Here is a 144,179-nt window from a genome sequence, read left to right as displayed (position 1 = left end):
TGCCGGGTGGATCCTGGTCGGGCGCATGCGGGAGTCTGTCTGACTGTCTCTCCCCGTTTCCAGCTTCAGAAAAATACAAAAAAAAAAAAAATAATTATAATATATATTTGAAGTGTGATCTATGTTTTATTAAAAAAAAAAAATATATATATATATATATAAGAAAAATCCTGAAAGGCTATACACCAAATATTGACTGCATTTTATTTTCTTCATTATCATCTTTTGAATTACCTGAACTTAAAAAAAAAATTTAGTTTTTATGATCAAAAACCTTTTTTTAATAAACAGATCAGGGGAATACACCTAAAACTAATATAATACTGTATATCAACTTTTAATTGAAAAAAATCAGTTAATTAAAATAAAAAATAGGGGTTTAAAAACCAGGCTGTCATTTACTTAATCTTGTGACCTAGACACCTCAGTTAACCTCACTGGGTCTCATTGTTGCATCTATAAAATAACAACATCCACCTTATGGAGTCTTTGTGTTACAGAAGCCAGAGCCAACATTTGCTAAAGCCCTTTGCGACGCTGAAGCACAGCACCGTGCACGTTACAGTGGCCTCTTCATCATGGCGAGGAAGCTGGGCTTTTTCATCTTCTGGATTCCTCCCAACTACTTGTTTTTAAGGTCCCGTGATTCCTTCACTGAAGAGCAAAGAGGAAGACAATGAAATTGAAAAGGAATCTGAAGCATATTGTGCCTGTGGGTAGAATTCGGCATAAACTGCTCTTCAGGTAGTTCTGGAAGCTGTTGCGTGTAATTGGGATGTAATTAATTTGGGTTTTTAGGAAAAATTTCAATTTCAAATGTTCTGTCCTGTTGCTCTTTGGGTGTAAGAGCACTTACCACACCGTGTAATTTCATTTCTGATTAGGAAAATGTGGATATTGGGTTCTAAGATTCATCTGCAAGGGGAAAAAAATTTTCAAACGTTTGTCATACACCTAACTCCCTTTGGGGCCTTTAATTGTTGCCCAGTCAGATGACCGTAATCAAAGACGATGGCTATCAGCTGGTTATATGACCCGAGTTTCCCAACAGCAGGAAGGGAGAGGGACCTGCAGGGTGTGTCAGGGAGGGACAGAGAAGTCTGGTGGTGACTGGCTTCCCTGCAGTAAGTATTACTTAATTTTAAGTCCTTTTCCTCATCTTTCCATGACTGCCATTTGTTGCCGAGCAGGCTCCCAGGGCAACGGCTGCAGTGACTCTCACTCTGTCACAGGTAACTCCGGTCCTGCCTGAGGGTCTCCTGCCCTTCCTTGGCTAACAGCCTGTCTACTGGTTTTAAGGAGGGCCCTTTCTTTTCACGTGTATGATGTTCTCTGAATCCAGGCTCTCCTCTGAGGACAGTGACTTCTTGACCAAGAGAGGCGTGGCTCAGGCTTTTCTAAGAATGTTCCACAGTATCCCAGGATCTACTCAGTCAATGACCCCTCAGCTACTTGCAAGACTTCATGTGATGCCATCTGTCCAAGTTCCCCATTCCTTCGACATGTAGTACGTATTGATCAACATGCCTGCTCTCCCTGGGCCAACTAGTGCCCCTCCTCCGTGATCCTGGTGGTTGATTCATACTTGCGCATTGCGCCTGTTTTATTTTGTGCCCTTCACCACCCACGACTATGAGTTCCTGGGGTAAAGGACTTTCCCATTTGTTTCTGTTTGTTTATTTTTATTGTGGTAAAATACACAGAACAGAATATTTGCTATTTTGACCATTTTAAGTGTACAATTCAGTGGCATGATATTTACAATGTTGTACAACCATCACTATTACCCGTTTTCAGGCTTTTTCTTCAGCCCAAAGAAAATCCTCTATCCATTAAACAATAATGCCATTTATTTGTATATCTTCTCTTTCCTGCATGAGGACCACTGCCTTGCATGTGTCCAGAGAGGGCAATTTACATAGGACACAATGTTACAGTGACCCTGGAGTTGTGCAAGGCAGTGCTCCTAGCCCACATCCTGACACATGTGGGAACTTAAATGTTCTTAAAAGGTGAACCAACTGGAGAACTGGGTGTTACAGATATCAATTTAAATTCTTGACACTTGAGCTAAGCTAGTCTTAGGAAAGACCTTGATTTTTACCCCGCTAGAGATAGGATCTTTCTTCCATGGACCTCCAAATGCTGTGCCTGGTGGCATCAATTCTGTTCAAGTCAGATGCATTTATTTGATATTTAGAGGTCATCCAACAAGACTCTGGGCTGTGCTATATGAATGAAACAAAAACTAAAGTGATGGGACCCCTTCCCTCAAGTTGTCCCTCATCTGGTGTTGGGGGAATAAGCATGTCCTTCCATTTATGATGTAAATGCAGCTCTTGTCTTTGAAATCGTGGTTGGGATGATGGTGCTGAACCCAGAGAAACGTTCTCTGCCATGTGAGGACACAGTGAGAAAATTGCCATCTACAAGCCAGGAAGCGGGCTCTTACCAGAAGCCAAACTTGGCAGATCTTAATCTTGGACTCCAGCCCCCAGAGCTGTGAGAAGCAAACCTCTGTTGTTTAGGCCACGCAGTCTGTGGCGTTCTGTTATGGAGGCCTGACCTAAGACAGTCCCCAGTGCCTTGTCTCCGTGATGTTGACACTCCACATGCCCCACTCCCTGCATCCACCATCGCCTCACTCCCCTGGGGCCTGGGGCTCTGGCTTTGCCCAGGCTGCTGCTCCTCCTAGAAGATGCCCTCTTCCCGCTCAGCGGACTTCAAGGCCCACGTCAGTCCTGCCCCTCCACCACGTCTTCCTTGGTTCTTCAGGTTCACGCCGGGCTCTCCCTTCTCTGAGCGGATGCATTTATAGTTAGCATTGTACATTTTATTAGTTATGTGTCCTCTGACTGTTTCTAGGTAATAGTTTTGTGTCTATAGACCCTGGAAAATAAGTTTTTTTGAGGACAAGGACTTTGTTTTGCTCTTTATAGCTCATAAAGAGCATTCTAGTAGAACTTGTTAACTGAGTAATAAACATACAGTACATGTTTCTGTGAAAACTCAGACAAAAGCAGATGGAATCAGAAAAAAAGCAAATTTCTAAGAGGGTTTCCCAAACCACTGACATGTGCTTCTCTTGGCTTTTCCACTGTGTCTGAGATCCAGAATGTACCACGAAACTCGTCCCTCTAGAGTAGTGCCAGAGAAAGCAAAGGCAAAGGCCCCAGACAAGCTCCTACTGTTTCTGGTCTTGAAGGGAAAGGCAACCCAAGAGCTGCCATGCCACAGGAAGGAAAATCCTGCAATAAGGTTACGTCCCAAGATCAAATCTCTGAACAACTAATGAATAAACCAGAAAATAGTATGGTGGAGTAAATTTGGAAAGAAGTTGGGTTGAATTTGGAAAGAAGTTGAAGGACCAGGGAAAGCTGGGGGGAGAGAGTCAGTGACAGACATGAAGACCCAGGGACAGCAGTGGTAGAGAGAAAGGTTAGAGTAACAGGTAAGGAAGGACAGAAAGACAGGGGCAGAGATGGTGAAGCAAAGATGACAGTGAAAGGCAAAGAGAGAGATGAGAGAAGGAAGAGAAAGTGTTGCATCCACTGGGTACGAGAACAAACATCGGAGACTTTCAGGAGTTTAGATGTTACTTTATTGGCCAGTTTAACCTGTGCAGGGGTGAACTCCCAAGATGTCCGGAGACACCGTGCTCACGAGGAGCTGCAAACGGGAGTCGTGCCTGGCGCTTACAGCTAGGTCCTTATATATCCTAAGTGAGCAAGCATTACACAGAAGCAGATGTGGCAGTTAGCTATTCGCTAGGGAGGTCGCACGCAGCATAGCAACAGGGGCCGGCATAGCAACAGGGACCGGTTTTAGCTTAGTGGTGAATTTCAAACATAAACTTCTGATAAGGGTCTCTGACCTTCTTTGTTCTCAGCCTCACAGGGGCCCTGTCAGCACTCTCTGTTCCTGCTCCTTCAATAGTTACACTCTGGCAGCCACAGCACACCTCCCTGAATCTAACAAAAGGAGAGGAGAAAAGAGCAATACAGGTCTGAAAAAGTAAAGACTGGAAAGAAAACAGTGAGCAGATTTACAAAGAGAACAGAAGTGAGAATGAGAAATAGAGAGTGGACAGCATGGGAAGGTCTGGCAGAGGAAGTCCGCACCTAAGGCCAATGGGGGAGGGCCACGGGGAGGGAAAGGGTTGAGCGTCCCGACATCTTTTGTTGGCCTGGTTTGAACCTGTGTTTGTGACCTGAACATAGACCTGGGGTAACCTCCAGGGCTGAGACTCTCAGCAATTGAGATGTCGTCTCCTTGTGCTCCTCAGGTAAAGACAGAATCAAGGACATTCAAAGGCTTGAAATTTCACCATGATAGGTATTTAATGTAATGAAAATACCCTCAAGTTTCTGCTTTGGGATCCTGTCTTGTGGGATCTCTTCCAAAGTCCGGTGAAGGCCCTACAAAGTGTTCACGTGGTCATATGTTCTGGTATAATTTGCAGAGATCATCTATTTAAGTGCAGTCAAGGCTGTGGTCCCTTTGTCTCTAAACTAAACAATTTGCTGTCACTTTGTGTACAGTGAAATTATCCACAGAAGTCTGAGTAGAGAAATGGCTTCAAGAAGACTTCTACCACCACTGGCATAGTTACAGGCATGTACACAGCCTGCAGTTTTACTACCACATGAATACACCCTGTGGTGCTGGGCCTGCGAAGGACAAGAATGGGGCAGTGGAAGAGAAAACAGACTGGGAGTGTAGAGAGCCAGAAGCTGGGCTGGGGAGAATTCTTGCAATTATCGGATGCAAAATCGTAAGTGGAGGACTTCATTTCTATCAAGGCCTAATGCAAACCGAGGTTCTCATCTATTGGGCATGCACACATGCTGTGCTGGTGAGGTCACAGTGAATCATTCCTCTTGTTTGTTCTCATTCGGATCACACCACCAGTTCTGGAGACATTTGAGGCACCTGTTTGTGCTGTTTACTTAACATTAGCTACCCGAAGACAGGAGTTTCTCACCTCTTTTACACAGCATAGTGCCTGGCACATAGCAGACGGTCAACAAGTAATGATAAGATTTGTAAATGAATGAATGAATAAAATGTTCAGTCTCTAGATGCCATCCATAGAGCCTTGTCTTCACGATAGCAAAATAAGCTATCACAGTGTAGGGCAAACAAAAAAGTAGGGCTTGCTCGCTTGTACTTTGCAGGATCAGTGTGAGAGCACGTGGCAGAGACACGTGTGTGTAGCCTGTGTAAGGTTACGGGTGCTTGCCCTCAGGGTGGATTGCAGATCGCTTGCCCACCACTGCGAGGGGCCATTTTTCTGTCTGTTCACCTGCTGCCATGAGAAGCGGTTTTCCCTGCCTGTTTGCTCTACCACCATTGTGAAAATCTAACAAATGGGAATGGCCCAATGCTTTCTGGCTTCGCAGTTCCTCTACCATCTGCCTGAATCCAATGTTAATGTCCTGGCCTCAGCCATCAGCCTCACATGCAGTAAAGATAGTCCCATGTGCAGGAACTGTTGTCTCTTTCTCCTACTCCCGTTCACCCTTCAGTCAGGTTGATGAAAGTGAGAGATGGGAATGTAGCTGGGACAAGAGTCTGACATCCAGTTTCCTTTGCCTTCTTGAAGTCCTTATATTCTGAGTTAAAGAATCTGTTTTTAGCCATTCTTGGGAATTTCCTGATATCCATGTAGCTCTTTTAACAAAGGGCAATCTTGTTGCAGAACCTCTTTGCCTGTTTTTGTTCCCTTTGAGTGGAAACCTCTATCTGGCAACAGAATTGAAGTTTCCTCACAGGTTTTGGGTTACAGAGTCTTGCTCCATCCTTGGAGAATCGCCTTTGGGAACATGGCATTATTTTTTTGAAGTTGTGACTGTGCAGAATCTGGGACTTGTATAAGGCCATAAAGACTCTGGATTCAAGAATTGAAAATTTACTTTTAAAAGTAGGTAGAGAACTTTGAATTGAGGTTTTGATTTGGAGCATCATGCTCTTGGAAATGCAGCTGGCATCTCTGGGGATATTCTAAAAGCCATTTTTTGCATAATTTCAGGCATTTCCTAGGAACACCCGTGCAAAGCCCTGTGACACTGTGATGGGGCGCAAAGACTTTTTTCCCACATAGGCAGTGTTCCCATGCAGATTAATTGTTCTCAGCGTGGTGCCCTCTGTAAGCATCTCAAAATCTGTGCTATTGTGAAACTTTTCTTCATTTCCAATCAAAATCTCTGTGGATGTCTAAGAACATTCTTGTGGTTTAGTCCTTACTGGAAAAGAAGGCCGTCTGCCCAACCTCCCTTTCTGAATTGAAAGACCTAAATGCAGTCACTGCAGAGTGTTTTCCTTCCCTCCTTAGCTGGGGCGATGGAGATGGAGGAGAGGGGCGCGGGGAGAATTTACAATATCAGGCCAAGCTGATCACACAGTCTGGGTTGTTAGCTCCTCTTTCCAACTAGATCTGTCATCTTGGCTGGGATTGGAAAGGTTCTGAAGCCTGGTGTGGACAGGTGACTGAGGATGAGACATGAGCTGGCTGCCTGGCTGGCCTGCCCTGTGGTGCTCTGGGGAAGTGAAGTGCCATTTGATGTCTGGGTTCTCTCCAGTCCACAGGGGACTGCTATCACTAGAGAAGTCATCTCCCCTATACAGGGTGTGATCTGCTAATACCAGTGGTGCTTTCTGGACAGAGAAGATACTGAAAGAACTTGTCAAAGTCATGTCAACAGGCTGGGTGGAAACAACAGCCCCACAACGGTGGTCTTGCTTTGCCCTTCAGAGTGGGAGGATAGAGAGGTCTGAGTGGGATCAGAGACTGTCTGAGAACAGCAGCCACTCAGTGGATCTAGGCCTCAACTGGAAGGACCCTGTGCCTAAGGGACAAACACTCAGCCATCCTCGCTCATCATGACCCAGAGCACAGAGCGTGTGGACCACCAGATTCTCTCTGAAACCCTCTCCTCCTCTGCTTTCCACCATCCCTCTTCCTCCCAGTTATCCCCTTCCCTGATTATAATTCTGTCTCCATTGTGGGCACCTGTTTCCCCACTCACCTGCTGAACTGCCCCCGGGGGGTAGATCCTGCCCTTGGGAGCCAGGATATTATGGCAAGCAGCAGCTACATGACTTACAGACCCCAGTGCAAAATTAAAATGAGGATCACTTATTCATAATTCAAAAATTATCAAGGTGGTGACAGTGAGCACTAAACCGAGTTGGGGCTCTTGTAAGGAAGGGCGCCGTGTGATGCATGTAAGTTAGGGTTCCATCGGTGGTCCATTTCTCTCCATGCTCTGCACTCTTCGTGTTTTATTCATCAATTTCTATGGTTTCGTGTTTGTAGATACACCAATGTTGTCCCAGATCTTCAACCCAGCCCTTTCTCAATCTCATACTCTGGTTATTTGGAAGTTCCATCATCTAAAAACCAGCAAGACTGAAATGAGCAATTTTACTGTCTTGTCCCCTCCTCCTTCCATGTTCTCCAGCCATCAGAATAACATAAAAATCCTTTTCTTTCTCAAGTCTTGCTTTCAGACAAGAATGATAAACTCTGTTGCCCAAGTCCTCCTTGCCTCTTCCTTCCCTGAATTCCCACCAGGTCCTATCTCTTTGCCTCTTTAATCCATTTTCCTCTTTCTGTTGTTGTTTACTCCCTATCGCCGCAACCTTGCTCCTGCCCTGTGGTCTCTCACTCGGGCTATGCCCAGATTCCCTGACTTGCTTCTCCGTCTTACTAGGATTCTAATGTTCACCATCGAATGGCTGCCAGTATAGTTTTTCGGTTTTTTTTTTTTTTTTTTTTTTTTTACCTTTTCCTAATCAATCTCTTGTGCTGATTGCCTCTCCAGTGCTTACAGCATCCGGCCCAGCCAGCTGAGAGTGGCAGAGGGAGCATCTCACCATGCCTACCTTTCCACAGTCAGCTCTAACCTTTCTAATGGCAACATGTGTGATTGCTCCAGTCACGTGCTCAATACACCTGTTTTGAACGACTCTGTGCCAGATTCTGTGCTGGGTGTTCAGATATGAAGTTGATTAATGTGAGGAGCTGATAGTTCAGTGGGGAGACAGGAGATAAACCGATCACGGTAATGTCGTAAGGTAAGTGCAGAGGTCACAGATATGTAGCACGTGTTAGGAGGACAGAGAGAAGGCAGGTATCTAAACTAATATGAGGGTAGGTAATTAGAAAGTCAGCCTTCCTAGAGGATTGGACATCAGAATTGAGTTTATCAGAGTGGACAGGGAGTGGTCACAAAAAGCAGAGACAGAAGGACATTGTGCTCCTTGTGCCTCTGTACCTTCTCCCGTGCTATTCCCTCAGCCTAGGAACAGCAGATCCAGGCCTGCCCCCCTAAGCCCCACCTACCTCATCTGCTTGGCAGCCTTCAGGACCCAGCTGGCAGGTCACCACTCCGTGAAGTCTGTCCCCACACCTGCTCTGGGCAGTGGCGGGTCCTTCCTCTTCTGTGTTTCCAGGCATCTTCCCATCCATCCCTCGTGCACGGTCTCATACCCACTCGTGTACTGATCTTCCCTCCATTTATTGTGAGTCCTTGGGTCTTGTGTTCCCTAAAGTCTAGCACGCATGCATGCAAACGCATGCTCAATAATACTTGTTAAATGGGTGACACATCATTTGAGTGTAAGTCTGATTTGACCATGAGCTTTATTTTTAGAAGTGCTATGTTCAGAACAGGAAGATGTGGTCCCACTGTCTCTGGTATTGGTCAGACCTCTCTGGGGTTCTGCAGTGCATCACCAGAAAGGACTTAGAAGAGCTAAAACGTGTCAAGAGGGGAGAGGGCCTGAACATGTGTCACATAAGAAACTCTTGAGGGATTAGTGCCACTTAGCAGGAAGAGGAGAGAACGTAGGTACTCTAGAACTGGTTTTAAAAAGAGTCTTTGTGCCCCATCACAGTGTCACAGGGCTTTGCACGGTGTTCCTAAGGAAATGCCTGAAATTATGCATAAAATGGCTTTTAGAATATCCCCAGAGATGCCAGCTGCATTTCCAAGAGCATGATGCTCCAAATCAAAACCTCAATCCAAAGTTCTCTACCTAATTTTAAAAGTAAATTTTCTTGAATCCAGAGTCTTTATGGCCTGCAGACCAGTGCCAGTCCGCCAGAAATTTCATGTCCTTTTGTGAGAGTTAGCCACCTTGATGTTGTATGAGATTATTGAGTCCATAATCATTTTGTCTATAATCTTCATACGACAGCAGAGTGGTTAATTCTTTTGTGGACCAGTATGAAATTTCTACCACTGCTGTAGAATATATCTGGAGTGTAGACAGAGGAAGGAAGGGACCAATGGGTGAAGTTGCAAGGAGACCCATTTCAGACCCATCTAAGGAAATTCTAAGGATAAGAAGTGTGCAACCATTGGACAGTTGTCCTGGAACTCCCTAAAGTGGACACATTCAGGAAGATGCAAAGTAGCCATCTCTCCAGGACATTGTTACTTTTAGACTTTTCATCCTGGATGAGAAACCACATAACCTCTAAGATGGTGTACAGATCTAAGAGTCTACCAATCTAAATTTTTATCTTAACCTCAGGCCCTATGGTAAGAACACCACATTGTATTCATGTGTGGGGGTGGAGAGAAGGGCCCCCAAATGTCAAAGCACTGTGTACCTGCATGCCAGCTCCAATGACTGTTTTTATTCCCTGGAAGCACTGAGGAGACATGAGCCAGGCTGCCAATACCAACATCAGGTCTCAAATCTGCAAAGTGACATCAGCATGTGTCAGAGAGGTTTTCCATGTAGCAAGGATTGCTTCTCCCTTCTTCCTTCATACTTGGATCCTCTTCAGAATCTAATGCATATGACTCGCTGCCTCACTTGTATGAAATCAGACTTGGATTAGGAGAAAGCCAGTTCTAGACAAGTCCCCAGCAACTATGCTGGGGCTCAGAGTAAGAAAAGAATCTGTGAATACCTCGAAACCATCCTTACAGGGGATCTATTTTCTAGGGCTGCTATAACAAGGTACCCCAACTTGGGGGCTCAATGAACATGTTCTCTCTCACGGTTCTGGAGGCTGGAAGTTGGAGGTCTAAGTGTTGGTGGACTTGGCTCCTCCTGAGGTCTTTCTCCTTGGCTGTCTCTTCCCTGTATCTCTTCACATCATTTTCCCCCGGTGCATGTTTCTGTGTCTAAATTTTCCCTTTTTATTAGGATGCTAGGGCCCACCCTAATGGTTTCATTTTTACTTGATTGCCCCTGTGAAGACTGCATCTCCAAATAAGGTTTTATTCTGAGGTTCCAGGGGGTCAGGACTTCAACATGTGAATTTGGGAAGGATACAGTTCAACCCATAAAAGGGGACATGTATCTTTTCTTATTGCCTATCATCTGGACACCACAGTGTGAGGTTGGGTGGGAGGCAGAAGTCTTCCATGATAGAAGCTGAGAGGCCCAGATACTTCCCAGTTCCTCTGTACCAATGACACAGGCTTGTGTCCAGCTTTGACCAGAGAGGTGCCTTCCCAGACTGTGAATTGTTTGTATCTACTGTCACAAAGCTGTGGGCCAGTGCAGAATTTTCTCCTGGTGATGGTAGCTGCCTGCAGTGCCTCAGGTCAGCTGTGCCCCCAAACTGGCCATACCCTCTAGTGTCAGGGCAAGGGGGTCATGAAATGAGGCACCCTGTGCAGGGCCCAGAGTTGTGGGGTGGCTTAGCAACACTCACCCTGCAACCACCGCCACCAATGCTGACACAGCGGTTCTCGCAGCTCCTGATCCCCCAGCACCATAATGCCTTGTCTTCCTCCAGGTCCTCTCCGCTCAGCAGCTGTTTCCACTTCCAGGCCTTGCTCGTGGTGTCTCTCGGCTGTGGCGCCTTTGGCAGCTCTGCTGTGGCTCTCACAGCTTCTGTTCAACCAGCTACTCTCAACCTCAGGCTGTTGGCTCTGAAAGGTTTCTTTGTGGTGGGGGGAAGGACACCGGCTTTGGATTCGAATTCAGACTGTAACTTACAGGTGTGTGACCATGGGGAGTTATTTAACCTCTGTAAGATCTCGATCTTCTCTTCTCTAATGTGAGCTAACAGCAGTGGCTGCCACCCCCACCCCCACCCCATATTGAGGATTCAGTGTAAGTGTGCCCTCAATGAGAGCTGTACTTCTTGGGAGCATTAAAACCAGAGTCCTCAGGGCACACAATGAGCTATAGGTGAAACCTGGTGATGAGGGAGATCAGCTTTCCCCCGGTTGGCAAGGTTGTATAGGGTCAGTTTCCACGGGGTTCACTCCATGGCTGTCCAGTCATCCCAGACCTGCAGGGCAGCACCAGGCAATTGGCCAAGACAGCCTGGGCCCATACAATATTCAGGCTCCAGAGGCTTCCTCTTCTCTGGACTCGGTGCCTGGCTTCTTTCTCCCATAATTCTGAGGCACACTAGGAAGAAACAAGACACAGAAGGGTGGCTAGGGTAAGATTCCTTCTTTGATTGTCCCCATTGGTACTCACTCCTCTGAGGACAAAAACACTGCCCTCTTCTCCAGGTCTATTCAAGTTTGTCTCCTGTGACCATCTCCTGACTTTCCCCACACTTGCAGGAAGGTGCCCATTCTCCCGAGCACCCAGCATCCAGCACCTGGTAGGAGGGCAGTGTAGGCCTTTTACTAACCAGTTGCTCCAGGCCCAGGTCCCTTTCTCTCCGAGGATGGGTCCTGGCTCCTAACTGAGAGTCTGGTTGCTATAGAAACAACCACCTGTGTTGCACCCAGGCCTTTCTTAGAGATGGTTTTTTGTTTGTTTGTTTTGCTTCCATTCATCATGGGGCAGTCTCTACCCTGCATATGAGTTTTAATTTTAAATTTCTCCAGTAGGAACAATGGAGTCATTTTTAGCAGGGCTAGTTTGGGAGCCTTTGAGCAGCTCCTGGAATCTGTGAGGATCAACAGGAGCCGGCAGGGCTGGGCTGTGTTTGATTTAAAATTGGAACCCAGGAAGCAGAGTGGTGGCTTTATATAGTCTGGGAGGTCCGGAGCCTTAGCTCTGATTTATGAGAAGCTTGGTGTGAGCACATGGAAGCCGAGGTAATATTTATAAATTCCTTCTCCAAGGATGGCTGGAATGTTCTGAGTGGCAGAAAGATAACACCTTTGGGGGAGATAAAGGGAGTTAGCTGTTTAAGTCCAATTATTCAGGGAGTGAAAGAAATGTGGGTGAGAACTGCCTGGAAGCCTGTTCCAGCAGAACGGAGGGTAGGAGTGCGGACCTGCAGCCTGTCCCTTCGGTCCCAGGGGCACTCGGAGGCTCCTTTCCGGTGCTCTGGCCCCAGGCCTACCCTGCCTTACTCAACTAGACCACGGAACTACACCTGGCAATTATAGTGACCACATTTTACCGACAAGACGTCTACCTAGGTGTCTGGAGATAGGACAGGTCCCATCAGCATAGGGAAGAAGAAGAAAAAGGAGATGATTACAAGTGACATTTTAACAACCGGTTCACTAAACTCAACAAAAAAATTAAGTATTAGTTCTGCCGAACCAGTGCGAAACGCTGAATCCCACCACTGCCTGAGTCCCACGCTGATGTGTGACAGGACTCATGGTGCCCGGCGTGGGGGTTGGCATGGCTGTCAAAGCAGGAGAGTCCTCTAGAATCCGGGCATGCCCACCCAACTGCATCGCCCTTGGGCCTGGCAGCCCTGTCCCTAACCCAGCAGGTTGGGAGAAGGGCTGAACCATGTGGCCCAGCAGGCTGATGACCTTGCTCAAATGAGAAAGGACGACAGAAATGGACTTAAAAAGAATTGTAAACCCAAGAGGAGGTAAGGAAGCATATTCAATTCTGTGGGGGAACCCTGACCATATCACCTTATGTAGGGGAAGAGGCTGCAGTTAGGCTTGCGCTCTTGTTTTCCAGCTGCAATCACTTTGCATGATTAGCGATGTAAGCACCTGGCAGAAAGCCGCTTTTGTGAGCCTACCCAATATAAAGCTACAGGTACTTTCCCCAGGGGTGATTTCCCCCCATTCTCTTGCCACTGCCACCGCCTGCTGCTACTGTGAGAATCCAATAAACGGGAATGACCCAACACCTTTTGGCTCCATGGTTCTTCTGTGGTCTGCCTGAATCCGGTGTGAACCTGCCTGGCCTCAACCTCTTGCATTACACTTTAGATTTCCCATGTGGAGAGAACTCCATTTGTTACTAACCTGAATTTGAGGACTCCCAAAAGGAGTGTGATTTCGACCTGAGTCATGAGAACAGTGGTGGCAACAACAAGGTGCATGGTCTGAGGCCTCTGCTGCCTCTGGGGATGGAGGAGAAATGGTTACTTCCGTCAAGCCTGGCCAAACCCCCATCTGCAGCCCAGCTTCTGTGGCCGTTACTGGAACAGCAAAGGGCAGGTCAGCACCTGTTAGGAGGTCTTTCCACAACGCCAGCCTAGTGTCTGCCTTGGCCCCACAGATTTTCCGTGAAAGGCTCTCAAACCTGTTAAAACATAATTATAGAAGAATTGCTTTTGCTAAATCACTAGGAGCCCAGGTGGAAGCCCAAAAAGATGCCTCATCCCGTTCTAGCTGAAGGTGAGCAGACATAGTGGTCTCCATATTGGCCAGGGCTTAGTCATGCTGATATAGGGAAAGAAGGGGCAAAATACTGACTGCCAGCCAGGTGAGGCTGGACACTACAGACTGGTTGACACTGGTCACGAAGGGAGACCCTGACCATATCCCTTTCCTTGCCTCTTTCTTCCCTTCCTGCAACATTTAGGAGCCGTCACATGAAAGACACTGAGATCAGAATTATTGCTCCTAGGGGTGATGTCAATGTCTCCTTTGGCAAGTGAGGCCACAATGCATGTCTGAACCTCTGAGGTGATGACTGGCTTGGCTCTTCTGCTCACGGGTGCCCCAAGGGAGCTGCGTCCAGTGACATCTGGACGCTGTCCCGCACTCACAGGACAGCATCAGAGTGAACATAGGAGAAATGCCAACAGTGATCAGAGTGTCTTCCCAACTCGAATCATCGCTTCAGATCTTGAGGAGGTTGTATGAATTTTTAACTACTCTTTGCTGCTGACTAATTTATTTAATTTGAAATAAAAATTCAAGATTTACCTTACTCAGACTTCTTCCTTTTTGCTACGCTGCCCACCAATACAAGATTTTACTGCATTTTCAAAAGGCACAAAAATGGAGATTCTAACTTCATTTAAACCCGTCTTAACAAAGATCATTTCAGATAAAAAGACAAATCATAGGCACATCAAAGCGTTTTATTTATTCCCCTGGAGGCTTCCCTCGCCCTTTCATTCAAATTTTGCTCCAAGAAGATGAATACAGACATGTTACAACTGACCCTGGTTTTACTCCCACCTTCAAAAGACGAATCGCGGTGATTTGGTGGAGACAGAGAGGAACAAGCGGGAGCCCTGCGGAGGGGAAGTGGTTTCTCAGGCCTGCTCTCCGTTGGCAGAGTCTCTGTCGCCACCCTCACACCAGGACAAGATTCCTTCCACCTGCCTGAACCCAGCAGCAGATGAAGTCTGAGGGTTACAGCTGCCCCGGTCCCAGTGCCAGGTGCTGGCTGGGCCTCTGGGCTCGGCCCCTGTCACCTTGCACCGTCCCACGGATGGTGCCGTCAGTGAAACTTTTTACTGATCCTTCTGCTCATTGTCCGTGTAGAGAGATGGCATTTTTCCTTCTGCTTCTGAAGGGCAGAAGCAGCTCAGGGTCTGCTGGGCTTGTGAGCCGCCTGAGTCATTTTGGGTGAGAAGAGGGAGGGGGTGGGCGGTTGGCAGGAAATAGGAGACGAAGTGAGACGCAGAGGGGGGTCTGACCTCCCCTGGCCCGAGGAGAAGCGGCGAGAGGCCTGGGCTCCAGCGGCGGCAGGATGCGGAGAGCGCCCGGGCGAAGCGCAGCGGGGGCCGGCAGGGGCGCAGCGCGTCAGCCGCTCACTTGGCGACCAGTATGCGGACGAACTCCTCGTAGTTGACCTGGCCGTCGCCATCCGCATCCGCGGCCTGGATCATCTCGTCCACCTCCCGGTCGCTCAGCTTCTCCCCCAGCCGGGTCATCACGTGCCGCAGCTCCGCCGCGCTGACCAGGCCGTTGCCGTCCTTGTCGAACACGCGGAAGGCCTCGCGGATCTGCTCCTCGCTGTCGCCGCCCTTCGCCCTCCTGGCCATCGCGCCCAGGAACTCGGGGAAGTCCACGGTGCCGTCGCCGTCCCGGTCGATCTCGCTCACCATGCACTGGAGCTCGGCCTGCGTGGGGTTCAGGCCCACGGCCCGCATGACGGTGCCCAGCTCCTGGGTGCTGATGGCGCCGTCCCCGTCCTTGTCGAACAGGGAGAAGGCCTCCCTGAACTCGGCCACCTGCTCCTCTGTCAGCTGGTCGGCCATGGGAGGTGTGGGTGCAGCGGCGGCTCCCGGCTCCGCTCCCGGCTCCTCTCCGGGGTCTGCAGGGCGGCTGGCCGCAGGCTGGCGTCCCAGCCCTGGCCTGACGCCGCCGCTTAAGAAGGAGCCCGGCTCGCCCTCACCTTCCAGACTCCCCCCCTTGCGTTGCCGGAAGGCCCGGTCCTGTTGGAACAGGAGCCCAGGACCAGGAATGAGTCTGGTCGGCTAATTGAGCTGACGCCAGCGCCCCTGTGTAAAAGGCAGCGGCTCCTCTGCCTCCATCACCCCGCTGTCAGGAACACAGGGAGGACCCCCTCAGTGAGGCGTGTGGACAGCCACTAGAGAGATTCATTTGGGGTTTCCTCTTTGAATTGTCATTTCCACCTCTCTCCTCTCCAATCTGCACACCCTTCACTCAGTGTAATAACCAGCCCTGTGCCCTTTCTTCCCTCCGGCTGAGGTTTTTGGCAGGATGAAAGCAGTACTTGTCTTTGCCTGAATAGAACTTTCTTTCCTTGTTTTTGGTTTCCAAAGCCTAAAAGAAAGCCTTAGGGTTCCCAAGAGGGTATTCAAAGAATGTAAACATTTTTCCCCCCTCAGGTAAAAAGGAGACCACATTCTTAACTTCAGAAAAAAATGTGAATGCAGAATTTACTCCAACTCATTCATTCCCTTACTCATTTGTACATATTTATTGAGGCTTACTGTGTGCTGAAACTGCCCAGAAGCTGGGAGTGGAGCTGTGAACAAGATAGGCAACTCCCAGTCCTTGAGAACTTACATTTCATCCATGAGACAGATAGTGAGTAAACTAAAAGCAAGATAGTTGTATATTTTTGATAAATGCTGTGAGGGAAATAAAAGAGTGATGATGAAGAGAGCGTGGGGAGGTTACTCCCGTAGTGCTAAGAGTGAAGGAAGGTTTCTCTGCAGCGGAGGCCCTGGAGGTTGACCTGGAGGGACTTTCCAGGCAGGGAGACTGAGCAGACCCGAAGTCCAGGGTGGGAGAGGGCTTGGCATGGTCAAGGGACATTATGGTGGCCAGTGTAGATGCGGCCTAATGCGTGAAGGGGAGAGAAGGAGATGAAGCAAGACACACCAGCAAGATGATGTAAGACACAGTGAGGAACTCACATTGTATTCTCTTATCAATGGGAACCCCTGGATGTTTTAAGCAAAGGCATGTCTGAAAGTCTGGGCCCCTGGTTTAGGGGGAGCCAGTGCTGAAGTAAGGAGTAATTTTAAAAGGATTTTTTTTTTTTTTGGAGAGAGAGAGGGATAGACACATAAGAAGGGAGAGAAATGAGAAGCATCAATTCGGTACATTAGTTGTGCATTGATTGCTTTCTCATATGTGTCTTGTCCCAGGGGGGCTCCAGCTGAGCCAGTGACCCCTTGTTCAAGCCAGCGACATTGGGCTCAAGCAAATGACTGTGGACATAAAGCCAACGACCATGGGGTTACGTCTATGACCCCAAGCTCAAGCTGGAGCTCCACACTCAAGCTGGTGAGCCCACACTCAAGTTGGCAACTTCAGAGTTTCAAACCTGGGTCCTCAGCATCCTAGACCAACACTCTATCCACTGTGCCACCACCTGGTCAGGCAAGAGGAGATATTCTTAAGTAGGTGAAGTAGAAAGTTCACCCAGCACACTGACTCCTCTCCAACTCTCAGGAAACCTGGGGAAATGACCACCCACAGAGTGAGAAGAGGATGCTTTACCTGTGGGAATCCATGGAACTATGAACTGGGTGTGGCCCACAAAAACCAGCATGACTCTGAAGGAGAACAGAGAGGGAGGACTGATGCTTCTTGCCTCGAGACTTACCCTAAAGCTACAGTAGTCAACACAGTGTGATATTGGCCAAAGAATATACAAATAGATCAATAGAACAGAATAGAGAGCCCAGAAGTAGAACCTTACAGACATAGTCAGCTGATCTTTGACAAAGAAACAAAGGCAATAAAGTGAAACAAAGATAGTCTTTTCAACCAGTGGTGCTAGAACAACTAGACATCCACATTCAGAAAAAAAGGAGTCTAGACACAGACTTTATAGTCTTTATAAAAAGTAATTCAAAATGGGTCATAGATGTAAATATAAAATGCTAAACTATAAAACTCCTGGAAGATAACAGAGGAGAAAATCTGGTCAACCTTTGGTTTGGCAATGCTACCCAAACCCAAGTTCTCCAGTTTGGATTTAGGTTGGGTTTAGATATGACATCAGGGGCAAAATTCATTAAAGAAATAATTGATAAACTGTATTATATGGTCTGAATATGTTCCCCTCAAAGTTCATATGCTCACCAGCAAAGGGACATTCATGAAATAATACAATGGCAGAAGCAAGAAGTAGAAGGAAAATTGTTGGATGTGGGCTTGTAACTGACATGGTGTCCTGGAGAACAAAGGGAGAAGCTAGCATCATGGGCATCATGGGACTGAGACAATCCTGTGGATGGACAAAGACTTCAAGGCCAGACAGGAATATGTTCTTGCTGTCTCCTTGCTTCACCTACAAAAGGATATAGACAAGTGGCCAGTGGGTATACGCAAGTTTCTGGATCATAGTGTTATGACTCAAACACCCAGCCTTTTCCTAAGTGTGTTCTTCAAAAGGGCACATTGAAAGAGATCTCAGTAAGGATTTCAAACAGCATTACTCATGACTCACAAAGGATAGTCCTGGGATGGGCTGAAATGTTGCAACTCACTAGTTAGGAAACTGTGACAGAGAGAATGTTTATTTCATGGGCTTCTGCAATTCTCTCCCTGAAGTGACTCCCTTCCCTACAGAATATATTTGTGGTCTTAGGACCATTTAAACATTCAAAAATCACTAAGGACTCCAAGAGCTTTTGTTTAAGTGGGGTATATCAGTATTTACCAGCTTTGAAATGAAAACTGAGAAGAATTTTAAATATTTAAATATATTTTACATATTTATTTGTACCTTAAAATATAGAAATAAAAAACCTATTACATGTAACATGAGTAACATAGTTTTCTAAAAAATAAAACTCCGGCACTCCATCTGTGCAAAGATGTTTTGATTTGAAATATGTGATAACCCAACTTCACAGATTTGCAGATGGAAAAGGAGAGAACATTTAAATGACTCTTTTAGATAATTGTGGATGTTCTTCTTTGATCCCATATCAAAATTTAACAGGTGGCAATTTCTCAAAGGTTAGTTGTAATGTGGAATCTGAAACCAAGTCAATAGACTTCTCATAATGTTACCTTAAAGTCCATTGATCACTCTTGCACTTTGAATAGATTCACACACGCATGCTTTTGTAATGTCATGCATTGATTATTTGGAAAATAACAATTCACTGAGTTCTGTACATCTCCCGAATATTGAACCATTGCATATATGACAAAAAAATCATGTTCATTAACATCATCACCAATCCCATTAGAAAAGTGTTTAAGAATTAGAGTCTCAAACTCATAGTGACAAATGTAAAATTTTGAGAATCCTAATTTTCAATTGGAAGCTCTGCTTTATTAGTGGCAACAAATACTGTCAGTTGTTTTCCTTGAAGTGACAGGCTCACTTCATCCATTTTCCAGAAAATGTCTGCTCACTATCAAGTCTGAGGAATCATAGCTTGTCTGTGTTCTTTCAAATAAAAATGGTGTTCCTTGAGAAAGCTTACCCTGCTACTCATATAATCACACAAGTGCTTTTCTTATGAGAACTATTGTTCTTCAATAAGTAGAAGAACATTAAGGATAGGCATTTAAGGGTTGAATTTAATAAAGTAATAATTTTACTACTCCTACAAGAACATTTGTGGTGAAACTGGCTTTCTAAAAAATTGAAACTATGTGGTGGTGAAGAATATAGTGACTACTAACTAGTATAGGAGACTGGGTTCATGCTGCAGGATTAGTAATTTTACCCACCATTGCTTTTTCCTCAGTGGAAATGCCAACACAGTGAAAAAGACAAATAATGTCTTGGTACTATTAGAATAGTTTTGACCTCCCAGGTCCACTGAAAGGGTACTAGGGACACACTCCACGCAACTGCACCCATAGAATTCACTTGTAAGACCACCTCTGTGGAGTGCTGGGAACCAGCAGTCTGGACCAGGTGTAGAATTCCCAGGGCTAGAGGTGAGAGGAGGCACTAAAGTGCTGGAATCTTGGCAGGGATGGCGTTGGCCTTACAAAGATAGTATTATGAAGACCTCAACAGACACATATTAGGGGAACCCCCCTGCTGCAATTAGTTACTCCTTTGAAGACTGTATGACCAAAGTACTGCCTTCTCCGAATTGGTGCTATAATAGCATTTGTTAAAAGAATTTGTTCACACCCTTGTCAGTGTACCTCTTCTGCTGGTGCTATAGAGAAAGTTATAGGTTAGAATTCCCTGAGCTTTTCAACCTGTTCCATTCCTGCCCCTGCTCGAATGGGTGTGGCTGAGAGTGGCCAGGGGACTCTCTCTCTCTTTTAAAATATTTATTGCATTGATTTCAGAGAAAGAAGGGAGAGAGAGGCAGAGAGAGAAAAACATTGATCTTCTCTGGTATGTGCCCTAACCAGGGATTGAACAGGCAACCTCTGTGTTTTGGGACAAAGCTCTAACCATTTAGCTATCCGGTCAGGGAAGGACTCTCTCTCTCTCTCTCTCTCTCTCTCTCTCGATTAAGTCATTCTTCAGTACTAATATTTGCTCATCTACTTCCCTTCCCCCCAATATATATGTAAACACCTTGTCTTAGTACCTTCAAGCTGCTATATATATAACAAAATACCAGAGACTGGGTGGCTTAACAGCAGAAATTTATTTCTCACAGTTCTGGAGACTGGAAGTCTGAGATCAGGGCCAGCATGGTTGAGTGAGGGTTCTCTTTTGAGTTGTAGACTTCTGATTGTGAGCTAGCTCACCTGACAGAAAGGCCTAGGAATCTTTCTGGAGCTTCTTTTATAGGGGCACTAATGTCATTCATGGTTCCACTCTCATTAATACTACCATCTCTGGGGATTAGGATCCACATATGAATTTTAGGGAGACACACACATTCAGGCCACAGTACACTTTTGCAATGTAACACATGTGGATTAACTTCAGATTCACTGGGTAATTACTCTGTGGTGAGCACATGTTCGCAAATCATCTAGAGAGCCAGATCTCCAGAGTGTAGTCAGACTCCCACAAGGTGACCCCTGCAGTGCCAGAGCCTTCTGGGTAGGCTGGCTTTCATTTCTGGTCAAGTGTGGCCACTGAGAAATGCCAAATATCTCCATGCTTAGCAGCCACAAGGCAACCAGGTGTTCTCAGGACAGGGTGAAACTTCAGGGCTGGGAGATGCATCTGTTCTTTCTCCCCGCCACGCAGGGAAGCTCTCCCCAAACCTCCCAACCTCTAGCCCTCCGCCGCTGGCCTGGGAACATGGACAGAGCCACAACTCTCTTTGTGGGGTTGGGCACTGCTGGAGGTCTGTCTTCTTGGGGGTATTATTTCAGCTACTGATGCTCCACTTCTGGACATCTACCCATGGCTTGTCTTCTGTTTCGCATCTCTGCACTGATGCTGGAAAGCGCCCCTGCTCTACGCACACTGTCTCTGCTACCTGAGCCTCATGAACATGCGCAGATGCTCTGTAAAGCCAGTAGTTGTGGCCACCGTCACAGCCGCCTGGCCCATGCAGGTTCAGGTTTGATTCGGACTGACGGTATTGAGACAACGGAGCCAAGAACTGGTGGACCATTACATTTAATCCTAGTTCGCACCTGGCAGGCAAGAAATACACACAGTGGGAAAACACTTCCCTTTCCATTCAGGGCTCCCAAAGCCACTGACTTATCCGAATTTCCTAAAATCAAAGGTTTGTACCTCACCAGCCTTATTCACCTCTGTTCCCCATCTCCTTCTCTCTGCACAAACTCTGCACAAACTGGTTTCTCTTTCACCATTCTGCCATCGTGGCTACTTCTCCTCTCCTCCACATGGCCTTACTCTGCTCTCCTCCCTAATGCTAATCTCAGGAACCGAGAGCCAGCAAGCTCCCAGTCTGCCCCCATTTTATAGTGTAGAAATCAAAACCTTTAATCCAATATACAAATAAGGAAGTCTCTGATACAAAGTCACTTATCTGAGGCATAATGGGATTCCTCACCAGAGTGCACCACCCCCTATCATGCAATCCGTCAAGGGTGTGGGGAAAAGCTTAGTTTTAAAAAGATCTTAGTATTAAAATGGTGGGAAAAGCTTAGTCTTAAAACTAAGCCTTAGGCCAGGGGTCCCCAAACTTTTTACACAGGGGGCCAGTTCACTGTCCCTCAGACCGTTGGAGGGCCGGACTATAAAAAAAACTATGAACAAATCCCTATGCACATTGCACATATCTTATTTTAAAGGAAAAAAACAAAATGAGAACAAATACAATATTTAAAATCAAAAACAAGAAAATTTAAATCAACAAACTGACCAGTATTTCAATGGGAACTATGCTCCTCTCACTGACCACCAATGAAAGAGGTGCCCCTTCCAGAAGTGCAGTGAGGACCGGATAAATGGCCTCAGGGGGCTGCATGTGGCCCGCGGGCCATAGTTTGGGGACCCCTGCCTTAGGCTATAACAACCCTGCCTGCTTACAGCCTATCCCTCATACCTAATGCAAACTATAAGCAAGCAAACATATATATCATATTTAAAAACTTATTTGACCAACATTCCACCCCTTTTGCTCACTTCACAATCTAAAGCACAGGTATTCCTGCACAAAGAAATTAGGCACATTACACAAATTGCAACAACAGAATAAATCATACAGTTTCAACAATTACAAAGGTACATTTCACCAGTCTCTGAGCACTTTGCCAAAAGTGCAAAATGTTCTCAGACTTCTTTCTAGCCATGGGAAAAGCTTCCCGGGGCAGGGGATGGCCTCCAGCAATGCCGGCCCCCATCCCCATCAGGGTATTTCACATTGTTCATGTTGGTCAAATAAGTTTTTAGATATGATATATATGTTTGCGGGCCCTGGCTGGTTGCCTCAGTGGTAGAGCGTCGGCCTGGCGTGCAGGAGTCCCGGGTTTGATTCCCGGCCAGGGCACACAGGAGAAGCGCCCATCTGATTCTCCACCCCTCCCCCTCTCCTTCTTCTTTGTATCTCTCTTCCCCTCCCGCAGCCGAGGCTCCATTGGAGCAAAGTTGGCCTGGACGCTGAGGATGGCTCTGTGGCCTCTGCCTCAGGCACTAGAATGGCTCTGGTTGCAACAGAGCAACATCCTAGATGGGCAGAGCTTTGCCCCCGGTGGGCGTGCCGGGTGGATCCCGATCGGGCGCATGCGGGAGTCTGTCTGACTGCCTTCTGTTTCCAACTTTAGAAAAATACAAAAAAAATATATGTATATGACATATATGTTTGCTCGCTTATAGTTTGTATTGGGTGTGGGGACAGGCTGTAAGCAGGCTAGGTCATTATAGCCTAAAGCTTACTTTTAAGACTAAGCTTTTCCTCACACCCTTGACTGATTGCATGATGTGGGGTGGTACACTCTCATGAGGAATCCCATTATGCCTGAGATAAGTGACTTTGTATCAGAGACTTCCTTGTTTGTATATTGGATTAAAGGTTTTGATTTCTACATTATAAAATGGGGGCAGACTGCGGTGGCGCAGTGAATAGAACATCGGACTGGGATGCAGAGGACCCAGGTTCGTCTGGCTTGAGCAAAAAAAAAAAAAAAAAGTTAACCAGCTTGGACCCAAGGTCGCTGGCTTGAGCAAGGGGTTACTCAGTCTACTGAAGCCCCCAGGTCAAGGCACATATGAGAAAGCAATCAATGAACAACTAAGGTGTCACAACGAAAAACTGATGATTGATGCTTCTCATCTCTCTTCGTTCCTGTCTGTCTGTCCCTATCTATCCCTCTCTCTGTCCCTGTAAAAAAAATAAATAAATAAAAAAAAAGGGGGCAGACTGGGAGCTTGCTTGCTCTCAGTTCCTGAGATTAGCATTAGGGAGGAGAGCAGAGTAAGGCCATGTGGAGGAGAGGAGAAGTAGCCAAGATGGCAGAATGCTGATAGAGAAGCCAGTTTGTGCAGAGTTTGTGCAGAGAGAAGGAGATGGGGAACAGAGATGAATAAGGCTGGTGTGAAGCCAGCAGCCATTGCCACGACTACAGCCGCCTTGCCCATTAAGTTTCGCATTGGATTTGGACAGTCAGTAAAGAAACAACGGAGCCAAAAACTGATGGGCCATCATCTTTAATCCTAGCTTGCACCCAGCGGGCAAGTAAAAACACACACTGGGCTCCAAAACCCACTCACATTCAGTGCTCACAATGCTACTGACTTATTCGAGTTTCCTAGAATCAAAGGTTTCTAGCTCACCAGACTTTATTCACCTCTGTTCCCCATCTCCTTTCTTCTCCCTGCACAAACTCTGCACAAACTGGCTTCTCACTCAACACTCCGCCATCTTGGCTGCTTCTCCCTGCCTCCTCCATGGGGCCTTTCTCTACTCTCCTCTCTGCTCTCTCTTCTAATGATAATCTCAGGAACTAAGAGAGCAAGCTTCTGTTTTGCCTCCATTTTATAGTGTAGAAATCAAAACCTTTAATCCAATATACAAAATAGGGAAGTCTCTGATACAAAGTCACTTATCTGGGGCATGATGGGATTGCACCACCCCACATCAAAAAGGGCGGGAAAGGGCCCTGGCCAGTTAGCTCAGTGGCAGAGCATTGGCCTGGTGTGTAGGAGTCCCGGGTTCGATTCCCAGTCAGGGCACACAGGAGAAGTGCCCATCTGCTTCTCCACCCCTCCCCCTCTCCTTCCTCTCTGTCTCTCTCTTCCCCTCCTGCAGCCAAGGCTCCATTGGAGCAAAAGTTTGCCCGGGCGCTGAGGATGGCTCTGTGGCCTCTACCTCAGGCGCTAGAATGGCTCTGATTGCAGCAGAGCGACACCCCAGATGGGCGGAGCATCGCCCCCTCGTGGGCATGTGGGTGGATCCTGGTCAGGCGCATGCGGGAGTCTGTCTGACTGCCTCCCTGTTTCCAACTTCGGAGAAATGCAAAAGAAAAAAAAAAGGGTGGGAAAGGCTTAGTCCTAAAACCAAGCCCCAGGCTACAAGGATCCTGCCTGCCCACAGCCCGCCCCCAACACACATTAATATCACCTGGGCGACAGGCTTCCACGTGGGCAGCGCCATCTTTAACAAAGTGAGCATAATATATTTTATCTGCCCAACAGCTGGTGAGGTAGAAACCTTTGATTCTAGGAAACTTGGATAAGTCAGTAGCTTTGTGAGCACTAAATAAGTGGGTTTTGGAGCCCAGTGTGTGTTTTTACTTGCCCGCGGGGTACAAGCTAGGATTAAAGCGAATGGCCCACCAGTTCTTGGCTCTGTTGTTTCATTACCGACTGTCTGAATCAGATGCAAACCTGCACGGACCAGGCATCTGTGATAGTCGCTGTGGCTACTGGCTTCACAGTTCAAAATTCGTAAGTCCATTCAACAAAGGAGCCAGTGCTCACTCCGGTCATAGTCCAGGAATCAGTCCAAGCATATAGGGCCTCAGCCACCCCCCTCATCTCTGCCGTTCTGGCAGGTCTTACACTGTCTCAAAGAAGAGCATGTGGCAATGGCAGTCAGCATTTTCATCTCTACTCTGGAGAACATGATGGTATTCACCCCTATGTCCCAAAATAGCAGACCTACCAGGGGCATAGTAGGTACTCCATGCTGCTGGGCTCTCACCTTCTGGAGACTGTGGATCACAACTCCAGCCCAATTCTCCTCATCCTTCAAAGAGGAACTGAAAACACCAGCTCCTGCTGCCAGGTTTGAGCCTCGGCTGCTGCCTTCTGCTCCGCGGGCCTTGCAGCCCCAGCCTCAGTCCCAGCCTCTCCCACCCCTGCTGGCTCTCCACAACATTCAGGGCTATCTGAGACTCACAAACCTGTGATTCTTCCTCCAGCATCTGCTCCATTTCCAATAGAATCTCACGAACCTGGTCGGCCTCCTCCGCTGCTTGCTCCAGCCCCAGGGTCGGCATCTCTTTCTCCCACGTTTGATCCAGCTTCTTCCACTGCTCAGTTTGCAGGTCCCAGGCAGCCTCTTCCACAGAGCTCTCAGTTTCTTCACACATGGCTGTAAAAGTCAGCCAGCCTACAGCCCCCAAAATGACAGCCATGAGGAACCATAACAGTGGCCAATCCTCTACTCCACTGCTCAAAGGTAGTGGCGGCTCCATACCAATCTGTATCGAATCCTGCCACAGACTACGCCAAATGTAAAGCCAGTAGCCGCAGCCACCATCACAGCTGCCTTGACCATGCAGGTTTGCATATGATTAGGACAGATGGTAATGAAACTACAGAGCTGAGAACTGGTGGGCCATTACCTTTAATCTTAGTTCGTACCCAGAGGGTGCGAAATACACATAGTGGGAAAACACTTCCCTTTCCATTCAGGGCTCCCAAAGCCACTAATTTACCCGAGTTTTCTAGAATCAAAGGTGTGTACCTTAACAACCTTATTCACCTCTGTTCCCCATCTACTTCTCTCTGCACAAACTCTGCACAAACTGACTTCTTCAACATTCTGCCATCTTGGCTACTTCTCCTCTCCTCCACATGGCCTTTCTCTGCTCTCCTCCAGCATGGGCTCCTCTGCCCCATTTTATAGTATAGAAATCAAAACCTTTAATCCAATATACAAACAAGGAAGTCTCTGATACAAAGTCACTTATCTGAAGCATAATGGGATTCCTCATGAGAGTGTACCACCCCACATCATGCACAGTCAAGGTTATGGGGAAAATCTTAGTTTTGAGAAGATCTTAGTAGTAAAAGGGTGGGAAAGGCTTGGTCTTAAAACTAAGCCTTAGGCTATAACGACCCTGCCTGCTTACAGCCTGTCCCCCACACCCAATGCCAACTATAAGCAAGCAAACGTATACATCATATTTGCAAACTTGTTTGATCAACATGCTCCCAGATCCCTGCAAACCACCTGGTCATGCAGTATTTTTATCTAACTCACTCTTTATTATGGTCACCACCCCACAAGTCTAGCCCAGGCTCCTTAGATAAAGGAAAGTGCACACAGTGATGGGAGCCAGCAGATGGAGGTTTGGAGTGGGACTTCTCTCTGCAAAGCCAAATGTGAAAGTTAGGCAGACAGTCCAATCAGTGTCTATCTAAAGCAGCGGTTCTCAACCTGTGGTATAATAAATATGTATTTTCCGATGGCTTTAGGCGACCCCTGTGTTTTGGTCATTCGACCCCCGCCGGGGTCGCGACCCACAGGTTGAGAACCACTGATCTAAAGGGACCAGGTAGGGCTTTGGCTGGTTGGCTCAGCAGGAGAGCGTTGGCCTGGCGTGTGGAAGTCCTGGGTTTGATTCTGGCCAGGGCACACAGGACAAGCGCCCATCTGCTTCTCCACACCTCCCCTTCTCCTTCCTCTCTGTCTCTCTCTTCCCCTCCCGCAGCCAAGGCTCCATTGGAGCAAAGTTGGCCCGGGCGCTGGGGATGGCTCTATGGCCTCTGCCTCGGGCGCTAGAATGGCTCTGGTTGCAACAGAGCAATGCCCCGGATGGGCAGAGCATTGCCCCCTAGTGGGCATGGCAGGTGGATCCTGGTTGGGCGCTTGTGGGAGTCTGTCTCTCTGCCTCCCTGCTTCTTACTTCAAAAAAATACACACACACACAAAAAAAGTAAATGGACCAAGTAGAGGAACAAGGGGCAGATTCAGAACAGAGGCAGAGAGGGTCCTGGGAGGACTGCAGCATGGCCAAAGGATCTGTGGTGGGCCCTCCAACTTTACCCTCAGGGGAGGGCACTTGTCATGTGGCTTTAGGGCAGAGGCAGATTCAACAGCAGGCACACTGGGCGTGCCAGGCACGTGCCCTGGGCCCCGACTTCTGAAGGGCTCTGCAAAACCCCAACTTTACACTCTTCTAATATAAGGGGTCCAATATTTTCTTCTGCACCCAAGGCCTCAACCGACCTTAATCCACCTCTGCTTTAGGGTCATTTAGGAGACATGCAAAAAGAGAGTTAACATTACTCCCTGGAGGCCCAGCTCCAGTCATATGTTTCAGGGTGAGCTCCTGGCTGTTTCTCCTCTCGGAGACATCTTCTTTGGTCTCACAGCTAAAGTTCCTACCAATGACTTTCCATCGGGACCTTCCTAAAGTCTCCCAGAAATGGTCAGATGCCTGGACTTGCTGGGGTACATGGTTGTTGTTATGGGATCTCCACAGCCCATAGTCTAAGCAGCAACAATAATAAAGACAAACAGGGGACATAATGACAAGATGCTAATGATTTGGTAGCACTCACCTGGACGGCAGTGGTGCTTGTGCTCTGCGCATGGTAATGACCAGCTTACCTCTGGGGCTTCTTGCTTTCCCAAGCCAGCACTGGCTGAAAATAAACACCCTGGCTCAATATTTCAATCCTATTTCAACCATGGAGCAAAACGACATTTAGCTACCCACATTACTAGGAAAAAGTCCTCTCAATTAATGGTGGAACTTTCTGTGGGAACTATGGATCCTGGGCCTTCCTCAGACACCTTTCCCCAAAAGGCTCTTCCAGATTCGGTGCATGACCCAGCTCTTGAACTTACTTGGTCAGTTTTGTGAATCATTAAGACTTCTCAAGGGCTCTCCTGGGCTGGGCTGGAGTTCATGTTCAGGGAGGAGATCATTGCTCTGAATCAGGGTTCTAAGTTTTTTAATTGAAATCTGATAAATAAGCGGATCAATCATCACATAGGCTGGGATTGAGAGCGCCTCTCCCAGAGCTCACAGGGCCCTGCGCATCGCCTCTTGCTCAGCCATAAAGTGCAGGCGTGGCTCACTTTTATGATTTGAGACTTCACCTGCGGAATGAAGTCCACAGTCCACCAAGTGAGCAGGGAGCTGAACAACCAGGTTGTTTGTTGGTTTTTCTTGTATTTTTCTGAAGTTGGAAATGGGGAGGCAGTCAGACAAACTCCCACATGCACCCGACCGGGATCCACCCAACTTTGCTCCAATGGAGCCTTGGCTGCGGGAGGGGAAGAGAGAGACAGAGAGGAAGGAGAGAGGGAGGGGTGGAGAAGCAGATGGGCGCTTCTCCTGTGTGCCCTGGCTGGTAATCGAACCTGGGACTCCTGCACACCAGGCCGACGCTCTACCACTGAGCCAACCGGCCAGAGCCAACCAGGTTGTTTAGAGAGTTTCCTGGGTATTCTTGGTTTGGTGTGTCCTCACTGCAGGTCCCACTGCTCTTATCAGTTGACTGGTTTATAAGGTCATCTCCAGGGTGCCCTGCCTAGGCCCACGTGACTTAGTGGCTTACCTGCTGAGGCCAGCACCTTCACTGTCTTGAGTACCTCCATCAGTGCATTAGAGGAGCTCTAAGGGACATATAAAGTGGCCTGTCTATAATACCTGAGAGCCACTTTGATTAAGATTAAATGACCATCCAAACAAAACCAAATTAGCAGCAAGTTGCATAATAAAAGCAGCCAAACAAGTAAAGATCTTTTTTCAGACTTCCTGCTTTCCTGTAAAAGGGACAATCTTTTTCTGGATACACATGGTTGGGAACTTTTCCCACGTAGTGAGCCTTCACTCACTCTCTGCCTCCCCCATACTGCTGGCAGGTGAAGTGGTTTTGAGCAGGAGGAAGGGGGAGGGCAGGGTGGAGGAGGAGAGGGCAGGGAGGAGCAGATGCTGGTTCTGGAAGGGCTCACTTGCATGACCCACTCACCTTTCAAACTTGACATTTGATGTTTTGAAAAGAACTAAGACACAAATATTCAATGGGGTGATGTTGCTGAGGGGCCAAGGCCCTGTGCTGCAAAATTTTTAATACCAAGGTATATTTGGTAATTGTCTATGTAGACTTCTCTGTTACTTTAAGACCCCACACCATAGGGGGGTGGTGATTATATTCTAGAGAACAAGTTGGTCTACCCTGAGGCTGTGGAACTCATTAAGAGACAGGAGATGTGTTTGTTCCAAATGCCAACTGTTTGAAGTTTATGACTGTGACGAAACCTTTGCATTTAATATAGGAAGACAAGTGCATGCATGTGTGTGTGTGTGTGTGCGCGCGCTCGCACACGTGCGCTGAACATGGGTACCTGCTGGTAGGCATAGGAGGTGTGGAGTGAGTAAGAGGGTCTGGGGCGTGAGCTCAGTACCTGGATAAATGATTTGAAAGAGGCAAAGGGCAGTTCCAGTTTAACCAGAGCTCACTTTGGAGCACTCTTCTAGTGTTTTTTTTAGTGAATAATTGCTTTTATTATGTAATAATTTCATATACATGTACATTTCAAATAATGTACATGTATAAGCTGTGAAGCATAATAATAAATTGAACACCTGTGAATCATCACCTAATAATAATGAGAATATTGCCAATATGGTTGCATCTGCTCTTCAGTCCTCCACATAGGTTTTCCTAAAGAATACTATTAAGTTTTGCATGACTTTTAGTCTTGTAATAATGGTATTACATCATTCAATCTTCTGTAACAGTTTTTCTTTTTTCTGCTCAATCCCTTCATATATATACCTCCCCCGCCTGGGGTTTTAAACTTGCTCTTTAGACCTGTGGACTCTGCAGACGCCCTTCCAGTGATGCCTGGGGGCCAGGAAGGTGAAGGGGAGGGGCTCAGGGTGTCAATCTCCTTCCTTTCCTCACCACCAACCAGGAAAGCTTCCTTTCACTGCTTCATGATTGTTGGGCAAGTTGCCGCTGTTGTCCTCATCTGTATAATGGGCTCACTAGTGGCAAAGAGCACTGTGAATTAATACATGAGGAGGTTCAGAAGGGGAGTTGGAACACAGGAAGAGCTCAATAAATATTAAATATTACTTATCATATGAATGAGTAAGATTTCATGTGAAACATGACTACTACTGCTAAAGAAATTCTGAGTCTGTCCATCCAGTCCAAATCTCTCAATTTACAAGCCAGGAAATTGTAACCCATCAAATTTAAACACTTGCTGAGGTCTATACAACTACTTAGGGAGGGGCAAATATGGGGTCTCCTGGCTACGAGTCAGGCCTTCTTTGTGCTGCCAGGATCAAGTGTCCTGCCCTGGACAGGAGCCGAGGACACTCCCAGTTGCTATGGACATTTCTTATCAGCCTCAAGGTCAGCCTCAAACTCTGGAGGCAGGAAGAGTTTTGTTCATCCTTCAAGTCCAGCACAGCCTCTGGCACATAATAGGAAGTGGAGAAATTCTTGAATGGATGATGAAGGATTGGCCTAAATCACATGGCTGCTTGACTCATATTTCTTGGGATGAATGAGCCGAGTGAAAGTGGAGGAGGATGCTGGAGGGTCTACAAGTGCTGTGTGGGCAGCATGCTCGTGATGCTGGTGCCACCAATGCAGAAATTTAGTGTCCTAGTGCAAACCAAGAATCTTGCTGTCCAGTCCTGATGGACGGTGCCATCAATAGAAAACCCTGTGGCATTTCTATGTATGCATTTCTGCATTTGTACAAGGAAGAGAACAGGTAGCTCCTGACCTCACCTCTAAAGGAATATGGAGATGATCAAAAGAATATCACCTTGGGCTACATACTGAATGCTGAGAAGAGGCCAAGTTCAGTGATTCAGAGAAGGGATGACCCTAGGAAATGCGGCAGTCACTCAGGAGGTGGAAGGGGAAGCATGGGGGCTGTGGTGAGGCCCAAGAGAGCACAGTAAAGAAGTGCAAGGCCATGGCAGCTAATGAGGGAGGAGGAAACTGGGGTGTGCTGAGTGCTGAAATTTTTTTCCTTCTTGGACAGCCTCTTCCACAGAGCTCTCGGTTTCCTCATGCATGACTGTAAAAGTCAGCCAGCCTACAGCCCACAAAAGGACAGCCACGGGGAACCATAACAGCAGCCAGTCCTCTACTACATCGCTCAAAGGTGGTGGTGGCTCCATACCGAATTCTGAATCCTGCCACAGACCACACCAAACGCTAAGCCAGTATCCATGGCCTCCATCACAGCCACCTGGCCCATGCAGGTTTGCATTAGATTTGGACAGATGGTAATGAAACAATGGAGCCAAGAACTGGTGGGCCATCATCTTTAATCCTAGCTTGTACCTGGCGGGCAAGTAAAAACACACACTGGGCTCCAAAACCCACTCACATTCAGTGCTCACAAAGCTACTGACTTATCGAGTTTCCTAGAATCAAAGGTTTCTAGCTCACCAGACTTATTCACCTCTGTTCCCCATCTCCTTCCTTCTTTCTGCACAAACTCTGCACAAACTGGCTTCTCTCTCAGCACTCCACCATTTTGGCTGCTTCTCCTGGCCTCCTCCACGTAGGCTTTTCCTGCTCTCCTCTCTAATGCTAATCTCAGGAACCGAGAGCGAGCAAGCTCCCGGTCTGCCCCAATTTATATTGCAGAAATCAAAACCTTTAATCCAATATATAAAATAGGGAAGTCTTTGATACAAAGTCCACCCCACATCAAAAAGGGTGGGGGGAAAAAAGGGTGGAAAAGGCTTAGTCCTAAAACCAAGCCCCAGGCTACAAGGATCCTGCCTGCCCACAGCCTGCCCCCAACACACATTAATATAATTACACTCATTCCAAGCATAAGGACAACTAATATCATCACCTGGGAGACGGGCTTCCACATGGGCGCCATCTTTAACAAAGTGAGCATAATATATTTTATCTGCCCAACATCCAGTAAGACTGCTGACGTTGAGAGACAAGGGAGATGAGCTCAGCTTAACGTCTGTCTTTTAGATCTGACATTCCACACCCCCAACTGTTCCCTCCACCCTACCTTTTCTTACCCAGAGGCTTTGTGCCTGACCTGAGTTCCTGGGAGAGAGAGGATTAAAAGCTAGATGTTGGGCAGATAAAATGTATTATGCTCACTTTGTAAAAGATAACACTGTCCACCATTGCCCAGGTGATATTAATGTGTGTTGGGGGCAGGCAGGATCGTTGTAGCCTGGGGCTTGGTTTTGGGATTAAGCCTTTCCCACCCTTTTTGATGTGGGGCGGCGCAATCCAATCATGCCTCAGAGAAGTGTCTTTGTATTAGAGACTTCCCTGTTTTGTATATTGGATTAAAGGTTTGGATTTCTACACTATAAAATGGGGGCAGAACGAGAGCTTGCGCTCTTGGTTCCTGAGATTATCATTAGAGGAGAGAGCAGAGCAGAGAGCAGAAAGAGGCCATGTGGCCAGGAGAAGCAGCCAAGATGGCGGAGTGCTGAATGAGATGCCAGTTTGTGCAGTTTATATCTGGGATAAGGAAGGAGATGGGGAACTGAGGAGAATAAGGCTGGTGAGCTAGAAACCTTTGATTCTAGGAAACTCGGATAAGTCAGTGGCTTTGTGAGCACTGAATGTGAGTGGGCTTTTGGAGCCCAGTGTGTATTTTTTACTTGCCTGCCGGGTGCAAGCTAGTATTAAAGACTGTGGCCCACCAGTTTGTGGCTCCATTGTTTCTTTACTGACTGTCCGAATCCAATGAGAACCTGCATGAGCTGGGCTGCTCTGATGGTGGCCCTGGCCTTGGCTCCTGGCTTTACACTAGAACTGCTATTTTCACTAATAAGGTGCTAGCAGATATCAACTCTTGTGTGGTTTCTATGTAACAACCAGAATGCAAGGCCCTCTTCTTGCCTACTGGAAGCTGCAGGATCTATCATCAAAGTTGCTGCTTTGCTCCCTGAGAGATTGGGTATGAGCAGCACCTGAACCCTAGTCTTCTAAAGCTAAAGGCTAGAGCAGTGTTGGCAGAGGAGAGGGTCTGGGCGAGAAGACCCTGGATGGGCACCATGTTCATTTAAGAAAGACAATGAAAGGTGCGTGACATGCGCTGAGTAGGCTCTTCTTGCTGCCCAGTAGGAGAAACGGTTCTCTGCTGCATGTCCCAACACCCACCCTAATATCTTTTTTTTTTTTTAATTTAAAATAGGGAGTGAAAAAACTATGGCACACTCTCTGTTGGGCAGAGAAAATATATTATGCTCACTTTGTTAAAGATGGCGCTGCCCACGTGGAGGCCGTCGCCCAGGTGATATTAATGTGTGTTGAGGGCTGGCTGTGGGCAGGCAGAATCCTTGTAGCTTGGGGCTTGGTTTTGGGATTAAGCCTTTTCCACCCTTTTTGATGTGGGGTGGTACAATCCCATCATGTCTTTGATAAGTGACTTTGTATTAGAGACTTCCCTATTTTGTATATTGGATTAAAGATTTTGATTTCTACACTATAAAATGGGGGCAGAACGGGAGCTTGCTCTCTTGGTTCCTGAGATTAATATTAGAGGAGAGAGCAGAGGAGAGCAGAGAAAGGCCATGTGGAGGAGGCCAGGAGAAGCAGCCAAGATGGCAGAGTGTTGAGTGAGAAGCCGGTTTGTGCAGAGTTTGTGCAGGGAGAAGAAAGGAGATGGGGAACAGAGGTGAATAAGTCTGGTGAGCTAGAAACCTTTGATTCTAGGAAACTCAAATAAGTCAGTAGCTTTGTGAGCACTGAATGTGAGTGGGTTTTGGAGCCTAGTGTGTGTTTTTGCTTGCCCGCTGGGTACAAGCTAGGATTAAAGAAGATGGCCCACCAGTTTTTGGCTCCGCTGTTTCTTTACCGACTGTCTGAATCCAATGCGAACCTGCATGGGCCAGGCGGCTGTGATAATGGCCTTGGCCACTGGCTTTACACTCTCCTCTCTCCCTCTATCTCTCTCTCTCTCTCTCTCTCTCTACACACACACACACACACAAATATATATGTTACTGGTCTAAAGTCTTTCTGTTTTATACTTTGAAAGGCCAAAACTCAAAACATAAGAACTCAGACAGAGTAAGGAAAGTTTTATTGATCAAGAAGGTGCCAAGCCCTAGTGGCACCTCAAATCCATTTTAAGAAAGTTTAGAGTTCAGACTTTTATGTCAAGGGAAGGGGAAATAGGAGGGGCAAGAAGTGATTGACAACCACATATATCTAGGCATTGGAGGGGACCAAGAAGGATTGTGCTAATTGATACGAGTCCTGTCAGAAGGTTCCTGCAAATCTTTGATAAAAAAAAAAAATCATTATTTTTGTACATACTTCCCTTATCTCCTCAGGAGAGGCACTTTCTGGTAAGGGACTGTTTTTGTAAAACTTAAGCCTTAAGCACAATTCCTCTAATGATTAGCATGTCTATATACAGGATAAGCAAAGGCTGTTCGCCTGAAGGCCATGGGAACAGAGCACGCTTGAACAAGACCAGAGTCAGAGAGGATAGGCATTTCTGTTAGCCACGTACATCAAGTGTGCCCGGAGGACAGACTTTCCAGTGGATCTTAGAGAAATGTTATAACTGGAGAAAACAAACAAAATGACCTTCAACCCAAATAGTTAGAATTGGTTTAGAAGACTTTAGTTCTGAAAAGGTTTTTTCACTTCAGATGATACAAGCTTATAATATATTTTAAATAAAAAGTGATGGACCAGCACACATGACAGGATTTATGTGTAAGACAAGAGTACCAGGTGAAAGCTGGTGCAGGCCCTTCCTAATCATGCATAGCACAGGGTCTAGCTGGAGAACCAAGTCCATGTATTGGGAGGAAGGTGTGAGGAAGGATGAGAACTCCCACCGAAAAGAGTAGAAACGTATTACAACTATAATGCTCACAAAAATGAAGGGATATTTAAAAAATAAATATGAAACTATAAAATAACACCTAAGTTTTATGAGCAGTGTAAGGCCAGGAGCCGCCATCGTGGACATTCACATGCAGGTTCCCATTGGATTCGGGCAGACGATAAAGAAATGGCAGAGTCAGAGGATGGGGGGCCATCCTATTTATTGGTGTCTCACCAAGACAGGCAAACCACAAAAGAAGACAAGGGAAAAGCAGAAAACCAGCTTTTCCCATGAAGGGCAAGGGATCAGGGAAGCCCCTGCAATCGTGATAGCAGGAACTGTGTGAGCCAGCTCCTGGTCTGTCCCACTTTATAGTGTAGAAAACCAAAATCCCTTAATCCAATATACAAACAAGGAGGCTCTGATACAAAGTCACTTATCCAAGGCATAATTGGATTCCTCATGAGAGTGCACCACCCAGATCATACAATCAGTCAAGGGTGTGGGGAAAAGCTTAGTCCTAAAACCAAACCTTAGGCTACAACGACCTGGCCTGCTTATAGCCTGTCCCCCACACCCAATATAAGTCACAAGCGAGCAAACATATATATCATATTTACAAACTTATTTGACCAACAAGCAGTGTATGATAAAAGGGAAGACTGGGAAGGAGAAAAAACTGCTCTCTTTTCAAGATGTCAAAAAATGGTCAGAAATGCTAAAGAAAAGAAAAAGAAAAAGTGAAAAAAGCTTTTCTTAAAGAAGTTCTAAAGGTTAGAGATATTTTTTTCACATTTCTTTCTTTCTTTTCTTTCTTTCTTTCTTTCTTTCTTTCTTTCTCTCTCTCTCTCTCTCTCTCTCTCTCTCTTTCTTTCTTTCTTTTACAGGGACAGAGAGAGAGTTAGAGAGAGGGATAGATAGGGACAGACAGATAGGAACAGATCGAGATGAGAAGCATCAATCATCAGTTTTTCGTTGAGACACCTTAGTTGTTCATTGATTGCTTTCTCATATGTGCCTTGACCGTGGGCCTTCAGCAGACTGAGTAGCCCCTTGCTTGAGCCAGCAACCTTGGGTCCAAGCTGGTGAGCTTTTGCTCAAACCAGATGAGCCCACACTCAAGTTAGCGACCTCGGGGTCTCGAACCTGGGTCCTCTGCATCCCAGTCTGACGTTTTATCCACTGCACCACCACCTGGTCAGGCAAGGCTAGAGATCTTAAAAGATAAATTCTGTCTCCATGTTTAGTGGAGAGAACAGACATTAGAAAACACTGGCAAACAAATTGGAATAAAAATAGGAAAAAACCCCAAAGAGATCCGTGTAGGGATGAAGGTATCAAGGGAGAGAGAAGGTCAAGAGAGAATCAAAGAGCAGCTTGTCAAAGAATGTTCCAGCAGGTAGAAGAATCATGGGAAACGAAAGTAAATACAGACTGAGGAAGGTGATGCTGAAAGGATAAAATTGTTTCCGAGGGTTTTATAGAAATATGTTGAAAATCATCTAGTACTAAGCACATTTACTGAGTTATCTAATTTAAAATTTAAAACTGATTCCACTCAGTTAAGTATGCTGCCAAAGACACATAATTGGAGAGGCAGGGCAGTGATTGAAACACCACTTCCTTCTGGCAAATGGGTGGTCTTACCATCATCCCACAGCCCCCTGCCCTTCTGCCAGACCAGAGACAGGGCCCTGCCCAGGGCCAGGGCACCGATTGACGCTATGACTGTGCTTTGTCCCAATGTGTGCATGGTGAGGTCGTGACCTCATGGTGGACGCCTTTGCTGTCAGCTCTCAGCAGGTCTCCAACAGTTGCTTCAACTGTGCTCTGCCTGTCTTCAATGGCATATGCAGGACAGTTGAATATCAGACACTGAGAGGCGCTACAATGTAGTGAAGGAGTTGAGTTCTGGAGTCAAGAGAGCCAAGATGCAAATTCCTGGCTCTTCTGCAAACCAGTTTTGTGATGTCTCTAAGCCTCAGTTGCTTCATCTGTACCATAGGAATAAACAGTGGAGACAAGATGAGCCTCAAAGCTCTTAGCACAACGCCTAGTACAAGAAGCAGCTCAGTATATTAATATTTATATCACCTGTCTCCCTTAGGTAAATGGGGCAGCAGAGGCATGAGTGTGGCTTACCCAAATTAAGTAATGAGGTGATGCCAGTCTGGAATGGATAACCTCAGTAAAAGATAAGGCTGGTAGCAACCAACATTATTGCAACCCCGATGCAAAAAGGTTTCAGAAGATCTCATGACCAAGCACGGCAGGACTACCAGGGGCTGGGTTATACCCGGCATAGACAGAACTGTGCTGTGACCAGGGAACTTCAGAAAATAATAGGAGCACACTACCACTGCTTGTTCACCACAAACCAGTTATAAGGCTCCAGAGCAGGAAAGGGTGACTTCCCAAAGGAAGGAAACAGGACGAGAAACCAGCTCTGCTTCTAAGAAACCCAGTTGCCTGGCTGAGTCTGTGGACAAGAGAGGGAAGGCCTGCTGTGGTGACACAGAAAGGGCTCCTGAGGCTTATTATAAGGGAGGACAAAAAAGGATACACAGCAAATCATGTCAATGAGACTTCAAACTCTCTGGGCCACCAGATGCAGGAGCACCACTTAAAGTGTGAAAGAGTGAAGAGAAGCTGTGGGTCTAGGAGGAGCCAGCCTATCGTTGATAAAAAGAGACAGAAATTAGAGTTAGGAGATGAATAGTACAGGATGGCTGGATTGGTAAGAAAGTGGTATATATATAGTGAGTGGTTGGGAAAATTTCACTGGTGGATAAAATTGCAAATATGTACATACCTTTCATAATCAAACATCTACCCAACATCAGTGTTATCCAAGAAGAGAACAGAAAAGTTATTTGTGGCGATAGTCTTTGGCAGTAAGATGTTAAAGAGATCTAGGGCAGTGGTTTTCAAACCCTGGGCAACAATAGGGGTGGGTGGGTTTCAAGAACTATGAGATGTCTGGTTAGGAACAGGAGCTGCATACACACGGACAGTAATTCATAAGACGGTTAGTCTGTGATAAATGCAAAGTCACACAGTCACATATTTTGCTTCCTTCTCAGGGGCCAGTTCCTTCTCTCCACTCTCAGATCCCCAGTCTCTGAAATGGGTTAAATGTGTCCAATGTCACTGCAGCGGCCACAGGAATTGGAGGAGAGGGTAATTAATAAATAAATGTCAAGCACTATTCACATGTGATGAAGGAATGCTTAGCAGGAGAGCACATTTCTTCTCTTCAACCCAAGCATTTCACAGGCAAATGATCTAAGGACCAGAGAAAAGGCTGGGGTTTTCACAGGCCACTGTCATGGTGCCTCATGCCACTAGAGAGGGACAACAGCTCTGGGACACATTCAGTAGCGTGTGAAGGTGCTAGACCTGGGACACCCCACCCTGGGAGCAAGAGCACCTGGCATGCAGCACTTGTCTTGCTCCGGAGTCAGGAGCCCCTGTATTCAGCTGGACCGAGTTCGTGTGCTCTGATGTTGAGGCATCCTAGCCACTGCATAAGACATGGGCCTGGAATTACACAGCAGCGGGTTGATACTGACTCTGCTATTGACCTGGTTGGGATACTGGGTCAGTTTCTTTAACCTCTTCAAAGTCTCATCGGTGACATGGAGAGTGGCAACATCAATCCCTATTATGTCAAGGGGATTGCATTGAGAACAACCAAACTCCTCCTCTCTCCTCCCTTCCCCTGAGCACAGCAGCACCCAGGGCTCTGGCCGCGGCTCCTGGAGGGCCGGCACGGATCCCCAAGAAGCAAGCACCTGGCAGTCCCTCCGCTGCGTGGTACTCCTCTGCAGTTGTCTCGGGGGAAACAGCGCCAGCGGTGGTGACAGGGGTGGTCTGTGTTGGCCCAGCTCTCCCCGTGGACTGGCACATTGAAGACCCTCTTCTCGAGTGTGATTGAGCCTTTCTGGGGGTAACCAAGAATTGCCTCTTCCCTTGGGTAATGGGGCAGCAGTACATCACCTTGGCCCTGCCCAGGTTAGGTAATGAGCCTGTCAGGCTGGGGTGGAGCCAGTCCTGCTCTCCCAGTTCTAAGTTCTAGCTTGTTTTAAGCCAATGCCCTCTGTCTCCCGGGTCATGTTCCCAAAGACAAACACGGGTGGGATCAGAGACGGATTTAAGGGTGGGCGCACACCCTGGGCCCCGACTTCTGAAGGGCCCCACAAATCCCCAATTTTACACTTTTTTCTAATGTAAGGGGCCCAATATTTTCTTCTGCACCTGGGGCCTCAACCGACCTTAATCTGTCTCTGGTTGGGATCAAATGCCAATCACCATCCTCTGCTTTGTTAGGCCCATGGTTTTGTTAGTCACCATCTTTCTCTCCTCTTTGGCCTTATGCCCGATCCAAGCAACATTACCTTCTTCCTTTGCACCATCTATAGTGCAAAGAAGAGCCTGAGTTAGGCCCAGGATTTGGAGGTAATGAACATAGAAAGCCCCTAAGTGTATTCATTGACTAGTGGTCAGCTGGCCCAGACCCCACTAGGTCCTGTGGAGAGGAAGAGAACCTAAGAGGGTTAAAGTGATGGGGAAGAGGGGAGTGTCGATGCCTGACCTCTGTATGCTGTGTTGTAGGCTGCAAAGCACTCCCATGAACAACTCCACATAATTCTTGCAGAGTCTTGCAAGGCACAAGGGCTAGGTATTATTCACTTCTCTTAATGGGTGATGAAACCAAAGCTAACTGCAGTTTCTTCAAAGCACCAAAGCTAGTGAGGGCCTGCTCCTCTCAGACCCAAGTCCTCGCTGTAATGATATGAGTTTTCTATGTCCCCAGTCCTGCCACGGCCAGAGCACTCTCCCTTCCCAACCCCCTAGTCTCTCCCCTGGGGGCAGGGGTCATTTGAACAACTGAAGATGTAAAAGATTCTTCCACCAGGGTCAACAGTGAAGAGCGAAAGAGGCACAATGGAAGTCTTGCTGGCAAGAGCTCTGTGTGTGAGGAAAATAAACTGTCTGCTCTCAGTTTTCTGGGCTGTTTTTTTGATTTGTACTTTTAAAAACTGCCTTATCCCTGAGGTTGATCCCTTTCCCAGAATTCCACTACGTCCCCAACCACTTGGCCTAGTCCTAAGAGGCCTCAAATATGTCATGTCAGATGCCAAACAGGCCATCACAGTGTCCCTGCACAGCGAGGAAATCTGTCCTCGCCACTGTCAACAGGTGTCAGATATAGAAACACTTGTATTTTCTTAAGCCACAAGATCCCTGTTCTCAGGAAATGTGACACACAATTGCCCAGTTCAACAGCAGCACTGTGGGATGAGGGAGGCAAGAAACTTCCCACGTGCCAGCTCAGGCTCCCAATATTCTATTCTTTGCTGCTTGAATGAAACAGCAGATTCCCCCAAAGTGAGCATGTTTGTTTACTTAACACGGATACATTCAAAGACACCAAATTTGCAACTTAAAATTGGCAAGTTTGAGAAACTGATCTAAAATGAAGGGGGAAAAGAACTCTGCTGAAACCCTCCTGGTCCTGAAGCCTCAGAGACCCCAAGGTTACTTGGTCCCCAGACTGTGCAGAGAAGCCCAGCCCATGGTGGGGTCTCACCACACCTGGAGAACGTAGCCTGAGCATTCAAATCTCCTGAAGACAGTGCTTCTCTTAGCAAGAGCTCTGACATGGAAACCTTGTATTTTAAATTTTATTCAGCTACATGAACTTCGTGTGGATTCCCTTCTTTTAAAAATGAAAGCTTTCTGAGGTCTGGGATTATGAAGAAAATAAGTGAGTCCTTATTGAAATAAGAGGTATTGAACAAAATAAAGGTTTGTTTTTGTTTTTGTTTTTTTTTAGATTTTTATTTATTCATTTTTAGAGAGAGGGGAGAGAGAAAGAAGGGGGGAGGAGCAGGAAGCATCAACTCCCATATGTGCCTTGACTGGGCAAGCTCCGGGTTCTGAACCGGCGACCTCAGCGTTCCAGGTCGACGTTTTATCCACTGCGCCACCAAAGGTCAGGCAAATAAAAGTGTTTTAAAGAGATGTCATCCACTTTCTAACACACACACACACACACACACACACACACACACACACACACACACTGACCTATCAGACATCTTTTTTATCTTTCCCCTTTTTTAATTAGTTTCCCACTTTCCTGCATATCGGGACCTCCCCAATGCATGTTATGACCTAGATTTTTGTTTATGCTCGTATAATCTTCTTATTAGTATCAATACATAACACATTGCCAGATTACTTAGAAATAGGCTGCCACATATATGTGACCTTTCACCAGAGAGGAGAGAGAAGAGAAGAGAAGAGAAGAGAAGAGAAGAGAAGAGAAGAGAAGAGAAGAGAAGAGAAGAGAAGACAGGGGAGGGGAGGGGAGGGGAGGGGAAAGGAGGGGAGGGGAGGGGTAGGGAGGGGTGGGGAGGGGAGGGGAGGGGAGGGGAGAGGAGGAGAGGGGAGGGGAGAGGAGGGGAGGGGAGGGGAGGGGAGGAGAGGGGAGGAGAGGGGAGGAGAGAGGAGGGGAGGAGAGGAGAGGAGAGGAGAGGAGAGGAGAGGGGAGGGGAGGGGAGGAGAGGGGAGGGGAGGGGAGGGGAGGGGAGGAGAGGAGAGGGGAGGAGAGGAGAGGAGAGGGGAGGGGAGGGGGAGGGGAGGGGAGGGGAGGGGAGGAGAGGGGAGGGGAAAGGAGGGGAGGGGAGAGGAGGAGAGGAGAGGAGAGGAGAGGAGAGGAGAGGAGAGGAGAGGAGAGGAGGAGAGGAGAGGAGAGGAGAGGAGAGGAGAGCTGCAGCAGATGTTGTTGGGTTTTATGAGGTTGTCACCTGGACACTTGGGAAACATGCTGCTTACCCACAGGACATCTGACCTGCCTGAGCAGTCATTTACCCAGTGAGAAGGACGTGTTTGTACAGAGACCTCATTACCCTCGTGCCTGGTTCTCCTTAGGGCAGAACAGAGGGTAGCTCTGTGAAGAGAGGTGTGTAAGAATGGTGTAAAGGCATCTGAAGTTCTCGGAGTGAAGCTAGGTAGTAGGAAGACAAGCCTGTGGCCCAGCTTTGGGAGCACTGTGCTGAGTCCACTCTTTCTGAGGAGGACGTTGAGACCACTGGCTGTATCAGTCACCCCTTTAGTTGGCAGCAGGGTCTTGGGTTTGCTCCCTTCCTTTCCTTATTTTTTCCCAGGTGGGTGGAACTAGCAGTGGCTGGAGCAAGACAAGAGGTGGAGAGGCTGATCCAGGAGCAGAGGCAGATTTAATGGTGGGCACACTAGGCATGCACCCTGGGCCCCCACTTCTGAAGGGCCCCGCAAAACCCCAACTTTACACTTTTTTCTAATGTAAGGGGCCCAATATTTTTTTCTGCGCCGGGGCCTCAGCCGACCTTAATCAGCCTCTGTCCAGGAGGTGGGAATCCAGCTCTGACCCAGACTCAGGCATTTGCCAGTCTTGGTGCTTTAAGATCTGGTCCTGAATCAGAAATATATGGGTAGCAACGAGCACCACCCTCAGAGCAATTGACATTACTATTTTTAGATTAAGGTCGCTGATTTACAACTTTGGGTTCTGCCTTAAATTATGTCAATAATAGCTGTGTAATGAAGCTTCAGACCAACAGAAAGCTAACAGCTGACCACGAGACAGAGGTGGGAAGGATCAACTAGACAATTAGCAGCAAGCTGGGCCTGTCCGGGATGTGACAAACATACCACAAAAAGCCCTCGTGGGCAGTTCTATGTAATGACAAGACAGTCATATTGAGCATCCTAATCACTAGGATTATAGTCTACCTAATTTGTTTAAAATGACAGGAAATAAAACATAAAGTACACTTTTAGAAAGATTTCCACCAAAGATGGTTCAAGTTAAAATGCTCATTGGTTGAAGGGATCAATCTTGGTTATCTGTAAAAATACTTGGCTCAAAGCACTTCTTACAGAAAGTCCTGGATAACTAGTGCTGTTGTCGCTGGAGCCAGGCATGTGTGTGAACTGGGAGTAAGTCCTAGGTATGGGACAGAGAGACGTGTATAGCCTGCCAAGTTCCCAGGTGTGTCATTGACCAAAAAAGGACTGCTCTTGCCAACCACCCCAACAAGTCCTGGCAAACTGTGGGAACTGAACACACAATAGCCTGTGCCAACAACCCGTTCTGAGTGTAGAACAATCAAACACATGATCCTCAGAACACAGACACGTGATGTGTCTCTCTGAACACAATCTCCATGAGAGTCAGGCCTCTGCACTTTCCCAGGTGACCCTCTGGGAGCTCAAGAACCCCAGCTGTGATTGCATTGGGATCTCAGCTGGTAAGGTGGTCTCCAACTTCTGAGTCCTGAAGAAATCTTCTGCATTGCGGTGGTGCAGTGGATAAAGCATCAACTTGGAATGCTGAGGTTGCTGGTTTGAAAGACTGGGCTTGCAAAGTCAAAGCACATATGACAAGGTACCGGTGAACAACTAAAGTGAAGCAACCATGAGTAGATACTTCTCACTCTGTGCCCCCCTTCCTCCCATAAAGTCAATAAATAGAATCTTAAAATAAAAAGATGTAATCTTTCCTGTAGAATGAGATTTATCTGTTGAATTCACTCCATAGGCAGGACTCTTGCCCTCACGCAGGTACGAGGAATGACTCAGTGAACAGGACAGACTCTGTCCCTGGTATCGGTGAGATCAGGTGCTTAACTTGGCTGAAGACTTTCTGAAAAATTAGAAGCCCTTCAGGTCAGCTTCAAGAATGTTAAGCCTACTTGACCGGTGGTGGCGCAGTGAATAGAGTGTCAACCTAGGACATTGAGGACACAGGTTTGAAACCCTGAGATTACTGGCTTGAGCATGGGCTCATCTGGCTTGAACACAGTCACCAGCTTGAGTGTGGGATCATAGACATGACCCTATGCTTGCTGGCTTGAGCCCAAGGTTGGTGGCTTGAATAAGGGGTCAATGGCTTGGGTTGAGCTCCCTGGTCAAGGCACATACAGAAGAAATCAATAAACAACTAAAGTGATGCTACTATGAGTTGATGTTTCTCATCTCTCTCTCTTCCTATCTAGTTCTCTCAAAAGAAAGAAAAAAAGAAAGACATAAAAAAAGGAAGGAAAGAAGGAAGGAAGGAAGGAAGGAAGGAAGGAAGGAAGGAAGGAAGGAAGAAAGGAAAAGAAAACAATGCCAGGAGATGCCTAGTGGAAACAGGACTTGGGGGGATGTGTAAATAGGAGATAGTAATATTCCTATTTACTGAGTATTTACCTGGTGCTGGGCATGAGTTAATGTTTTCTCTGAAGCTCATTTAACCTTCTCAACACTTTATAAAACAGGTACTGATATTACCTCTTTTACAACACAGGCAGCTGATGCGGGGGAGGTGAAGTCACAGCCTGTGACACAGGAAGCTAGGACCATGCCCCACAGCTGCCCAATTCCAAAGCCAAACATTGTATTGGGAGGAGTGTGGGTTATGTTTAGGGGAACGGGCACCACTGGGGCTCAGAGCCCGCTGTCCGCTGCTCACTCCTTAAGAAAGGCATGACCGGATAGCCTTACATGGACAGGAAATGATTCCCACCTAGGCTTTTTGTTTTCAGGGGGTGGCATCTCCTTGGGCAAAGATGGGTTGTGTCAACACCAGAGACTGGCTCAGGGGTGAAGGACAAGCAGGTTCCAGCAAGTCAGGGGCGCCCGAGGAGTCTCTAAGACCTGTCTTACTGGTTTCTCACAAGTATTTCACCCACAAAGCCAAACAGTAATGGGAGTGCTGGAGTGTTTTGTTCCTGGGTCAGGCTCATGTGAAATCTCGAGCTGGCTCCAGCATTGGTTCTCAACTGCTGAACAGAAGGACAATCACCCCTTACACCCTCTCCCAGCACGCGTGAGTGCGCGCACACACACACACGGCCACTGCACCGGATAGTCTGACTGTAATGCCCCTTCATTGAGCCTGTGAACATCCTTGGATGCTTATCCAGACACCTTGCAGAGGGTTTTCTCCTTCTTGTTACATGAGCAGAGGTCTCAGCTGTCCTCAACGAAGGGGACCCTGTTCTCTAGGACAGTGGCTGTTCTCACTGGGAAGAGTTGGGGTTTCCCTGGCAACAGTGTCAGGGAGATACACTGAGAGGGGACAGGAGAGGGAATAAGTCCTGGGTGTGATAGCTGACCTCCAACAGGGGACACCAAAAAGGCTGAGAGCTTTCTCTAGCAAACCTGTTGACTTCTTCCTCTGCCAAACCACATCCTCACTGGTTCCAGGCACTGTTTTTTGTTTTTTTTTTAATTTTATTTTTTTAATGGGGTGACATCAATAAATCAGGATACATATATTCAAAGATAACAAGTCCAGGTTATCTTGTCGTTCAATTATGTTGCATACCCATCACCCAAAGTCAGATTGTCCTCTGTCACCTTCTATCTTGTTTTCTTTGTGCCCCTCCCCCTCCCCCTTTCCCTCTCCCATTCCCCCCCTCCCCCCCGTAACCACCACACTCTTATCAATGTCTCTTAGTTTCACTTTTATGTCCCATCTACGTATGGAATAATGCAGTTCCTGGTTTTTTCTGATTTACTTATTTCGCTTCGTATCATGTTATCAAGATCCCACCATTTTGCTGTAAATGTTCCGATGTCATCATTTCTTATGGCTGAGTAGTATTCCATAGTGTATATGTGCCACATCTTCTTTATCCAGTCATCTATTGACGGGCTTTTTGGTTGTTTCCATGTCCTGGCCACTGTGAACAATGCTGCAATAAACATGGGGCTGCATGTGTCTTTACGTATCAATGTTTCTGAGTTTTTGGGGTATATACCCAGTAGAGGGATTGCTGGGTCATAAGGTAGTTCTATTTTCAGTTTTTTGAGGAACCACCATACTTTCTTCCATAATGGTTGTTCTACTTTACATTCCCACCAACAGTGCATGAGGGTTCCTTTTTCTCCACAGCCTCTCCAACATTTGCTATTACCTGTCTTGCTAATAATAGCTAATCGAACAGGTGTGAGGTGGTATCTCATTGCCGTTTTGATTTGCATTTCTCTAATAGCTAAAGAAGATGAGCATCTTTTCATATATCTGTTAGTCCAGGCACTGTTTTAGCAAAGCTGACTCCTATCAGGTGCGGTTATTCCATGACCCTTGGTACCTGTTCCTGCTTCTTATGTGGCCCCAGGGGGCTCAGCTATGTGACACCAAGCAAGTGACAGTCTCACCAGCCTTGGGTTCCTTGGTTGGGGCACCCACCCCTCTCCCATCACACACAGGGAGCCTCGCAGGCTTGTGGATATACTTTGGCTGTGACGATGCCATGAATATGAGGCATTTCTAGTTCTCCTCCCCTCCCTCCAAAGACCCAGGCTGCTGTGAATTAAACCAGCAGAGGAAGAATGGGACTCTATCAAGCTCAATTAAGGTTGGCAATGAATGCTCCTTTTCCCAGCCCCAAGTTCAGCTGGCAGGTGCCCTGTGGTGTTGCTTACTCGAGGCAGCTTTCCCTGGTGCCAGCCCAGGGCAGTTGACTGCTCGCTCTCTTAGGCAGAAGTCTGGGCAGGTGAGAAGGTGTGAAGAAGTGATCTCAATGTTGATTCCTGCTCTGAAAAGAGAAGGCACCGTGTTAGAGAGGAAGCAGGACCCGAAATGACAGGCCGAGGAGGAAGACACATTCAGCCAGAAGTCTGGCTCTCTCCCCAGATTCTGGGTGGCCTTGGGCACAGGACCTTACTCCTGGAGTCTCCATTTCTATGTGGAGAGAATGAGTGTCACATGAATAATGGCCATTGTCCTGCCCCATGGTGACTCTTAGCTAGATGATCTTTATAAATGGAAGCCTCTGCATCTGTTAGGGCTGACATCCAAAATCCGATTAGTGTTCAGAGCTGTGGACTATTTGATGTGACTCAAACCTCCAGGCAGACAGGTTTAATGTATCAGTTCAATCAAGAAAGGTATAATAACAAAATTGAAAGCGAGATTCCCCTTCAAGTGGATATTTTCTGGAGTGTTGGTTTACATTAAACACGAGTCTATTTGCTACTAAATAGGGGGTTTGTCACAGAATAATAACACCTTCTGATGATCAAAGTACTTTGACCTTTGATCCTAAGTGCTGCGATCAGATATGGTGGACGTATTATCCTATTTTTATAGATGAAGATATTGAGGCACAAATTAAGTTTTCAAATCAGAGAGGGAGCTTGAACGAAGAGCCTGAGTCTGATAGTGTCTGAGAAGCTCTCCCTTGCTTACCACGTATCATTTAATACCAAGGGGGCGGGGGATAATAAGCATCTTGGGTTTTTAATCACAAGTCCTGTTAATAAGATGAAGAAAAGAAAATTTAAAATATAGATTTATATCTTCAAATATTCTTTACAATATAAACGAAGGAGCAGGGCTGCTCCAGTTATGAGGAGCTCCACCCTTTGCTTACGAAGTGGGAGCTTCCTTGTGCCGATCTCTTAGGTGGACCCACATGTTCTAACCGATACTGGTTGTCAGTTTCACTGAGAAATTAGCTGCTTAATATGTATTCAGGCCTCAGTACTGCTTCCGCACAAAGATGATATAGCAGTGCTTCTTCTAGGTGTCTTTACAAAAGGAGCTGCATAACTGGAACGTTTGCCTTTGTGTCTCCCTCTGTCTGGGTCTCCTGAACTTGACGTGGGCTGGGGGTGGGTGTGCAGTGCTGAAGGGTGAGAGGTGCTTGCTGGGCTGCCCTACAGTGATGAGAGAGACTCATCAGTCCTTTCTGATGGACGGAACCAGAAAGAGATGGAACTGATCATATTTCTCAGTCGGAGGGTGAAGGAGTTTATTCCCTACATACAGGCAGGGGTGGTGGTGGTGGAGGGTCATGGGAATTATAAGGATTAAGAAGGGTTTTGCTTGAGAAAGTCACCACAGGGACTCCAAAGGAAATGTCCCTTCACAGCCTTGGGTCTCCCTAACTAAGGGCTTAATCTCAACACTGCTACTCAGAGTGGTGGGATTTCCTTCCAAAGAACAAGCAAGACTGTAAACTAGGGAAGTTTCCAGACTGGGTTTTTGTGCTTAGGGCTGACTCTCAGTAAACCTGCAAGCTCGGCCACATTTGCGGTTTCAGCCACCCCTGTATATCCTTCTACTCCCGAGCCTCTTCAGGGGCTGTTCTTCTGTCCCCCATGGCTCTGAGGTCAGACTCCCCTGTGGAAGTAAACAAACACCCAATCCTTTCCTGAGTCTGCACAGCCTTGGACGTAACGATAGAATGGAATCAAGCTAGAGAAGGATTCTGCAGGGACTAGAAGCTTTTCCTCACCTCTGAACTTATGCTTGGAACTTTCATCTAATAAAAATTCTCAGTACCACCTGTGTGCCAGGTTCTGAATGCTACCCGACCCCGTTCTTTCTCGAAGCTGCAGGCAGCTGGCCTCGTCCTCCACTGATAGATTTGTTGACAGCCCTGGACTGGGCATTTGGCAACACCCATGGTTCCACTCTGGTAAAATTCCACTCAAGTCTAGGTTCACCTGTGCTCCTTTGGACAAGAGCTGGACAGCAGCCTCAGGGCGGGCCCTGTCATTCCAGTTCCTGCATTTCTTACCTACAGCTGGTCTGTCCCTGGGAGAAGGGGGATTTGCCTGAGGATATGGGGTGGGTGGGGAGCTGCCTCCTCCCTTTGCTCTGACTGAAGAAAAGGAAGGGCTCCCACCCCAAGGCAAGGCTGCCACGGAGCTCTGCCCTCACACAGACACAGCCTCATCCCAGCCACCGGTCCTCAGCTCTGACGGGAGCCCTTTGAACTGGTTGCCAGCAAGCGACATGGCAGAGGAGCTGTCTAAAGAGCAGGTGGCTGACTTCAAGGCCGCCTTCGCCAGGTTTGACAAGGATGGGGATGGCATCTGTAAAGCCAGTAGCCCCGGCCACCATCACAGCTGCCTGGCTCATGCAGGTTCGCATTAGATTCTGACGGACGGTAATGAAACAATGGAGCGAAGAACTGGTGGGCCAATACCTTTTAATCCTATCTTGCACCCGGCGGGCAAGAAATACACACAGTGGGAAAACACTTCCCTTTCCATTCAGGGCTCCCAAAGCCACTGACTCATCCGAGTATTCCTAGAATCAAAGGTTTGTACCTCGCCAGCCTTATTCACCTCTGTTCCCTATCTCCTTCTCTCTGCACAAACTCTGCACAAACTGGCTTCTCCTTCAACACTCTGCCATCTTGGCTGCTTCTCCTCTGTAATGCTAATTTCAGGAACTGAGTGAGCGAGCTCCCGGTCTGCCCCATTTTATAGTGTAGAAATCAAAACCTTTAATCCAATATACAAACAAGGAAGTCTCTGATATAAAGTCACTTATCTGAGGCATAAATGGGATTCCTCATGAGAGTGCCCCACCTCACATCATGCAACAGTCAAGGGTGTGGGGAAAAGCTTAGTGTTGAGAAGATCTTAGTATTAAAAGGGTGGGAAAGACTTAGTCTTAAAACTAAGCCTTCAGCTATAACAACCCTGCCTGCTTATAGCCTGTCCCTCACACCCAATGCAAACTATAAGTGAGCAAACATATACATCATATATGCAAAGTTATTTGACCCACAGCGATCCAACTCCTCAAGGGCTGCTGTGTCCACTGAGGGGGCATCCTTCCCCTTCCCAGTGTCAGGCTCTAGAAACTGAGGAAGCTGTCCTGACCTCGCAGATTGGCCAGGGTCTCTGTGAGTCACCTGACAAGAAGTTTGTGGTCAGGAGAGGCTGGCAGGCCCTCATAGCCCCAGATGTTCTCTCTACCTCTCAGGGCGGGCCCTGCCATTCCAGTTCCTGCATTTTTTATCTACAGCTGGTCTGTCCCTAGAGGAGGAGGATTTTGCCTGAGGATATGGGGTGGGTGGGGAGCTGCCTCCTCCCTTTGCTCTGATTGCAGAAAAGGAAGGGCTCCCACCCCAAGGCAAGGCTGCCACGGAGCTCTGCCCTCACACAGACACAGCCTCATCCCAGCCACCGGTCCTCAGCTCTGACGGGAGCCCTTTGAACTGGTTGCCAGCAAGCGACATGGCAGAAGATCTGTCTAAAGAGCAGGTGGCTGACTTCAAGGCCGCCTTCGCCAGGTTTGACAAGGATGGGAATGGCACCATCAACGTGGAGGAGCTGGGTGCCGTCATGAAGGCCCTGGGCCAGAACCCATCAGAGGCCGAGCTGAAGGAGATCATTGCCCGGGTGGACACAGATGGCGACGGCGCCATCAGCTTCCAAGAGTTTCTGGCAGAGATGGTTAAGAGGATGAAGTCTTGGGATGGTGAGCAGGACATGCGGGAGGTCTTCCGAGCCTTCGACCTGGACGGCGACGGCCACATCACCATGGATGAGCTCAAGCAGGCCATGACCCAGGTGGGGCAGAAGCTCTCCCAGGAGGAGCTGGAGTCCATGATCCGGGAGGCAGACGTGGACCAGGACGGACGGGTGAACTTCGAGGAGTTCGTGCGCATCCTCAACATGAAGTGAGGCCCTGCTTTGGCCCATCTCTTCTGCCTGACTCTGGTTCTGGGGCCTCTTCTTGCGCACTGGGGACATAAAGGGAAAGTCTGGGTGGTGGGACACCTTGCCTTTCTTGACCTGGGTTCTGGGCTATTGGGAGCCCCTCTGCGCCTGGAAGACCTGGGGCCGATTCTGAGCTTCTCTGCAGTGAATGGGGGTGCTCCCTACCTCACAGGGCTGTTGTGAGGAATCCCCAAGCCAGGTGGTGGTCTAAATAAAAGGGGTGAGCTCTGAAGGTGGTGTGCTGGTGCCTGGATGTTTGAGAGGTCCCAGACAGCGCATTTGGGACTCTTTCAAGCCTCTTTGCCTTTCATTGGTCCCCAGTGAGTGAACCAACCTGAGCAGGCCAGGTGTCTGCCTGTTGCCTCCCTCTGGCCCTTCAGAGAAGGAGGAGGAGCAAGCTTGTGTGTGTGTGTGTGCGGGGGGGAGTATGGTGACGGGTGGAAGAGGCACGGTTTTGTTGTTTGAGCTTCTGGTTCAAGACAGAGCCTGGCCCCAGAACTGGGGCACTGTCTTCAGCACAAACAATAAAGTTTATCATCCTTTGAATACAGACAACTGTTCGTTAAGGTCAAATTATTTTTTTAAAGTGTGTGTGTATGTCTTGTATTTGAGAGGCAGGGTTGTGTAGATTTAAAAACCACAAGGTGGAGGCGGCCACACGGGAGTGAAGGCAGGACAGTCAGGAAGTGGGAAAGACAGAGGTGCTGTGATGGGCGAAGGGACTGTGGCACTTGAGGCGGGCTGCTGGCCACTCAGGTCCTCGGGGCCTGTGCTGTTCCAAGCGGAGGGCCAGGCATCTGTGAATTTCCTTCCTCTGCTATCCCCCAACCCTTGAACTTAGCACTCTGCTGTCGCCCCTTCATGGCCCCTCTGTGAGTTAGGGGCTCTGAAGTTGTTCCCAGGTTGCGGGTGTTTTTCACAGAAGATGCCGCCGCCAGCTGCTTGGTCCACCTTGATGTCAAGAGTTGCTGTTTCAGCTTGGCTTTTAAGTATCGCTGTGTGGTTTTTAGAAATTAGACCCATTTGAGGCTGCTTGTTACAGCTTTGAATTTCTGAGGCCTCCCTGTCCTGGTTCTCAGAGACAGTCTAATCTGAGCACATCTTGGACATGAGAAAATCGAGACCCAGGGGAGTTAAGGACCAGTCAGCATTGTCTGCGACCCACTGTGTAACGTTGGATGCCATTTAATGATGGGCTCTGCTTCCTGTCATGTGAAATGAGTTTTTCTTTCATTCTTGTTTGATTGAATAAAATTTTAGCCCATGCTGTCAATGTTGACTGACTTTATCTTGTCCTAGTTTGTCACGTCTGTGGTTCTCAGCTCAGGGTGGGGAGAGGCAGAGCCAGCTTCCCTCAGGGATTATTGCAAAATGTTGGCACTGAGCCTGCATGCCTGCCCCTAATTTGAGCACCTGTGGTGGGCGTGGGAGGGAGGTCAGGGAATCAAGACAGGGCTGCCGCATTGATGACATTTTTCTTTTATTCTCCACTTTTGACATTTTCAGTGGGTTACTCCAGCCTCCTATGACTGCAAAACACTGCTGCCTTGTTCATCCTAGCCCTGTCCTCAGGGTTTGGTCACGTCCCTTCCAGAGCCTGACCTCTAAAGAGCTTGGACACAGCGAAGGAAGGTCCTAGGCTTGAAGGCCGGTAGTGGTCAGTGGGCTGCGGGGATTGTGAAGGAAGGGAAGGAATTCCAACATCCCTAAAGGCTCTGAGGAAAGGAGGGGGTGGGCTGGGGAGGAAGGAGTAACATCTTTATCTGGAGATAAAGACTTGAAGACAAAAACCTGATAAATGCAGCAGAGGCAGCTCCAGACCTGGTACGGTGATCTGCGGGGAGGCAGGGGTCAAAGTGCTCCCTGCCTCCAGACCTGGTACGGTGATCTGCGGAGAGGCGGGTGTCAAAGTGCTCCCTGCCTCTCCAGACCCGGTACGGTGATCTGCAGGGAGGCGGGCGGCAAAGTGCTCCCTGCCTCTCCAGACCTGGTACAGTGATCTGCAGAGAGGTGGGTGTCAAAGTGCTCCCTGCCTCCAGACCTGGTACGGTGCTCTGCAGAGAGGCGGGTGTCAAAGTGCTCCCTGCCTCTCCAGACCTGGTACGGTGATCTGCGGAGAGGCGGGTGTCAGAGTGCTCCCTGCCTCTCCAGACCTGGTACGGTGATCTGCGGGGAGGTGGGTGTCAGAGTGCTCCCTGCCTCTCCAGACCTGGTACAGTGATCTGCGGGGAGGTGGGTGTCAGAGTGCTCCCTGCCTCTCCAGACCTGGTACAGTGATCTGCGGGGAGGCGGGTGTCAGAGTGCTCCCTGCCTCTCCAGACCTGGTACAGTGATCTGCGGGGAGGTGGGTGTCAGAGTGCTCCCTGCCTCTCCAGACCTGGTACGGTGATCTGCGGGGAGGCGGGTGTCAGAGTGCTCCCTGCCTCTCCAGACCTGGTACAGTGATCTGCGGGGAGGTGGGTGTCAGAGTGCTCCCTGCCTCTCCAGACCTGGTACAGTGATCTGCGGGGAGGCGGGTGTCAGAGTGCTCCCTGCCTCTCCAGACCTGGTACAGTGATCTGCGGGGAGGTGGGTGTCAGAGTGCTCCCTGCCTCCAGACCTGGTACGGTGATCTGCGGGGAGGCGGGTGGCAAAGTGCTCCCTGCCTCCAGACCTGGTACAGTGATCTGCGGGGAGGCGGGTGGCAAAGTGCTCCCTGCCTCCAGACCTGGTACGGTGATCTGCGGGGAGGCGGGTGTCAGAGTGCTCCCTGCCTCTCCAGACCTAGTACAGTGATCTGCGGGGAGGTGGGTGTCAGAGTGCTCCCTGCCTCTCCAGACCTGGTACAGTGATCTGCGGGGAGGTGGGTGTCAGAGTGCTCCCTGCCTCTCCAGACCTGGTACAGTGATCTGCGGGGAGGCGGGTGTCAGAGTGCTCCCTGCCTCTCCAGACCTGGTACAGTGATCTGCGGGGAGGTGGGTGTCAGAGTGCTCCCTGCCTCCAGACCTGGTACGGTGATCTGCGGGGAGGCGGGTGTCAAAGTGCTCCCTGCCTCCAGACCTGGTACAGTGATCTGCGGGGAGGCGGGTGGCAAAGTGCTCCCTGCCTCCAGACCTGGTACGGTGATCTGCGGGGAGGCGGGTGGCAAAGTGCTCCCTGCCTCCAGACCTGGTACAGTGATCTGCGGGGAGGTGGGTGTCAGAGTGCTCCCTGCCTCCAGACCTGGTACAGTGATCTGCGGAGAGGCGGGTGTCAGAGTGCTCCCTGCCTCTCCAGACCTGGTACAGTGATCTGCGGGGAGGTGGGTGTCAGAGTGCTCCCTGCCTCCAGACCTGGTACAGTGATCTGCGGGGAGGCGGGTGTCAGAGTGCTCCCTGCCTCCAGACCTGGTACGGTGATCTGCGGGGAGGCGGGTGGCAAAGTGCTCCCTGCCTCCAGACCTGGTACGGTGATCTGCGGGGAGGTGGGTGTCAGAGTGCTCCCTGCCTCTCCAGACCTGGTACGGTGATCTGCGGGGAGGTGGGTGTCAGAGTGCTCCCTGCCTCCAGACCTGGTACGGTGATCTGCTGGGAGGCGGGTGTCAAAGTGCTCCCTGCCTCTCCAGACCTGGTACAGTGATCTGCGGGGAGGCGGGCGGCAAAGTGCTCCCTGCCTCTCCAGACCTGGTACGGTGATCTGCGGGGAGGCGGGTGTCAGAGTGCTCCCTGCCTCTCCAGACCTGGTACGGTGATCTGCTGGGAGGCGGGTGGCAAAGTGCTCCCTGCCTCTCCAGACCTGGTACAGTGATCTGCGGGGAGGTGGGTGTCAGAGTGCTCCCTGCCTCCAGACCTGGTACAGTGATCTGCGGGGAGGCGGGTGGCAAAGTGCTCCCTGCCTCCAGACCTGGTACAGTGATCTGCGGGGAGGCGGGTGTCAAAGTGCTCCCTGCCTCCAGAACGTGGGTGGTTCCCTCCAGAAAGTCCCCATCCTCTGAGGGACATAGGTCACAGCAGTTTGACTTTCTGAATTAGTGATTTCTAAATGCCAAGCAGGTCTAACATGAAGTTTTCCAGGCTTTGTGTGCAAAGGAGAGAAAGAAAGACTTTTTGTCTAACCTAAATGTATTCAGTTTTTAAAAAAATTTTGAGATAAGCTCTTTCTATATTTTCCACATTAAATGTCCTTTCTTTTATAAAGCAACTGTAATAGCAGATGATAGTTTTGTGAGATTTTTTTAATGTTCTTATTCTGAGTCCTACAAGTGCCCCGAATTAATTTAGACATTTTACTGGCCCATGAGGTCCAAATGTCTGAGAACAAGTAACTTTTCAAGTCTGTGTAGTGTAACATAGATGTTCTTTTTTTCAAAGAAAAGTTTTTTGGTTTATTTTTCTGATTTTGAAGACGTATGTAAGTATGTAGCTCCTAGATGGGAACAGTGGACTCCTAGTTGAGGAACTATGTTTCCTTGGAGAGGGAGGCGCAGGGCTCCTCAGTGATGCTTCCTGCTTTGTCTCTTAAGCTGGCCGACAGCTACAGGGAAGATCGCTGTTTTTTCCCCTCCATATTGTTCCATGTCTAAAATACGTTATACTAAAAATAATGAATGCAGCTCAGGGAGATGAGAAGTGCAGAGGTAAGCTGCAGGCAAACCAGGGATGGAGGTCATTGGTATTAGAGGCCGGGTGTTTGAGGTGTCTAGCTGATGGGGCTCAATGCGGCATCAAGGCAAAAAGACAGCAGCAGAAACTTCTCTTTATCTATCGCCCCAGAGAACAAAGAATCTGAGGGTCTGGGAGAGGAAGTGACTCACTTGAAGCCCTGAATGAGACCAGGACCTGGAATGGACTGGAGGCCCTGAGGGAGATCCCCTCCAGGGACTTTCATATCGCCTTGCAGCCCTGCCCCAGGAGGAACTGGCCCCGGAGAGGGGGCCCTGGGGGCAGGGGATTGGTGGGGACCCCCAGAGTGTCTTCTGGAAGTTGGCAGTCCTGAGCTTTAGTGACTTTTGTCACACCTGACTGCAGGAGATACACAAAACTGGTTTCAGCATTGACTTCAAACTTCCCTGAAGACCCGTGCAGGCTGAGTGCGGCTCTCCTCCTCCGACAGGCGGGAGCCTGGCAGCCCTGCGCAGCCTGGCCCCGGTGGACAGCCAGCAGGAGGGCCAGCAGGGAGCCCGGGGAGCTAGCAGGGAGCAGGGAGCCTCTGAGGAGCAGCGGGGCTTCAGGGCACTTCAGGGAAACTCATTTCTCTGAAAATCAGTTTGCCAAGACTAGTTCTGCAAATGGTCCATTTCCTATTTCCCAATTTACCAAAAAATTATTTTAAAAAACACCTTATAAGAATTACAGAGATTCATATTGGGTGAGATGTATTAACAGTTTTTGAAGATTTCTCTGAAGCTTTCTTTGTCCAGTTTAACATTTTAGTTTCGTTGTTTTACTTGTAGCTTGATAAATGATTTTAGTTGTGGTCAGTTCACCTAAACATTGCACCACAACCTGACACAGATGACAGTGCCTGGTTTGTTTTCCCTCAGTACACTCTGCCTATGATTTGGGGGAAGGTGAACTGATAGTTGTACATGTCTCTGAAGTCAGGATTTGATGAATTACATATAGGGCAGGCTTCTCTCTTTTAATAGAAGAGAGAATATAGATTGTTGCTTTAGTACTTCTTTTAATTCACAGATTTATTAAGTGGCTCAATCAAATGGGTATTTGTGTGTGTTTTAAATATCTGTAAATACTTTGTGTTTGAGATATAAATCACACAAAACCAACATTCAGGTGAGCAGAACTGAACTGATAAATCTATTGGAACTGGTTGGGGTGAAAACACAATTAATACAAATTAAAACAAATTTTCTTCCAATCCTTCCAGATGTTAATCAGTACATTGATTTTAGAGGAATTACTCTGCTTCTCATCAAAACAGATGTTTAAAATTTTATGTACTAAATAATGCCTTTTCTTTATTGAATTCCCTGGATCTTTTAAATCTTGATTTATATCTGTTCCTGACAGGCCTGATAAATCCATCCTTCTTTTAGGGTTCATATCAAATGCCTCCTTCTCCAGGAAGCTTTCCAGAACAAGGCCAGTGTAAAGCCAGTTGCCACGGCCACCATCATAGCCGCCTGGCCCACGCAGGTTCGCATTTGATTCAAACAGACGGTAGTGAAACAACGGAGCCAAGAACTGGTGGGTCATTACCTTTAATCCTAGCTTGCACCTGGTGGACAAGAAATACACACAGTAGGAAAACACTTCCCTTTCCATTCAGGGCTCCCAAAGCCACTGACTCATCCGAGTATTCTTAGAATCAAAGATTTCTACCTCACCAGCCTTATTCACCTCTGTTCCCCATCTCCTTCTCTCTGTACAAACTTCTGCACAAACTGGTTTCTCCTTCAGCACTCCGCCATCTTGGCTGCTTCTCCTCTCCTCCATGTGGTCTTTCTCTCCTCTCCTCCTCTGCCTCATTTTATAATGTAGAAATTGAAACCTTTAATCAAATATACAAACAAGGAAGTCTCTGATACAAAGTCATTTATCTGAGGCATAAATGGGATTCCTCATAAGAGTGCACCACCCCCTATCATGCAACAGTCAAGGGTGTGGGAAAAAGCTTAGTTTTAAAACTGAGCCTTAGGCTATAACGACTGGGCCTGCTTACGGCCTGTTTCCCACACCCAACGCAAACTATAAGTGAGCAAACATATACATCATATTTTCAAACTTATTTGACCCACAGCCAGGCACATCATAGATCCTCAATATGTGCTCTGGGAGAGAGAGACTAGATCTCTGCCCCCTCCCCCCCACACCTCTGTCTCATTAAAGTGCATCCTATATTAAAGTTCCTTGTGAACAAAGCCTAGCCTCCTCCCTTAGAATCCCAAATAATAAAGTGAAACCCGTCAACATTGCACTAGACTGGAAACTGAGTGCAAAGCGTGTAGAGTCCTGTGCTGTGGTTGACTTGGCACTAACTCCCGCCATCTGCACTAGATGCTGGGCTCCCTCCCCCACGAGGTGTATCACTTCTACCCACAGAGATGGCTTCCAGAGTCAGGGAACTAAAGGCATCTTTGCAATGTCACACTCTTAGAGGAGAGGGATGATAGCTCTCTTATGCCCTGTTTTTATGAAAACAGCCCGCGTGTAACCAGAAGATTCTAACAGCTGTGTAATAGTCAGAGAGACAGAACAAATAGGATAAACAGAGAGATATAAGAGGAAATGTATTATACAAATTGGCTCACCTGAGAAGTCTCAACTCTACCTTCTGCAAGAGTCGGTGGTGTGGTTTGGTTCAAGGCTAAAGGCTGAGAACTGGCAGCTGACTGTGTGAGTCCTGATTGGAGTCTGAAGGCCTGAGACCCAGGAGCTCTGATGTGCAGGGCAGAGGAAGATGGGTGTCCCCGCACAATCAGAGAGCAAATCTGCCTTTCCTCTGTCTTTTTGTTCTCTTCCAGGTGCTCAGTGGATTGGTGATGCCCACCACATTGGGGGAGGTGTGATGTGCTTTGCTCAGTTCACCAGTTCAAATGTTAGTTTCATCTGGAAACATCTGCACAGACATTTCCATAAATAATGCTCACAAGCTACCTGGGCATCCCTTAGACCAGGCAGGCTGACACATAAAATTTACCATCAAGTCCATTCTCTCTTATTCTAGAAATGCAGCAATTTTAGGGCATATAACTTCTGGACAGAAAATGATTTAGATGTCAGGTCAGTTGGACCAGTTTATAGGATTTCAGATCAAGGTCAAGATCAAGACCATCCCTTCTACACCGGAAAGTCATCACAAGCAGATTCTCAGTGGGGACTGAAACTGTATGTTTCAGAGTCTTGAGAACAACCAGATAAATTACTCTGTGGCCTCTTCTCTGCGAACTAGTCTAGGTACTGAGTTTTGGGGTCGTTAAATATGGCCACCCTAACTTCGGTCACTGGCACTGTGCTCAGTTACCCTGTAGAGGGAGCAGAGGCCGCCTTTGCCAGCCTGCGCCTCTGAAGTCAGGGCCTGCCTTCACCTCCTGCCGCCCAGCCCGAAGATGAGCTCACCTGCCCCTCCCTGTGCTTCTCTCCCGCTTTCCTGTAATCTGGGGAAAGGCCCCAACGCCTCGTTCTGCAAGCTCCTTCTTGCTTATCTGCACTTGTTCTCTATCTTGGGGTACTCTTATCTCTTTCTTCACTGCAGATGGTCCTCACCCCCGGGCATTGGCACCCACTCCCCATTTCACTTCTGTCTTTCCAGCCTGCACCCACCTTTGTTAGAGACCAGCGATTCTTGTCCTGGTTGTGCAATTAGACACCCAAGAAACTATTGAAAAAGGCCATGTGGGGCCCCCAGTTAGTCTGGAGACCCTCCTTTCTGACCCCCAGTTGGTGCGGGCCAGAGCTTGGTTATTTCCTTTAAGCTCCCAGGTGTTTGTGGGCAAGGTTGAAAAGCCAAGAATAGAGGTACTGCTATGACCTGTCCCTGGAAACTCTGACTGCCAGGTGCCCATGCCCACTGGGCATGTGGGAGAGCTCAGGGAGGATCCGGAGAGCAAGCGCTCAGCTCTACAGATCTCCGCAGTGGGAGGCTGCTGGTTGAACAAGGTAAGCCTTTTTTTCTTTTTTTACAGAGACCGAGTGAGAGTCAGAGAGAAGGATAGACAGGGACAGACAGACAGGAATGGAGAGAGATGAGAAGCATCAATCATCAGTTTTTCGTTGTGACACCTCAGTTGTTCATTGATTGCTTTCTCATATGTGCCTTGACCGTGGGCCTTCAGCAGACCGAGTAACCCCTTGCTCGAGCCAGCGACCTTGGGTTCAAGCTGGTGAGCTTTGCTCAAACCAGATGAGCCCTTGCTCAAGCTGGCGACCTTGGGGTCTCGAACCTGGGTCCTCTGCATCCCAGTCTGATCCTCTATCCACTATGCCACTGCCTGGTCAGGCGGACAAGGTTAAGTTTGAATCACTTTGTTTGGAGGTGGTGCCCTGCTTGGTGACTTGTCAGCTTTAATACTTACTCTGCCACTCAGAGACACATGGTGACAGGAGCATCACCAATTTAGGAACTCTCTCATTTCTGCCTGATGTATCTTTGACCCAAATGGAAGTCAAACCTTGGGGAAGGGGATGGCAGGGCTTTCAAGGAACTGTATTTCCCCAGTCAAGAGCCTCGTGGTCACAACAGCATGGTGGAGGTGTTAATGGTGGTGATGCATTCATTCATTCATTCATTCATTCATTCATTCATTCATTCTTCCCTTCATTCATTCCATAAATGTTTTCTTGAGTCACCCACCTTATTATGGGTCTATGGGGGCACGGAGCAAGATGTCACACCAGCCTCTGCTCTCTAAGGAAGATGAGATATATGTACAAGTGACCATATGCAGAGACAGTGGGTGGCAGGTGACTCATCAATGGATTCTAGTGTTAACCAGTGTGCCCAGCAAAGGGTAGAGATGCGGAGGTGCTGCCCTGAGCGCTGTGTTGAAGATGGATGAGGCTATCAATAAGTGAGAGGAAGTTCCTGGCAGAGGGAACTTGAGAGTAAAAGTCTGAGACTTTTTTTGCACTGCCTCTGGGGGCATCCCTACTGCCTGGGAGGCCAGGGAGATGTTGGATCCTGTTACAGAGGCCTGACCACCAGAGGTTTGGAACTCTTTTCAAATTCTAGTTGAGCCGGTTACCAGCTGTGTCACTTTGGGCAAGTCAGTTATACTTTCTGTGCCTCAGTTTCCTCACTTATTAAGTGGGGGAAAACAATATCTCCCTCAATGCTGTTGGGAAGCCTTTCATGAGTGGTATGGATAAAGTGCCCAGAACAGCTTATTTTATATAAATAATGTAATTATATGCATGATAAGTGCATTTTGTTTTCCAGAAGATGAGATGGAGACTCATTGAAGGCTTCGAATCCGAGGAGGTATGTGGCTAAGTCGGTGCGTAGGAGGCCTGTCGGGGCAGAGCTGTGGAGGACGAACGGGAGCAGGGAAACAAGCCGTTGGGGAGGAGGCTGGTCTGATGACCTGAGCCTGAGCTAATAAAGGAGGGACAAGTAGGACAGGGCGAGGCTGACAGGAAGGTCACTGCTGGTGTGAACTGAGGAAGCCCAGGGCTTGGGGCTGGGGCTGACTCTCCACTTCCTGAGCACTAGGGAGAAAGGAGGGGAGAGAAGAGGAACAGGCCTGTGTGCTCATGCCCCCTGAGGGTGGAGAAGGCAGGCCAGGGCACACCACCCACCGTGAGGAGGGAGCCCTGGTGCGGCGGGGGCGTGGTGGGCTGGCGGGAGCACCAGGCGAAGTGCGCCCTTGTGTGCAGACCCAGGTTCTCTTCTTTCCCACTCCAGGTGCTTCGGTCAAGTTCACTCCAAGTGGCCTTGGAAGGGTTAGCTTTATGAAGGGTTAGCTTTATTATGTGGAAGGAACCACGCAATAAATGTGGTGAGGTCTTACCCATGCCAACAGTGGTGGGAAGGGAAAGGGAGGTGAGGGGAGAAAAGCTGACCTTGGTGCTGACCTTGAGTAAGAGTTTCCTGGCTGTGGGTTTCTCATTAGCAATGCCTCTTCCTCTGCAGACTTGTTCAAGTTGTTGTAAGAGTTTAAACCACTTTGGACCTGGTGAAATATGGTGCAAATGTAGCTGTAGGAAACACGTGGTGCATGTGTCTCCCCATAGGCTCTGTGTCCCTGCAAGCATTGTCGGAGCCCAGGGGCCTTCCAACTGGGCCTGAGCTGATCAACGTTTGTCATGGCCACAGCTCTGGGTGGAGCCTGATCAGTCCACGGGGGCTGCTCTGCTTCCTTTGAGGGTTTTTCCATGATCCAGAGGGGATTTCCGGTCAGGAACCCCATGGTATCTGTCAGGGCTTGGGGGAGGGAGGTTGGAAACAGTCCATTATCTGTCCCCAAACAATTCTGGCCCTTTGTCCTGTGGGCTGGCACTGTGAGCTTACTCTTTCAGACCAAGGGATTGTATTCGTGTGTTATACTTATTGCAGGGGCACAGCCAGGCTGGGAAGGGGAGGGGGAAAGGAATAGAGAACAGTGAATAATTAAGCTGGTGGCTCTGAAAGGTCCCCAGAGACCTTCACATCCATTGTTGGCCGGAGTTTGAGGTCTCTACCAGCGATGGTACTGGAGGTGATTCTAGGCCTTAAACTGGCCCACATAATGAAGAGAACAGATCTCCCTTTCCAAGGCTGAAGTATCAAGGCCGGACTGACTAATATAATTTTGTTTTCAGGACATTGTTATTGTTTCCTTCTATTCATAGAAAGGGAAGCTTGTTTTCTACTTATAAAAGTGACGTGAGGTGGTCATTTCAAATACATTTACTAAATGCAGAATGTATAGAGCCAAAAATATCAAGTAGAGGAGTACAAAAAATACAAAATTGTGGTGGTGGCTCTCAAATGACTGGATCTTTGGAATCATGGATATAACCCAACCTTCCGTTACACTTAGGAAGGGACCACGGCCATACAGGGAGGGGCTTGACCAGTGCCCAGGAGAGAAAAACAGGGGGTGATGGGATGGGGTGAATTGGAGAATGGGACAGGCAAAGAACAGAACAGTGAGGGACACGGGCAGGGAACCTTACCTGCAGAGACGCCCTGGGGAGAAGCTCGCACTCGGGACGTGTGGGTGGAGGGCGGGGAGCCGGCTGCTCTGGGGCTGCCGCAGCCTTCCCTCCCGAGGCTCTCCCACCTTGAGAAGGGGCACAGCACTGGTGGCCTCCTGTTCCTGTCTCAAGTTCAGGGGGAACTAAGGACCAAAATCTGGCTGCAGAGACAGAGGGGAACCTGTCCAAGATAAAGCTTCCAAATCTGATTCATTTCACCAAAGGTTTTCAAAACTTCCTTGAGGCCTTGAAACTTCTGTTTTTGCTCATCAAGAAAAACACTGTGATCTGCAGATTTCTATTAACCTAAAGAGAGACAGAGAGGCAGGGGACTGTTAGAGGGACTGGTACTATGTGCTGAAGGAAGGAAAGAAGAGGGAGAGCATTTCTTGTCCTTCAGGTCCAGGAAAGCTAGAGAATGAAGGTTAAGGTCAATAACTTAGGGAGGAAATAGGGATAGACAGCTAGGAGATGCTGTTGATGTGAATGGATGATAGCAAATGGGTCATCTGGTAAACCTGTATAGGGTATAAAGCCAGGAGCTTGGGCTTCTGGAAGCTTCTAGTGTATATGGAAGACTAGATAAAAGGCTAGTGTGGAAATGCGGAGGAAGCACAATTGTAAAGGCTGGCAGACAACATTGGTTCTGATGAAGCTGTTGCTCCACAGACTGGACATCTGCCCAGGTCCCCGGAGAGTTTTGGGGTCCCCTGGGTACCACCAGGTAAACCCTGGGGAAGATTATAGAGCTGCATGGACTGTGAGGGGCAATGCTATGCAGGCTGGACATTAGTTGGCTCCCAGTGAAACGCAAGAACTACCCAAAGGGTGGGAAGGACAGAGCACTCCCTGCGGAAGGGAGCAGCTCAGGCCTGTGCCTGCCACTCCCCGGCAGCGTCCAGAGCGTGACTTTTGATTTGTGGTTAATATTTGAAGCCCCCATTTGTTATCTTAGTCCATGGCATCTTGACATACACAGCACATGTGTCCCTATCACAGTCCCTTTGGGAGGAGGGCTCAGCTGCTGAGGGTCACTGTCAGTCCCTTTGAGATGTCTGCTACACGCCTGGCCCACTCTCCAAAGGAAATTTCAAGAATACTTAGCCTATGACTTAGGCCAGGCTACACCAACCCTTACTTTGAGAGTCAGTGAAAATACCTCTCTGGCCACATTCTTATGATATAGTAACAGATGAAGCTTAATTACATTATGAAAATAAAGTTAATAAGCATGAGTAATGAGGCATTTTGGGGATACCCAGAATCAAAATTGGTAGTAACACACAATGATTGCAAAGTATCTGTGGTCATCCAGAACACAGGCTGGTGGAGCCCACTTCATAGCCACTTGACCAGAGTCCTTCTCAGTGTGACCTGGCTCCTATGACCATTAACTACATGATAGGGAATGTGTTGGCTGGTGGAGGTCCCCATTTGGACCAGCTGTTTGGTGAGGGTGGGACATATGTGGTATGTGTGGGGATGTGGGCAGGATGTTGACATGTGGGCTGGGCACATGCCACGTCCCTCAGTGTGAGACAGAGCCAGGTGGGAAGAAAAGAGGACAGACTGAGCTAGAGCCTCAGTTTGGAGTCCCCCCCCTCCCCCCCCCAAAAAGTAGGCGTGAGGTTGTATGCAGATGGTGGATACCTAACAAATGGTGGTGCATATTAGTTGTTCAACCACAATATTCACGTGTTCCACAAATCTTGCATGGCTGTTATACTTCCAGGATTAAGCTGCTCAGGAATGTATTATATAAGAGAGGCAAGAGAAAGGAAGGAAGGAAGGGAGGATGGGGAAGAAGAGAGGGAGAGGAGGTGCAGCCAGAGGCAAGCAGAGTTGGAGTAGAGGAGCTGGGCCCCATTCTCAGCTCCACGGCCACGCAGCCGCTTTGTGGCCACCAACAAGTCAGTTTCCCCGGCTGTGAAAACAAAAGAGGTTGAGTAAGACTGGGGCATTCAAGGTCAGCTTACTTGCTTGGTGCCATGGGATGTAGGATTCGGGGACAAAGAGCAGCAGGCCTCAGGCCTCAGAGCATGGCCACGCCTGGTCAATGTTTGTCTGGCCTACTCTGCTTCGGGCCCCTGGAGAGCCTTGGCCTCTTTTCCTGAAATTTACTCCTTATTTGTTCCCTCTGGTTTGGTCCAATCCCAGGGCACTGGTGAGCTCCTGCTGGCCTGGCCCTCTATGATTCTCCCCACAATATTTAAAACCTAGCTGAGCTTTTAGGACTTGCATATTAGTTAGCTGTTGTTGCATTAAAAGTATATAAAAACATTGTGGCTTAGGACAGTAATAAACATGCATTATGTCACCATTTCTCTGGTAGCAGCTTAGCTAATGGTCCTGGGATGGTATCTTTGGTGAGGTTGCAGTCAAGAAGCCAGTGGGTGAGACTTCACTGTTGGAAAGCTCCAGCTGGGGCAGGTGGTTCTGCTCCTGGGTGCTCCCTCAGGGTGGGCAAGCTGGTGCTGGCAGGAGGCTCAGCTCCACCTCCCCTGAACCTCTCCTCAGGCCAGCACGAGAGTCCTTACAACACGGCATCTGGCTTCCTCCAGAGCGAGGGACTTACGGCAGAGCAAGGCAGAAGAAGTCCCACGTTGTCACATCCATCCTACTCTATTGGCCTGCAGACCAGTCCTGCACATTGTGCGAAGAGCCTGGAGAAGGTGTGGATTCCAGAAAGGGGATCATGGAGGGTTGGCTACCACAGGACCCCACAGCTCTGTAAGTCTTTGACCAGCCAGTCTGTGCCATTGACTCTTGCAACTACAGAGCGGAAAAAAATTTAGCCTTTCTGACTCATTTGGCAAACATGTTTGAACATATTCTTTGTATCAGAAGTGGTGCTGGAGACACAAAGACCAGTAAACTCAGACTAGTAGAGAAGGTGGTACTCAAACTGGAAAGTATTGAGTCATGGGCAGCAATAGATACCTGGGTGGGATGAGTGAAGACCCAGCAAAAGGAATTGGTCAGTAGGGGAGTCAGGGAAGGCTCCCTAGAACAGGTGAGGCCTAGCTGGGTCTTGAAGGATGAGTAGGAGGTCATGAGGCTGAGGGAGGGAGGGAAGAGGAAGGAATAGCATTCCAGGTGGGGAACCATGTGGGCAAATCCCAGGTCAGAGCCAGCCTGGCTCATGAGGAGGACTCAAGGTGCTCAGCATTTCTGGCTCACAGTACTGCTTCTCTCAGGTGCTGACTTCAGAACTTCCCAGAACCAATGGAAAATTTTGCATGTTTCAAACATATGCCATTTAGCAGGCAGATGACAACCGCTGTGCTTGTTTGCCAGTTACTGCAACAAAGCAACTCAGTGGAAAGTTCTTGGGACTGTCAGCCCTGGAGGACCTGGCTGTAAGTTAGAAGAGCAGAGAGTTATAGAAATAGTTTCCATTTGTGGAAAAGATTGTTTCATGTTTCTTTCCTGTAGGCAAACAGTTTCATGGTGTCAGGGACCCTCCCCAGTTGCTCTCAGATGGGGTGTGAAGGAGTATTTATATACCTGTGTGTCATTTTCCTTTGTTTTGGAAAAGCATGCTCTGCACTGGGATCAGCAGGCACACATGGGTCTGAAAGAATACATGTGACTCACAGGCTTGCCCGCGCTGGTGAGTCTAAAGGCTGTGTTGAGTTTACAGCTACATCTGCTGCCCTATAAAATGTGCTATACTTCTGATGCTCTGGAAAATAAATATGCTATTTATTGTATGTACTACAATAAATATAGTTTGTGGGATCTGTCCTGTGGTCAGCTTCACTGTCTTAATTTTGAGGCTGAGACTGTGCTAAAACCTCTCTCCTATCCCATGCATAGACACGAGCATCTGAAACATGAATAGAAACCAGGGGAAGAAAGTGGCGCTGCAACTCCACCTAAGCCAGATCCAGGGTACCCCCTGCCCTTTGCCTCCCCCTTCCTCCCTCTCCACAGTCCCTCAGGACTTGTTCCCTCTCCTCCCCCAGTCACCACAAATTCCACGTGTTTCTCTGGACAAGTGGGTGTGGAGCTGACAGCTGAGCTCATACTTGGAAATCACCCAAAATGGAGAGAAGCTATGGAGGCTCAGCAGGCCGGAGCGTGTTGGGGGCTGGAGTGGAGTCTGCCAGGAGACAGACAAGGTCTATGCTTGATGGTTGGCAAAGGTAAGTGATGTCAGATAACAGACTCTTCCAGCCCTGGAGCAGTTTCCAGGAGTGGAAGGAGGCCTGACGCCAACCTTTCAAGTCATGTTCAAGACAGTTGTAGTTTGAACTGCAGCATAAAGGGCCTTAAGGGGAGAGAAACAATCCAACCAAAGGGGTGCAGCTTGATCGTTCATGATCTCACCGCTCAGCCCCACTTGGAGGAGGACTGGAGCTGCATGGTGATAGGAGACAGAGCCCTGCTTTTGACTCCCTCAAGGCCTCCTGCTCCTACCAGAAGGCAAAGGAGAGAAGGGACATGCAAAGGCAGTAGGCCTTGGCCCCAGGCTGGGTTGATCCCAGGGTAGCTGAAAACAATCCAGTTCAGTCCCAGAATCAACTGGAGAGGACAAAAAGAAGCTAGGAGCTCCCCTCCTCATCCAAATGGGGTGTTACTGCTGATGTAGGGTGTTGCTGTCACCCTCTTCCCGTGCTCGCACTTGCTTTGTCCCTGCCTATGAAGGGTGGGCCCTACAGTCACATTTATGCCATAGATTCTGATTCTTTAGGAGTTGGAGGTGCAGGCTGCTCTGGCCAGCTGGGCCTGGGGTTACAGCAAGATTCTGACCTCTATATGAACAATGTCCATTATGCAGTTACAGTCTGAGAGCAAAGGCTAGTGGCCCAGACATCTAGACAGGCTTGGGTCACCTTGCTAAGTATTTACATTCAATGTTTGCCTGTAGAGTATGTACAGTATTATTTCAATTTTGGTCTCTGTGACTTGAAGGATATGGATTCTTAATGGCACTATTTTTTTCTGGGCCTGAGTAATTCTTTTTTTTTTTTAAAGCAGATTATTTTTTGGAGGATTTTTAGGTTCACAGCTAAATTAGGTGGATAGTATAGAGTGCCCCCTCCTCCCCCATGCATAACTTCCTTCATTATCAACTTCCTGAACCCGACAGAACATTTATAACTGATGAACCTACACTGACATCATGATCACCCAAAACCCATAGATTACATGAGGGCTCCCTCTCAGTGGTGTGCACTCTGATTCTGAACAAATGTACAATAATCTGTACCTACCGGTATAGTGTCATATACCGTAGATCCACTGCCCTAAAAATTTCTCTGTGCTCCTATTTATCCCTCTCCCACCCTCCACTCTTGACAACCACTGGTATTTTTACTCTTTTTATAGTTTTGCCTTTTCCAGAATGTCATAGAGTTGGAATCACATAGTATGCAACCTTTTCAAGTTGGCTTCTTTCACTTGGTCTTGTGCATTTCTTTCATGTCTTTTCATGGCTTGCTTGTTCATTTCTTTTTAGTGATGAGCATTCCATTGTCTGGATGAACCACAGTTTATTCATTCAACAGGACATCTTGGTTGCTTCCAAGTTTTGGAAATTATGAATGAAGCTGCAGGTTTTTGTGTGGACATGTTTTCAACTTATGATATAGCCGGATCATGTGGTAGGCTTTGTAGTTTGTAGTTTAAAACACTGTCTTCCAAGTGGCTGCACCATTTTGCATCCTCAGAAATGAATTTTTGTTGCTCCACATCCTCGGAGGCGTCTGTTGTTGTCAGTGTCTCGGATTTCAGTCATCTTTCCAGATGCTTATTTTGCTATCTGCATATCTTCTTTAGTGAGATGTCTAGGTCTTTTGCCCATTTTAAAATGGGTTTGTTCACTTGCTACTTAAGATTTTTCTTTGTGTATTTTAGATAGTAGTCCTTCATCAGATGTGTCTTTTATAAATACTTTTCTTCTTGTCTGTAGTCATGGTTCAAAAGTCTTCTCATTCTTTTCAGGTAATTTATTTTATAATTTTCTGAATTTTGAAAATTTTCCATAATAAAAATGTATGATTTTTAGCATCAAAAAGATCATCTGGTTCCCATATGGAGAAAGAATTAAAAAGTAGAGTGGAGGCCCTGGCCAGTTTGTTCAATGGGTAGAGTGTTGGCCCAGGGTGCAGATGTCCCGGGTTTAATCCCCAGTCAGGGCACACAAGAGAAGTGACCATCTGCTTCGCTCCCCCTCTCCCCCTCCTCTCTCTCTTCCCCTCTCACAGCCAGTGGCTCGATTAGTTCAAGTGTCAGGCCCAGGAGCACAGGATAGCTTGGTTGATTCAAGCATCGGCCCCAGATGGGGTTGCCAGGTGGATCCTGGTAAGGCATCGGCCCCAGATGGGGTTGCCAGGTGGATCCTGGTAAGGCACATGCAGGAGTCTATCTCCCCTCTTCTCACTAAAAAAAGGGGGGGGGGATGGAATGTGAGGGAACCAGTTAGGTGGCTGTTGCTTTTCTTCAGACCAGTGCTATTGCAGCTAATACTAACTTGGAACAATGCAAGTGGTGGGCAGTGGTAGAATCCTAAATATATATTGTGGAAATGGAGGTGACATGGCTTATGGAAGTAGTCATGGAGCGAGTCAGAGGAATCAGATTGGATGTATAGTGATGGCGTTTTCTGAGATGGAAAGATTAGAAAAGGATTAGGGATGGACAAGCAATAGTTCTCCTGGGTCTTGTTAAGCCACTTCCAAGTGGGTACATCAGATAGGCTGCTGGGTGGTGAGTCTGCTCAGGAGGAGGTGAGAACTGAACGAAGATGTAAATTTGGGAGTTGTTGGGTGTTGGTGATGCTCAAGTCATGGGAACAGGTCATATTTCCCAGCATAAAAAAAGAGGTCTGGGGCCTGACCAGGTGGTGGCGCAGTGGATAGAATGTCGGACTGGGATGCAGAGGACTCAGGTTCAAGACCCCAAGGTCGCCAGCTTGAGCACGGGCTCATATGGTTTGAGCAAAGCTTGGACCCAAGGTCGCTGGCTTGAACAAGGGGTTACTCAGTCTGCTGAAGGCCCGCGGTCAAGGCACACATGAGAAAGCAATCAATGAGCAACTAAGGTGTCGCAACGGAAAACTGATGATTGATGCTTCTCATCTCTCTCCGTTCCTGTCTGTCTGTCCCTATCTATCCCTCTCTCTGACTCTCTGTCTCTGTAAAAAAAATAAAATTAAAAAAAAAGAGGTCTGGGGACTAAATTCTGTGGCATTCCAACATTTAGAGGTCTGAAAGAGAAGGGCTCAAAGGAGAAAGATGCTGGGAAGGCAGAACAAGGAGAAATGTGCTGGCACAGGAGTTGGAGGTATTTTTAAAAGGGAGGAGGCACATGATGCTGCAAAACTGAATCTAGTGAATTAATTTTAGAAGGCACAGGCCACTGGAGATGGGAGGCATGGTGGGTTGAGTCAACTTTTCTTAGAGGAAGCTGAAGAGTTGTGGTGCAGAATGAGCTGGGATTACTGGGCAGTAATGTAAACTTGGGGCCAGGGTGAAGGACAGACAAGGTTTTCCACAAGAGGTAGATTTCTGAGTAGTGGTAGCTTGGGGTGGAGGTGGGGGTATACTGGGGTGACTAGGATGCTTGGTTCAAGAGGACTGGTACATAGCTGCCTTTCATTTTAGCTTGTCACATGCCAGCTGTGTGATCTTGCGCATGTCACTTGATGCTTTCAGATTTCAAATGCCTCAGCTGGTAAGGAGGGGACCAAACTAAATGCTCAATCTAACTGATCTGTCTTTGCTTGTCCTGCTCAGTGCAGGAGGGAGATGAAAATCTTTCCCCTGCCTACAGCAGCAGCTACATGGAGAAATCAGAATTCTATGGCAGATGATCAGAAATCTTTAAATGTAGCTAATTTTGCCTTACTTTCTGGCAAACATTATCAGATACTATAATGGTAGTTCCTTTCTTAAGAGGCAGGAATGTAGTTAACACACTGACCCTTGCTGGAAACTGGCAGGGTACGGTTACAGTTGTTTCACTGGGTGAACAGGAAACATACCTCACTGCTTTCATCTTACACAGTTGTGGTTCCATGTTTGTATGTCAGAGAACACGGGGTAGGTAAAGAAAACAAGTAGTGGTGGAGGGAGAGGGACACAAGGAAAAGAGGAGGAAAGGGCGTGTGAACTAAATCAGAGTCCAGATTAGTCTAATACTATTGCCAAACTGTTAACAAAGAGGTTATGAGTGTTGAATTTAGGCAAAAGGTTCGAGTTTCTTAGGAGGTGGCAAAGAGCAAAGGCAACTGTGTTTGAGCAACATTCTGACTTTACTTTGAAAAGTGAAAGCTGGGGTCTTGGAGGAGATTAAGAGGTTGAGGAGTTGGAAACTTACTAGATACCTGTAATTCCTTAAGTTCTTTTACTTAAAAAAATTTTTTTAAAGACTTTATTTGTTCATTATAGAGAGAAAGAAGCAGAGAGAGACAGGCAGAGAGAGCAGGGGGAGGAGCAGGAAACATCAACTCCCATATGTGCCTTGATAGGGCCCACCCAAGGTTTTGAACCGTGACCTCAGCGTTCTAGGTGGATGCTTTATCCACTGTGCCATCAGAGGCCAGGCTCTCTTTTCCTTTTTTAGCGAAAAATTTCAAACATATACAAAAAAATATGCAAAGACTGTAATGAATTTTCAGTATCTCTCATGCAACTTCAGCAATTCTAAGTTTATGGCCATTCCTTGTTTCATTTTTAGCTCCAACTATTTTCCTACCTCATAATTTTAAAGGAAATCCTAGACACCATATAATTTTATCAATAAATAGATCAGAATTTGTCTCTAAAGGGATTGCAATCAGAGAATTACTGTTAAACAGAAACACATAACTAATGAACTTCAAATATCCAGTCAATACTGGATATTTCCAATTGTCTTAATAAAAGTTTGCTTGATTTAGGATCCAATTAAGTCCATATACTGCAATAGTTTGACACATCTCTTAGGTCATAGCTAGAGATCTGAGATTCTTAAGTTAAACTTTGAAATTAATCAAATTCATCAGGATGCCTTGCTATCTGCCTTACTATCATAGCCACAAAGTGGCCAGATATTCAGCTGTCTTCCATTGCTGTTTCTGATTAAACTGCATCCTAAACGGCTTAATGATATACACAAAAGGACCTAACTAAATCTTTCTGTTATTCATCAATGAGCTGCAAGAATTTAAGTATGGATAATTTTATAAAACTTTGTGAGGTCTGCCATTACCTCCTTTGTCATACCAAAAAAACTCTGGCAAATGTTCCCCAAACATTCACTAGCCAAGAAACCTTTAAGGGTGATTATGTGTGTGCTTTTTTCTTTTAATTATATAATTCATTTATACAGAGAAATCATTTGGATTGATCTATTTACATTTTTTTTCAATTTTCCCTTCCACTAGCCCAACATAGTTCACATAATGGACAACACTTGAATTGATCACCATTATTAATCTGCCATGACACAGGACCTTTAGTTTCCCCTTAAAGACTAGGATCTTATTTGAACAGGAACATTTTACAATAAAAGATAAATCAGACTTTTTTCTCTCTGATATTGAATAAACCCACCTAAACTGACCTAATGTGGTCAAAATTTCAACATATTGTCTTTTCAAACCCGTTATTTGCAGGCATTGTAAACCAAGGCAAATAAAGTTCACTTCCCCCAAACCTTCTACAACTTACTACACACCCTCAAGTTTAGCTTTTACTATCACCTTTCACATTCTGGCACAACCAGACATTTTCCCTTTAAGACAAAACTACTCTCTTTTACCTCCTGTTACTTAAAAAGCAAAACAAAACAAAAAACCTTATTACCAGTCAACTGCCTTCCCTCTTGCTTTTCAAACACTAAAACTTTCAACAAAATCCTTTAGGTGGTTTTCTTTCAGTAGTCCAGAATATACTGAGTCAGTTCATGTGTGTTTATCCCAAAATGCTACACTTTAAAAATGGCAATTTTCTTAATTGGCTCAAAAACAGTATGGCTTGGTTTCACTTGGTAAAGTTAATATGATTAAAAAATACATATTTATACACACACATTTTTTAATCAAGGAAGAAAAATATTTTAAAGACATGCCAATTTGAAAAGGCATTAAAGTAAAAAAATAAAAGCAAATACTAAAAACTATAGTAAAAAATTAAATAATTGGCAGGTTAAATGAATGAAAAATGAGGAATGTGCAGTGAAAAACAAACTAATATAAAGCATTCCAGTTGATAAATGGAAACCTATTAAATTTGATGGTCTGTTTTCCAAAGCTCTTATGTTTCAATGTAAATTCTGAAATACATGTATTCCATGTAAATTTTAGGTGCCAAGGTTAAAATTTCAAATTTGCACATAAGGTTTGTCAAAGAAACACTGATAAAATCCCAGTATTTGCTAAATTTTAAATTTTGGCAAATAATGTAAATATCACAATTGGCTGGTATTGAAAAGTCATGATGAACGCAGAACGAAAAGAAAACCCCTTTCATAAATATTTCATTTGATTAAAAATACCAGGCTTGAATGCTCTAAATAATATGAGGAAATATCTGAAAAATAAAATTGCAGTTTAACAGTAATCTGTATGTATATCTTTAGCTGCCATTAAAAACAACAATAAAATCCCCAAGAACAACAACTAAAACCAACCAAAAACATAGAAAATGTTAAGACCGGTATTAAGTAACCCTGTAATGCTCCCATGCTCACATTACAAGAAAAAACAAATGTACACATTTATAAATAGACAGTTTCTCCACTAGTTAGCACACTTTATACCAAAGTCTCTTTCCGTTTGCCACTGAACTGGGCTTTGTCCCTTGGTTTTCGGAAGCCAGATTGTGTTTGGTGTGCTTTGACACTCTTAATGTTGTCTGCTGTGTCTGCCGGGGACCCACATTCAGAAACATCTCCATCAACTTTGACCTGAGTCACACTGGATACCATGGACGCCCTTCTGTCAGCCCTGATGTTCCCGGCGGAGGGGTTGTTCTCCTCATACTCCTCATGGAGCTCGGGCAAACCCTGCAGCTCGCCTGGACTGGTGGCCTGCTGAAAAGGGGCAATAGCAGTACGAATGCAGTTGAACCACTGCTGCTTGTGGAAGACATCATTTGCTTGTAGAGTGTGTGACTGGCCTGGAGAGGGATCTTGGAAGCGAACTCTAAAGATATTTTTAGCTAGAGAAATAAAAATGGAAAAAAAAGAAAAAGGAAAGAAAACAAAGAAAACGTTTATTCTAGATAAAGTGGTTATATGGTCATACCATTCTACTAAGGGTGCTGGCTATTTATATAATATGAAAATCAATTAGGAAGACAGATGAAATAAAGCCTACACATGACTTATGAGATACACTTGCTGGTGTTAGAGTAGCAAAGCACCTTACATCTGAATGAGTGTAATAGTAATATAGGAAAATGGAACCCACTTCATTTTTAGCTTTTTTTGTACAGGAACAGAATTCTTAAAGATTAAAACTAAATTTATTTAGGTTCTGATATTATTTAAAATGTTTTAAAGCTAGTATTTTTACCTTTATCTGAGTTGCTGAAAGCCCCTCTAAAGGACCCTCCCATTCTCACATCTCCATCCTGCAGGTCTTCCAAGACCAGCTCTTGGACTGGGATCGGCTGCCGGTACACCTGGTAGGAGTGTCGCTCATTTCGTGTAACAGGCCGGGTCAAAACCAAGATGTCTTGAAACAGGAAAATGTAAAGTTTCTGGAGAAACAGAACACAAATGCTTCCTAAGTATGGAACCTAGTGACTATAGGTGAGGCGACCTATTGTTAAAATAACTTGATATAACATTAATTTTACCACATTAGTTTACTAAGATACCCTTCCATGACCCCATAGAGATGGTGATTTCAAGGCTGTGCATGTTCTACACAGAGAGCTTTCCTGGTCTCAGACTACATAAAACTTGAAAGTCAGTGTGCAACATTAGATTAAGCAGCAGCTGAATAAATGCTGCTCCCCACAAAGACCTGTTTACCAGCAGTAACATGACTGGAAACACTAGTACTATACATAAATACCAGTTTTCTAATAAAGTAAGGATTAAAAAATGCAAGCTGGTATAATGTTTATGGTTCTGTTTTGTCACACACCAATTTATGCCTTTTAAAACAATTAGGCCTCATGATAGAAATTAGATGTCAGATTTCAACTGTTTCCACAAAGAACCTCAACTTACAAATTGAGCTTTTGAAAAGCACTTTATGAAACAAAAATACTATCCATGTTCATACTTAGTTCTTACATATTTTTGTAATTATATAAAAAATAAGTTTGCTTTCATTCAATTTGATGCAGAAATTTGTTTGGTAGGGCTAAGAATAACTTCCATCACTATAAGCAGGGGTCCCCAAACTTTTTACAGAGGGGGCCAATTCACTGTCCCTCAGACCGTTGGAGGGCCGCCACATACAGTGCTCCCCTCACTGACCACCTATGAAAGAGGTGCCCCTTCCGGAAGTGCAGCGGGCACCAGATAAATGGCCTTAGGGGGCCACATGTGGCCTGTAGTTTGGGGACGCGTGCAGTAAATTCCACAAAAATCTTTTTGAATATTTTTTTAATAAAATATTATGAAACTACTTATAAAGGAATCCCTAACCAAACAAGTTGACAACTTATGCTTCAGAACTAAAAATTAGGTATTACTGATTTTCCACCGAGGCATTTAAGTCATTCTGTAACAACTGAAACCATGTTTGCTTTATTAAAGCTAATAACATAAAACCAGTAAACCTTCTTTCATTACATAAAGAATTTATTTTATAAACCTGCTTCATCATTAATGTGGAAAATCTAAATAGGGTGGGAAAGAAAAGTAATAGCTCACTTCACATTAGTGTTCAAATACACTCACATGTCCATTTTTGTTCTTCAGTTCCCCGTGGCAAAGTAATACTTTGCTTGCTTCAATTCTAGGATCCTTCTGCTTTTCATCTAGATACTCCAGTTTGTCAATGTAATATTGGCATTCTGATTCACCTTTCTTCAAGTTGATATCAGAGAGAACTCCTTGTATTATCAGTATCTAAAAATTATCAAAACATTGATGGAGCATTATTAACCTATTAACTTACTTCGTTCCCCTACGGGGCTCAAATGTCTCATTAAAATGATAGAATGGTAAAGCTTGAAGGGACTCTAGAAATCAGTAAATTCAGTCAGTTCCTTTATTATACAGATGTGGAAACAGCCTCAGCCAACTTGGGTGATTTGCCCAAAGTCACAAACTGAGCTAGTAAAAGAGATCAGATTAGAATCCAGCCTTGTAATTAAATATAAAGTGTGTTACATCTCTTTATGCTTAGTGCACAATACGCTATCATACTGGGTACTTAAAAACAACATGACACTTCAATATGCATCAAATTTGAGAGTATCACTATCAGCCTTTCTAAGGCAAGCTAATATATAAATGTGCAAAACATAAGAGTATGTATTTGACTACTTACAGCTTCTTCCAGAAGCTGAACATCAGGGTGATCTTTTGGAGTGTGTCTAAGAATTTCTTTTAACAGTAAAGGGTATTTGACTAGGCGACTTCGAGGAATATCTAGGAAGCTCCAAAGATCTAGTTTTCGACTGAAGGGAGACTCAAGACATCGCTGGAGAAAGTCTTGAACTCTTGGATCTTGTTTCTTCTGATCAAGAAGAGCTTTGGCTGCCAGCTGGTTACTACAGTAGCCTTTGTAAGCATTCAAACCTGGCAACTAGAGAGTAATAAGAGAAAGCAAAGTGTGATAAGTTTCTGTTACAATTTAGTCCATTAGTAAGCCTGTGAACATGAAACACAAAAACTACAGCTTCTCTTGAAAGTTTTAACAAGCTGTGAAAATTATCCTGCAGGTGATAAAGGGGGCAGGATAATGTTTTAGGCTGACATCAGAACGCCCTATTCCAATTTCCCTAATTTGGCTAAATCCAATCAGAGATGATTTCTACTACCCCAACCTCAGTAAGATGCTTGCCTTCTGTATTCCCAGGACTCCTGAGTGTTCCTCTGAAACATACATCACTAACCCTAAGACTGTTTATATATTTGACTATTCTCTCACTAGATTATAAACGTAGAAACTGTCTTTCATCACTAAATCTCCAGTGATCCCTCACAGAACAGTGGCAGGCATGCAGATGTTAAGCAAAAAAATAAAACAAAAAATTAATGACATATATTGCAAAGATTCTGTCCAAGGAGAAATATATATACATTTAAAAAAACTGCCATTCATAAAATATTTTTTAAACAGACACTGGAACTTCTTATAGCTACACAAATTTGTTCAGTTTCAATGCGTTTATCTTTTTTTTTTTTTAGGTGAGACAAAGGGAGATAGTGAGACAGACTCCCTCATGCATCCAGACCTGGATCCACCCAGCAACCTTATCTGGGGCTGATGTTCAAGTACCAAACTATTTTTAGTGCCCAGGCTGATGAGCTCCAATGGAGCCATCCTCAGTACCCAGGGCCATGCTCAAACCAATGGAGCCACTGGCTGCAGGAGGGGAAGAGGAAGAGAGGGGGGAGCAGATGGTTGCTTCTTTTGTGTGCCCGGACCAGGAATCAAACCCGGGATGTCCATATGCCAGGCTGATGCTTATCCATTGAGCCACCAGCCAAGGCTTGTTTATCTATTTTTAGAACAGTTCCTGGATCAAATCGATCTGATATTTATAAAAAATGACAAGTATAGCATATGTGTAAAAAATTATCTGAAGTAAACAACTCACTACATACCCAGTTCACAAGAATATGACCAATCTGCTCTACTGTTCCATCAGGTTTGGTTGCTTCTCCTAATCTTGCCAACAAATCTGAAGTGTAAAATAAGCAGAAATGCCAAAAATAGGTTATTTAAAAAATAACAGCACTAAATTAGTTTAGGTTTAAAATTACTAGTGTTACCACTGTTGAGATACCAATGAAAATTAAGTAGCATATTTTACCTTCATGCAGAGGTATATAAGCATCCAAATCACCAAATATTTGTGTTAGTTCTTCTTCTGACATAATAGACAACTTTAACATGGGGTCATGGTAGGCCTATCAGAGGGAAAAAAATATGTCAAAGAGATCAAGGAATTAAAACACAAGGAGAGATCTGTATTTGAATAAAGCATGACTAACTATATAAAAGTTAGCATGGATTCTATTTGTTATATCTAAAAGAAATTAAAAGTATATGTTGATCCCCAAAGAGATGTGTCTAATAACTCTCATCTTAAAAAAGTATACACCAGAAAGTATTTTCTACTTTTCTTCTTCTAAAGGTTAGAAAACTCTGTTAGACTTTGTGAAATACAGTTTTTTAAAAACTAGGGCATATGATAAAAAGTTCTTTATTGACCTTTCTTGCAAGCTTGAGATCCTCAATTAAATCCTGTTCACCTCGGGACATTTCATATATTGCCTAGAAAAAATCCAAAAAACATCATAGGTCATTCCTTTCTCTGAGAAAGGAAATTTATATACAGTTGATGTTTATCATTATTTAGCTGATGCTTTGAACAGTGCTTTTTAAAGTGACTCAGTCTGAAATCTGAAATTCTGAATGGAATCTCAAATAAGAGGTTGCCATGTTTCATAATTTCACCTTCTCCTTAAGAGTTATTAAATTTGAGGACCACCATCCATCACAAAGTGCTGCTCAGCATGTGCTATCATTTCAAATACAAAAATGCAAGTTAATTTTGTCAGTCATTAATTTACTATTCTTTGGCAAACTGTGTGTTTAAAAACAGGTACTACTTTTAAAAATAGAAGTTGATAAGTATGGTCTTGCTATGGAATGCCAACATACCTCCTGACGTTTGATTTCTTTGGTAGTTAAAGACTCCTTCATACTAACGTCTAACATCTCTGACCATAGTACACTACTTCTCCTTTTGGCAGGTGTTGGGATTGTTGATCTGCTCGATGACTTCTGGGCAGAAGCTGGAGATCTGCTGTCACCACGAAGGGTAAATGACTTAAAAGAAAAAAATAAAAGACTTGAAAGATACAGTAATTATTCCTTTCTCTTAAAAAAAAGAAGACAAATTAAAACCAAAGTTCTGAAAATTTCTCAATGCAAAAATAATCATTTATCTAAGCTTTAATCTATCATTTTAAAGTATTTATCATCCAAAATTACCATATTTTTCACATCACAAGATGACTTTTTCCCCCCCAAAAGTGGAGGGGGAAAATGGCTGTGCATCTTATGGAGCGAAAAATACAGTATTTTATTAAATATTTTAACACACCATTTGGTTCAGAATATTGTTTTTATTTTCCTCCTTAAAACCCTAGGTGTGTCACCCTGGCCGGTTGGCTCAGTGGTAGAGCGTCGGCCTGACGTGTGGAAGTCCCGGGTTCGATTCCCGGCCAGGGCACACAGGAGAGGCACCCATCTGCTTCTCCACCCCTCCCCCTCTCCTTCCTCTCTGTCTCTCTCTTCCCCTCCCGCAGCCAAGGCTCCATTGGAGCAAAAGATGGCCCGGGCGCTGGGGATGGCTCCTTGGCCTCTGCCCCAGGCACTAGAGTTGCTCTGGTCGCGACAGCGCGACGCCCCGGAGGGGCAGAGCATCGCCCCCTGGTGGGTGTGCCGGGTGGATCCCGGTTGGGCGCATGCGGGAGTCTGTCTGACTGCCTCCCTGTTTCCAGCTTCAGAAAAATACAAACAAAACAAAACAAAACAAAAAACCCTAGGTGTGTCTTATGGTCAGGGGTGTCTTATCGAGCAAAAAATACGGTACTTTTTGGGAATAAAAACTATCCAAGACTATGTTTTGATATAAAATACAAACTCTTATAATAGTGTTATACACATATGTTCTGGTAACACTATTTCTTACCAGCATATTCCAAAGAGAAAATTTATATTAAAATAATGTAAACTTCTTTGTACAACTCAAAAAAAAGATACAAATCTTAGGCTTCTATAAAATGTTCCCTTCACTACACTACTTGCTCCGATCCCCTCCCCCACTGACCTGTATTGTTTGACCAAAACGTCTGACTGCTCCATTTCTTACAGGAGAGATTAAATTTGCCAAGGATGTGACCCGAGCTAGAGGTCGAACTCTTTTATTGCTTGGCTCCTGTAAAAACAAATACAGATTATGTTAAAATACTAAGAACACTAAAGAGTAGCAGTAATTTATTAAAAAATCAAATGGTATAAGAAGGGCCTGTCAAACATCTGAATGTCACTGAGAATTTAACTAAAACAAATTAGTTTCTAAAATCCTATAGAATTTTTAGTTTAATATAGAGATTAACTTAAAAAACCACATTATTATGAAAAATTTCAAACACATATAAAAGTGGAAAATAGTATAATGGATCCCATGTACTGACTTAGCTTCAATAGTTTTTGGTATAACAATTTCTTTCACATCTGCCCTTATTGGGAATATTTTAAACCGCAGACTTCCTATCATTTCATTCTCTTCCTTCTTTTTTTTTTTTTTTTAAGAGAGAGGCAGGGAGACAGGGGACAGGAACACTGAGCTATTCTTGTATGTCCCCGGTACATGATTGGGGATCAAACCGGCAACCTCTACACTTCAGGACGATGCTCGCTCCAACCAACCAACCAACCAACCAACCAACCAAGCTATCTGGCCAGGACTTTTCATTTCATTCTTAAATACTTCAGTCAGATAATAGGTTTTAAATGAACACATCTGACATTGGAATGGGTCAACTAAATGCTGTAAGGTCATAGGAAGTATTCAAGCAGAGGCAGGGGACAATGGATAAAAGAGCATTCAGACTCTGGAATCAGACTGACTGGGCCCAAATCCTGGTTCTAGAACTTGTTAGGCAACATGCTTGGCCTCAGTTTCCTCATCTGTAAAATGAAGTTAGTATTAGAACTTCTCTTTTAAAGTTGTTATGAAGATTAATTAAGGTATGTTTAAAGAGTTCAGAAAAGTGCTTGGAACATACTAAGTTTTACCTATTACTAGTATTTTTTCTTAGAAGTATTTCCACTTACTATATAAATATTCAGATTTATAATTACATCTCTCATGCATTTAATTTATTAACTTAAAGGAAAAATATATCCACATACAAGAGAAATTCTTTTTTTTCTATATATATTGTTTTAAAAATTACACATCACTTATTCAAGGATCTCAAAAGTTTACAAAATTCATTATTCTAATTTTACTTCTAGGAAAATGGAAGCATATCATTAAGTTACTCATACAGCTAATGAAATACAGAATGCCAAATCATAAAACAGGCCTATCCTTTATACTGTCTATGGAGTATAATTATTTGTTTGTATTTGATGCCTAGACAATTATGGCATATTTGACAAAATAATTTTGATAAGAATTCAGAAGGATATATAATTAAAAATTTGTATTAAAATTACAACTTAAAATAAAAACTACCATTTAAAAATGACAGGTAAAACATTAAAATAATTCTGCCTGACCAGGTGGTGGCGCAGTCAATAGAGCGTTGGACTGGGATGCCGGGGACCCAGGTTCGAGACCCTGAGGTCGCCAGCTTGAGCACAGGTTCATCTGGTTTGAGCAAAAGCTCACCAGCTTGGACCCAAGGTCGCTGGCTCGAGCAAGGGCTTACTCGGTCTGCTGAAGGCCCGTGGTCAAGGTACATATGAGAAAGCAATCAATGAACAACTAAGGTGTCGCAACGCTCAACGAAAAACTAATGATTGATGCTTCTCATCTCTCCATTCCTGTCTGTCTGTCCCTGTCTATCCCTCTCTCTGACTCTCTGTCTCTGTAAAAAAAAAAAAAAAAAAAAAAAAAAAAAAAAAAAAAATTCTTTGATATGATGAAAGTCATATAAAAAAAAAGGACTGTGGAAACTGAGTACAAATAATTCCCTTAGACTAATTTAAGAATAAAGTGGCAGAAAGTTAAATTCTGTGGAAAGAAACTTAAATGATTAGAACAGTCAAAGAAGCAATTAGAAATATTTAAGCTCTATACATATATATCAGAAAGGAATGACACATACTAAAGCAAGGAAACTTTGTAGATAATCAATTCAGGCCTTTGAAGGCCTTAAGAGGTGGAGCTGTAGATCAACCTTCCACTGCCAAAGTAATTAACTCCAAAAGAAAACTCTGAATATAAAGCTACACATGTGCAGATGTTAAATGAACCGAAAAAGAAACCTTCAAGATATGTATTATAATGACACACTGTACGGCCAAGGACATATGTGAATGCCTTTACAATATACATCTGTGCAAGACTGAAGTGACACATGCACGGGCAGAAGGTCCAGCATAAGGCATTCCTTTCTATTTAGTAAAGACAGTACAAAGAGTCTTCTGTTTGAATGGAGATATAATTACCTCACTAAGTAAGATACGCCAACATTAACTAGAAACAAAGCAGTTGTCAGAAGTTCTGTTCCACTTTTTGGAAAGAGAGGTTAATTCCTCTTCCTTGTTTAAAACAACAAATTTGACTTCCTAGTAAATCACAAAATATTTCATTTCAGTCTAAAAGTCTACGGGAAGATACTATTCCCAGTGAATGTGTAAAGAAAAGTTAGTTTAGCTGAGAAATAATATTTCATATCTATTTTATTACATAAAATAAAATTAGTGATAAAAATTCTTTATAGAATGAGAATTTGTTGTACAGTAGTACTGTACAACTATTTTCCTGATAACTCAAAATTATGTCATATTTAAAATTAAAACTACACAATTTAGATTTAGATAATTAAATAGAAATATGTCTCAAGCATCCTTCTAAAACTATTGTGGATTTTGTTTATGCAGGCTCTTTAGGGTGGCAGGAGATTTGGTGGTTAAATATGTTCTATAGTCCTTTAGAAACCCATCTATAATCTCACTTTTTCACAAAGGATGTTAAGTTTTAAGAGTTTATATAATCTAAAATGTCTTGGTAAGAGTGCCTAGCTAGCTTAGTCAGTAAAGCATGAGACTTACAATGTCTTGGTAAGAAAGTATGGTACTAAAGCAGGAAACGTAGGTAGTGGCAGTGGGGTAGGGAGGACACCTTTGTACTTTTCACACACACTTTTGGGGATCCAATGGTAACTTTCTTGCCTTACTAAAAAAGTATATGTTAAGAATGTTTGGCAGATGACACAAAGATTCAGCACATATATTTCAAAAAAGTATATAAAATATTTTAATAAGTAACTTAAAAAATGACTGAAATGTGAAGATATAATACTGAATTATGGCTTACTACTAATTTCAGGATACATATATTATTTTATAAAAAATACACTACAAAGAGCTTTTGTGGAAAACAGATATGCATTGATTAGGCATTCATGAATCACCTATAGATGTGGGACAAAAATTTGTCTTTTAAAATACAGTTTAGGATTTGGCCCATGTGAACTCCAACCAGTTTTTCTTTAGTGATTCACATGAATCATTTTAATTATTTTGGTTTATTAAGAACCTAAACATTCACACTGTCACAAACCTTATTTTGAAGACAAAGTTTTTAAAGAACTGGTATCAAACCTCTACCTGACCCCCCACATACAACAGGGTGCAGGTATAGCATTTGGAAGTGATGAAGGAAGAGGGGCAGGAGTCTACCTAGCTTACATCCCCAAAATAAGGCTTACATAATGTTTTTTTTGCTGTTGTTTACTTTTATTTGGAGTGCTGTTAACAGCACATTATGGTGAATACAAGAAGCTTAAAAAGAATGGGTATAGACATTGAAACTATACAGTCCCCTCAAAAGAAAATCTGAAAATCTATGGGAACAAAGAATATCAACAAGTTTTATAGGATCAAGGAACTTTCTATCACAGGCAACCTTTCACCAGGGCAAAAGTTCACTTACAGGGGAAAACATTCAACGCCCTCAGTCATAAATTTACATTGTTTATTTAGGTTAGCTTTTAACCAGACTATCTAGTTTAGCTAGGTTATCACATGCATATGGGGGAATCTGCCTCAAGACTGAGTTTTTAATCAATCTATTTATTTTACTAGTCCACCTGCAGTCAGATTTTATGCCTTAAAATATTTTCTGGATATCTATAAACAAAAAATTGTTAGGATTAATTTAAAGTCTTTTCCTGGGATGTACCCTGCACGTAAGAGCAACAACATGGAAAACTTCTGTTGTGAACTCAGTTTTTTAAAGAGGGTCTCTTTTACAGTCAACCAAATCAAGACAGTTAAATAAAAACAGTATGTGTTTGGATTTATTAGTTAGTATTACTGGATAATTTTCTCCTGTACCTGGCAAAGACGTTAATGTAAGAATGAAAAAAAATTACTTATAAAACATTAAAAATGAGTTAAGATCACATATAATTTCTTCCCTTTCTACTTAATAACTGAAATAGTCAAATTTAGTTATTTATTTAAGACATGTTGCTAGCACTAAAAACCTGGTAATATTCCTGGTGTTTTTAATCTTTGGAAAAAGGTATGTCAGAAACCTGGTTAGTGTGTGATACCAAACAAAAAAAGACTAGTTCTTTGTGGTCCAAAAGATGATCAGTTTCCTATTTACACTGATGACCATGGATAACTTGCTCTAATCAATGAAAATGCTTAGATATTTTGAGAAAACGGAAACATATAAGCAAGCAAACAGGAAAACAAAAACCAGAGCTACACCACACCAAATAAAAACATACCTGCTAAAGACAGCTACTTTAACTACCAAAAGTGTACGTGTGTATGATACACAACTTTACTGAAGTATACAACAAACTTCACATATTTAAAAAATATAATAAGTTCATATATATGCCTACAAAACCATCACCACAATCATGAAAAAGTGTACACAGTTAATGGAATATAGGAATACTATATTACATATACTGTAGTATAGTATATAGTTAAGATGGAATACCTATATAATATTAAATCAACTGTCAAAATGAAATAAAATGGCTTAAAAATCATGTCTTATTTGATGTCTATAAAGATTAAAAAAACATAATGACTTCAGATAAAGCAAGGAGAGTGGTAGAAGCTAAATAATAATTCATTGATTTAAATATTTTAACATATTTTTCTTTCCAAAGAAAAAAGTTGCACACAATCAACTTACTAGATGTGGAAAGAAAAAGAAAAACAAGCATTAGGTCAGATAGCATTTTAGTTAAAATTTGTTCACTAGCATTAACTGGCAGGGGAGTTTTACTTCCTCCAGAAATCAGTTTTTAGACTAGGTAATATAAATGCAAATTAAAAAAATAACTGTGTTAAGCATTAGAAATGTGACAAATCTAACCAAATTGAGCAGTATAACATTTAAAATCTTTTTCTTTTGTATAAAGTTTGTGTACACTCAAGCTATGTTATGTATAAACCTAATTTATCACAGTTCCTAAACTTATACCAAAGTTCCTAAACACATTTCAAACTGGCATATAAATTAGTCATACATTTGAACACTCAGTAAGATCAAAAGTCTAAAATTATACTGTTATAAACTGTTAAAAATCTTAAAGTTCTGTAGAGTTAGAAAGTATCCCTTTGGCTTAATTTTTCTCTAAAAGTCTTACCTCTGGTTCTCTGAAGGGCTGATTATTCACATCTAGGACTCGTATAGTCCTTTTAATAGGTAGGAGACCTCCAATCTCATCATGCGCCACCATGCTTCACCAAGTATCCCTTAAAATCTCTAGAATTAGTCTACATCCGAGTCAGCCCTATAACCAAGAGCTACACGGACACACAGGCTTTTCTTCTGAGTGCTCAGCCACCCTTAGCAGCCATTTGCCCATGCCTCCTTCTTGTGGTAGAGCTAACTGCTTCTGGGAGCAGCAGTGAAAAAGCACACAGACCTCAAGGCTCTGTGGGCGGGGCCAACTTCGGACCAGGCTCCAGTGGGCGGACACCTACCCCACACGTGACTCCAGCTGACAGCTGGGCACACCTAGGCTTCTCAGTTTTCACTGTGCAAGAGAAAGAAAGCTCTTTATCAAGAGGTTTGGAAGGTCTACAGTAAGACCAGAAAGGGAAAGGAAACTGGATTAATGTAAAGCTTTTCCTGACTTAAAAAGCATTCCCAAAGGGAAACTAATTGCTTATCTAGGTTACCTATTCGAGTATTCAGCCACAGACAGGGATAAGCTTTCTATAAAACTCTATTATCTAGAAAGAAATTTATATAGACAACTTGTCAACTTCAAGAAAATCATAATTCAGAATTAAGTAAATGAATATATATTCTAAAGAAAAGTCTAATTATCCAGAGACCTTGACTTTATTTTATTTTACAAGAGTATAAGTATATTCACAATTGTAAAATTATCTAAGTCTTTAGAAACTGGTTCCCACCATTTTTTACTTAAGAACAGCAAAGTATAGTAGGCACACTTCAGGTCACTCTGGTCCTAAAGCAAATGTAAAGTATAACTGAGCTACCTCTGAGCTTCGGGTTCAGAATTTCTTAGACTTAAGGGCAGTTCCTTTTTCTCTGTTTAATTAAAGATTTTGGTATCTGTGTAACAGGTATTTTATTTATTTATTTATTTGAGAGAGAGAGAGAGAGAGAAAGAGAAAGATACACAGGAAGAGAGAGAGATGAGAAGCATCAATACAGTTGTGTCACTTTAGTTGTTCACTGGACTCAAGCCAGTGACCTTGGGCTTCAAGCCAACAACCTCTGGGCTCAAGCCAGTGACCATGGGACCATGTCAATGATCCAATGCTTATGCTAGTGACCCTGCACTCAAGCTGGTGAGCCTGCACTCAAACTGGCGACCTCAGGGTTTCAAACCTGTGACCTCAACATCCTAGGTTAATGCTTTATCCACTACGTCACCACTGGTCAGGCTGTGTGACAGATGTTTGTGGAAAGGTAGGCTACAAGAAGAGATAACTAATTTAAGATAGATATTGAATGTTCCAAAATAAGATATATAGCTAATAAGTGCTATAGGAGTTCAGAAGGAGAAATCATTTCTGGTAGTTTCCTGAGCTAAGATGAGGAAAGATGCTAAGGAAGAAGCTTTAAGATGTTATTTCATGCCTTGAACATCATGTTATGATCTTCATAGGTCGGGGCAAGGGAAAAGTGCAAGGCTCTCTCAAAGGAACACAAGGAAGTAAACTCAGTGTGAGGTCATAGGTTGTGGGTAAAGAAGGAGCAGAAGAGGGTTTTACTGAGCAGATGTGAAAGTTGTGTTGTAAGGTTGTGTTTAATATGGTTTTCAAGATGACTAGTAACAATGAATAGGTACAATCAGGTATCAAGAACTCTGTGTAAGGTAGGAAAAGAATATATGCAAGAGACAACATATGAGAAAGTCAAAGATGCCTATGATTTTCAAGTTAGGAGGGGTAACTTAATGCAAATACAAAAATATGAAGAATAAGCACAGAAAGAAAATTTTGAGTTTCACAGACTCAGTCTGAGGTAGTGGAAGAACATGAGAATAAAAATTTGAACCAGTACTTGGACATGCTTGGCAAACATTTGGAAGAGGCCAGGGGGTAGATTTAGACTGGCGAGTCAGATACACAGAGATCGTAGTCGAAGCTTTGAGAGTGAATGAAATACCTGGGAAAGAAAACCTGGACAAAAAGAACAGGTGTCCTAACTTTGGGAAAATGCTAAGGGAAAATGAATTTTGCAGAAGGGACAGACAGAAGGAAAGAAACAAAGCAAAATGCCAAGGGGAGGAAAAGTGTAAATTATAGCAAAAAGGTTAAGAAGGGTTAAGACAATATTCATGGATTTAGTAATTATAAGTTTAATGAAGACCTCAAGTGTGCCAGTTTGGCAGAATAAAGACAAGATTACAGATTGTAGAGCAACTAAATAGTGGGCACAGACTATTTACAATGACACACAATCTATAAAAAACAATTTACTAAGGTTTGCAGGTTACTGCTCGCAAAGATAAGCCAACATTGTTCTTCTGTAAACACCAATGTGTTTTGTATTCAAGATGATGTTAATAATTTGTTTTTCTGCACTGAGCTTTTTAAAAAAAGTAATAGGTGATTAGTTATATTTCATCATCTATCCTTATATTACCTGGTAATATTTTGGCAATATGTAATGTGGTTGGCCTTCAGAATGGTTGATTGCAGAAGACAGTATTAAAGTGAGATCACCTAAGAGATAATAGAATCCTGTTCCCTAATTTTATAGGTAAGAACACTGATCTGCCTAAGTCCTCAGAAATAGAAGCAGAGTAATTTAGAACCCATTAGTCTGCTTCAGTTAGTTTCATCAGTTAAAAAATGGTGCAATAAGGCCAATACTTTATGACCACTTAGTTTCATAAGGTAGTAACAAGCTAGGCACAGTAAGGAATGAAGCTTCTAGGATGTTCTCATGGGTCTCTTGCCTGAGCCCCTCCCCAAACTTTTTTTTTTTTTTTAACAGAGAAAGAAAGAGAGAGGGATAGATAGGGATAGACAGACAGGAACGGAAAGAGATGAGAAGCATCAATCATCAGTTTTTCGTTGCGACACCTTAGTTGTTCATTGATTGCTTTCTCATATGTGCCTTGACTATGGGCCTTCAGCAGACCGAGCAACCCCTTGCTCAAGCCAGCAACCTTGGGTCCAAGCTGGTGAGCTTTGCTCAAACCAGATGAGCCCGCGCTCAAGCTGGCAACCTCAGGGTCTCGAACCTGGGTCCTTCTGCATCCCAGTCCGACGCTCTATCTACTGTGCCACCGCCTGGTCAGGCCAAACTGTTTTTCTATTCGGTTCTGATACAGGTAAGGTCAAAATGATGAGGGAATGGATTATCTTTCATTTCTCTCCTTTACAAATAAAAATAAAGAGCCAACAGGAGTCAAATATGGTCTAATAGTGATAGTCATTAGACTAAATCCCAGCTCACCAACCCTAAAATTATAGTTTCATTGGGCATGTTCAGGTTAATGGACTAAATGTACCTGTACAATAATTTAGACAATTGTAGATAGCATCTAAAAAAGCAACAATGAACACAGGATGTTCAATTAGAACTCTGAGTGATGAGCTTGAGAGAATCCTGACTCTAACAACACTCCATGAAAATCAGAAGGCTGGAAAGGTCCTTTGAGATTGTTAACTCATCCTCTTCAGTTTTCTTAGGAGGAAATTTAAGGACATCCATGAAAAATAAAAGGGAAATTTGAGTTCTTACTCTTTCCTAGAAGCTTTATACGTTACCTTATTTATCCAGGCTTATAAAATATGTATTATTACCTCCATTTAACAGATGATGAAACCAGACTCAAAGTTTAAAAAACCTGTCCCAAGTTGTATGACTATTCAATGGCTGGATAGATTCGAATCTAGTCTGCACAACTCCTATTAGAACATAGCTTCCAGATAAGTCACTAACTCTTAACACCTTTAGTACATGTTGGGTGTATGCCCAGTGGTCAGTCTGCTCACTGTCATCCTGTGAGTCAGGGGCAGAGCTATGTTCAAAACCTCAGTCTCCTAGTCTTAGGCCAGTGTTTGCTGAATAACTACCAGCATTTCACAGAGAAGGAAACCCCCCAAAAGTTGAAAGATTACTTGCCTTCTAGCCTTTTTTATATCAAAGCAGCTAATTAAAAAGATAAATAGTTCTAGTTGCTTAAGTTTTAGAAAAGATCCTATTTCAAGAGATGGTTTATTTAATAAACATTATTAATAATTCAGTTATTTCTATGACTTTCTACAAATGACATAATTAAAGTACAGATTAGTTAAGTGTCTTCTATGTGTGTAAAAAATCTAGAATTTATAAAATTAAAACAACTGAGTTATCTAAAAATAATAATGCAGGCCCTGGTGGGTGGCTCAGTGGATAGCATGCCCGCCTAGGGTATGGACATCCTGGGTTTGATTTCTGGTCAGGGCACACAGGAGAAGTGACCATCTCTGCCCCCCCCTTCTCTCCCTCTTCTCCCACAGCCAGTGGCTTTATTGGTTTGAGTGTGGCCCTGGACACTGAGGATAGCTCCGTTAGAGCACATCAACCTCAGGCGCTGAAAACAGCTCAGTGCTCGAGCATCATCCCTGGATGGTGTTGCCAGGTGGATCCACAATAGGGGCACATGTAGGGCTCTGCCTTGCTATCTTCCCTCCTTTCACTTAGAAAATACATAAATAAAAATAATAATGTAGCTTTGTAAAAGATATCAACTTTTTGGTAAAATTACTGATTTTTATAGCCCAGCTTTAATTATACCTTCTGTTCTTTTGCTTTTATGAGGCTTTCAATTCTTTCTTTCTTAGAAAATGAGGAGGGCAAGGAGAAAGATAACATTGTTTTCCTTCTCTATATAAAAAGGATTTGTAGTCTATACTACTTATTTTCTCCCTTTAATGTGAAATTAGAATTCTGGAATTTGGAAATAATTAGAGCTCAAGAATAATCTTTACTTTTTTTAGTCTAGGTATTATTTGTTTTTATTTACTTTTGTCTGGAACAATATACAAGTAATTAGAAATTAAGCTAGGAAAGTCAATGTAGGTAAAACTGAATCTAAGCTGTCTGCTGCCCTCTACAGGTGATAATGAGAAATAAAATTGCCAACCTGCTTTTTAATTATATTCATAAAGATTGTATGTATATAGAGGAATATGTAAACAATCTTTTAATCAGTAAATACAAATGACAGTACAATTTATACTTTTAGCCCTTGTGTAGCTCTCATGTTTTATATTACTAAATTATATATATTTTAAAAACTGCACACATGAATAAAAAGATTCCACAGTTCACAAGAAATATTTTAAAGACTTTTTCTAAATATATGAAAACTATGTTCCATTTTAAGAACTCTATAGAGTTCAAGATACAAATAACTACTATGTATCTCACTAAAAATAGGTTATTTAAAAATAGAATTTCAAATCTTACTAAAAAAGCAGCACTGATTGAAATATTAACAAAATAAGCCCTGGCCGGTGGGCTCAGTGGTAGAGCATCTGCCTGGCGTGTGGAAGTCCCAGGTTCGATTTCTGGCCAGGGCACACAGGAGAAGTGCCCATCTGCTTCTCCACTCTTCCCCCTCTCACTTATCTCTATCTCTCTCTTTCCCTCCTGCAGCCAAGGCTCCATTGGTGCAAAGTTGGCCCTGGTGCTGAGGATGGCTCCATGGTCTCTGCCTCAGGTGCTAGATTGGCTCTGGTTGCAATAGAGCAACGCTCCAGATAGGCAGAGTATCGCCCCCTGGTGGGCTTGCCAGGTGGATCCTGGTTGGGCACATGTAGGTGTCTCTATACCTCCTTGCTTCTTACTTCAGAACAACACATAAAAAAAAATATGAACAAAATAGAACTTTGGAGAAACTAGAGTTCCAAGCTATGTAGTAATGAGTTAAAACAAAAACAAAGATGTTAGTAATAAAGTTATATGTGAATTTTTAAAAATCATTTGGATTAGGCCCTTGCCGGTTGGCTCAGTGGTAGAGCATCGGCCTGGCGTGCAGGAGTCCCAGGTTTGATTCTTGGCCAGGGCACACAGGAGAAGCGCCCATCTGCTTCTCCACCCTTCCCCCTCTCCTTCCTCTCTGTCTCTCTCTTCCTCTCCCACAGCCAAGGCTCCACTGGAGCAAAGTTGGCCCGGACGCTGAGGATGGCTCTGTGGCCTCTGCATCAGGCACTAGAATGGCTCTGGTTGCAACAGAACAATGCCCCAGATGGGCAGCGCATTGCCCCCTGGTGGGCGTGCTGGGTGGATCCCGGTTGGGAGCATGCGGGAGTCTGTCTGACTGCCTCCCCATTTCCAACTTCAGAAAAATACAAAAAAAAAAATCATTTGGATTAAAAATTTGAGTGTCTCCAAGCTTTACTAAGTATCTGGTTTGGGAAAAGATCAATTCAAATCAATTAGATACTTCTAGGAAGAGTATAAAAAGAATACTTGACAGGCTATGAAGTTGGTATTATAGAAACCATGGTTCTTTTGGAGATAATACAAACAGCAAAGAAAATGGGTTATTGGTGCTGTTAGTGATGACTTTTTACCTCAAATACACAGGATAACAAATAATTTCCAGTATAATATAAGATCACTTATGTTCACATCACAGGCTGTTGAGTGGGATTTCCTGCAAAGCTCAGCTAAGGCCAGGGTCCAGCCTTCTATTTGCTCAGCATACTTTTTACTTCAGTCATTGTTGCTCCAGCAGCAATCAGCTTCACAGCAGCACCTTGCCTTAGCTGTACTATGTATCTCTTCCTTTTCACCCTGGGCTTCTCAGAAGCCATTGTGGTATTTAAGATGTGTAGCGTGGGGCAACTGTTGACTAATGCTGGGAGGTAAAAGATCCCCTTTCAGTCCCTTGAGAAGACACTACTACAGTGTATTTTATACAGTTCTACAGAAGGTCCCAGCAAGATCAAGCCTCAGTTGTCTATAGTAACCAACTTAATTACAGAGACTTGTATAAGCTCAGGCTCTGATTTCTGAAGGGAATCCTGGCTAAGACCCTGACACTGAGACTGGCCCTAGAGATTACACACACAGCATAGGGAGTGGGGGTCCCTCTTTGGTAAAATGGTGACGCACTACAGCAGGGGTCGGGAATCTTTATGGCTGGGAGAGCCATGAATACTACATACTTTAGAATGTAATTCTGTGAGAGCCATAAAACTACCCGCCCGGAGGACAGCTGTGATTGGCTCCAGCCACCCGCAACCATGAACATGAGCGGTAGGAAATGAATGGATTATAATATATGAGAATGTTTTATATTTTTAACATTATTTTTTTAATTAAAGATTTGTCTGCGAGCAAGATGCAGCCATCAAAAGAGCCAGATCTGGCTCACGAGCCATAGGTTCTCGACCCCTGCACTACAGGTATGGCTTGAGTATGGATGGAGCGAATGAAGTATGGCTTACACAGAAGTGGTGGCAAATGAACAACATAAAGGCAACAGTAACTGTAAGGATTGTAGAGCTGGCTGGCTTTTGTTAATTGCCTTAAAAGCCTTGAAACAACAACTGGTTCTCAGTCATTATGACCAAAAAGGCCAAGTGGGAGCCCCTGAAATTTCACTCCCTACACCTGGGCCAAGATAATATATAGAAGCACAATTGTACACCAAGAGAAAATGCAGAGATAGCTATCAATCTTACTGCAGGCAGCAGTGGTAGTCTCCATTGCATCTCCATTCAATTAATTGGTGCCCCTTCTACAATGAGAGGGATTGTTATGGGTAACAGTAGACTACTGTAAACTTAAACTTTAATTTCAGCCATTGTGCAAAATGTAGAACCTTTACTGGATCAGATCCATGCATCCTCTAGTATTTGGTATATGGCTACTGATCTGGCCTCTGCATTCTTTTCAATTCCCATTAGAAAGGAGGACCAAAAGTAGTTAGCTTTTATGTGGGAAGGACAGAAGTGTATATTTCATATCCCAAGGCTATTAACTTTTCTGTTCTCTGTCAGAGTGTCTACATGTCCACAGAACATCATGTTAGTCAAATATACTGAGGACATCATATTAACAGGACCTGGTGAACAGAAAATGGCAAGTATTCCAAATACCATAGGAAGTCAATGCATGCCATGAAAATTCAGGGGTTGCAATATTAGAAAAGTTTTGATAGGTCCAATGGCCTGAGGCCAATGGCCTGGGATCTCCCCTCTGAGGTAAAGGGTAAGTTATTGTACTTTGCATCCCTTAGTGCTAAGAAAAGGGCATGGCACTAGGTAGAACTCTACCTGTTGGAGGGAGCATAAACTGCATTTGTAGATTCTGCACTGATCCATTAACAGGGTAATCTGAAACACTGACAGTTTTGAGTGGGACCCAGAGCAAGGGAAGTCTCTGTAGCAGGTACAGGCTTTGGTGCAAGCTGCTCTGCTTCTCAGGCCATGTGACCCAGGATTCTGATCAAGCTTGAGGTATGTATGGTAGACAAGGATGCTGTGTGATGTCTCTGGCAAGGCCAGGAAGAAGATTTCAATGCAGATCCCTAGAGTTCTGAAGGTAGGCTGTTTTCCAAAGCAGGAAACCACTTGCTGTTTGAACAGCAGTGCCTGGTATGCTAGCAACTCTAGTAGTAAAGACTGTTTATAAACCTTTGAGCAACTTTACCATTCTGTTGATTCCCTCATTAATACATTAAACCTGACAGGTTTTCACTCTTAAAAAAAAAAAAGCAGAACAACTAGCATAGCAAAACAGAAAATCTAATCTACAACAAAATGAAGAGACAATGTTTTCTCCAAACCTTTTGTTTGTCAGATGGCTATGACACCCTGAGAAGGGAAGGGAAGGCAAATGGGCTTTTCTGATGTCCCTGAGCATAGGGGAACCCCCTCAATGGCATGCTAATCTAAGAACAGTAGTCTATCCTGGGAAGGACAAGAGCAGGGGTCGGGAACCTTTTTGGCTGAGAGAGCCATGAATGCCACGTATTTTAAAATGTAATTCTGTGAGAGTCATACAACGACCCATGTACGTTACGCATTATCCAATAAAAATTTGGTGTTGTCCCAGAGGACAGCTGTGATTGGCTCCAGCCACCCGCAACCATGAACATGAGCGCTAGAAAATGAATGGATTGTAATACATGAGAATGTTTTATATTTTTAACGTTATTATTGTTATTAAAGATTTGTCTGCAAGCCAGATACAGCCATCAAGAGCCACATCTGGCTTGCGAACCATAGGTTCCCGACCCCTGGACTAGAGGATCAAATTTTCAGGCTGAGGGCAAGAACACTGCCATGCAAAAGGTTTATAAGTGCTGAAGCAATATGGGCTGTATAGATTCTCAAAACTAACACTGCTCTCAGAGAAACTGATAGGGGTAGGATCCAAATTATGAAGAACAGGGCAATAGCAGCAAAGACAAGAAAAAGTCCAGCTAAAAGAGAATGGCAACAGAAAAGAAAGATCTCAGAAGTATGAGGATGAATTTTTAAAAATCACATTGTGAAAGCAATAGAAGGGGAAGCTCTAGAGTTATGAAGCTGAAAACAGGCTATCTTGGCAAAAAGATATAGGAAAAGACACTGCACTTAAAAAGTGAGCAATTGAAAAGAATCAAGAATCCCATTTTAAAACTTTTAAAACAGGAAAAGTATGAAGTAGAATAATGTCTTTATAGTATAAAACAAGAAAATTATAGAAGCTATGAAAGAACATAAAATGAAGATATTAGGTGAATGAAGAAAGGAAAATTTGAAATAAGGTGACAGAACTAACAAAGAATTAAAAATAAAATAAAAATTATTTCAGAATAAAAAAATGAGTAATGCGTTAAGAAAAAAATGAGACAAAAAGGAAGATGAGTTTTTTTAAAAAATTCCAACCTAAGTAGGAAGAGTGGGAAGGGAAAATAAAACAGAATGGAAACAATACTAAAAACTTTTTTTTCTTTTTTTTTTTCTGCATTCTTCTGAAGTTGGAAACAGGGAGGCAGTCAGACAGACTCCCGCATGCGCCCAACCGGGATCCACCTGGCACGCCCACCAGGGGGCGATGCTCTGCCCATCTGGGGCATTGTTCTGTTGCAACCAGAGCCATTCTAGTGCCTGATGCAGAGGCCATAGAGCCATCCTCAGCGTCTGGGCCAACTTTGCTCCAATGGAGCCTTGGCTGTGGGAGGGGAAGAGACAGAGAGGAAGGAGAGGGGGAGGGGTGGAGAAGCAGATGGGCGCGTCTCTTGTGTGCCTTGGCTGGGAATCGAACCCGGGACTCCTACAAACTTTAATTCAAGAAAATAATGTTCCTAAAAGATGACATGAAAGAACTTATTTATAACTTTTCTTTTCCCCCCCTTGTTTTTGAGTGAGAGGAGAGGAGGGAGAAAGACAGACTCCTGCATGTGCCCTGATTGGGATCCATCCGGCAGACCCCATCTGGGGCTGATGCTCTGCCCATCTGGGCCATGCTCACAACTGAGCTATTTTTAGCACCTGTGGTGGAGGCTCCATGGAGCCATCCTCAGTGCCTGGGCCCGATGTGCTTGAGCCAATCAAGCCACACCTGTAGGAGGGGAAGAGAGAGAGAGAGAGAAAGAGAGAGAGAGAGAAAAGGGAGGGGTGGAGAAGCAGATAGGTGTTTTTCCTGTGTGCCCTGACCGAGAATCAAACTTGGGACATCCACACACCAGGTCGACGCTCTACCACTAAGCCAACCAGCCAGGGCCTACTATAACTTTTTAAGAGTGGGACTTTCTACCAGAAAACTATAAAGTAAACTATTTAATAAATTCAAGGAAAGAAAATGTGAGGCATGGATCTCATATCCATGCAAACTAACCCTCAAGTATAAAGACTGCAAACAAACTGATATACATATTCAACCACTCAGGGACTATGGCTCCCATGAACATTTCCTCTTATTTCATTAAGTCTAGAACAGTAGTCAGCAAACTTTACTGTAAAAGGCCAAATAGTAAATATTTTTAGTCTTGCAAGTAATATATAGTCTCTGTCACAACCATTCAACTTTTGCTACTGTAGTGTTTTTAAAAGTAGCCATAAATAATTTATAAATAAATGAACAGGTGAGATATCCCTCATGGGCCAGCTTGCTAATCCCTGTACTAGAGAATGAGCATTAAAAAACCAAAAACCGCCTGACCAGGTGGTGGCGCTGTGGATAGAGCGTCGGACTGGGATGCAGAAGGAACCAGGTTCAAGACTCTGAGGTTGCCAGCTTGAGCGCAGGCTCATCTGGCTTGAGCAGAAAGCTCACCAGTTTGGACCCAAGGTCGCTGGCTCAAACAAGGGGTTACTTGGTCTGCTGAAGGCCCACAGTCAGGCACATATGAGAAAGCAATCAATGAATAACTAAGGTGTTGCAATGAAAAACTGATGATTGATGCTTCTCATCTCTCTGCATTCCTGTTTGTCTATCCCTATCTATCCCTCTCTCTGAGTCTCTCTGTCCCTGTAAAAAAAATGAAAAACAAACAAAAAATCCAAAAAACCCAAAACCTAGAAAGGTAGTAACATAAGGACTAATGCTAAGCATTAAATATATATTTACTTGTAGAACTAAAACTAAATGACGGTTATTAGAATACACAGCATAGTTTGTAATGGCTAAATGCTCTGACCCTTTGGACACAGGAGAACTATTTTTAAGAATGTAGAATGGTGCCTGACCTGTGGTGGTGCAGTGGATAAAGTGTCGACCTAGAACGCTGAGGTTGCTTGTTCGAAACCTTGGGCTTGCCTGGTCAAGGCACAAATGGGAGTTGATGCTTCTTGTCCCCCTCCCCTTCTCTCTCTAAAAATGAATAAGTAAAAATCTAAAAAGAAATTATAAAATAACGAATGGTGAATGTGCACATGAAAAGTAAAATGAGTTCTTATTACTTAAACTGTATTAATTTAGAATAAAGAGATATTACCGTATTTCCCCATATATAAGATGCACATAAAAAAAAACTGGGGTCTAAAAACTGGGTGTGTCTTAAACAGTGGTTGTAGAAGTGTGGCATTTCAATGCCATATGGAACTGAGGACGAGGCAATATATGAAGACAGTGATTTGTCATCAGACACAGATGAGGACAAGCTAATGGATGGGAGTTTTGACAGTGATGAGGAGTTGTATGAATTTTATGATGAATAAAACTTGAGTTCAATAACTTTTTTTTTAAATGATGAAATCATACTAACTTTATTTTCCCATGAAGGAAACAAAAATCTATGAACCTCCATGATTTGAAACACTTGGGGGACCTAAGAAATGCTGTGTTTGAAATTGTAAGATAAAAAACAAAAGATCATGAAATGCTTCTAAATGAAGTAATTTATGATCCAAATCAGATTTGCTGAATTTTAGTCATATTCCACTGTTTTTTTTAACTTATTGATTTGAGAGAGAGAAACATTGATTTGTTTTTTCACTTATCTATATATTATTGGTTGTTTCTTATATGTGCCCTTACTGGGGATCAAACCCACAACTTTGGTGTGTTGGGATGACACTGTAACCAACTGAGCTACCCAGCCCAGGGCCCAATTCCACTGTTCTTGACAGCTTTGGTGACCAAGGTAGAAGTTCTTTTTCTGTCCACCCAATGAGAATTCTTAATGGATCATAAGATCTAAAAAGAATATACAATTCTAAAGTGTTTGTTTTGTAGTTGGGAGAAAACTCTGCTCTGACCAGAAAGACTGAGCTGATCTTAGTATAAAAAAATTAGGACTTGGCTTTTGAAGATGGCAGCGGAGTAGACGGACGCACAGACGCCCAGCTCTCAACACCAAACTGGAATACAAATCAATTTAGGAAAAATCAGCATGAAAAACCAACACTGAACTGCAAGAACAGCTCTCAAAAACCAAGGAGCAAAGAGGAAGCCACAATAATCCTGGTAAGGAGTGCCTAAATCTCCTCTGCTTACAGAAACGGAGGGGGGGAGGTGAGGCTGAGAGCCCAGAGAGGATTTCACAGAGGAAAAAGAGCAGAAACTACTGCTCACAGCCACTTACCTGGCGACCAGGAAGCAAGGTGGGTTGAAAAGACCAGCTTATCTCCCAAGTGGAAAGGACAAGGAGAGGGACAGACTGTGAGGGGCTAAGGTATGCAAGAAACGAAATAAAAAAGCTGACTCATTCGTGCTGGAGGCGGCCATAGCTGGGGGAGGGACTGAACCTTTCACAAAACAGAGCTGAAGTGCTTCCGGATCAGAGATCTCCGACATCTATCCAGCTCCAATCAGCGCAACAAGACACAGCTGAAAACAAGAAGTGGGGAGGAGGGGCAGTAACTCAGGTCTCCATGGAGATCTGAGATACAACTCCCCCTACTGAAGCTGAGAAAAGACCCTGCCCCCAGTGAGATTAGTTGGTGGAAGAGACCTTCAGCGTCTCAGGTTACACCCACAGCATTCCTGGTTACAGTTTCAAGGAAGCCCCCTGCTGAGATCAGTTAACAAGACTATCACCTGTTAAGAAAACAAACAAATCAAGACTTCAAAGCTGCCCAAATCCGAAAATGGATTACAAATAATAGCTGATACCAACCCAAGGAGACCTAGAAATAACACAACTGAAAACTGGAGGCATACAACACCAAGCCTAGACTCAACCAGCTCTACAAACAAAACACCATTATGAGAAGACAAAGGAGTGCAACCCAAATGAAACCACAAGAGACACCTTTGAGAGATGAGCTGAGTGATATGGAAATAATCAAACTTACAGATGCGGAGTTCAAAATAATGATTGTAAGGATGCTTAGGGATCTTAGAATAACAATGGAGGGGCAGTTTGAAAACCTAAATAAAGAAATAGCAAGTATAAAAAAAGATATTGAAATATTAAAAAAGAATCAGTCAGAGATGACAAATACAATATCAGAAATGAAGACCACAATGGAAGGAATTAAAAACAGGATGGATACAGCTGAGGATCGAATCAGCGAGTTGGAGGACAACTGGAATGAAGGCATGAAAGCAGAGAAGAAAAGAGAAAAGAGACTCAAAAAGTCAGAGGAAACTCTTAGAGAGCTATGTGACAACATGAAGAGAAATAACATCCGCATCATAGGGGTTCCTGAAGAAGAAGAAAAAGAACAAGAACAAGGGATAGAGACTTTGTTCAATCATATCATAACTGAAAACTTCCCTAAATTAATGCAAGAGAAACTCTCACAAGTCCAAGACACAGAGAACTCCATTAAAGAGAAATTCAAAGAAACCTACACCAAGACACATCATAATTAAAATACCAAAGCTAAGCGATAAAGAGAAAATATTAAAAGCTGCAAGAGAAAAAAAAGTTATCACCTACAAAGGAGCCCCCATAAGGATGACATCCGACTTCTCAACAGAAACACTTGAGGCCAGAAGGGAATGGCAAGAAATATTCAAAGTAATGCAGAACAAGAATCTACAACCAAGACTACTTTATCCAGCAAGGCTATCTTTTAAAATCGAAGGAGAAATAAAAAGCTTCCCAGACAAAAAACAACTCAAGGAATTCATTACAACCAAAACAACGCTGCAAGACATGTTAAGGGGCCTGTTGTAAACAGATCAAAGTTGGAAAAGAGTATAGCAAAAAAAGGAATACACCTTTAAAGAAGAAAATGGCAATAAACAACTACATATCAATAATAACCTTAAATGTAAATGGATTAAATAATCCAATCAAAAGACTTAGGGTAGCTGCGTGGATAAGAAAACAGGACCCATACATATGTTGTCTATAAGGGACACACCTTAGAACAAAAGACACACATAGATTGAAGGTAAAAGGATGGAAAAAAACATTTCTTTTTTTTTTTTTTTTTTTTTAGTTTTTTTAATTTATTTATTCATTTTAGAGAGGAGAAGGAGAGACAGAGAGAGAGAGAGGAGAGACAGAGAGAAGGGGGGAGGAGCTGGAAGCATCAACTCCCATATGTGCCTTGACCAGGCAAGCCCAGGGTTTCGAACCGGCAACCTCAGCATTTCTAGGTTGACGCTTTATCCACTGCGCCACCACAGGTCAGGCCGGAAAAAAACATTTCATGCAAACGGAAATGAAAAAAAAGCTGGGGTAGCAATACTTATATCAGACAAATTGGACTTTAAAACAAAGGATATAGTAAGAGATAAAGAAGGCCACTACATAATGATAAAGGGAGTAATCCAACAGGAAGATATAACTATTATAAATATCTATGCACCTAATATAGGAGCACCCAAATATATAAAACAGACTCTGATGGATTTAAAGGGTGAGATCAACATCAATACTATAATAGTAGGGGATTTCAATACCCCACTAACATCACTAGATAGATAGATCCTCAAGAAAGAAAATTAACAAAGAAACAGCAGACTTATTGGAAACACTAGATCAACTCGATTTAATAGATATCTTCAGATCCTTTCACCCTAAAGCAGCAGAATATAAATTCTTTTCAAGTGCTCATGGTACATTCTCTAGGATAGACCACATGTTAGGGCACAAAAGTGCTCTCAACAAATTTAAGAAGACTGAAATCATATCAAGCACTTTCTCCAATCACAACGGCATGAAACTAGAAATGAATCACAGCAGAAAAGCTCAAAAATTCTCAAACACATGGAAACTAAATAGCAGGGTGTTAAATAATGAATGGATTAAGAATGAGATCAAAGAAGAAATAAAAAAATTCCTAGAAACGAATGACAATGAGCATACAACAACTCAAAATTTATGGGACACAGCGAAAGCAGTGCTGAGAGGGAAGTTCATAGCACTACAGGCACACTTTCAGAAGCTAGAAAAAGCTCAAATAAACAACTTAACCCTGCATCTAAAAGAATTAGAAAAAGAACAGCAAGTAAAGCCCAAATGTAGTAGAAGAAAGGAAATAATAAAGATCAGAGCAGAAATAAATGACATAGAGGCTAAAGAAACAATACAGAGGATCAATGAAACTAGGAGCTGGTTCTTTGAAAAGGTAAACAAGATTGATGAACCTTTAAGTAGACTCACCAAGAAAAAGAGAGAGAGGACTCAAATAAATAAAATTAGAAATGAGAGAGGAGAAATAACAACTGACACAACAGAAATACAAAATATTGTAAGAAAATACTATGAAGAACTGTTTGCCAAAAAACTAGACAACCTAGATGAAATGGACAAATTCTTTGAAACATACAATCTTCCAAAAATCAATCTGGAAGAATCAGAAAACCTAAACAGACCGATTACACCAAATGAGATCAAAACAGTTATCAAAAAACTCCCAACAAAGAAAAGTCCAGGGCCCGATGGCTTCACAACAGAATTCGACCAAATATTCAAAGAAGAACTAACTCCTATCCTTCTCAAACTATTTCAAAAAATTCAAGAGGAAGGAAGACTTCCAAGCTCCTTTTATGAGGCGAGCATAATTCTGATTCCAAAACCAGGCAAAGACAACACAAAGAAAGAAAATTATAGGCCAATATCTCTGATGAATATAGATGCTAAAATCCTCAACAAAATATTAGCAAACCGGATCCAACAATATATGGAAAAAATCATACACCATGATCAAATGGGATTTATTCTGGGGAGGCAAGGCTGGTACAATATTCGTAAATCAATCAATGTGATTCATCACATAAACAAAAAGAAGGAGAAAAACCATATGATAATTTCAATAGATGCAGAAAAAGCATTTGATAAAATCCAGCACCCATTCATGATCAAAACTCTCAGCAAAGTGGGAATACAGGGAACATACCTCAACATGATAAAAGCCATCTATGAGAAACCCACAGCCAACATCATACTCAATGGGAAAAAATTAAAAGCAATACCCTGAAGATCAGGAACAAGGCAGGGGTGCCCCCTTTCACCACTCTTATTTAACATAGTCCTGGAAGTCCTAGCCACAGCTATCAGACAAGAAGAAGAAATAAAAGGCATTCAAGTTGGAAAAGAAGAAGTAAAACTATCATTATTTGCAGATGATATGATATTGTATATAGAAAACCCTAAAGTCTCAGTCAAAAAACTACTGGACATGATAAATAAATTCAGCAAAGTGGCAGGATATAAAATCAATACTCAGAAATCAGAAGCATTTTTATACACCAACAATGAACAGTCAGAAAGAGAAATTAAGGAAACAATCCCCTTCACAATTACAACCAAAAAAATAAAGTACCTAGGAGTAAACTTAACCAAGGAGACTAAAGACTTGTACTCAGAAAATTACAAAGCATTGATAAAAGAAATCAAGGAAGATACAAACAAGTAAAAGCATATACTGTGCTCATTGTTAGGAAGAATAAACATCATTAAAATGTCTATATTACCCAAAGCAATCTATAAATTCAATGTAATACCAATTAAAATACCAATGACATACTTCAAAGATATAGAACACATATTCCAAAAATTTATATGGAACCAAAAGAGGACACGAATAGCCTCAGCAATCTTAAAAAAGAAGAATAAAGTGGGAGGTATCACACTTCCTGATATCAAGTTATACTACAAGGCCGTTGTACTCAAAACAGCCTGGTACTGGCATAAGAATAGGCATATAGATCAATGGAACAGGCATATAGATCAATGGAACAGAACAGAGAACCCAGAAATAAACCCACAGTTCTATGGACAACTGATATTTGACAAAGGAGGTAAGGAAATACAATGGAGTCAAGACAGCTCTTTAACAAATGGTGTTGGGAAAATTGGACAGCTACCTGCAAAAAAATGAAACTAGATCACCAGCTTACACCACTCACAAAAATAAACTCAAAATGGATAAAAGACTTAAATGTAGGCCGTGAAACCATAAGCATCTTAGAAGAAAACATAGGCAGTAAGCTCTCGGACATCTCTCACAGCAATATATTTGGTGATTTATCTCCACGGGGAAGTGAAATAAAAGACAGGATAAACAAATGGGACTATATCAAACTAAAAAGCTTTTGCACAGCTAAAGACAACAAGAACAGAATAAAAAGACAAACTACACAATGGGAGAACATATTTGACAATATGTCTGATAAAGGGTTAATAACCAAAATTTATAAAGAACTTGTAAAACTCAACACCAGGAAGACAAACAACCCAATCCAAAAATGGGCAAAAGAGATGAATAGACACTTCTCCAAAGAGGACATACAGATGGCCAATAGGCATATGAAAAAATGCTCAACATCACTAATCATTAGAGAAATGCAAATTAAAACCACAATGAGATATCACCTCACACCAGTCAGAATGGCGCTTATCAACAAAACAACACAGAATAAGTGCTGGCGAGGATGTGGAGAAAAGGGAACCATCCTGCACTGCTGGTGGGAATGCAGACTGGTGCAGCCACTGTGGAAAACAGTATGGAGATTCCTCAAAAATCTGAAAATCCAAATGCCTTTTGACCCAGCTATCCCACTTTTAGGAATATACCCCAAGGACACCATAGAACGGCTCGAAAAGGAGAAATGCACCCACATGTTTGTGGCAGCATTGTTCACAATAGCGAAGATCTGGAAACAGTCCAAGTGTCCGTCAGAGGACGAATGGATTAAAAAGCTTTGGTACATATATACTATGGAATACTACTCAGCCATAAGAAATGATGACATCGGATCATTTACAATAACATGGATGGAGCTTGATAACATTATACGGAGTGAAATAAGTAAATCAGAAAAAAAACTAAGAACTATATGAATCCATACATAGAAGGGACATAAAAATGAGACTCAGAGACATGAACAAGAATGTGATGGCAACAAGGGTGGGGGTGGGGGGAGGGGGGATGGGGCAAAGAAGGAGAGAGGGGTTGGGGGAGGGGAGGGGCACAAAGAAAACCAGATAGAAGGTGACAGAAGACAATTTAACTTTGGGGGAGGGGTATACAGCACAATCAAATGTCAAAATAATCTAGAGATATTTTCTCTCAACATATGTACCCTGATTTATCAATGTCACTGCATTAAATTTAATTAAAAAAAAATAAAAAATAAAAGAAAAAAAAAATTAGGACTTATTACCAATTAGGTTGACTACACAGAGATAAGCTAGAAACACTCAAGCCAACATCACTGACATGTTGGAATGCCATGAAAATTTGACAGAAAAATTATCCTGGAGCTTAAAAGGACTCTTATCATGATGCGGTCTGGTCACTGTCTTCTGCAGTCAAGGACATAACATAAAGCCTTAGAGGGTTACTGGGTCTTAGTTCATGCTGTAAAGGTTGTTCTCAATGTAGACATTCTCATCTGCTCGGTCGTGCACTGCAGCCGCACCTTGCAAAGTTCCATCCGTAGGGCCATTCGGTGAAAGTTTGGTTATATGCAACACTCTTCTACTCCCGCATAAATATTTTTTGGTTATTACAGCAGCCAAAATAGTAAGCAACATCAGGGCAGCCACAGAGAATCCAATGCAGAGTGCCTCTTTGGTGCTCATCTTTGAATTTTGTTTCACACTCGCGTGAGTTTCATTGTTTCTCCGACGGCCATCTGAAGGCTGTGTCACAGTGCTATTCCCATCTGTTTTGAGGTTTGATGTGGATGCTTGCATTGTAGGAGCAGAAGTGAAGACCCTGGCTGATGTTGTGACCCTGCTGACATTAGGTAAATCTGTCTTTTTTTTTTTTTTTTGTATTTTTCTGAAGCTGGAAACGGGGAGAGACAGTCAGACAGACTCCCGCATGCGCCCGACCGGGATCCACCGGGCACGCCCACCAGGGGCGATGCTCTGCCCACCAGGGGGCGATGCTCTGCCCCTCCAGGGCTTCGCTGTGTTGCGACCAGAGCCACTCTACCGCCTGGGGCAGAGGCCAAGGAGCCATCCCCAGCGCCCGGGCCATCTTTGCTCCAATGGAGCCTCGGCTGCGGGAGGGGAAGAGAGAGACCGAGAGGAAGGAGAGGGGGAGGGGTAGAGAAGCAGATGGGCGCTTCTCCTGTGTGCCCTGGCTGGGAATCGAACCCGGGCCCCCTCACGCCAGGCCGACGCTCTACCACTGAGCCAACCGGCCAGGGCTAGGTAAATCTGTCTTAAGGCTTGGTGTTGGTGCTGGAGTTGTAGGAGCAGAGGTGAAGACCCTAGCTGATGTTGGAACACTGGTGACCTGAGGTAGAGCTGTCTTAAGGTTTGGTGTTGGGGCTGGAGTTGTAGGAGCAGAAGTGAAGACCCTAGTTGATGTTGGAACACTGGTGACATTAGGTAGAGCTGGCTTTATGTCCAATAATATGTTGGTTTTCAAATCATTAAACCAACTGTTGCTGTGCTGAGCACTCAACACAGCAACAATACACGCCACAGTCGGACGGGGCTGCGTGCTCGATGGTTAAAGACACATTCCCTTGTTTAATGATTCCATATAGCTTATAACACGTGTTCTTCTGAAAGGTGACACGGTATCCATCAGTCCAGATGAGTTCATTTGGGCATTTAAATGTAGGACATGGCCCTCGGCTCCAGCACATAGTTGCAATTTCACGAGCTGTCGAGTAGGTGCAGAGTAGCGTGACAGGCTGACCCTCCACTCCACTCACACGTCCCTGAGAAACTAAAGAATCTGCCCAAAGTAGCACGAGGCCTGTGAAGACTACTCAAGGATGCATGATGGTATCAGCCTGTCTCAACGTGACTCCTTCTTTATATCCTTAGAGAAAATTCTGCTCGGTCTTCAGGTGCTTCTCGAAGACCTTCATGCTACAATTTCTACATGTTCCTGGGATGAGGTGAGTTCAGAACTCCAATAACTTTTATGTAATACATTTTTTTTCAAATTTCGGGCCCCAAATTAAGGTGAGTCTTATACATGGGAGTGTCTTATAGATATGGGGAAATACGGTACTTCAATCAAGGAAGAAGTTCTAGTTAATTAAAATAATGCTGACAGGAATGAATCAATTCACAATTACCAACAAGAAGGAATTGAAGGCATTTTATAAAGATAACCAATAAAATAAAAACATGAATTTTCCTAAATATCAAAAATTATACCAAAACAAAAACAAGTAAAACAAAAAATAAAATAAAATAAAATAGATAATAAAGATAGCATGCTATTGCTTATCCAAGACAGTGAGATATGCAGATATACAGGCAATAGTTTATATTTTTAAAAAGTGGACAATAAACCATAAAATTAAAAAACAAAGAAGCCTGACCTGTGGCAGCGCAGTGGATGTGGCATCAACCTGGAGTGCTGAGGCTGCCAGTTTGAGACCCCAGGCTTGCCTGGTCAGGCACATATGAGAAGCAGCTGTGAGTTGATGCTTCCTGTCCCCTCTCCCCTGCCTGCCCTTCTATTTCTCTTTCCTCACTCTAAAATCAATAAATAAAATATTTTTAAAAAGAGAAGATTTTTGTAGGAAAGAAAGAAGTAGGGTATAAGAGCCAGAGATAAAAAAATTTTTTTATAGAACTGACTTTAAAATTTTATGTAATTTTGTTGCATAATTATATGAAGAAGTAAACTTAAAAGTAGTAATTCTTAAAAATTCAAAATCAAAAGATACAAGTGAATTATTGGCATAATTATATATAAAAATAGTTCAATAATTAAAAAAACAAGCAATATATGCATCCCTATTATAGTCTATGTGTCAAAAACAAAAATACCTGAAAAATAAAACATAAAATGTTTTCATAATTGTCTGATTTATATTAACTTATAGTAATGGAGACTACTGTCCTAAAACTTGGTAAAACTTGTCATCACGGAAGAAAAGGAGGTTATTAAGCCTCTAGATATGAGGTGAGGGTCATGTCAAAGGGATGTAGGACATCAACACACTGTACACCTTAAATTAACGCAATGTTACCTGACCAATAAATCTTATTAATTAATTAATTTATTTATTATAGGAACAGAGAGAGGGATAGATAGGGACAGACAGACAGGAACGGAGAGAGATGAGAAGCATCAATCATCAGTTTTTCGTGTGACACCTTAGTTTTTCATTGATTGCTTTCTCATATGTGCCCTGACCGCAGGGCCTTCAGCAGACCAAGTAACCCCTTGCTCAAGCCTGCGATCTTGGGTCCAAACTGGTGAGCTTTTTGCTCAAGCCAGATGAGCCTGTGCTCAAGCTGGTGACCTTGGGGTCTCGAACCTGGGTCCTTCCGCTTCCCAGTCCGACGCTCTATCTACTTCTGCACCACCACCTGGTCAGGCCTGACAAATATATCTTAATGAAGCTGGGAAGTGGGGGGAGAGATAGGAGCCATCCGGAAGCAGCATCAAGTGGCCAAAGAAGGAATAATTTGAGCATAGTAAGAGTAATAACCAAAATGGGTCAAAATACAACAAATGTGTTCATATCCATGATTTCATATAATTATAAAAAAAAATCATTAGTTACTTTTAGAGAATTTTAATGAATAAAACTCATTTTTTAAAATTGATAAAGGAAAGGAATAAAGTACTTGTCTCATCTTTATCATGAATCAGTACCTTGAAGTAATCAAATGGTTGATGAGGGAAATATTCTCTTTACAGAACTATTCTAGATAATAAACAGAGGACTGATAAGGCACTGTATCACAATTTTGCAACTTTTTTTTTTTTGGACAGAGACAGAAAGAGAGTCAGAGAGAGGGACAAACAGGAAGGGAGAGAGATGAGAAGCATCAATTCTTCATTGCAGCTCCTTAGTTGTTCAGTAATTGCTTTCTCATATGTGCCTTGATGGGGTTGGGGGGTAGGGGGTGATGGTAGTGGTGGTGGCTACAGCAGAGCAAGTGACCTCTTGCTCAAGCCAGTGACCTTTGGGCTCAAGCCAGTGACCATGGGGTCACGTCTATGATCTCATGCTCAAGCCAGCAATCTCTGGGTTTTGAACCTGGGTCCTCTGCATCCCAGTCTGACTCTCTATCCACTGCGCCACCACCTGGTCAGGCACAATTTTGCAATTCTGCAACTTTCTTTTTTTTTTTTTTTTGTATTTTTCTGAAGCTGGAAACGGGGAGAGACAGTCAGACAGACTCCTGCATGCGCCCGACCAGGATCCACCCGGCACGCCCACCAGGGGCGATGCTCTGCCCACCAGGGGGCGATGCTCTGCCCCTCCGGGGCGTCGCTCTGCCGCGACCAGAGCCACTCTAGCGCCTGGGGAAGAGGCCAAGGAGCCATCCCCAGCGCCCGGGCCATCTTTGCTCCAATGGAGCCTTGGCTGCGGGAGGGGAAGAGAGAGACAGAGAGGAAGGAGGGGGTGGGGGGTGGAGAAGCAAATGGGCGCTTCTCCTATGTGCCCTGGCCGGAAATCGAACCCGGGTCCCCCCGCACGCCAGGCCGACGCTCTACTGCTGAGCCAACTGGCCAGGGCCAATTTTGCAACTTTCAATGAATAAACTGATCTAGATAATGATAATTAATTTTGTAAACATCACAAAAAAAATTATATACCTCCTGAAAAAAGTACACAGCCCAAAACAATCTCTTAGTCTAATTACCAATTTACTAGAAATACAGGGAATTCAGGAGTATAGGAAATGACACCATGGGGATACACACTCATAAATATTCAGGCCATGGAGCTCTAGAGTAAAAAAGACATGGTTTCTTCAATAAGAACAAAAAGTTACAAGAAAACAGAGAGAGGAAACCTATAGATTAAAAGATACTTGAGATATAATCAATCACAGTACATGAACCTTATTATGAATTGCAATTCAAAAAGACAAGATGGAAAAATATAAGTATGACAAGCAAGGAAAGTGTGAGTACTGAATGTGGTAATACAATGTCTAGAATTTGCTTCAAAATGATCCATAGGAGGATAGGTGAGTGGATAGATGAAACAGACAACTGATCACACACCATAATTGCTGAAATTGGGGTTAAGACAAGAGGATTGTCTTTAAGTAGATTTTATTGTGGCAAATTACAAATAACTGTTCTATTTCTGTATATGATTTAATTTGAAGCATACCTAAAAACACTCAGGATTCTACTTCATACTTTTTCTTTCTTTGAATATAAGATTTTAAAAATGTAACTAAAACTTTTATAAAAAGACTAACAGTTAAAACACATAATTCTTCTATAAAGATGTTTTACACACACACACACACACCCTATAAAAATTAAATTTTTAGAAAACAACCTTGTCTTTAAAAAAGCAGCAGCAGCTGTCATCATTAAACACAACATCAAACTATTTTTTAAAATCTCACTAAAAATGTATAACTTTTTTTTATAATGATCTTTAAAAAAGGTTCCTTAAAACAAGATGGTTCTGGCCCTGGCCAATTGTCTCAGTGGATAGAGTGTCAGCCCAGCAGATGGATATCTCGAGTTTGGTTCCGGTCAAGGCACATAGAAGTGACCCTCTGCTTCCTTCCCCCTTCCTCTCCCCCTTCTCTCCCTCTTCCCTTCCCGCAGCCAATGGCTAGACTGGTTTGAGTGTTGGTCTGAGGTGCTGAGGATAGCTAGGTTGATCCCACTGTCAGCCTCAGTCACTAAAAATACCTCTGTTGATTGAGCTTTGGCCCCAGACAAGGGATGCAAGGTAGATCCCAGTCAGGGTGCATGCAGGAGTCTGTCTAATTATCTCCCCCCCTCTAACTTAAAAAACAAACAAAAAACAAAACAAGATGGTTCTATAAAATTTGCCTAAAGATAAAAACAAATTAAGTAATTCCAAAGATTTCAGATTTTTGAACTTAACTATAATTTTACATTAAAGGCCATACTTTTAAGTGCCTACTAAGCTTTACTTTTTCATAGGTCACACCTAGGAAACGTATGGATCACATCTGACTTGTAAATGAGATATTTAACTTGCTTTTTTTTTTAGAAAAAAATTTGATCTTTTAAAATTCAGAAGATTCACATAAAAATACAGATTTTGACAGTTCTATATGCAGCAACGGGTTAGAGCACAGTAGCAGCTTCCTCTTTCAGAAGGGATATGGCACTGTTCCTTTCCTCCCTATCCTACCTCCCTTCTTTGCCTATACTATAGACCTGGTCCCCATAGACACTTGACGTTGCAATCAACAATTATATCCTAACAATGTTCTGAGGGAGGTTTTCTCCTCATTCTAAACAAAGTAGAACAGAAAAAAGAGGCTACGTATAAGAGCCAATAACATTCAGTTTTACAGTTAAAAAATGCAAAAAAATAGCATTCATTGTTCTTATAGCACATATATTGTTCTTATAGAATGCTGCTTGCACATTTTTAAATGCTTTTCTTGACAGAGCAGTAACGCTTACCTTCAGATCAAGGCTGCTAAGGCTTATGACATCATCATCTTTTGCTCTTCGTTTTCTTTTCTATAAGACAAAAAAGATTTCATTCTGATATAGAAGGAATGAATGTACTCCATTAAACAAAGACTCCATATAACTAGAAAAATCACTTTAAAAAGTGAAAACTTTGGCTACATTTTAAATATTTTAATGAGAAATGCTCATAAATTATCTCTACCATACATACTGTCTACTTGTACCCCCTAAACCATCTCCTGTTGTGAAGTGATTCCACCCTATTAAAAAAACTTATATAAAATTTTCCAGAACAGTACTCTTACATCAGTAAGGGCTGCCTGTACTTGTTAGAGAAAAAGTAAATATGTTTTAAATATAAAGGCAACAAATTTCTTAAAAAGATGCTTTTCTCATGGTCCAAAGTAATTGCCCACCTCGAGGAGAAACTGGTGGGAGTGGAATCAAAATCAAGCAGGACAGGGACAATGGAGAAAAGGAAAGATAAGAGTCCAGAAAGAAGTGGGGGGAATGTGGAGCCCGGAAGTCTCAGAAGTAAGCCACCATGAAAATAACACAAGAGGCAGCTTTATGAAGTTAGAAAAGCTATCTGCACCAAGCCTCTTTATTAAAAGGTCAGGAGAGCTATATTCACGTCAGAAGAAAATTCTCCAAAGTCAAATCCTATACAAAATAATTAAGAAAAAAGAGAAAAAGGGGAATAACAAACCGACAGGGCATAAAGGCACCTCACAAAGAAATGCTCAAAGAAGCAGAGAAAGGCCTGGCCTGTGGTGGTACAGTGGATAAAGTGTTGACCTGGAATACTGAGGTTGCCCATTTAAATGTCTGGGCTTGCCCAGTCAAGGCAGATACAGGATGCAACTACGGCGAGTAGATGCTTCCTGCTTCCCCCCCCTTTCTCACACTCCCTCTCTCTTTCTGTCTCTCTCCCCATCTCTCCAAAAAATCAGTAAATAAAATGTTTAAAAAATGTAAAAAAAAAGCAGAGGAAAACTATAACATACTATTTCAAATTTAGTTAAAAGACATTAAGAGGCCCTGGCCGGTTGGCTCAGCGGTAGAGCGGCGGCCTAGCGTGCGGAGGACCCGGGTTCGATTCCCGGCCAGGGCACACAGGAGAAGCGCCCATTTGCTTCTCCACCCCTCCGCCGCGCTTTCCTCCCTGTCTCTCTCTTCCCCTCCCGCAGCCAAGGCTCCATTGGAGCAAAGATGGCCCGGGCGCTGGGCATGGCTCTGTGGCCTCTGCCTCAGGCGCTAGAGTGGCTCTGGTCGCAATATGGCGACGCCCAGGATGGGCAGAGCATCGCCCCCTGATGGGCAGAGCGTCGCCCCGGTGGGCGTGCCAGGTGGATCCCGGTCCGGCGCATGCGGGAGTCTGTCTGACTGTCTCTCCCTGTTTCCAGCTTCAGAAAAAAAAAAGAAAAAAAAAAAAAAAGACATTAAGAAAATGACATAAGATATGAAAGAACAATATAAATCAGAATTAGGAAAAACTAAAAAATGAGGTGATTTAACTCAAGAAATCTTAATTGATCCTAAGGTCATTTCCAGAAGATGTTGTCCTAACTTTGACAAGTAAACTAAACAAAAATCCTGCATATCTGTGAGGCTGTGTACTGGTAAATAACTATAAAGCAAAATATACGGGGATAAAAACAGTGTTGCTGATATGGGTTAAAGTGGAGGTTGGGGGATGGAAGAAAGGCTTTTACAGGCAGGAGAACAAGGGAAAACACTACCAAGCAAAAGGATTGTACTGAGGGAAAAAGAGCACATACATGACCATACTTATGCATTTATATAAAACTGTACATTGTGTGCGCATATATATAAAGGAAATTTAACAGATTTTCTTTTCCCTATTTTAAAGTTTTGCTTTTCATATTTATCCATTCAATCCACCTAGAACTTATTTTTTGCATGTATGTGGTATGAGAAAATATAGCTGACACGTTAGCCACTCCTGATGCCATCTGATGATAAGCACTATTCCTTCATATTGCTTATATGATACAGTATGTTCTCAAATATATGTGGATCAATTTCTGGGTTCTCTATTTTATTCTATCAATTTATTTATTCATACCTGCACCCATATCATGTTGTGTAATTACTGTACCTTGGAGTAAGACTTAATAGCTACTATAGTAAGTAATTTTGCTACCTGACACGTACATTACTTTTGCTGTTCTGGGTCTTCCATGTGAATTGTAGAATGAGCTCCATTATACTCCAATGAGATTTCTATAAGAACCACACTGAATTTATAAATTAATTTGGGGGAAAACTGACATTTTTATGCAATTATATCCTTCCTTGCTTGAATATAATTAGATGTCCTATGTCCTTTATTAATGCTTTCCAATATTTCTCATAAAGTCTTACAGATATTTTCATAGATTTAGTCCTAGATTTAAAATGTTTTTATTTCAATAAAAGCATCTTTAAGCCACATTCTGTTTATTGGTAATATATACATTCTATTGGGTTTTTTTAAGCAGTAGCCTTACTTAAATGCTTATTAGTTCTAATAGCTGGTATTAACTAGTTTCTTGAATATTCTATGTAGACAATCATGTTTTCTCTGAGTAATAAAATCATATTGTCCTTTCTTTTCTAAGTTGTTTATCACTTGTTTTCCTGTCTTACTGTGCTGGTTAGGAGCACTAACACTATACTGAATAGATATAGTGATAACAGGCTTTTTGCTAAATTTATAAGAAATGTTTAAGCATTTTATCATTATGTATGTTGTTTGTGGTCTCAGACAAAGGAAGTTTTCCACTCTACTCCTGGTTTGCTAAGAATTTCGTGGGTGTTGATTTTACTTCATCCCATTCTTACTTTTCCTTCTATTTTCTTTGATTTATTTTATTGTTCTTTTTCTCATCTCTTAAGTTAGATGCTTTTTTAAACTATGTATTTAAAAATTATAAATTTCCTTCTTACAACTCCTTAATGACATTCCAAAATTTTAAATAAAGAAACCATAAGCTATTTCTTTTGCATGGGAGATCTCTACAAAAGTGTTTCCCAGGTGGGATGCACCTACCCTGGAGGACACCCAAGATATCTTCCCTATAGTGCAGGAGGAAAATGTTAGAATTGTTATTTTTATGTATTTCTTAATTTTTAAAAATAAGCTTTATTAATATTTAATACACAGATAACACTGGGGAACAAATTTTTTTTTATTTTCTGTTGCATGAGGTTTTAGAACTGTTTCTATATATTTCTGCATCGCTGATTCCAAATCTGAAATCTGTTTTTTGATGCATGCTCTAGTTTTTATGCAATCTTAATTTCTTTTTGTTACAGTTAATGGCATGCACTGATTTTTAAATTGGAGTTAAAGGGCAACGACTCTTGGATTGAACATAACCACAATGCAATTAATGTTTTACAAACATCACTTTTACATAATTATAATTGTTTTTAAATGTAAAAAATTATTATCTGATAAAAACACCCTCTTATTTTGTTTTAAGATTGAATCATGGCTTCTTCGAGTAGACATAAATGTAAGAATAATCCTGATACCTTCTGTTATATACTTATATGTGGCTGTTACACACTTCAACGTCAAAGGTGCAATATTTCATCATTTGTGACATGTGCATAAATTGCCTATTTTAAAGTTTCCCTTGGTGATCAAGACAAGAATTGGGCTCCTCATACTGTGTGTCATAATTGTGAGGAACTGCTTCATAACTGGACAAAAGGAAAATGCAAAGGAATGCCTTTTGGTATTCCCATGGTTTGGCATGAGCCTAAGGACCACAGCAGTGACTGTTATTTCTGTCTGATCCATACAAAGGACATCGGCAAGAAAAAATGGCATATGATCACATATTCTAATATTCCTTCAGCAATATGACCTATTCCACACTCTGAGACACTCCTGGTTCCAGTTTTCAATGGTTTTATTTCTTCTAAGGACGAAGAAAGTGAACATGGTGATCAAGTGTATTTTGATAAGATGCATGAGGAAATGGCTGTAGAATTTGAAGGGTCTTCTTCTGATACCAAGCAGTCATTAACCCCTCAGCAGTTTAGCCAATCCGAATTGAATGACTTAGTAAGATATTTGGGCCTATCAAAGAAAGCAGCTGAGTTATTAGCCTCCAGGCTTCAAGAAAAGAATGCACTTCACCAGTCAGCTAAAGTATCCCATTTCAGGAAGCGTGAACAAATGTTTGTGGACTTTTTTTCCGAAGACAAACACTTTGTTTACTGTCATGATATCTGTAGTCTTCTCAGCCAGCTAGGTGTTACCACTTACAGTCCAACAGAATGGCGGCTATTTCTTGACAGCTCTAAACGGATTCTGAAATGTGTTCTCCTACACAACGGTAATATTTATGCAGTGGTTCCAATTGGTTATTCAACTCATCTGCGAGAAGATTATAGTGACATAAAAATTGTCCTCGACTTTCTGAAGTATGAAGAGCATAATTGCATCATTTGTGTGGATCTTTTTTCTTTTTTTTTTTCCTTTTATTTATTCATTTTAGAAAGGAGAGAAAGAGTGAGAGAGAGAGAAGACAGAGAGAGAAGGGGGGAGGAGCAGGAAGCATCAACTCCCATATGTGCCTTGACCAGGCAAGTCCAGGGTTTCAAACCGGTGACCTCAGCATTTCCAGGTCGACGCTTTATCCACTGCGCCACCACATGTCAGGCCTGTGTGGATCTTTTTTCTTTTTTTTTTTTTTTTTGTATTTTTCTGAAGCTGGAAACGGGGAGAGACAGTCAGACAGACTCCCGCATGCGCCCGACCAGGATCCACCCGGCACGCCCACCAGGGGCGATGCTCTGCCCACCAGAGGGCGATGCTCTGCCCCTCTGGGGTGTCGCTCTGCTGCGACCAGAGCCACTCGAGCGCCTGGGGCAGAGGCCAAGGAGCCATCTCCAGCGCCCGGGCCATCTTTGCTCCAATGGAGCCTTGGCTGCGGGAGGGGAAGAGAGAGACAGAGAGGAAGGAGGGGGCGGGGGTGGAGAAGCAAATGGGCGCTTCTCCTATGTGCCCTGGCCGGGAATCGAACCTGGGTCCCCCGCATGCCAGGCCGACGCTCTACCGCTGAGCCAACCGGCCAGGGCAGGCCTGTATGGATCTTAAAATGGTAAATTTCCTGCGAGGACAACAGAGAGGTTTCACGAAGTATCCTCGCTTTCTGTGTTTGTGAGACAGCGGAGCTCGGGAGAAACACTGGACACAGAAGGAGTGGCCAAAACGTGAAGCTCTGGAAGTAGGGATGCAAAATATTGTGAATGAACCTGTAGTTAATCGAGACAGGATCATTTTTCCCCCACTTCACATCAAACTTGGCTTAATGAAGAAGTTTGTTCAGACTTTGAATAGAGAAAGTGAATGCTTTCAATATATTATTTCTGCTTTTCCTCCCTTGTCTTTCGAGAAGATAAAAGCAGGTGTATTTGATGGACCTCAAATTCGAACCCTCATACGTGATGAAGAATTTGCCAGGAAGATGAATAAGGAGGAGAAAGCAGCATGGCAGTCTTTTGTGGCAGCTACAAAGAACTTCTTGGCAACAAAAAAGCAGAAAACTATGAGCTTCTGGTTCAAAGGATGCTGTTGGCTTTCCGCGACATTGGATATAACAAGAACGTTAAGATTCACTTCCTGGCCCTGGCCGGTTGGCTCAGTGGTAGAGCGTTGGCCTGGTGTGCAAGGGGTCCCGGGTTCGATTCCTGGCCAGGGCACACAGGAGAAGCGCCCATCTGCTTCTCCACCCCTCCCCCTCTCCTTCCTCTCTCTCTCTTCCCCTCCCTCAGCGAGGCTCCACTGGAGCAAAGATGGCCCGGGCGCTGGGGATGGCTCCTTGGCCTCTGCCCCAGGCGCCGGAGTGGCTCTGGTCGCAATAGAGCGACGCCCCGGAGGGGTAGAGCATCGCCCCCTGGTGGGCAGAGTGTCGCCCCCTGGTGGGCGTGCCGGGTGGATCCTGGTCGGGCACATGCAGGAGTCTGTCTGACTGTCTCTCCCGTTTCCAGCTTCGGAAAAATACAAAAAAAAAAAAAAAAGATTCACTTCCTGAATAGTCAGTCACCTTGATAAGTTTCCTGAATATCTTGGAGCTGTTAGTGATGGCAGACTACTGCTGGAGCATCAAACGAGATTGTCCTCAACAAGTACACAAATGCAAGAACTACAAATGCAAATTTTTGCCTGAATAGAATTTAAATAAGTTTTGTGCAAATTTCATAATTAAAATAAGTGTTTGAATATGTTCTATTTTGAAATTGTAGACAAATTCTGATACAATCATATCTTTTAGTGTATTAGTGTATTTACTGCATTATATAAATTATTATATTTTCACAAAGATGATGCGCAAGAAGACATTCTACTTCATTATGCTAAACTAAATGTTGAAAATTTTACAATAAGATGAAAACGATGAAAACCTAAAATCTTGAATTGCAAAAAATCTGTAGCTTACAGAGAAAAACTATTGTCAGATTTGAGATTAGCACACTTGAATTAGGTAAGAACAAGTGTTTTTGTGGATGCAACAAAAATTTTGTTCCCCAGTGTAATGAGTTCATCATCACTCACATTATAAGGTTAAAGATAATGGTAATCTAGCCTGACTAGGCGGTGGTGCAGTGAATAGAGCGTCGGACTGGGATGCGGAGGACCAGGCTTGAAACCCCGAGGTCGCCAGCTTGAGCAAGGGGTCACTCAGTTTGCTGTAGCCCCCTGGTCAAGGCACATTTGAGAAAGCAATCAATGAACAACTAAGGTGCCTCAAGGAAGAACTGATGCTTCCCATCTCTCTCCCTTCCTGTTTGTCCCTATCTGTCCCTCTCTCTGTCTTTGTCACCAAAAAAAAAAAAAAAAAAGAAAAGAAAAAAGAAAAAAAGATAATGGTAATCTAATAAGATCCATTAAGAAGTCAGTCCCAAACTTCATTCTAGGTTGAGTATTGTGCTTTGAGATATTAGCTAATAATGGTGGTATATACATAAAAATCATAAATAAATACCAGGGGTATATGCTCAGATAGTTTTGCTGATAGGCTTGCAAATCAAGTTTAGAAACACTTGTAAACTTTCTCTGTTTAAGTTCAGGCTCAACGATAGCAAGGGAAAGGGACCAAAGTAAAACACATTTCAAAGGAAAATGTCGGCAGAATTTTAATGCAGAATTGCATTAAAATAAAGAGACACTTTCTGTGAATGTTTCTCTGACCAATTAATGTATTGATCCTGAACAGGATTTCCCAACAGAAATATATATTAAAAACAAAACAAGAGAAGAATACAAATTAAATATGCACTGCTGAATCCATCAGCACATCAATACAGGCATACAAGTTTGGCAAACTAGAAATAGAATCATTTTTGCCATTGTATCCAAATAAGAAAAGCCTAAGCATCTTGCTCTATTTCTATATATTATACTTTCTTTATATGCATACTATGATGTAATGACTTTTTAAGTATAAAAATAATTTTCTGGTATCACTTTGCAGACACATGCCTCTGTAAATTTCCATGTTAAAATTATTAAGCAGTCCCTCTATACTAAAATGATTAATAACAAAGTAATTCATTACTTATATCTTAATGAGTAAAGATCCTTATATGTTAACAAGTAAAGCCATTAGAGTATGTACATTAAAAAATGCATGTTTTATAATATTTTCTCTTAACACTGGTGGGAATAAGTGAAAGAGGATCAAATAGTTAAAGATGAATAGGTCTGGTACCTTTCAAATCATGTCTTACATTCAACTGACATAAAAATTTATTTTAGTTTGTTAGCAGAAAAGAATTAAATAGGCTGCCAAAGATGTTGAGAGAAATACAGACAACTGACTATACATTAGACTGAGAGATAACCAATAAGTTAATTCTAAGTTCTTGAAATAAAAAACCCAGGCATCTACTCACCAAAGTGAAGTCCCAATGAGGGCCAGGTGTTAAAAATGTGAAGGAGCTACCTCTCCTAAGGGAATATCTGTTAATAGAAGTTAAAACAATAAGTAAATTGAGAGTAATGTCAGTGAAATAAGGTATTAGACAGATTAAAAAAATCTATTTTTTTCAGTTTCAAAACTGTTTAGCCTTTTTAGTTATTCAATCATAGAAATAAAGGGAGGGCATGCAAAAAATAATTAGGGCATAGGTTCTAATCACTTTCAGAATCTTTACAAAGGTGACAAGAGTCTTCTATATCATTAGTGAACAGATTAGGATTAAAAAAATTCATCAAACCAAGCAGTTTATTTTAGGAACATATACATGGTTCAATTATATGAAATCTTTTTATATATTACACTAATAGGTTAAGTAAAAACAGTAAATAATGCAAAAAATTATTTGATAAAATTTAACATTCATGCCTAATAAAAGAGTATTAACATAATAAAGAAAATCTAAATGCATTTAATTTTTATTTCATATTGTCTCATGTACTGATTTTTTAAAAATTATGATTTAATAAATCAAGTAAAAAGCTTTGAATAACATCTGAGACAAACGTCCCAAGTAAGATTAAAATTTGACTAGGACTTTATTCTTTATTATTAAGTGATAGATTTTTCTTCTGTGTTATCTTTCTATTCAATGTAAAGAAATAGAGAATCCTATGACAAAAATCAGTCTTCACCTTTAACCCTTTGAGTAGTAAGAACGTTCATGTATTCCTGTGCTTCCTGATCATCCAGAGTATGGTTGTACAAATATTTATTTTAAAAAATGTGTAAGGCAACATAAAAAAAAAGGCAAATGTATGTTCTTGTTTCCATATATTGGTTATCAAACAAACATGATTTTAAGTTAATAAAACTGTAACTGGAACTAATTTCATTTTTTGAAAAAACAACTTACTCCTGGAGGTAAGTGAGCATGAAAAAAACCTCACTACTCAAAGGGTTAAAAAATATAAATCTGTGTTTATAAAATATGGGAGAAAAATTGATAAACTAGCACAAAAAATAAAAATAGTTTATAAATTATACTTATTGTTAACTGCTTCAGATGCAAATATATATTTTTATCTTTTGTGGAAATAAATAAAAATGAACCAAATGAGAAAAGCAATGGCTATTTATTCAGAGCATGATATAGCAAGGGAGTCAACCAATATCACTGTGTTGAGGCAGACTCAAAAGCAGGCCAACGAGGGAAAGCTTTATTGTAGAAGAGACTGCTTCAGATGTGCCCAAATTGGAAGCTGTTGGCAGGTTAACTACCTTGTTTCCCCAAAAATAATACATCCCCTGAAAATAAGACCTAGTGCATTTTTTTCAAGCTTAGAAATATAAGGCCTCCCCTGAAAATAAGACCTAGCATGTCTTTAGGAGCAAAAATTAATATAAGACACTGTCTTATTTTCTGGGAAACAGGGTAGCAGCAGGGCATCCTGTATGATTAACTGGGGTGCAGTTTTGCTTGCTCTGGTTCTCAGTTAGAAGGGAGGACAAAAATTAGGGAAGCTGGCAGTTACTAATTAATCAAGTCCTGGTCATTTGGAGCCAAACTGTTTAGCTTCCTGGATTATCAGTCCGTTATCTATTTGTATATTCTCACCCTTGACCCTCAAGGAAAGAGTTCACTGCAAGTTTTAACAGAAACATCACACTCGGTTGTCTTTTCCTACAGTAATTTATAAATTTAAATCAAATACAAGGGCTCCTGGTAGTTTATGATGCTAAATATAAATAAGTTTGCTTATATTTTGACAAGGAACAAAGGAGAAAAAAAAGGGCTAGAGAAGAAAGAGGACGTCAAAACAGTAATACGAAAACTGCATCAAAGAGAAACAGCAATTAGCAAAGCATACAAGAAGAGCCAGGAAGGCTCTTTGGGCAGAGAATAGCACATATAAAGGAGAAGGGAAATGAATTACAAGTAGTTACTTATGTTTGATAATTAAAAGAAATAAGGGCTAGATCAGGGGTCCCCAAACTACGGCCCCCGCAGGCCACATGCGGCCCCCTGAGGCCATTTATCCGGCCCCCGCCGCACTTCCGGAAGGGGTACCTCTTTCATTGGTGGTCAGTGAGAGACGCAAAGCATGGCATCACTCACATACAGTACTACTTCCAGTGACGTGGGATGCACGCCTCACGGCTCTGGAAGCATGTCACATCACTTCTTACATCTAGCAGTGACAAATATGGAACCGGACATTGACCATCTCATTAGCCAAAAGCAGGCCCGTAGTTCCCATTGATTTAAATTTACTTGTTCTTTACTTTAAATATTGTATTTGTTCCTGTTTTGTTTCTTTACTTTAAAATAAGATATGTGCAGTGTGCATAGAGATTTGTTCATAGTTTTTTTTATAGTATGGCCCTCCAATGGTCTGAGGGACAGTGAACTGGTCCCCTGTGTAAAAAGTTTGGGGACCCCTGGGCTAGATCATAATAAAAGGCCCTACACACAGTTTGCGTCCCACTGGGATCCACCTGGCATGCCCACCAGGGGGCGTCGCTCTGCCGCAATCAGAGTCATTCTAGCACCTGAGGCAGAGGCCACAGAGCCATCCTCAGCGCCTGGGCAAACTTTGCTCCAATGGAGCCTCGGCTGCGGGAGGGGAAGAGAGAGACAGAGAGGAAGGAGAGGGGGAAAGGTGGAGAAGCAGATAGGCGCTTCTCCTGTGTGCCCTGGCCAGGAATTGAACCTGGGACTCTCGCACGCCAGGCCGATGCTCTATCACTGAGCCAACCCGCCAGGGCCTCAATGAGATAAACTTTAAAGATCTAATTGGCTTTACTGAACTATTCACGAATCAGGCAGCATCCCATCTAGCAAACAGAAAGAGCTCCAAAGGCCTGTACAAAATAGGTTTTTAAAGGAAGAAAGGGATGGGGAAAAGGACAGACATTATTAGTAAGGAATACATTGTTTCAGGCAAAGCTGCTCTCCTGAGGGGAATGGAAGGGACCTACTGGCAGATTATCTCACTAGTGCTGACTAGGTAATTCCATGTGGACTGGTTAAAGGTTACACTCCTGGGAAGCTTAAACTGCAAGCAGTAAATCTTGGTTTGCCAAGGTGGGGTTTGGCACAAGTGACTCCATTTTGGGATGGCTGTTTCTCTTTAACAGATTAACACACAGTAGGCCTTTTATTATTCTTTTTTTATTTTTCTTATCAATAATTTCTTTTTATTAATTTTAATGGGGTGACATTGATAAATCAGGGTACATATGTTCAGAGAAAATATCTTCAGGTTATTTTGACATTTGATTATGTTGCATACCCCTCACCCAACCTTTTATTATTCTTGGAACTCAGTATTTTTGAGGGCCTCCTTAGTGAAGCAAGATACTTTAAAGAAATCATTTGCCACTGCAGAAAAGTCAAGCAACAATGAAGAAAACAGTATGATTTTTGATAAAACACTGGAACAAAGTGTTTAAGATGAACAAAAAAGACATTTGAAATACATTATAATTCATATGACTAAACAATCCATAGGTGTATTATAAACAAATGCTACAAGATCACAGGAAAAACAAGGCCTTCAAACCTTAAGTGTATGTATCACACTTTTTAAAAAACACTGCTCTAGGCCCTGGCTGGTTGGCACAGTGGTAGAGCGTCAGCCTGGCGTGCAGGAGTCCCAGGTTTGATTCCCGGCCAGGGCATACAGGAGAAGCACCATCTGCTTCTCCACCCCTCCCCCTCTCCTTCCTCTCTGTCTCTCTCTTCCCCTCCCGTAGCCAAGGCTCCATTGGAGCAAAGTTGGCCCGGATGCTGAGGACGGCTCTGTGGCCTCTGCCTCAGGTGCTAGAATGACTCTGATTGCGGCAGAGTGACGTCCCAGATGGGCAGAGCATCGCCCCCTGGTGGGCATGCCCGGGTGGATCCCGGTTGGGCGCATGCGGCTGTGTCTGACTGCCTCCCCATTTCCAACTTCAGAAAAAAAAAACCCCAAAACAAGAAAAAAAACACTGCTCTAGGTAAGTGCCATCATAAACTACATGGTTAAAACAGCCTTCAGTGGGAAATGGGTTGAGAAACAGCAATTAGAATTTATCAGATTATTTTAAATTTAATAATATTTATTCCAAAGTAGTAATCATAGTGGCACTTAAAATATTCAGTAAACACTGCCTTTCAGGAAGTGGTGAACACACAATACAATATACAGATAATGTATTATAGAATTGTACACCTGAAACCTATATAATTTATTAACCAATGTCACCCTAATAAAGTCAATAAAAATAAGAAAAAGTTCCAGAATAAAAACAAACAAAATCCCACTGCCTTCCAGGTATAAGACAAGAGTTAGGAACAACACAAAACCAAAGTTATTATTGCTATTTCTGCTATTCTTTATTTATTTCCTAGAACTGAGCATACTGACCTCAGAATAAATTTGATGTCTAAATTCTGGGAAGGAAAATAGCTCTTAGGAATTTTAAACAGGTTAACAAACTGGAAAAGTATTTCCAACTGATTGTAAGAATCTTTCCAGCACTAGCTATAATCAGCTTTACAGTAATGCTATTTTTTTCCCATTTCAATAACAAGTACCTATTTATTTTGAATACCCATGGAAAAAAGTAACCTCAAAAAACAAATTGTGCCCAGAAAGTATGCAAAACAGTACCAACTTCCAAAAATCTTGGAAAGACATAGTCATTTTTCACAGGGGTCAGACTCAAAATGTAATAGCTATTTTAAACCTTGTGGGAAAAACTTTTTGATTTCACCAAGCATTAAAATTATAACTGCCCTTTCTAGAAGATACCCAATACAGTTGATGTACAGGGAAATTTAAAGAATAAAATAATAAGTGATGGTCCTTCATCTTTTCAAGTATTTTTGTCCAATTCCCCTTTTCATACATCCAAATAATTATGACATTTAAGGCATATAATAAATACATGAAGAAACTAGCATGGTATATAAAATTGTGTTTCCTATTAACCCTATTGTGATTATTCCCTGGCCTCTAACATACTTCCTTTTGTATTATTGGTGTATTTTTGAATAATGTATATTAGTTTTAAACTAAGATAGTTTTAGTCTAAACAAATCAAAATTACAATGGTACAGTTGATGTTCAAAAAGGGAAGCATCAGTTCTTTCTTAAGCCTAATTATGTCCCTGCCCTCCCTATCATGGCAGATAATTAACAGCTGAATTAGAACTATGTATAAACGGCTGGCCAAAACGCAGCTCAAAAAAAATATTCATAAAATATACCAGACAATATAAGTGAGATAAGTCTTCCAATTAAAAAGGAAAATTACAAAAACATAAAGATACTGATTTAAAATAAGATATTTAGGGGTTTACAATGAAAAGCAACCAAGATGAGTTAGAAAAGTAAAATTTTTATTAAAGGCAAGCAAAACAGAAGGATTAATGATAAGCATATAGCAGAGTAGTAATTAGCAAGAAGAAAGAGTTGAGGCATAGGGACACCCAAAAATATGACAAAGTATAATTGAAAATTGTTTGGGATGCCTCCAGATCTGTTAAGGAAAAATACCTCCTATGTGAAAACAAGAAGTGTAGTTGTTCGGTTAAGAAAGTTGCTCCCACACATCAGCAAGCGCAGCTTAAATGTAAATTAGCCTCATGTAACTCAAAAATAACTGAAATTAAAAGTGTTAATCTGTAAATGCTAAGCGTACTATTAATATACAAATAATTATGTAAACTATTCTCTATAGTTAACATATGTTGATTTATGAGGTGCTGAACTATTCAGGCTCTCAATTTCTTTGTAAATTAGGCAAAAAAGAAGGCAATTATCACAGAAACAATTCATTTATTTGAGTCAAATATCTGATGTAGTAGTAACTGCCTACTCTTTTGACTTTTTAGCATCTTTGCTGTTAAGGAATTGTCTCTCTTCTCACTTCATAAAGATTCTGGAGGAGCTAAAATCATATGGGGTTTCTCACTAGTATCTAAGTGTCCCAAATAATGGATATATCTTAGAACATCTCTAGTCTGGAACACAGCTGAACATCTAGACACCAGCACACACACATTCCAAACACCACATTAGTGTTTTTGTATTGTGCAATTCTAACATACTTATCAGGTTGCCTTGCCTATAGCATCAAATTCAGGAGTGAGGGTACAAAGATAATGACAGCAGCAAGTAACAATAAGGGAAGAGAAAAATATCTAAAAGCACACATCATTAGAAATCTAGTAACCTTTGAAAAACTTTGGCAATTCCTCAAAAAATTAAACATAAGCTTACCACATGACCCAGCAATTCCACTACTAGGGATCTCCCCCAGAGAAATTGAAAACATATGTCCACAGAAAGATTTGTATGTAATTGTTCATAGCAGCATTATCCGTAAGAGCCAAAACTGAGACTCAAATCTCCAACAACTGGTAAATGGAGTAACAAAATGTAAAATATTAATTTCATATAACGGAATACTATTTTGCAATGAAAAGGAATAGAATATTGATGTGTGCCCATAATATGAATTTTAAAAATTGATGCAAAAGATCACATACTGCATGATTCTGATATTGGTTCTGATGCTGGCTGAAGTGGGGTTTGTGTACGGTGTCATATAAAAAGCATTTTATTGGACATGCACCTGGAGAGCTTTGGCCTTTGTAGTACGATTTATTTGAGGTTGAAACAGAAGGACGCTTACAGGCATTCAGTCTCATTTCTGTCTGTCTCCTCATAGAAAAAATCCAGTTTTGTCTTAAGTGCAGTATAAAAACCAAAATCCAGATATTCTGCACCATGGTCTAGCCCAGGGGTCCCCAAACTACGCACGCAGCTCCCTGAGGCCATTTACCCAGCCCCCCCACCGCACTTCCAGAAGGGGCACCTCTTTCATCCGTGGTCAGTGAGAGGAGCATAGTTCCTATTGAAATACTGGTCAGTTTGTTGATTTAAATTTACTTGTTCTTTATTTTAAATATTGTATTTAAAGTAAAAGAAATTTGTGTTTTTACTTTAAAATAAGATATGTGCAGTGTGCAAAGGGATTTGTTCATAGTTTTTTTTTTATAGTCCAGCCCTCCAACGGTCTGAGGGACAGTGAACTGGCCCCCTGTGTAAAAAGTTTGGGGACCCCTGGTCTAGCCCATATCAAAGCTCAGTCCAGTCCAGGTGCTGCTCAAAGCCTCTACTTGGAAAATTGCTCGGGAGCAAGGAGTTGCCAGCCCATGCAACATGGCTGTTGCTTGGAGACCCCAGGGACCAACAAGAGGGGGAAGCTTGTTTTCAAGCAGGAAGGGTGACAGCTTTCCTAAGGCTGTGGTTATAAACTGCTCACAAAAGTTAGGGGATATTTCAAAATGAATACGAAGCAATAAAATATCCCCTAATTTTTGTGAGCAGTGTATTTTTTGGGTTAGGAAGGACCAGCTTTCCCCTAAACTCACCAATCAGTTTTTAAAAAAATTTCACCCGCTTGTTTTGGTTCCTCCCACTAGCCAATCAGATTCTACGTCTAGTCCACACCGACAGGCTTCGACCTCCACCGTCGGATGCACAGGTCTTAGGGTGCAAGCCTGAACCCACCTTCTCCCAGCGCCTGACTGCAGTGTCTTGGGGAGATTTCTTCCAAACCCACGTCTAAAGCACAATGGAGGCCTGAAGTGGGCAACTGCGCCATTGAATGCGTTAGCTTTCTAGCAAATTAAGGTAAGTGAGATGTTGCAGCACCCTACTGACGCAGGTGTTCCAGTTTTATAAAATACAATGTCCAACACCCTTTGCACGCCTTCCCCATCAATACCTAGCTACCTGCCTGCCTTAACAATTCCATTCATGGGAGATGTCCGGAAATTGAAATTTGGAGCAGATCAACTGCTGCCTCAGCCTGGGGGTGGAAGTGAGGATTGACTGCAAATAAATTTAGGATAATCTTTGGGGTGATAAAATGTTCTAACAGTGGGCTGCGGTGATGGCCGCACAACTCTATAAATTTACTAATAATCATTAAAATGCACAATTACATGAATGAATGTACGATATCCAAATTACATCTCGATAGAACTGTTAAAGTGCAATTATTTGGTGTGGGAGCAAATAATTTTAGAAGCTAAGGTGGGTATCCTTTTATTTTAGCAAGTATTACTTACTATAAATAGTAAAAATGACAGTCCTGGGTATCAAGAAGTGGCTCAATTGCATTTATATACCCTAATTTAGTTTAAAATATTTTTGAAAGACTGCCCACCCAAAAAGTTAAATTCTTTTAAAGGGAACAATAATCCTCAGATCTGAGTTTATACACCAGCTGGACTGGCCTAGAGAACTGCTGCGTGTCTGTCAGAAACCGCCGTGCTCCGGTAACAATCCCGCGCCCCCCACCTGCAGGCTCCCAGACATTTTCGGTTTTCCATTTGCATTTCGGAACCGCTCCATTCCAGCCACTACCCCGCTGGTGTCGAGATCCGACCTGCGCGGCCGGGCCCCAAGCCCGCCTACCGGGAGAGGAGGCGAGTGACCAGCCCGCGGCCCCCACCCCGCCGGAGGGAGGCAGCGAGGAGGATGACCAGCCCGCTCCTCCTGCCCCCTACCTCACTCCCAGCCCTCGGACCGGGTGCCCGGGTCCGCAGTCGCTGCCGGGCCCGCGTTCACCTGCCGTCCGCCTCCGGCCTGGGGGTGTCTGGTGATGGCCCGGGGGCGCCGCCCGCGCAGAGCTCGGAAGCCCGGCGACTTCGTCTCCGCGGCTGGGGATGCTTCTGGGCCGCCAGCTCGGACTCCATGACGCGGACGGGGTGGGGTGGTGGCCGGGTGCCCGGGAAGGCCACCGGGGCGGGCACCGCGCCCAACCTTTTCTGATCCTAGAGAAGTTTCTGTCAGGAATGCATCGCCGCCGTCGCCGCCATCTTCCGGGGTTTGAAAATGGCGGCCGCGCTGCGACCAGCCAATCAGGGGACAGCGGGCAGTTACTAGGAAACGTGAGTCCCGCCCCCCCCTCTCTCTCCGCCCCTTCAGGCGCATAAATAGAAGTAGGAAGGGAAAAAAGTGGTTGGAATATTCCTGCAGATTAGTTGGGTGGTCTTGGGTTTTATTTTGACTCCATTCCTAAATCCCCGAGGCCCGATACCTATTTCACTGTTTGTTTGTTTTTTAGGACTTCCACCGCAAGCCAGGGCACAAGAGAGGTTGAAAGTGAGGACCTAAGATGAGAGGATTTTGTTTTGTTTTGTTTTGTTTTGCCACATATGCCAAATTATTCATGTAAACAAACCTCCAATTACCAAAGGTAATGGAAATGTATACTTAGGGCTGTCTCTAGGAAATCATTAAAATTTTATTAGGAGCCCTCCTATCTCCCAATGCAGAAGAGACACTCTCCTCAGCAAAAGAGTGAAGTAGACAGCAAAAGACAAAACATCAAATAAGAACCTTTTCAAATAAAAAAACACAAACAACAATTGTTAAATAGCACATTCTTTGATTTTAAATATTGCTTTTTTAGGAGGGTGGCAGAATATGTCACCCAAAATATGCTCCTTTGTCATTAGGATTATTTTGAGGAGACACTTGAAGAACACCATGTGCAAGAAGGGCACTCCGAATTTCCCTTTTCTTTCTGAAAGCAGAGGATAAAACTCCATTGTGAAAGCTGCCTTCCCTATACCAGGAAGAGAGAAACGTTCTATGTATTTATTTATTTATTCATTTTTAATTGATTGATTTTAGACCAGTGGTAGTCAACCTGGTCCCTACCGCCCACTAGTGGGCGTCCCAGCTTTTATGGTGGGCGGTAGCGGAGCAACCAAGGTATAAATAAAAAGATAGATTTAACTATAGTAAGTTGTTTTATAAAGATTTATTCTGCCAAACAGTGAAAATCTGACATAAAGTACTTGGTAAGTAATTATTACTATATGCTTTAACTTGCTGTAACTCTGCTTTATAAATTTTATAAAGTAAAGTTACTTCCCTACTTTATAAATCACCATTACTGTGGAACTGGTGGGCAATTAGAAAATTTTACTACTAACAGAGATACAAAAGTGGGCGGTAGGTATAAAAAGGTTGACTACCCCTGTTTTAGAGGGACAGAGAGAAGGGAGAGAGAGGGAGAGGTAAGCATTTGTTTGTTGTTTCACTTAGTTGTTTATGTGTTGGTCGCTTCTCCTATGTACCCCAACTGGGGATCAACCTGAAACCTTGGCGTTTTGGGAGGACTCTCCTACCCATTGAGGTAACCAGGCTGTGCCTGAAAAACAGTCTTATTACCAGAGGCAGAGGGAACCAAGAAAGAGTGAATTCTGTACAAAAGGATCTTATTAAAATACTTATCTTCTTCTTTGGTCTTTTTCCCCCTAGTTGCCTCTCTTCCTTTGACCTAGTAGATATATATATGACCTAATATATATATATATATATATATATATATATATATATATATATATATATATATATATTTTTTTTTTTTTTTTTTGTATTTTTCTGAAGCTGGAAACGGGGAGAGACAGTCAGACAGACTCCCGCATGCGCCCGACTGGGATCCACCCGGCACGCCCGCCAGGGGCTATGCTCTGCCCACCAGGGGGCGATGCTCTGCCCACCAGGGGGCGATGCTCTGCCCCTCCGGGGCGTCGCTCTGCCTCAACCAGAGCCACTCTAACGCCTGGGGCAGAGGCCAAGGAGCCATCCCCAGCGCCCAGGCCATCTTTGCTCCAATGGAGCCTCGGCTGTGGGAGGGGAAGAGAGAGACAGAGAGGAAGGAGGGGGCGGGTGGAGAAGCAAATAGGCGCTTCTCCTGTGTGCCCTGGTCGGGAATCGAACCTGGGTCCCCCGCATGCCAGGCCGACGCTCTACCGCTGAGCCAACCGGCCAAGGCACATATCTTATTTTAAAGTAAAAAAAACAAAACAGGAACAAATACAATATTTAAAATAAAGAACAAGTAAATTTAAATCAACAAACTGACAAGTATTTCAATGGGAACTATGCTCCTCTCACTGACCACCAATGAAAGAGATGCCCCTTCCGGAAGTGTGGCGGGGCCAGATAAATGGCCTCGGGGGCGGCATGTGGCCCACGGGCCATAGTTTGGGGACCCCTGATATAAACACTAAGAGTTTGCTCCTTTTTTGTGTCTTCATTTTCCTATGGGTACTCCAATATACATCTAAAAATCTGCCTTTCTCCTGTTTGTCTTCTGTCATTTTGAACTGTCATGCTGAACCAGACACCCTAAGAGGAAACGTAAAGTGTTGATTCCCCTACAACATGAAGATATTAATAACATTGTTATTTAATCTTGTGGCACTGAACTTGCATTACATTTATAACAATGAAAAAATTTGTTTAGCTTTAAAAACAGTAAGAAGTTAGGGAGTAATATGCCTATAGTTAAGAACCACCTTGTTCTGCCTTATCCTACCTTTCCACCCCAAGATGAAAGAAGAAAGTATTGCTTCGTAGCAGTTAGAGTAAAACAAGACAGACATGCAGTCTAGGGAGTTAGCATCCACCTAGATCTTCATAGGATGCATATATTTAGATCATACCTTGTGAAATTGGCAAAATTTGACCCTTTAAAAGAGAAATTTTATCATTTCAACCCAATACTTTGATGAGAGCTTCAGAAATTAGTCTGTCATTTCTGCAGTTCTTGAAACTGGTTTTGATGGTGTAATTAGAGATGATCAGTCCTCTGGGAACTTGTAATAACCAATTTCCAAAGTGATAAATAATCCTGGATGCTGTTGTGGGAATTCTCAATGGGAAGGGATTTCTTTCCAGTGATCAGAATACTGTTGTTTCGTGCAGAGTAACTCTTTCCAATTTTCAGACAGTTGGGAACTTACTATTTTGTTCAATTATTCACAGGTATTTATTAAAATTCTACTATATTATGCCAGGCCCTGTGCTAGAAACGAGGGAAGGAATGAATAAAGGAAAAAATTTAACCAGAATATTGCTCGGTACCATAGAAGAAGACCAAAGAAAAGGACCATTTAAAAAATGATAAAGTCTGGTGAACTGTCTTTATTCTACAAGATGTAAACTTTCTGGTGTCCGAATGCTCCTGCCCTCAAAGACAAAGTTTTACTCTTCCTAGAACAGTATTGAATATATGACAAATGTTCCTTGAATCCTCTTTGCCCATCTTCTTTATTTTTTTGATTAATTTTAATGGGGTGACATTGATAAATCAGGGTATATATGTTCAGAGAAAACATCTCTAGGATATTTTGACATTTGATTATGCTGCATTCCCATCACCCAAAGTCCAATTGTCTTCCGTCATCTTCTAACTGGTTTTCTTTGTGCCCCTCCCCTCCCCCAACCCCCTCCCTCCCCTCCCCCTCACCCCATAACCCCCACATTCTTGTCCATGTCTCTGAGTCTCATTTTTTATCTCCCACATATGTATGGAATCATATAGTTCTTAGTTTTTTCTGATTTACTTATTTCGCTCAGCATAATGTTATCAAGGTCCATCCATATTGTTGTAAAAGATCCGATGTCATCATTTCTTATGACTGAGTAGTATTCCATGGTATATATGTACCAAAGCTTTTTAATCCACTCGTCCACTGACAGACACTTGGGCTGTTTACAGATCTTCGCTATTGTGAACAATGCTGCCATAAACATGGGGGTGCATTTCTTCTTTTCAAACAGTGCTATGGTGTTCTTGGGGTATATGCCTAACAGTGGTGTAGCTGGGTCAAAAGGCAGTTCGATTTTTAATTTCTTGAGGAATCTCCATACTGTTTTCCACAGTGGCTGAACCAGTCTGCATTCCCACCAGCAGTGCAAGAGGGTTCCCTTTTCTCCACATCCTCGCCAGCCAGCACTTATTCTGTGTTGTTTTGTTGATGAGCGCCACTCTGACTGGTGTGAGGTGGTATCTCATTGTGGTTTTAATTTGAATTTCTCTAATGACTAGTGATGTTGAGCATTTTTTCATATGCCTATTGCCATCTGTATGTCCTCTTTGGAGAAGTGTCTATTCATTTCTTTTGCCCATTTTCGGATTGGATTGTTTATCTTCCTGGTATTAAGTTTTACAAGTTCTTTATAAATTTTGGTTATTAACCCCTTATCAGATGCATTGTCAAATATATTCTCCCATTGTGTAGTTTGTCTTTTTATTCTGTTCTTATTGTCTTTAGCTGTGCAGAAGCCTTTTAGTTTGATAAAGTCCCATTTGTTTATCCTGTCTTTTATTTCACTTGCCTGTGGAGACAAATCGGCAAATATATTGCTGTGAGAGATGTCAGAGAGCTTACTGCCTATGTTTTCTTCTAAGATGCTTATGGTTTTACGGCTTACATTTAAGTCTTTTATTTGAGTTTATTTTTGTGAATGGTGTAAGTTGGTGGTCTAGTTTCATTTTTTTGCAGGTAGCTGTCCAATTATCCCAACACCATTTGTTGAAGAGGCTGTCTTTACTCCAATGTATGCTCTTACCTCTTTTGTCAAATATCAGTTGTCCATAAAAGTGTGGGTTTATTTCTGGGTTTTCAGTTCTGTTCCATTGATCTATATGCCTGTTCTAATGCCAGTACCAGGCTGTTTTGAGTACAGTGGCCTTATACTATAACTTGATATCTGGAAATGATACCTCCCACTTCATTCTTCCTTTTCAAGGTTGCTGAGGCTATTCGTGTTCTCTTTTGGTTCCATATAAATTTTTGGAATATGTGTTCTATGTCTTTGAAGTAAGTCATTGGTATTTTAATTGGTATTGCATTGAATTTATAAATTGCTTTGGGTAATATAGACATTTTAATGATGTTTATTCTTCCTAACCATGAGCATGGTATATGCTTCCACTTGTTTGTATCTTCCCTGATTTCTTTTATCAATGTTTTATAATTTTTCGAGTACAAGTCTTTAATCTCCCTGGTTAAATTTATTCCTAGGTACTTTATTTTTTTGGTTGCAATGGTAAAGGAGATTGATTCCTTAATTTCTCTTTCTGACAGTTCATTGTTAGTGTATAAAAATGCCTCTGATTTCTGAGTATTAATTTTATATCCTGCCACCTTGCCGAATTTATTTACCAGGTCTAGTAGTTTCTTGACTGCGCCTTTATGGTTTTCTAAATACAATATCATATCATGCAAATAATGATAGTTTTACTTCTTCTTTTCCAATTTGGATACCTTTTATTTCTTTTTCTTGTCTGATTGCTGTGGCTAGGACTTCCAGGACTATGTTGAATAAGAGTGGTGAAAGGGGGCACCCCTGCCTTGTTCCTGATCTTTAGGGGATTACTTTTAACTTTTGTCCATTGAGTATGATGTTGGCTATGGATCTGTCATAGATGGCCTTTATCATGTTGAGGTATGTTCCCTGTATTCTAGCTTTGCTGAGAGTTTCGATCATAAAGGGGTGCTGGATTTTATCAAATGCTTTTTTTGCATCTATTGATATTATCATGTGGTTTTTCTCCTTCCTTTTGTTTATGTGACGAATCACATTGATTGATTTGCGAATATAGTACCAGCCTTGCCTCCCCAGAATAAATCCCACTTGATCATGGTGTATGATTTTTTTCATGTATTGCTGGATCTGGTTTGCTAATATTTGGTTGAGAATTTTAGCATTTAAGTTCTTCAGGGATATTGGCCTATAGTTTTCTTTCTTTGTGTTGTCTTTGCCTGGTTTTGGAATCAGAATTATACTCGCCTCATAAAAGGAGCTTGGAAGTCTTCCTTCCTCTTGAATTTTTTGAAATAGCTTGAGAAGGATAGGAGTTAGTTCTTTGAATATTTGGTAGAATTCACTTGTGAAGCCACGAGGCCCAGGACTTTTCTTTTTTGGGAGTTTTTTGATAACTGTTTCAATCTCATTTGTTGTAATTGGTCTGTTTAGGTTTTCTGATTTTTCCAGATTAATTTTTGGAAGATTATTGTTTCAAGGAATTTGTCCATTTCATCTAGGTTGTTTAGTTTTTTGGTATACAGTTCTTCATAGTATTTTCTTACAATATTTTGTATTTCTGTTGTGTCAGTTATTATTTCTCCACTGTCGTTTCTAATTTTATTTATTTGAGTCCTCTCTCTTTTTTTCTTGGTGAGTCTGGTTAAAGGTTCATCGATCTTTTTTTTTTTTTTTTTTTTTTTTAAATTTTATTTATTTATTTATTTTTATTTATTCATTTTAGAGAGGAGAGGGAGAGACAGAGAGAGAGAGAGAGAGAGAGAGAGAGAGAGAGGAGAGACAGAGAGAGAGAAGGGGCGGAGGAGCTGGAAGCATCAACTCCCATATGTGCCTTGACCAGGCAAGCCCAGGGTTTCGAACTGGCGACCTCAGCATTTCCAGGTCGACGCTTTATACACTGCGCCACCACAGGTCAGGCCAGGTTCATCGATCTTGATAACTTTTTCAGAGAACCAGCTCCTGGTTTCATTGATCCTCTGTATTGTTTCTTTAGCCTCTATGTCATTTATTTCTGCTCTGATCTTTATTATATCCTTCCTTCTACCACCTCTGGGCTTTACTTGCTGTTCTTTTTCTAGTTCTTTTAGATGTAGGATCAAGTTGTTTATTTGAGCTTTTTCTAGCATCTTGAGGTATGCCTGTAATGCTATGAGCTTCCTTCTCAGGACTACTTTTGCTGTGTCCCATAAATTTTGAGTTGATGTATGATCACTATTGTTTGTTTCTAGGAATTTTTAAATTTCTTCTTTGATCTCATTGTTTACCCGTTTGTTATTTAATAACATGCTATTTAGTTTCCAAGTGTTTGAGTGTTTTTCAGTTTTATGCCATTGTGATCAGAGAAAATACTTGTTATGATTTCAATCTTCTTAAATTTGTTGAGATCGCTTTTGTGCCCTAACATGTGGTCTATCCTGGAGAATGTACCATGAGTGCTTGAAAAGAATGTATATTCTGGTGCTTTAGGGTGAAAGGTTCTGAAGATATCTATTAAATCGAGTTGTTCTACTGTGTTCTTAAGTCTGCTGTTTCTTTGCTAATTTTCTTTCTTGAGGATCTATCTAGTGATGTTAGTGGGGTATTGAAATCCCCTACTGGCCCTGCCGGTTGGTTCAGTGGTAGAGCGTTGGCGGAGGTCCCAGGTTCGATTCCCAGCCAGGGCACACAGGAGAGGTGCCATCTGCTTCTCCACACCTCCACCTCTCCTTCCTCTCTGTCTCTCTCTTCCCCTCCCGCAGCCGAGGGTCTATTGGAGCAAAAGATGGCCCGGGTGCTGGGGATGGCTCCTTGGCCTCTGCCCCAGGCGCTAGAGTGGCTCTGGTCACGACAGAGCGACGCCCCGGATGGGCAGAGCATCGTCCCCTGGTGGGCGTGCCGGGTGGATTCCCGGTCGGGCACATGTGGGAGTGTGTCTGACTGCCTCCCCGTTTCCAGCTTCAGAAAAATACAAAAAAAGAAAAAAAAAAAGAAAGAAATCCCCTACTATTATAGTATTGCTGTTGATCTCGCCCTTTAAATCCATCAAAGTCTGCTTCATATATTTAAGTGCTCCTATATTAGGTGCGTAGATATTTATAATGGTTATATCTTCCTGTTGGATTGCTCCCTTTATTATTATGTACTGATCTGCTTTATCTCTAACTATAGTCTTTGTTTTAAAGTCCATTCTGTCTGATATAAGTATTGCTACCCCAGCGTTTTTTTATTTCCATTTGCGCGAAATATTTTTTTCCATCCTTTTTTCTTCAGTCTATGTGCATCTTTTGTTTTAAGGTGTGTCGCTTGTAGATAGCATATGTATGGGTCCTGTTTTCTTATCAACGCAGCTACCCTATGTCTTTTGATTGGACCATTTAATTCATTTACATTTAAGGTTATTATTGATATGTAATTGTTTATTGCCATTTTATTCTTTAAAACTGTATTCCTCTTTTGCTATATTCTTTTTCTCCTTTGATCTGTTTACAACAGGCCCCTTAGCATTTCTTTCAGCCTTGGTTTGGTTGTAGTGAATTCCTTGAGTTTTTTTTTGTCTGGAAAGCTTTTTATTTCTCCTTCAATTTTAAAGGATAGCCTTACTGGATAAAGTAGTCTTGGTTGTAGGCTCTTATTCTGCATTACTTTGAATATTTCTTGCCATTCCCTTCTGGCCTCAAGTGTTTCTGTTGAGAAGTCAGAAGTCATCCTTATGGGGGCTCCTTTGTAGGTGATAGTCTTTTTTTCTCTAGCAGCTTTTAATATTTTCTTTTTATCATTTAGCTTTGGTATTTTAATTATGATGTGTCTTGGTGTTGATTTCTTTGGGTTTCTCTTTAATGGAGTTCTCTATGCTTCTTGAACATGTGAGATGTTTTTCTGCCTTAATTCAGGGAAGTTTTCCACTATGATATGTTTGAACAAAGTCTCTATGCCTTGTTCTTTCTCTTCTTCTTCAGGAACCCCTATGATGCGGATGTTATGTCTCTTCATGTTGTCACAGAGCTCTCTTAGAGTTTCCTCAGACTTTTTGAATCTCTTTTCTTTTTTCTGCTCTGCTTCTGTGCCTTTATTTCTCTTGTCCTCTAACTTGCTGATTTGATTCTCTGCTTCATCCATCCTGCTTTTACTTCCTTCCATTGTGTTCTTCATTTCTGATATTTTATTTGTCATTTCTGACTGATTCCTTTTTATTATTTCAATGTTCTTTCTTATATTTGCTATCTCTTTATTTAGGTGTTCATAATGACCATCTATTATTCTAATATCTTTGAGCATCCTAACAATTGTTATTTTAAACTCTACATCTGGTAATTTGGTTATATCTGATTCATTCAGGCCCTTTTCTGGGGATTTCTCTTGATTCATTTGTGTTGCATTTCTCTGCTTTCTCATTTTCTCAGTGTAAAGGAAGGTTTTGGCCACTGGAGTCCACTGGGTGTGGCCTCTGCTCCCTAGGTATGGTCTGTCTGCAGGCCCGCCACCCCTTCTGCTGTTGCTGCCTAGGGCATTTGGGTATGGGCGTTGCTGTGGTTTCCGCCTTTCCTTCACGGGAATGGCTGTGATCCTGTGCTTGGGTGTAGAAGCCTTGGTGGCCTTGGCCTTTGCCCTGCCCCCATTGGTGGTGGTATGCTTGGCCCTAGGGCAGTGGCGAACACCTTTGCTCAGCTGTGCGTCTCCGCCTGATTTCAGGCTTTCGCCCTGCCCTTGCAGGAGGAGCCAGCTCCTAGGATGGTTGCAAGCTTGGCTCCACAGGCCAGCGGGACTGTGTGTCCACGCTCAGTAGCAAGACTCTGCCTGTTCTGTGTTTTTGGCTCCACCCCCACGGGAGGAGCCGGCTCCCAAGTCAGGCCACAAGCCTCGGTTCTGCGGGTGGGGCAAGGCTGCTCTCCTGTGCCCTTGCTCAAGGGCTTGTCTCCACCTCTTCCGGGGTTCCCACCCTTCTCCTGCAGGCTGGATTGCAGGCTTCCCACAGCTGGGCTTGACCGCTTTTGCAGGCCCCTCCTCCCTAGCCGGGCAATATTGAGCTCACACCTGGGCCCAGTGGTGGCCAGCTGGCTTCCGCCCTTGCTTACAGAACCGCGTTTCCGTGTCCCGCCGCCGGCAGTCCTCTGGCGAGCCCTCAGTCGTGTAGGGTGCGGGCGCTGCAGCTCAGACCCTAAGACTCACTACTGTAGTCCCGAAAGCTCTCTCCTTCTAAGCGACTCTGCTCTGAGTACTGCGGGAGAGCTTGTTTGACTGGTGTCCTGCTTCCCTTTGCTGGTATTACTGTTTCCAGGGGAAATATTCACTTCAGATTTGGGGAGTGACTCATCTCAGGGGTTAGCGTGGCTGTCTCCCAAAATGTTTCTCCCTGTGCCTCCTGGATTACACTCTCTTCCTGCTACTCTGGTCCTCTCCTCTCTCCCTGTCCCCTGGAGCCCCGGGTGAGTGGTTATGAGAGAGGTGTTCTGCGCGGTCCCTTTAAGAAGAATCCTTGGTCTGAGAAATCAGTCTCTTTCTCACAAACAGTATCCTGACTTGTTTCCAGCTAAATACTGTCCTTACGCCTCTTTTAGGCTCTGGGGCTGCAGGCTGGGGCTTTGTTCCTGGGGCTCAGGACCCTCCCCTCTCCGCTAAACTCGTTTCCCGCCACGCGAGTCTTTACCAGCTGCCATTCACTCTGGGGAACTGGGCAGCCCTCTCTGCATTTCCACTTTTCCTACCAGTCTCAGTGTGGCTTCTTCAGTGTTCCTTGGTTGAGGAGTCCTCTTAGTTTAGTCCAAAGTTGGTTTTTCCAGATTATAGTTCTTAAAATTAATTTTTTTCTTCTTTTTTTCTTTTTCTTTTTTGTATTTTTCTGAAGCTGGAAACAGGGAGAAACAGTCAGACAGACTCCCGCATGCGCCTGACCAGGATCCACCCAGCATGCCCACCAGGGGCGACGCTCTGCCCACCAGGGGGTGATGCTCTGCCACAACCAGAGCTACTCTAGCACCTGGGGCAGAGGCCAAGGAGCCATCCCCAGCGCCCGGGCCATCTTTGCTCCAATGGAGCCTTGGCTGCGGGAGGGGAAGAGAGAGACAGAGAGGAAGGAGGGGGGGTGGAGAAGCAAATGGGCGCTTGCTTCTCCTATGTGCCCTGGCTGGGAATTGAACCCGGGTCCCCCGCATGCCAGGCCGACGCTCTACCGCTGAGCCAACTGGCCAGGGCCTATATTATTATTATTATTATTTTTTTTCTGTATTTTTCTGAAGCCAGAAACGGGGAGAGACAGTCAGACAGACTCCCGCATGCGCCAGACTGGGATCCACCCGGCACGCCCACCAGGGGCGATGCTCTGCCCCTCCGGGGCATCGCTCTGTTGCGACCAGAGCCACTCTAGCGCCTGAGGCAGAGGCCGAGGAGCCATCCCCAGCGCCCGAGCCATCTTGGCTCCAGTGGAGCCTCGGCTGCAGGAGGGGAAGAGAGAGACAGAGAGGAAGGAGAGGGGAAGGGGTGGAGAAGCAGATGGGTGCTTCTCCTGTGTGCCCTGGCCGGGAATCGAACCCAGGACTTCTGCACGCCAGGCTGACGCTCTACCACTGAGCCAACTGGCCAGGGCTTAAAATTAGTTTTTAATTCACTTTGGTTCTGGGAGGTGGATGTTGGTACGTCCGCCTACTCCAGTGCCATCTTGTCTTCTCTCTGTCCCATCTTTTTGTAAACTGCCCCTCTCCATTATTCAGGACAGGGATTGAGGGAAATGAGTAAATTTCAGTTTTTGTATTTACAGTAAGTCCCCAACATACAAAATCTGACTTACATACCACTTGTACTTGTGAGTGATGCTCCATAAAAGCTATTGGTAGTCCATTGCAGTTGAATATTAGTGAAAATGATATCATGGAATTACTTCAATGGCAAAGAACTAATCAATGAAGACTGAATGGAACTAGAGCAGCAAATGATAGCCTATAGGGAAGAAAACAGGGATCCAGGAACTCCAGAACCATAAAAGTTTTCTACAAAAATGTTAGCTGATGCTTTTTGTCTCATTGCTGGCAAAGTTAGAGGAGCAAGATTCAATATAGAGAGATTCACTGAAGTTTACTGTTCAGTTACTGAAGGCTTGGGATGCTACAGGGCCATTTATGATGAGAAAAAGAAAAGCTCTGCACAAACCTACCTTGATGCTACTTCGAGAAACTGACTCCAGCAGCAGAACCAAACCCTGATTCTTTTTTTTTTTTTTTTTTTCATTTTTCTGAAGCTGGAAACAGGGAGAGACAGTCAGACAGACTCCCGCATGCGCCCGGCCGGGATCCACCCGGCACGCCCACCATGGGGCGATGCTCTGCCCACCAGGGGGGGCGATGCTCTGCCCATCCTGGGCGTCGCCATGTTGCGACCAGAGCCACTCCAGCGCCTGAGGCAGAGGCCACAGAGCCATCCCCAGCGCCCGGGCCATCCTTGCTCCAATGGAGCCTCGGCTGCGGGAGGGGAAGAGAGAGACAGAGAGGAAAGCGCGGCAGAGGGGTGGAGAAGCAAATGGGCGCTTCTCCTATGTGCCCTGGCCGGGAATCGAACCCGGGTCCTCCGCACGCTAGGCCGACGCTCTACCGCTGAGCCAACCGGCCAGGGCTACCAAACCCTGATTCTTTATAACCAGTTCTATCCTCTCCAATAAGTCCTTCATCTTCTTCATCATCCAAGATTGTTCAAGGTTGTATTTGAAAATGTTTAAATTATTATATGTACAGAAAGGTAAAAATAAATACTATGTTAAGACAAATATCTAAGGTGCAGTTAGTAAGTAAATGTACCTGTTTCAACTTAGATACAAATTCAACTTAATAACAAACCTACAGAATCTATCTCATTCTTCACCCGGGACTACCTGTATGTAGAGTCTAGAATCTCTTTCCTGAGATGATATTCTCATAATCTTAATTAGACCTGAACATTCCCCAAATTTCTTTATCCATAGATTATAACCATAAATTTGCAAATATTCTGCTGGGGGACTTCCTCAAAGATTATTTCCAAAACCTTTGATCATATGCAATGACATCACTCATCATGTAGGTTGATATTAAATATATTCAACAACTATGTAGTGTACTAATATAAATTAATATGTAAATCAGTTCTAAAATCTATTCCCTTATGTTATCTAAGTAAATCAAACTCTATTTTAGTAAAAGTGCTTACCAAGTGTCACATGTGCTGGTTTCAGCAACCAGCAAGGACACACAGTGTGTACCAGCTGTATGTAACTTGGGTTTTATAGGAAAACTTCTAGAGATGTACAGTTCTTGTCAACTTCATGTTCTTTATTTTCCTGCAACTTCTAACAATCTGACTTACCACCCTGCATCACAGACATTATAGTTCTTTCATCAAACCTTCAGATTAATGTTTTGAAAAAAAAATCAGAATTAGAAGATTGCTTTAAAGATATGGAAGCCATGATCTCTTAAACTGCAAAGAGGAAGTCTTCTCCTATAATTTATTTTATGAAGAAGATTTTCTTTTCTTTTTCTTTTTTTCTTTTTTTTTTTTTTTTGAGACAGAGAGAGTCAGAGAGAGGGATAGATAGGGACAGACAGACAGGAACGGAGAGAGATGAGAAGCATCAATCATTAGTTTTTCGTTGTGACACCTTAGTTGTTCATTGATTGCTTTCTCATATGTGCCTTGACCATGGGCCTTCAGCAGACCGAGTAACCCCTTGCTCGAGCCAGCGACCTTGGGTCCAAGCTGGTGAGCTTTGCTCAAACCAGATGAGCCCGCGCTCAAGTTGACGACCTCGGGGTCTCGATCCTGGGTCCTTTTGCATCCCAGTCCAACGATCTATCCACTGCGCCATCACCTAGTCAGGCAAGAAGATTTTCTTTTTAAAAATTATTGAATTTAATGAGGTGACATTGGTTAATAAAATTAGGTTTCAGATGTACAATTCTATAATACATCATTTGTATATTGTATCGTGTGTTCACCACCTCAAGTCAAGTCTCCCTCCATCACCCTTTATCACTCCTTTACTCTGTTCTATTTCCCCACTCCCTTTCCCTCTGGTAATCACCATACTGCTATCTGTGACTATGAGTTTTTATTTTTATTTTTTGCTTAATCCCTTCACCTTTTTCACCCAGCCATCCAACCTCCTTTGCCTCTGACAGCTGTCAGTCTGTATCTATGAGTCTGTTTTTGTTTTGTTTAATATGTTTATTAGATTCCACAAATAAGTGAAATCATCTGCTATTTGTATTTCTTTTGACTGGCTGATTTCACTAAGCATAATACTCTCCAAGTCCATTGATGCTGTCACAAAAGGTAATATTTTCTTCCTTTTAATGACTGAGTACTATTACATTGTTTAAATGTACCACAGCTTTTATATTTTTCCATCTACTAATGGACACTTGGATGGCTTCCAAATTTTGGCTTTTGAAAATAATGCCACAATGAACATGGGGTGCATCTTTTCTTCTGAATCAATATTTCAAGTTTCTTTGGATATATTCCCAGAAGTGGAATTCCTGGGTCATAAAGCAGTTCAATTTTTAACTTTTTGAGGAATCACAATACTGTTTTCCACAGTGACTGCACCAATCCTCATTCCCACCCACTGTATGAGTGTTCCCTTTTCTCAACATCCTTGCCAACACTTGTTTGTTAACTTACTGATGATAGCTATTTTTTTTATTTATTGATTTTTTTTTTTTTAGATAGAGAGGAGTGAGAGAGAGAGACAGAGAGAGAGAGAAGGGGGAGGAGCAGGAAGCATCAACTCCCATATGTGCCTTGACCAGGCAAGCCCAAGGTTTCGAACCGGCGACCTCAGTGTTCCAGGTCAACGCTTTATCCCACTACGCCACCACAGGTCAGTGATGATAGCTATTTCTGATAAGTGTGAGGTGATATCTCATTTTGGTTTTAATATGCATTTCTCTGAAGATTAATGATGCTGAGCATCTTTCATATGTCTATTGGCCATCTGTATGTCCTCCTTGGAGAAATGTCTATTAAGATCCTTTGCCTTTTTATTTAAACTGGGTTTTTTTTTGTATAAGTTGTATAAGTTCTTTATAAATTTTGGATTTTGACCCCTTATCAGGTGTATCGTTGGTAATCTGCTGTATGTTCTCCCATTCATTGGGTTGTCTTTTTATTTTGTTGCTGGTTTTCTCTGCTGTGCAAAAGTTTTCAGTTTGCAGTAGTCCCATTTGTTTATTTTTTTCTTCTGTTTCCCTTGATCAAGGTGATATATCAGAAAAAATATTGCTATGAGAAGTGTTTGAGATTTTACCCACCTCTGTTTTCTTTTGGGATTTTTGTTGTTTCAAGTCTTACATGTAAGTCTTTTTTTTTTTTTTTTGGTTAAATTCTTGAGGTTGAAGTTATTTTTATTTTTAATTTATTGTGTTTACCTAGATTCTAGTGTTCCCCAGAATGCATCTCCCCTTTCCTCATGTTCCCCACAACATCCACCTCCCCCCCCCCCCGCAACGCTCTCCCCCTTTCACTCCAGGATTTGCTTTTCTGCTCTCTATAACGTTGTGTTATATGTGTATAATTTCACCTTTTCTGATCCCTTCCTATCATCCCCTTTCCCTCTGTCCACTTTCCCTCTGGACCCTTTGATCCCGCCTTTGTCTCTATTTTGTTCCTCAGTTCATATTGTTCATTAGATTCCTTAAATGAGTGAGGTCATATGATATTTTTCTTTCTCTGTCTGGCTTATTTCACTTAACATAATAGTTTCCAGGTTCATCCATGTTGTCACAAAAGGTAAGATTTCCTTCTTTTTCGTGGCCTCATAGTATTCCACTGTGTATATGTACCATTGCCTTTTAATCTACCCGTCCCCTGACAGACACTTGGGCTGTTTCCAGATCTTCGCTATTGTAAACAACACTGCCATAAACATGGGGGTGCATTTCTTCTTTTGAATCAGTGATGTGGTGTTCTGGGGATATATTCCTAAAAGTGGGATAGCTGGGTCAAAATGCAGTTCGATTTTTAATTTTTTGAGAAATCTCCATACTGCTTTCCACAGAGGCTGCACCAGTCTGCATTTCCACCAGCAATGCAGGAGGGTTCCCTTTTCTCCACATCCTTACCAGTACTTATTATGTGTTCTTTTGTTAATGCACGCCATTCTGACTGGTGTGAGGTGATATCTCATTGTGGTTTTAATTTGCATTTCTCTAATGACTAGTGATGTTGAGCATTATTTCATCTGCCTGTTGGCCATCTGTATGTCCTCTTTGGAGAAGTGTCTATTCATTTCTTTTGCCCATTTTTTGATTGGATTGTTTATCTTCCTGTTGTTGAGTTTTACAAGTTCTTTATAATTTTGTTTATTAATCCCTTATCAGACATATTGTTGAATATGTTCTCCCATTGTGTGGTTTGTCTTTTTATTTTGTTCATATTGTCTTTAGCTGTGCAAAAGCTTTTTAGTTTGATATAGTTCCATTTGTTTATCCTGTCCTTTATTTCCCTTGCCCGTGGAGATAAATAAGCAAATATATTTCTGCGAGAGATGTCGGAGAGCTTATTGCCTGTTGGGGACCGAAAAATAAACAGGGTATTTTGCAGCCTGCATTTTAGGGACAGAGGTGCTGGGAGCTGAGTGTAAGCTGACAGTCTTGCTCAACCCCCTACCTCACCTGCCTAATTAAGTTAACAAATGGCCGTGCTTCAGTGCTTGCCCTGCCCACTCATGTTCCCAGGAAGGACTGGAAGCTAGTTACTTCTTTGTTTTAAGTTATCAAATGCTTTTTTTGCATCTATTGATATTATCATGTGGTTTTTCTCCTTCCTTTTGTTTATGTGACGAATCACATTGATTGATTTGCGAATATAGTACCAGCCTTGCCTCCCCAGAATAAATCCCACTTGATCATGGTGTATGATTTTTTTCATGTATTGCTGGATCTGGTTTGCTAATATTTGGTTGAGAATTTTAGCATTTAAGTTTTTCAGGGATATTGGCCTATAGTTTTCTTTCTTTGTGTTGTCTTTGCCTGGTTTTGGAATCAGAATTATACTTGCCTCATAAAAGGAGCTTGGAAGTCTTCCATCCTCTTGAATTTTTTGAAATAGCTTGAGAAGGATAGGAGTTAGTTTGTCTTTGAATATTTGGTAAAATTCACTTTTGAAGCCATCGGGCCCCGGGCTTTTGTTTGTTGGGAGTTTTTTGATAATTGTTTCAATATCATTTGTTGTAATCGGTCTGTTTAGGTTTTCTGATTCTTCCAGATTGATTTTTAAAAGATTATATGTTTCAAGAAATTTGTCTATTTTATTTAGGTTGTCTCATTTTTTGGCATACAGTTCTTCATAGTATTTCCTTACAATCCTTTGTATTTCTGTTGTGTCAGTTGTTATTTCTCCACTCTCATTTCTAATTTTATTTATTTGAGTCCTCTCTCTTTTTTTCTTGGTGAGTCTTGCTAAATGTTCATTGATCTTGTTTACTTTTCAAAGAACCAGTTCCTGTTTTCATTGATCCTCTGTATTGTTTCCTTAGCCTCCATGTCATTTATTTCCACTCTGATCTTTATTATATCCTTCCTTCTACTACCTCTGGGCTCTACTTGCTGTTCTTTTTCTAGTTCTTTTAGATGTAGGGTTAAGTTGTTTATTTGTGCTTTTCCTATCTTCTTAGGATATACCTGTAATGCTATGAACTTTCCTCTCAGGACTGCTTTTGCTGTCTCCCATAAATTTTGAGTTGTTTTATGCTCATTAACATTCATTTCTAGGAATTTTTTTTATTTCTTCTTTGATCTCATTGTTAACCCATTTGTTATTTAATAACATGCTATTTAATTTTTAAGTGTTTGGGTATTTTTCAGTTTTTCTGTTGTGGTTGATTTGTAGTTTCATGTCATTGTGATCTGAGAAAATGCATGTTATGATTTCAATCTTCTTAAATTTGTTGAGACCGCTTTTGTGGCCTAACGTGTGGTCTATTCTGGAGAATGTACCATGAGCATTTGAAAAGAAGGTATATTCTGCTTCTTTAGGGTGAAAGATTCTGAAGATATCTATTAAATTGAGTTGATCTACTATGTCCTTTAAGTCTGCTGTTTCTTTGTTAATTTTCTTTCTTGAGGATCTATCTAGTGATGTTAGTGGGGTATTGAAATCGCCTACTATTATAGTATTGCTGTTGATCTCACCCTTTAAATCCATCAAAGTCTGCTTTATATATTTAAGTGCTCCCTTATTAGGTATGTAGATATTTATTATGGTTATATCTTTCTGCTGGATTGCTCCCTTTAACATTATGTAGTGACCTTCTTC

At 43.4% G+C, this 144,179-nt stretch overlaps 4 protein-coding genes and 1 long non-coding RNA gene across 7 annotated transcripts; 1 reads left to right on the top strand and 4 right to left on the bottom strand.

Moving 5' to 3' along the window:
• Positions 1 to 10,202: 10,202 nt before the first annotated feature.
• Positions 10,203 to 13,442, bottom strand: LOC136405520 (uncharacterized). Of its 2 annotated transcripts, none has more exons than XR_010751532.1 (3): positions 13,364 to 13,442; positions 13,161 to 13,258; positions 10,203 to 12,096 (listed from the first exon to the last, which is right to left on the bottom strand). It is a non-coding gene; the product is annotated as an uncharacterized lncRNA (long non-coding RNA). The 2 variants fall into 2 exon arrangements; XR_010751533.1 differs by having other exon boundaries at positions 10,203 to 11,388.
• An 839-nt stretch (positions 13,443 to 14,281) lies between these two features.
• LOC136406186 (calmodulin-like protein 3) lies at positions 14,282 to 15,740 on the bottom strand. The gene has a single exon (XM_066386073.1). The coding sequence runs from the start codon at positions 15,353 to 15,355 to the stop codon at positions 14,906 to 14,908; it is 450 nt and encodes a 149-aa protein (XP_066242170.1). The 5' UTR covers positions 15,356 to 15,740; the 3' UTR covers positions 14,282 to 14,905.
• A 34,103-nt stretch (positions 15,741 to 49,843) lies between these two features.
• LOC136405720 (calmodulin-like) lies at positions 49,844 to 50,666 on the top strand. Its single transcript, XM_066385196.1, has one exon. It carries the CDS (start codon positions 49,949 to 49,951, stop codon positions 50,396 to 50,398), a length of 450 nt encoding a protein of 149 aa, XP_066241293.1. The 5' UTR covers positions 49,844 to 49,948; the 3' UTR covers positions 50,399 to 50,666.
• Positions 50,667 to 71,289: 20,623 nt separating this feature from the next.
• Positions 71,290 to 126,389, bottom strand: NET1 (neuroepithelial cell transforming 1). Of its 2 annotated transcripts, XM_066384696.1 has the most exons (12): positions 126,138 to 126,389; positions 117,485 to 117,551; positions 109,556 to 109,615; positions 78,993 to 79,100; positions 77,819 to 77,986; positions 77,366 to 77,428; positions 76,965 to 77,061; positions 76,756 to 76,832; positions 75,473 to 75,730; positions 74,878 to 75,048; positions 73,535 to 73,721; positions 71,290 to 73,178 (listed from the first exon to the last, which is right to left on the bottom strand). In XM_066384696.1, exons 1-12 carry the CDS (start codon positions 126,263 to 126,265, stop codon positions 72,772 to 72,774), a joined length of 1,791 nt encoding a protein of 596 aa, XP_066240793.1. In that variant the 5' UTR covers positions 126,266 to 126,389; the 3' UTR covers positions 71,290 to 72,771. The 2 variants fall into 2 exon arrangements, with proteins under 2 accessions (XP_066240793.1, XP_066240794.1); XM_066384697.1 differs by lacking the exons at positions 109,556 to 109,615; positions 117,485 to 117,551; positions 126,138 to 126,389 and adding an exon at positions 84,523 to 84,788.
• Positions 103,555 to 104,960, bottom strand: LOC136405595 (hepatitis A virus cellular receptor 1 homolog). The gene is given in 3 exon segments (XM_066385099.1): positions 103,555 to 103,996; positions 104,355 to 104,617; positions 104,619 to 104,960. Coding segments are annotated over 3 exon segments (1,035 nt in total). The 5' UTR covers positions 104,949 to 104,960.
• Positions 126,390 to 144,179: the final 17,790 nt, after the last annotated feature.

The sequence above is a fragment of the Saccopteryx leptura genome, chromosome 5, assembly GCF_036850995.1.
Source record: "Saccopteryx leptura isolate mSacLep1 chromosome 5, mSacLep1_pri_phased_curated, whole genome shotgun sequence".
NCBI classification, from domain to species: domain Eukaryota; kingdom Metazoa; phylum Chordata; class Mammalia; order Chiroptera; family Emballonuridae; genus Saccopteryx; species Saccopteryx leptura.
The sequence above is the reverse complement of the archived record's forward strand: the minus strand, read 5'-3'. Positions and strand labels throughout refer to the sequence as shown.

Coding starts and splice junctions, on each gene's coding strand:
- NET1 (XM_066384696.1), bottom strand. CDS start 126,265: ATGGAGTCCGAGCTGGCGGCCCAGAAGCATCCCCAGCCGCGGAGACGA. Junction 77,987..78,992: donor GTTTTGGTCAAACAATACAG/GTCAGTGGGGGA, acceptor TTTTCTTTTAAG/TCATTTACCCTTCGTGGTGA. Junction 75,731..76,755: donor GTCATATTCTTGTGAACTGG/GTATGTAGTGAG, acceptor ATTACTCTCTAG/TTGCCAGGTTTGAATGCTTA.
- LOC136406186 (XM_066386073.1), bottom strand. CDS start 15,355: ATGGCCGACCAGCTGACAGAGGAGCAGGTGGCCGAGTTCAGGGAGGCC.
- LOC136405720 (XM_066385196.1), top strand. CDS start 49,949: ATGGCAGAAGATCTGTCTAAAGAGCAGGTGGCTGACTTCAAGGCCGCC.